This window comes from Pezoporus flaviventris, unplaced genomic scaffold (genome assembly GCF_033815535.1).
Source record: "Pezoporus flaviventris isolate CSIRO_AGI_PZ_B2104156 unplaced genomic scaffold, CSIRO_AGI_Pfla_v1 ptg000002l, whole genome shotgun sequence".
In the NCBI taxonomy this organism is placed as follows: domain Eukaryota; kingdom Metazoa; phylum Chordata; class Aves; order Psittaciformes; family Psittacidae; genus Pezoporus; species Pezoporus flaviventris.
The window spans coordinates 70,754,088-70,898,266 of NW_026892550.1; the positions used below are offsets into that span (position 1 = coordinate 70,754,088).

The 144,179-nt window shown below is 40.6% G+C and overlaps 1 long non-coding RNA gene across 1 annotated transcript; it reads right to left on the reverse strand.

The window, feature by feature from the left end:
* Positions 1-125,730: 125,730 nt before the first annotated feature.
* On the reverse strand, positions 125,731-126,165 carry LOC133275771 (uncharacterized). The gene is made up of 2 exons (XR_009745679.1): positions 126,035-126,165; positions 125,731-125,889 (listed from the first exon to the last, which is right to left on the reverse strand). It is a non-coding gene; the product is annotated as an uncharacterized LOC133275771 (long non-coding RNA).
* Positions 126,166-144,179: the final 18,014 nt, after the last annotated feature.

A 144,179-nucleotide genomic window follows, 5' to 3' on the forward strand; every position in this document is an offset into this window, starting at 1 on the left:
CATGACGTGAATCGTATGGAATAAGAGGTGGATAATATCGTGGGTTCAGCAGTAGCAGTCATTTTTCCCCTTCTTGGTAGCTGGTGCAGTGCAGTGTTTTGACTTTCGGCCTGGGAGCAGAACTGATAGCGATGTTTTGGTTTGGCCAAGGACTTTGTGAGCCTCATGCTCTGCCAGGGAGGAGGGGAAGCCGGGAGGCAGCAGAGACAGGACACCTGACCCAAACTGACCAAAGAGGTATTCCATACCGCAGCGCGTCATGCCCAGGATGTAACTGGGAGTGAGCCGGAAGGGCTGGGAGACTGCAGGGTTGGAGGAGGTATCGGTCGGTGCTTGGTCAGGGCTGGGGGGGCAAGTTATCGGTCAGCTGGTGCTGAGGTGTTGTATTCTCTTCCCTTGTTATTTCCTTTATCATTATTATCATTGGTGGTAGCAGTAGTGATCTGTGTTATACCTTAGTTACTAAACTGTTCTTATCTCAACCCGTGGGAGTTGCATTCTTTTCCATTCTCCTCTCCATCCCTCCGGGAGTAGGGGGGAGGGAAAGAAGGGGGGGGGGGGTAATTTAACGAGTTACCTGACTGGGTTTAAACCACGACATTTATTTTCTCCCTTGTCTCCCTGAGGGGGGGGGGTGGGAGCTTGGCTGCTAGCAAGGGCCAAGCCACCACAATAACCACGTGTACTCGACTTTAGAGATCTTGTAAAGAATATACTGTTTGTTACTAGGCATTATTTGTCATGAAATGTGGCATGATAAGTGGTAGATGATAAATCCATGCTCACCCCCAACTGCTACTTCTTTTGGCTCATTTGTTCTCGATACTTGTGTGGCCTCAGGACTTGTCTGATATACTGTTGAGATAAGTGATCATCATCAGATAAACAATTTCTTTATTGCCAGTCCTCATGTTTCATTTGGCTTTCCCCTCCTTAAGAAAGTACCAGATCAATTACAGACCAGCCAGGGTAACACCTCGGTTACTCTTTCCAGACAAGCAATGTGAGAAGCTAAGCTGTAGTTACAACTCTATATTAACAGTTACTGATGTGTGCTCTGTGTCATAAGGGGTGCCTTGATAACACTGAATGATGCTATGAAGAAAAAAGTTGAGAGAATTTGAATGTCTGTCTGCTCCTCATCTCAGGGGAATTTGGGGCTAATAAAATGCTGTTGTGGAAGATATTATGCATTAAAGGTCTCTGAATACTTTATCCACTGATTTATTGCACCAAGGGGGAAAACTTTTATCCTCATTTACTCATCCTAGACATCCAGATATAAAATTAAAATGCACCATCTGCTCCATATTTGAAAGAAAGCATGTACACACTTACCATTCTGGAGTAGGTTTGCCTGGATTTGACTCTCTGTAATTGATTCAGGGATCAGAACATACACTGGCTGCCATGCAAGGCAAAGATGGACTTGGCTGTAGTCTGGGGTTACTCTTTCCACTCACCCTCACTTCAGCTGTTTGGATATAAGAGGTCACTGATTTGTGAAATTATCCTTAAGATGATTGCGACTTAGAATTATTAAAGAATAGTTCTTAAAATAGATTCAATGCAAAGAGTGAAAGTGCTGCCATCACTGTGTTTTTATAGATAAGTTATTGTTTATTAAATCGTAATAATAAGCTGGTGATACCTACCTCCACAGTGGAAAATATTTATTGACTTTATTGACAATTTAATATATTTTATCAAGTTTTGATTATGAGTTTCTTTTGATCCTGAGACACATGCGATTATTTTTGTTTCCTAAGTGAATGAATGTGCAAACACATTCTGGTTTTGGGGAAATTGGTGCATACAGTTTTGCAATTTACTCCTCAACAGCATCATAATAAGGAATATTTAAAATAGGAATTATAACATTTAATATAAGAACACAAGAAGGGTCTCTATTTGACTTTGTTTTTTAAATTCTGGATAGATCAAATGAAACTCTAGGGGAAAACATGAGATGGATTTTATACTGGGAACCTCCAAGTCTTCTCTTTTCTCTTTCTGCTGGAATTATAATGCAAGTATAATGTATGATTTTGTAATTATTTTCTTTCAAGTGAAAACATTCTTTCTTGGTCTTGATATATTTAGGGGAAGGTGGGAATGGAGAAAAAAATACCCTTTTTTGTGATTACATTTTAAATTTCATGTTGCTGATGTGACTGAGTACTGGATCAAGTTAAAACCAAGTGGATAACTCACATCACTCAAGTAAAAACTACATTTCATTTCCTGTGTTGCAAGTTTTCAGTGGTCCACAAGAAAGTAAAAAAAACAATTCCACAAAAAATCCAGAAAAAGTATTTGTAAAATTTCCTAAGCGATTTTTAGTGTATTCCTCTTTCTGGAGATGTCTTAACCAACTGCAGAACACCTGAAAAACTTTGAACTGCATTTTCCTTATGGGCTGTAATGAACAGCAGCTGGTTTTGCCAATGCTGTAATTTTATTTTTTTTTTTGTCTGTATACTGAATTTATCCAAGTACTCCTGGTATCAGGAGTGACAGTAGTAACATCATTGTGAGAAGAGAGTAAGACAAAAGTAGTTATTTGCAACATTAAACAAATGTCTGCCTTGTTTCTCTGGCAAAGCTATGCCTTCCTGATTAATAATGCATTTTTCATGAAACAAAGTATCTATTTCCCCAGGTGTTTAATCATCTAATGAATGTAGAACTGTTTTAAATGAAGCAAATATCAAGCAGGTTTAAAGCAAAACAGTGCTGGTAAATGTGTTTTGATTATATGCTATGTACAAGAAAATATAAGTTTATTTTACAATTTCAGGTACCTTTACCTCATACCCTATTCATATTGAAATTCAGATTGATGAATGTGGAATCAAAAGCAGACATAAAATAGATACTTTAAATTCTCCCAGTTCAGAGGCAAGCTATTTTTATAGCACTTCTATTTTTATTTTTTTTCCCTGCTCAGGACATGGTAAATATTTATTTATCCAGCTACCTCCACATTTTCTACCATCATTATTCACAATGATCCCCACAGTGATAAGTGGTCAATGACCCTGGTGCAGGGTGAACTACAGCAGTCCTACAGAGTTGCCTGTTATTCATCACAGTAGTGGAACATCTGTGACAGCACAGTGACATTTTGCTAAAAGCTCTCATTTTTCTGATAGCTTATTATGCTGGCAGAATAAAATTCTTTCTTAAAGACCAACCACATCTTTTCTCTGCCTGAAAGGTCACTTTTGTTTATTCTTTCTTATTTTGGTGAATTACAAAATAGAGAGGAAACTCAGACAGTAGAGGAAACATCAGAACTACCAAATCATAATAATTCCGTGGAAATGTCTCCATTTACACACTGGAACTAGATTTAACACTGTTTGCTAGGTATCAGCTGCTGATTATCTAAGTGAAATGTACGCTAGTTCTTCCAGATGTTTTCTGTGCTGGTTTGGTATCACTTCTGAATGTTGCCGTTAGGGAAACTGTTGTGTGGCAGTTGAGGGAGGAGTAGCTTTTACAACTTTGTTATTGTTTGAAGTTTCTTTGTATATTTTTCCTATTGGATTTACATGAGTGGGTAACTTTGGACATAGTGCTGAGAAGTTGGTTATAAGTCTTTTCAGGGAAATTCCTTTCCCACATACACACCATTAAGTGGGGCTGAGTTAATAATATATTTTAATAGGATACAACATAGTTCCTGTGCTGCAATTTGAGTTCACTGTGTCCTCTCCTCTTGCTATGCACATTCGACAAGAAGCTGGCTCTCCTCCTATTCTCTCCTGTGCTGAGGAAGGAATGTTACTTCAAGGTCAGGTTGGATGGGGTTCTGAGCAACCTGATCTAGTAGAAGATGTCCATGCTCTCTGTGCAGAGAGAAGGGTGGACTAGATGACCTTTAAAGGTCTCTTCCAACTCAAACCTATTCTATGATTTCTCTCAACATGCTGGGTGCACTCTTGTTAATTAAACCAAAGATTGCCACTAGGGTACACTGCTTATTCATGTGCTAGTCTCTGCTGACTGGCACTCCCAACCAATTTTCTTCAAAACTGCTTTGTAGCCTCCTGGCCATGTAGTGGCATGGGGTTATTCTGTCCTAGCTGCAGCACTATACATCTGCTTTTGTTGAACTTTGAGGGTTTTGTGAATTCATTTCTCCAGCCTGTTACAATCATTCTCAATTGACTTATCCTCTGGAGCGCTGGTGACTGCCCCCTGCCCTTCTGGTATCATCTGCCAAGTTGATGAGAGTGTGCTCTGCCTCATTGTACAGGCCATTAATAGCAATTTTACATGGTATTTGTGCCAGTACTGAACTCTGAGGGATGCCATTACTAGCTGGTTGCCACCTGGCAGTCATATTGGTGATCGCAGTCCTTGGAGTCCAGCTGTCCGGACATTTTTCTACACAACTTGTAGTCTTTTTATCCATGTGGTGTCTCACTGATTTGGTTAAAAGATGTTTTGGAAGACCATGTCTAATGCCAGTGCTGGTGACTGTGCAGTGTAGGTATGGGGAAGCAAGTTATCAGAGTTAACATTCTTCTGTAAACAGCAGGATTCTCTTGCTGGCAATGAGGGATCTGTGTTTTAACAGAGGTGATTAACTGGTGGTGGTGTAAAGGAACAATATGCAGAATGTGTCATGAAGAAGTCATTTAAGCAGGGAGTACACATGATTAGTTCTTAAAACTGAAATAAATTATTTGTTTTGAAGGATAAAGATTCCTAATCCTATTATAAATATCACAACAGAATAGATAAAAAGGAATCAGTGTACTGCTTGTGACCACTTGTCAAGGTCTGACTGGATAAAACCCAGTGTCAGAAATATTTTTTTCATGATCCCCAGAGTGATGTTAAAATGCAAATGAGGTCAGGTATTGCAATTGGTTAATTTATTTATTATTATTATTTGAAAGAGATAGTGCAGAGTGATAGTCACCACCATGGGTCCAGCAATGTCCCGAGGGTCAGTATTCTACATCTTCAGTGGTGGGTGATTACCTTTGTCCCCTTTTGTTATGTCTTAGGGGGAAGTACCTCTGTTCTTAATGTAACGTACTGCTCCTTCTTGGTTGATCACTGGCATCCAGCTGGTCTTGCAGCCAGCTCTTCAGCTGCACATCTGTCACCAATCCTTGAGACAGTGGACAGTGGAGTCTAATCTCAGGTCCTTATACATATCTTCCACACCTATCTTCCACACCCATCTCTTCCACATCCATTTTTGAGACAATGATGGAATGTGATCATTTCAGTCTCTCACATCACTATGGAAAGGAACGCTTGTGCATTTTGTCATTTCTTATAGTGTACTCCCGCCACCATTTTTCATTAGTTTGGCAGCAAGTCTGTTTCAGTAAGTAAGTATTTGAAAGGCAATCAAGCACAGAACTGTCTCAGGAAAACTCTGTTCGTTTGGTTTTACTAAGGTCTGTGAATGACTTGCTAAACCTGTCTCATTGGGGAGCTGGTAGTTTGAAAACTTAGATTCTAGTGAGATTCAGCACTGTCTGTGGAGGGCCTAATGCAGCTTTCAGGACCAGAAATTCTAAACATATAGTTGGTTGTCCTTGAAATAAAAATGTTTTTGATTTCTTCTGTGGACAGGAGTTGTTTTTGTGTTATTTCACATAACCCATAAAAATTTTCATGCCTGGAGAAAACTTACAGTGCTGTGTTATTTCCTTGATACAGCTCTGTGGAATAGCTTTTCCACCATTTTATGAAGTTGCCCAGAGAAATGTAATAGATATGTGAAAAGTTCTCAAAGGCAAACCAGTGCAGATTTCTGACTCCTGTGTAGTGGTCTGCAGTGAGCCATTAGTCAAGTAGCTGATTATACATAATGTTGAAACCAGAAAATTAACTGTTCTGCATCTGGATGTATTTATAGAATCAAAGCATATCATACCTTAAACTAGTAAATGAATTAACATTCTGGTCTAGAAAGCGTTTGTTAAACTGTTATGCTAATACTCTGGTTATAATTATTATGACCAAAATAGCTGACTGCTGAACAGACTAACCCCTGAATTTTATTTGATTTTTTTATCTTTAATGTAATAAACAGATTTTTGAAAACTATGCTTTCACTCACAGCTGAAGAATATGTGGTTCATACTGACAGGATGATTTTTTTTCACCGCTTTGGTTTTCCAGAAGAATACTTTCACCTCAAGACAATTTTTCTTACCCATATTTTCATTCATATTTTATATATTACTGCCTGACAGGTTGACCTTTTCACATTGCATGCTGTGAAATGTTGCTAAGGACAGTTGATAGCAAAACTGGTTCTTTCTTAGTTCTTATTAAAAATACTGAAAGTTTAATGACTTCTAATTAAGCTACAGAACTGTGTATTATTAGACACTTAAAGAAAGGATACTTCTTCCCTTCCTGTACCTAGAAAGACAGTTAGTGCCCACTGAACTTCTGAGATATGTAAAGCACATAAGCAGTCACCACAAATGGTATTCAATTTTGAAAAACATAATTTTTCTTAGCTATCATTTTGCTTTAATAATAATAATTTGCTTTAATAATTATAGCCCAAACTGGGAAAATTAAGTATGCCCTTGCACATCTGCATTTGATTGTATTTACCATGGGATTGAGTCTCCCATCTTTTCAGCCCAGCTGCTTCAAATATCAAAGTTTTAGGTACTTGATGGCTTATTATTTATCTTTTCAAATGGTATAGCCATGTAACTTGGTGTAATTGTGAACTGTGAAAACAATGCGGGGTTTTTTTTTAGTGTCTTCATTTGATTAACAGATTCTGTGAAAGGACAGGTAGGTTTTTGTGTTTTAAGGTATGGAATAAAGTGAAAGGAAACTTGTAGAGACCAATTTTTTAATGTTTTCCAACAGCATAGCTGTTATTCTCAATAATCAATGTTGTCCTGAGGTGAGGAGACCCACCTCTTAATTTGCAGTCAAAAAAAAGCAGGACTGATCAAGTTTTCTTTTCCTGTAAGGTTGTATAGAATGCTTGCAATTAAGCTTGAAGGACCTAAACCCAAGACACAGACAACAACCCAATAACCTTTCTTCTATGATATCCTTCTAGACAAGAGGTAAACACACCTATTCATTCCTTTTAATGGTTAAAAACTGACTATACATGCAAGGAAGTTCTAGAAGGAAGCTATCCTTACCAAAGGAACAAAAAAAGAATAATCATCTTTATAGGTAATTTTTAGTACATTTAAAAATTAGGTGTTAGCTTGTGTAGAAGTTCCACTGATCCTCTAAAGGAAATGACTATTAGTGATTTAAGGTTTCTCATCATTTTTAGTATATATATGCCAGGTATTACTATATTCTTGTTTTATTTCTGTCCATCTGAAATACATAAGATATTAGAAGCAATTTTATTTTGTATGAATGGGAGTCTAACTCTACTCAGTTAATAGACAATAGCTAGCATAAATTAGGAAATTCTTCTTATGGGAGAAAACCAGCCTTTATATTTCTTGTTCTGTTTTCATCTTGTTAATGATAAATGATAAATTCTCTCCTAGTAATCTGCTAAGCAGACAATTCTACATCAAAGGCAATTTCTGATTTGTTTTAATGTTGACTCTGTAAGACATGAAACACTGCAGAACCTTTTGTTGTTGGAACAGGGACATGGATGTGAAGAGTTTGATGGAATGTCTTGTATGAGTCTCTCTGATTATGTTAATTCGATGCACGCACAGCTGAGAACCCTGGCTCAACTTACCCAGCAATAGTAAATGAGCAATATCCTAAGAATAACTAGATGGTTGTCTTCACGGGGCATTACAGGTTGAGTCAAACACTGCTGTTTAAAGTATTGCACTTATGTATCATTGTTATGTTAATCATTGTAGCTATTAGACTTGCTTATAGTTGTGTGATACAACAGGTGAACGGAATAACCCACAATGCCTTGCTCGCACAAAGAAAAAGGGGGGAATTGTTGCAGAATGACTCTAAGAGCAGGGCCATGGAGCCCTGGAGGCCTGTGCGAGCAAGGCAGGGGGTGGCCCCCACAGGTAACTGGAAACTGGACATGGGAGGAGAATGTGGAGGAAGCTGTGTGGGGCTAACCAATACTGTTGTGCCTAGGAGGAGTGGCTGGATACCACTCCTATATATGTGTGAACTGCGTCACAAATAAAGTAGAAGTTTGCTTATCACCCATATTGGGTTGGCCTGTCTGCTTCTCCTCGCCACTTACAAAAAGGTACCTGAATGTGTGAAGGGCAACAAATGAAAAAGTAGACAGCATCTGAAAGAGAGCAGCATTTTTGTGTATACAAATAGACCTCAGTGGCAACTTAAGCATCCTCTAAAGAGCAGTGCTCACTTTTGCAGTGAAGTATGAGACAGCGACAGCATGTGTGTGCAAATTGAATCACTTTTACTGAGTCCCTTGCCATATTTATGCAAAATCACAAGCTATTAGATCTTAACTATTCAACTGTTATCATTGGTTTTGTACTAGCTAAGCTTTGGTCAGTTCCAACACTACAATTCACACCATCCCTGCTTATGAGCTCGTGTCCGCACACCACTGTTTGTTGTTCACATCAGTGATATTTTATGGCTGTTCTTGTTACATCCCCCACTCCTCCGACTGCCTGAGGTTTTTGGCAGGCCACCTGTATTCACACACACTTTGCTTAGCCAATAAGTAGGATTTGACGCCATGAAAATAATTCCCAGCACTGGGACAAACAGTTGATACAAAACTGACTGCTGTATGAGCATCACAGGGATTCTGTTTTGCTTTTCTCTGAAGCACTAACAGAAGTAAGGTAGCAAGCTGTTTGCACAAGTGATCTGATAGGGTATAGCACATCTCATCTTCCTTTGAAAGTTTTCTGCATGCATAGCTATCATTTTAAAGTTATTTGTGCTAGGGGGTTTATCTCTTATCTTTACTTCAGCTCTCTAATGTTGCGGTAAATTACTTTCCTCCAAGAAAACAGATTCCATATGTAAAGCTGAGCATGTGTTTAACATGTTCTCTTAGATCTAAACCACTGTTAGAAGGCAGGAAGATAGGGTGAGTCAGAAAGTTAGTTTTGTGTGGAGTTTAAAGCCAGCATGAACATGTCTCTATGCTTGATACTAAGCAAGCTATTGCCATCTGATCAGAATAACTGGCTTCCACAGACAGCTAGAGGAGAAAGAAATTGAAGTGAAAACTGGAACAGCTACAGAAAAAATGTGTGAAGTCTTAGACATTACTGGGTAGAAAAGCATGCCCAAATGCTTCCTGTGTGGAGAAGTAGGGCTTGTTATGGCATAGTCTGTAATAACAGGAAGAGAAAGTGGAAAGCAGATTGGTGTTTTCTGCTGTTGCCACTGTGTTCCTGGAAGAATGGATTATGGTTTGCACAGATGCTTACTAGAAGCAGCCTAGAAAGAATAACTCAGTCATAAAAACTATATGTTTCCCTGCTCTGCCTTGATTTATAAATCTGTATTATGGAGATAATAGCACATAAATGTTTTGAGCAAGTTATTACAAATAAGTCCAATGATATAAATTATCACAAAAGTATTAACCCAACATTTCACTCCAAGGCCCTAGTTTAGTAGTCTTGGCAGGTTAAGTGTGCCAGTTTAAAAGATTAATACCAAAACATCTGTGCTTCAGCAAGAATATACATTTTTCTAGTTAACAAGTCTAGAGTGTTCTGTTTTGCCAGCCTGTGAACTCATATTCTATATAGTATCATTTGTCAGAAGTCCATTTCACTTTTACAGTCCCTCTGTTTTCCCACTTCTGAATTATGTTTTTCTGCATGCTTTGGTAATAAAAATAATACATAGTACATAAAGTCTTATGTTTCTGATTGCATTTTTTTTCCTATTTTTAAATAATTACGTTTTTGTTTCCATTCTATGGAGAAATGCTTTTACAGCTTCAGCACTTTTTTTCCCTGTTGCTAATCCTACTCAGACACTAAATTAGGAAAAAAGCTGCAACAAAATAGGGAAAGCAGTCTGTTCTTACTTACCCTTAAACCAATTAAAATATGCTTATATTGCTCCCTGTTTAGTTTCTTAATCTAATTTTGTAGAGTATGGAAGTCACTCAACATGAAATAGTCAGTTAAGACTGCCTGCTTTTCTGTGTTTTAAGTGCTGCGTAAGGACGCAGCTTAGTTTAGAGATTTGCTTTTAAACAATTCTTGTTTAAAAAATCTCTCATTTGTGCTTTTGTTAGAACATAAATAGGAAGGGGAACATTCTGGAAAATTTCTCATTTAAACTGTATTTATAATCTAGAGTTCAACAGTCCTTTAGTTTTCTGAAGGCATGAAGGACATTGAGAACTCCTCAGACACTAATATTTTGAGGCAGAAGTAATGTGTTTGGCTTTGTGAAATGCTTAGCACAGTAGACCTGGAGGTCTGAAGTGCAGGGACATTCCAGGATGGTGAATAATAAATAATTGTTATAACTTGAACTGCTTCAAACTCAACATAGCATGGAGCTTAACATTAGAAACAAGTTTATCTCTAATTCTAATGGCACTCTTAGAAAGTTTTGCTGTTCAAGAGCTCCAGTCTAAGATGTGTAAGGATTTAGGTGGAAGGTAAGCAGTTTGTGACCCTTGTCCTTGTCCTGGGACAGGGGTTTTATGAGGTACCCCAGCATCTACAGAAAGAGCACTCCACTACTTTTTTTGGAAAAAACCTCCCTTCCTTCTGAGAAAGTACCATCTGAGCCTGCACAAAGCTTGTCCATCTTGCTTGACAGTTTCCAGCACTCTCTGTGGGTAACACAAATGTGGTGAGTATACAAAGGTATCCCATGTTCTCAGGCAAAAAGACGCTGTCAAAGATTAAATTTGCAAAAGAAAAATTGTTAAAACTTGTTGATAAGTAAAATAGCAACAGTCACAACAACCAGATGGTACTCACAGAAAACTTGAAGAAATTAATCATTTTGTTCTCAAGGCTAGTAGCAAAAATATGTTTGTTATATTTAAATGATGATAGTTCACTGAAGAGTTTCAGAGTAACTGGAATGTCTTAAAACTCTTTGTCAAAATGGCAATGAAAGAATTGTAGGACAGATGATTCAGAACCAGGTAGCTTAGTTCAAGTACTAGGTAATGCTAGTTTGAGAGCCAACTTGAACAGGGTTATAGGAGAACCCCAGCTTATTTGGGAAAACAGTCACTGGCAGCCCCATGTTTTTTTTAGACAGGTGCTTGTTTAGTCCAGACCTTCCTCCCTTACTTGTCTTTCCTGTTGAATCTTTTAGCCCTTGTGGCATTAGCTAATGAAATGTGAAAGTAATTCATTTTGTGAATATTATAAGAAGAAATATTTTAAAAGAGATTATTAAGAAAGAAAAGTGTTAACAAAAGGTTTTGGGACTGCTACCCTCTAGCCCAGGTAACATTTTTGAAGATGTTTTGGGTAATGAAACCCCTCATGCTTGGCAATACTAACAGGGCTTTTAATGAGTATGCAGACCCTAAAGGTAATTCGGTCTGTCCATTTTTCAATTATTGGAACAAAATTATTTCAGCTCTTACTTGTTGTGTATTTAGGAGCAAGGTGTGCCTTATGTTCACTGCTCTTCAATGTCAGCAATGTAGTATTAAGGGCAGTAGAGAGTAAACCCCAATTGAGAGAAAAGAAAATGCAAACATAAATAAGAGTGATAGTGTCATTTGTCTGATTGCATTTACATTGGAGTATATATTTACATTACCAGTAAGATACCAGAATAAACTAGGCCAAAACAATCAGCTTAAGGAGAAAGAGGACATTTTTTCCCTTATACTTAGCCTTTGTTGCACTTCCAGTTTCTCTTTCTGTGCCTCTTATGCTATTGCCACATTTCTTTATTTATTTTTCCTTCATTCTTCCATTGTCACATTTTCCATGGTAATAAGTGAACGCCGCAATGTAATTGAAGATCCTATTACATCTCCATTAGAGAAAAAAACCAAAACAACCAACTTCATGTCACACTTATCTTCCTTTTAGTAATGAACATGTGTTTCTCTAGTTCACTCTTGCTCAACATGTGGGAAAAAAAGAGGGAAAAAAAAGGTATTGGTTGATCTTCCTTCTTTCTTTCTCTCTCAAAGGAGAGGACAAGAGTGGTTTTGATAGATTTACCCTTGCAAGACAAATAAGAGCATCCAAAGCTTTATGGATTGAAAATCAATGTGCATAAAGGATGAAAAATGGGCAATGTTATCAAGTGAATAATTTGCACAATTAGTGAACTCCAGAAAAAATAGGCCATTTTGCTATCTCTGGTTAAGCTGGCAATCTCCAGCATAACCAATTCCAGCTGTGTTTCTCAACCTCCCTTGTAAAGCATTCCCTTCTGCCGCAGCACACAGTGTTTGTGCTTGCCTTAAAATGGTCCCTGTACTGATAGAAATTTAGTCCATTTTTGGAACTATTTAGTTATATTTTTTTAAAGGGTGGTCAGCAGTAATATTTTTCCCCTGTATTTGAAATAGTTGCCCACAATTTGTGAGCAAAATTATTAATCTTTTTTTTTTTAAATTTACCCTGATATTCCCTCATTTTGCTACACTGATGTTACATATTGGAAACTGTATTAGGGAAAATATTTGTAGCTAAGTGCAGGCAGCTAAATCTGTTAATCTGGTAGAGCTCTTTGCTGAGGAATAAGACCTACAGCCAATTTTAGAACAAAGTATTAACTGTTCTTTTGCATCAGGGAACATGAGTTTTTCATTAGTAAGGCTTTGTACCAATTGATTGTGCTTTTTAAGTATGAATGTGGCTGTTCTACTTCTTGACTCTTCTTTCCTGGAATTTTCCATGGGTAGAATAGAATTAGGTTTATTTGGAGGACTCTGCAGAATGTCTGTTAATTTAAAACTTGTAAGCGGAATCTTTGCCCTGTTAAAATAGATGAAACATTTCCATTGCCTGGAATGAAGCTGAAGTTTCTAACTGTGGTTTTGTACAAAATAAGCTAAGAAGAAGCAGGCAAAGTTCCTCAGTTGTGGATATTCCTTATCTCAGATGCAAGCTGTCACAAGAAACCTAAGCCTACACTGCTCAGTTTCTATGGCTTAACATCTTCTGACCCTTACATCATCACCTGTTCTCTAAGTAACAAGAGATGCCATTTGAGTCAATGAAAAATATGGGTAGTTGTAGAATGAATCAAGTTTACATCTTTAGAAAATATTCAAACAGCTAGATTTCTTGTCACTAAAACTCTCATTCTGTATTGAAAAATGTATTTATTTATGAGAGCTAAGAATTTAATGAAAATAACTGCTATGGATCAGAGTGTTCAGCATTCCCTGTGCCAAGTCTAGGAACTGGGAGGTACTGGTATGCCATTAAGCAAGGTTATTCACATGTCTCCCGAGATGGTTAAACCAAAAGTGACCTAACTTTTGTAGCTTTCTATGACCTGATGAGAACAGGATTGCATCAAAACACACACATTCCTTAATGAGCCTAAAGGTCTAACATGTCGCTTGTTTCTTAATACTTGCTTCTTTGGTCGGTTTGTGTCTTTAGTTGCAGTAGTATCTCAAGATAGAAATAATCAATGGAAGATGAATAATGCAAAGGTGGCTATTATACCAGACACATTGTAACAGAGCTTGTAGACAACACACAGAAATGAATAAGAAGCTAAGTAATGATGACGATAGAAGTAAATAATGGAGAAAAACTTTTTCCCAAATTAATACAGACAGCATGAGCACAGGTAGGCATCCAGGAGGAAACCAAATCTCTGGACATTTTCCAGCTGTTGCTGTTCTAATTTCAGACATGCGTTTGATTTCTTCACCCACTGTCTATATGAAAATATTCTATCTAGCACTAGTAGCCATTTTCCTTGCTTACGTTAAACACTTGTTATAATAGCCTGTATTTTATCTAAATTGTCTTGTGGCAATTTTTTAGTTATATTCCTGTTTTCATTAAAGGGCAAGAGTAAAGTGTTAATGAGTAATCAGACCAGACTATTACCAACATCAGTAAGGAAGAAATCAGTGTAAGTTCAATTCAGTGGTAAAGGAACCTAACAATATTATTTTCTCTGATAATGGAATAATTATATAGAGAGATAAATGTATTCACAGGAATACTGTGAATACTGTTGGAATCATCTTATTGTACTAGTATTTTGTTTTGTTGCTGAAGACTTTTTCCCTGCTTTTCTCACTGGCTTTCCAAATTCTAGTGAAAATGAAATATTTTTTTTCATGGATAAAATTACTTTTATACTATTAATTAAACCAAGAGAAATGCAATTATTTTTATGTCTTGCATTATTTTTATCTCTATTTTCTCTTCATAGTGCATGTGTTATTGCAGGAGGTAAGTGGAATTAGCTTTTTAAAATGAGCAATATTATTGATTCTTTTTTGTTTTGTAATTTCAATAGGAAACATCTAGTGCTTGTGCAAATGCATAAGAAAGCTTAATTTAAAATCATTATTTAAATATTCTGTTGAAGAACCAATATCTAGCCTAAATCCTGTTGTCAGTACTGGAAGGCTAAGGCTACATATTATCTTGTGGGTATTTCAGGTATTTATGTTGCAGTTAATGGTAGCTGAAACTATATCTATCATTTATTCCTAAGTAAAATGGTTTGAAAACACAAATAATTTAGGATTGTCTAGATAAAATAGCCTGGAGTTTGTTGGTTTATTTGCAAATGTCACTTTGAACTATGACTTTTGCTTAATCAACATATTCATGAGCCTCAGACCTGTGTGTTCTTGTGTGTGACCTCACATCATTGGTCTCTGTGACTGGATATTGGCTTTCAGAAATTATCTGTCCTTGCAGATGGAATGAGGTGTATGTGGCATGTTCGGGATGACTTCCATCAAATTCCCTCTACTCTATGGATTGTCTTAAACTAACGTATATTAGAAAGTGGAAAAATAACAGTAAAACTTTTAAGGGCTTGCAGTAACTTAGCTTAGTTGTAAACAAAACAAAACAGATCTTGCAGCTTCAGGAAACTGTTCTCTTCTGATAGCTTATTATCAGGATACTAATTCTCTTATCTATAAAACAATTCTCTTACATCATCTATTTTCTGCTTGTAGGTATAACTTTAACTGTCAAAAGAAGATTGCAAACAGCTGTTGCAATAACCAAGGATTCATGATACTCAGCCACAGAGATGTAGTCATGGAAAGAGACTTTCTACTTGGAGAATTTTCTCTCTGGAGACAGACTTGCCAAAGGTACCCTCTAGAAACCGCAGGGGCATGTCAGTGGTGGGGGAATTTTTAGGATATAATGGCTGGTGACTGGGAAAGGCTTTTATTGATTTTTGTACCTGTTTGTAAATGAAAAAAATTACACGCGAGTTTATGACAATCAATAATGAAATACTACTAGATAGGAGAAAGAGTAACATGGAAAAAACACCTCCTCCTAATGATGAGAATGGTAGCCAGGTAAGTAACAACGGGAGTGGAAAACAGGTAGAGCTAGTCCCAACAGTGTCAGAAGGAACAAAAGACTGCTTTTTAATTCCGGGAACCTATGGGACAAAATGGAGGTTTTTAGTGAATTCAGTAATAATATATAGTATCATACTACTGAAAAAAAACAGCTTAGTAGAATAACATCTGTAACAGATGTGTTGAAGGTTTTGCTTAGTTCAGGGAAGGAAAACGGGAGAGAGAAAAGTATGCAAAATCCAGAATAGGTATGAGTTGATTGATTCTAAGTGAGAAGAATTCTAGGAAAAAGCACAGCTGTGATTGAAGTTGTCAGTTTTAACAGGACGTATTTAGATACATAGGAGGATATGAATGAGGAGAGACTGGGATTTCTTTGAGTCAGAAGAGGAAAATCTATTAAATTGTTTATATAAAGTGTGGAAAAGGGGAGGGAAATTTTTCAAAGACGTCCAAAAATAATGAGAAAAAGATCATTTCCAGAAGAATGAAGGATTTAAGAAAGAAAGCCTCCAAAGAGTAGAACAAATTAATTGATGAAAAAATTATCATATTTTGGAGATTAAGAAATACAGGAGTAAAATAGGATTTGACAAAAGTTAAACACAGATTTTAAAAATATTATAAATAAAGTTCAAGTATATTTTAATCTATATGAATAAAAAAAAAGATAAAATTGGGGACATTGTCAATCAGATTAAAAATTGGAATATCATACAAAGAGAACTGGATTATCTTCAAAACTCAAATTTATAAAACTATATAATATTTTCTTCGTGACAGGTAACAAGAACTTACATTAAAAACTGGATGGGTGATCTGGAAGAAATGATAGAAGAGGAACTGCTATACATCAGAGAACGGCTGTGAGAGGCCAACCAGACACAAGAGTGAAGAAAAGGCAGATGTGATTGTAGAACAGAAGAATATTCATACTATTGCATAACATTGAGATCTCACTTGGGAAGCCATGTACAGTGTGAGTCACCCATTCAAGAATGATGGGGGATGGAGAGATGCAGGAGGCCGAGAATGGAATGGAAAATATGTACTAGAAGAAGAAAAGTTCTTGTCAGGCTTAGCCAAAAGAGAGACTGATGATAATATATATACATATTAAAAATGTGCCATAAGTGAGAATACTAGAGAGGTAGAAGACATATTACATATACAACATGGTAAAGTTTGCAACAGTTTTCAATAAAAGAGCTGTAAAATAATTGCCAAAATTGTTCAAGTGTGATACTACACAGCACCTGAAAGATTTTATATTTTGCTAAATAATTGTCAGTTTCTTGGTTTAGGTTTTCTTACTATATATATTTAACCTTTGATGAGCAATGACTTAAAAATTAAGCTTTTCGTGTTTTGAGATTCATTTTTGGGCCCTGCAGACAGGCAGATTCATTAAAATTTGAGATGCACTAAAGCTATGTTTCTGCTCTTGGATAGCACAAATACAAACATTCAGGATCCAGTTGTTTAGTATGTCAGCACTGAATAGGCATACATGAATTACCAGACGGTTACTTTGTTTTAGGTATGACAGATCTATGGCATGGTAGTCCTGGTTTATTATCTGTTTATTTTAAAACAATTATTGCTGGGAGAATAGAGTCTTCAGAAGAAATAAACATCTGTTACTATTGTTAGTCTACGAATTTTCACTCCATGATGTTCTTATCATGTCTGGTAATAGAAGGAAAAACAAGGGAGCATTGCGTAAATGTCAGTGTATGGGGAGAAGGCAACGTGCATAAGGTGTTATGTAAGAGTTTCTTTTTGTCAGATCTGAAAACATGTTTTCGGTGGTAGTTCACATTTAAATAATATAAAAATCCCAATTTAAATGATAGTCTAGTATCAAAAAATGGATTTCAAAATGGATTTATATTCAGTTTTGCCTCCATCTATTTCTAAAAAAAACCAAACAAAAAACCCAAAAAAAAAAAAAAAGCAGGAAAAAAAAAAACCACAAAAAGCTCCCCCAAACCCACTAGTTGAATATTGCCATCTTTGGGCCAATGTTTTAAACCTGAAGTAAGATTAACACTTGGTTGAGACAACTTTCTTTCAGTATTTCAGTTTGAAAAGATTGTGAATGGTTATATTTCCCTCAGGTAACTGGTATCCCATAGATATAAAAGGTGGATGGTGAACTTGATTGTGCTTCTTATTGTCACAGTCCTAAATCACTTTTTACCGTAAGTCTGTACTTTTGGATACTTTTATAGCCTTAAAGTGCATGTGACCTTCCATCCTTCCCACACACATTAGGAGTTCTCTTTTTAGATATCTTTTTCCTGCTATTTCATCTGAAATAGCCATTTTCTGAAACTAAATTAAGGAAAAAATTCTTATTACCCGTGCTTTTAAAATCATCTCACCATTTAATCTAAATGAACTCATATCCACTATATGATGGTGCAAAGGCTTGAGATCACACCTATCTTTTGCCTGAAATTATTTTTTTCCATCTTTATAAAATTTGCCTATCAAGTCATTAGTTTCTGAAAAATCTTATTTTACAGGTGCTTACTAGAAACATTTGGTAAAAAAAAAAGTTTTGTCATGGAAGTCTCTTAAAATGCTCTTGGCTGTTATCACTCCTCCGTGCTGCCATTAATTTACCTGCGGGGATTCAGCCCATGGAGACCTCACAGCTTGAATTCCTTACTAGCTCTCTAAATAGCATCTGCAAATGGTACCTGTGCTACCAGCAGAGGAAAGTCCATTCCATCTTGTGAAATACAAACTCACTCCTCTAAACAAGATAGCAAGGTTTTATTGAGGGACAAAGTTAATAAAGCAAAAGCAACAGCGCTGGGCGCATGACCGTAACCAGAGGCGCAAGTGATTAGTATTTGTTACAGGTTTATAGACTTTCACTATTGCTTTATTCACATACATATTCATAATTCCCATATATAAGGGGGGAATATTATAACTAGCTCCAGGAACTTATTAGCATAAGTCCCCTCCTCTTGGCCTCTGCGCACTGCTCTCTGGTGATTATGGGCAAAGGATCTTGAGGATGAAGTAAGCAGTCTTCCTCTTGTGAGTAGGGGTCTCCAACATGAAGTAAGCAGTCTTCCTCACAGTGTACTTTTCACCTTTGGCACAGTTGGACACCCCAGTAATCACACAACTAGCTGAAACCAGCTATATCTGTAATTATTCCGATAACTAGCAAAGATTTAAAACAGTGTGACCTTCCTGCAAAATTTATTGCAGGATGGGCAGACAAGGAGTATCCCACGCTAGCAGATGTCTGGGAGGCTCTGCCTCTAAACTAACTGATAAGTAGAAGGATGGTGTGAAATAACCCATTCATGTTTAGTGGGGCCACTAAATCCTGTTATGTCACCACAGACTTTTACAACACAAACATTGTTCTTTAAAACTAAAGGTACTTTAGAAGACTAGTGTGAAACAATTAACTCATGTTTAGTGGGGCCACTACATTGCAAGACTTAGAACATAAACATTGTTCTCTTTCTACAACCTAAGTTAAGCTAAAAAGTGCTTTAACTCTATGTTTTTCAGGCACTAGCTTTTCTTATATCACCCCACCCCCACCCCCCCACCCCCCCCCCATCTTTTACCTTTACAAATTCTTTTGCTATATGATTCCATTTTGCTCAAGAGTTCTGGCCCTTTTTAACTTGTCTAATCTTGTGTCTTTAGTGAGCTTTGTTTCTGTTATTGTAAACTGGTGCAGTTAGATCCACATAACCACACCTATGATTTGCAAAAGCCAGTACATTTATGTGTTTACCACAATCTTGACCAGAATGATTGACCTTGCTTGTTCATGCTGCTGTCCATTGTTGACTATAAGACATGCTGAGACAGTAAAAAGTGGAGTGCTTAGGACACTACCTTAATAGAGAAAACTGAAGGGTCCTCTTGAACATTGAAGACACAGAACACAACAGAGGCGCACTGAACTAATTTGCTATATAATGCTTAACTAAATTCAAGATTTGAAGTCCATACACTCAGAAGTACTTTTTTGACTTCAGGAAAACTGAATCTGAGGAGGCTTTCCAGATGAGTGGCTGGCATAAATAAACCAGGGTCTAAATTGATTAGTATTGGGTTGTTGTTAATTTGTTCATTTATTTATATGTTTTTCTTTTTCCCTAGAATGTTTCTAGGGAGCAGAGGGAGGAAAAGAAAAGAAAAGAAAAGGAAAAAAAAAGAAAAGAAAAGAAAGTGCTCTGGCCTTTCTATTATTTGAAGGAAATTAATTTTCTGTGAAATTTTAATCATAGTTTTAAACATTATACAAGAACTTGGAAGTACTAGAAGAGATATGTTACCCCTTCAGGAAATGAAAGGCCTTTTATGCAGCCCTGTGTTTAAATATATAGTGAGGATAGGTAATTAAATAGTGAATAGGTGCTCACCAGCCGTACAGCATGCAGAATTAACCCGAGCATACACATGAAAATATTCATTCATTCAGATTGCCTTTAGTACATACCTTTTCGCATTCTACAGTTATGACATCTTTATCTGATCCTGTGTCATAATGAATGGGAAGATAACCTCTGCTCTTCCCCTTTCTTTTTTTTTTTTCACTCAAAGTATTAAACAGAAAGTGATGAACACAGCGATTTTAATGTTGGAGGAAACTGCCTTTTTACTCCATCTTTATTTTAGGGGTATTTCTCAAGCTGCATTTTCTTTACATGTATCATAAGAATGCAAAGCATAAACCCTTCTGAATCATATTTTCTAAGCTTTTTGTTATCTTCATTGTTCTTATTTGCTTGCTTTTCAATTTGTCTTTTTAAAATGTCATGTCCCAGATTGAATGCAATTGGTCTTGTTGCTGAAGCTTGAACGTTGCTGAGCAGAACAGGATTATTGTACTGGTTTGACACATGCTGTTACTATTCCTGTAATGAAGTGTACCATTGGTCCTTTTTCAGTATAAACACCTTATATTTGATTCTCAAGCAGTTTATGATTTAACATATAATGACCATATCTGTCTTTGTAGGAATGTTCCATGGCCCACATTTTGCATAAATATTTTCTTTTGGTTCTGTGTTCAGTACCATTGCAATTTTTTTGAACTAAAAAATTATTTGTTATAAAATAGATACAGAATCATTAGACAATGGAAAATTGAGGGAAAATGAGTCTCTGCGGCAGAAAATATGCAGAGAATATGTTACAGATTAAAACAAAGTTTTAAAAAATGGTAAATAGAATACATTCAGAATGGCTTACTCTAGGTGTGATTTAAAGGTACCCACCAGAGAGGCTTGTTTATCCAAAATACCAGAAGCAGTTTAGAATTACAAGGTGGTTATAAGTAGATGCAGAAAACTGAAGAGCAGAGGATTGGATGAGAGACTCTAGAAAGAAAGGTGCAACCGGATTATGTCATGTAGTAGGCAAGTTGCAAGATGGTTAAATTCAGATGAAAAGACACTCCACAGAACTAAGCTTAGCAAGTGCTCTTGATTGAAAAGAGCGCTCTGCCCAAGAAAGCTATGGCCTGCCATTAGGGAACTTGCTGGGCAAACTCAGGAATGCAAGTAACTGAATGGTTTCTTGATTTCGGTTGTTTTTAGCTACCTAAACTGCTTCTACCATCTCTGCAATATCTACTTGTAAATGCTGAAATTAATTATTGTCATTCCTTAAAAAAAAAAAAAAGAAAGAATCAGCCCTACTGTTAGGCAACTGAGATTTGAGCCAGATTCTCTTTACTTGTTTGAATACCCCCCCTGGCATCTTTTTACCACTTCTGGGGGTAAAGTGGATGGTGTTTGAGTTTGGCCGTAAAAGGCACTGAACAGCCCCAGTTCCCATTGTATGCAAAATTTTCACGCTTGTTTTTCAGACTAATCCAGAATAGCAATTCCGCAGTAGCTCTCCTGTGGGAACACTAATTCCACTGTAGGAATATTTTTGTATAGACTAAATGTGGCCATGTTGTCAGCTGTTGGAGAGCAAGTATTAGATTTGAAATTAACTCCCTAGTTTATCTCATAGTGGCTTCCATCTGCAAACAAGCCCAGATCATTCCTTATTCCTCATTTATGCAAACTCCTGGAAGAGAAGTGCAGAGAAGTTGGCTTGAATAAGAGCAGATTAAAATCTCAGACTGTAGATGATTTGTCTGAGAGCTGTGGGCACTTACAACCTTGCAGTTTTGAACCTATAGGCACTTACCTTCTTCTTTACATTCAGATAAGTTCCTGAATGAGACTGAATATCATATGAAAATGGATGCTCAGTGCTTCTGTTGTGGTAATTTTATCAGAGAAATTGGCTGGCTTATGAGGAAAGCCAAATGTTATATTAACACATTAACTAGTCCTAGCACTATCAAGCTTCCCTTACTTTTCATTATAAAAGTAATGAAGTCAGCTTTTTATGGCAGCTATCAGTATTATGAAATGCAGGATAAGACATTTACTAAATTTTCTATTGGATCACTTCCTCTATGTGAGATTTAGTTTATGTATTTCAGCAGAAATCTCCTTATAGCAGTGTATTCAGTTTGATTTTAGTGGGAAAGAAAGTGTACGTAGACTAGGAAAATGGGCAAGTAGAGGGTATTTGAGAGCTGTCTTTTGTTCTGTTGTACACTGACACGTAGCACAGTGGAGTTTTGATACCTGAGGTGGTTTTCACTGCAACGCTATTGACTAAGTAATGACACTGAAAGTACTGGATTGTAAAAATCCTTATTTCATGACAAGGTGACATTTTCACAGTGAAAAAACCTCCCCATGCTGCTTTGATGGCTTTGTTTCTCTCCAGGATCTTTATTTGAATCCTTTACCCTGAAGAAGACTAAAGGAGAGCAAAGGTACTCCCACTCTTTGTCCTTCACTAAGCTTCTTATCTTACCACCAAGCATTTTGAGGTGCTGTTCTTTAGATTGACACTGTATGTTGCGGTATTCTATTTATTTCATGGCATTTACCAAGGTGTGCTGTCTGAGTCTGTGCGTTTCTCCGAGTCACTGTTTCCATGTGCTAAGAACCATGCAAGTGAAGTGTAGTTCGCTTCTTACTGAATTATTCACAGATCTAGAGAAAAGCAAGTTCGTCCCATAATCCTAATCAAAATGCATATTTCTGTCTCATCTTACCCTGTGGAAAGTCTTTTGGAGGAAAGGCTTAACAGTGAGACAAGTCTCTTCACCTCCTATTCTGCAAGCTGGGGATTCATATATGAAGAGATCCATATTGTAAAAAGATCCTAGGGTAGCAGTCAAGCACTTTGTTACAGCAAGACAAACCTAGAGAAATCATGTAAAGTCATATGAATTATTCTGATGTGTATGCAAAAAAATTTTATTGGCAGAACTTAACAAAAAATCCAGGCAAATCTGTGCTGCGTGCCCAGCCACTGGATTACACATGGCAATGTCTATGGTCACTATGAGGGGGCATGAAGGAGTAATAAATTTCCAACTGAATTGATTACAGTGTTATAGTATACGAAAGACCAAATCATTTTTTTATAATTTTAGGTTATGTATGCCCAATCAAAATTCTGCTTTGTGATTACCGTGAAGGATATAATTTTGTGATAAAGACCAAAAGTGAGAAATCTATGTAAATCTATTTTGGTAAGAATGCAGATATGTTGATTTTGGTTATTTAAACCTCCAGATTTTAATGGAAGTGTATGTAAAGTTAAAAAAACTCCAAAGTTTAAACACCTCAGGGGTGGTTGGTTGGGAGATTAAAAATCATGCTTAACCTGGACATACAATCCAGTTGCTCTGTACTATTGATTTGTATAATTCAAAACAAAGAATAAAGAAACTAGGTGCATTCTGGCACTGTGAGTTTCTGCTTTAGTCAGATACAGGCTAAATGTACTCCAACTCCCCAGTGCAAGCTGGAAACTGAAGCTAACCTGCATTTTGCTGTCATAAGGAGAAGCTGATAAATTCATATGTACTCTTAGAAATATATATGTCGTTATGTGATCTATTTTAAGTTCCACTTATATTGGACATTATTGTATGTCTTTACTTGCAGGATACTCCCTGCACACATTTTAAATGAGGATATAATGAAATACACTGTAAAATATATATATTATTTCTGCCAGTAAAGCTGAAGTTGCATATAGTGTCCATTTGGTTTACAACCTAGGGGCTGAAATGTTTTTTTAGATTGTGATCTAAATAAATCTTTCACCATTAAACTCAGTGTACTTTGAGGAGGGGTTATAAAGAAATGGGAGAAAGTTATAGAAGATGATAAAAGACTTATCTGGTGCTTGGGAGTTCTGTATGAGCAGCTAACCTGAGAACCAATCTTTCTGTGAAAGCTTTATTGATTATAGAGGGAAAAATCCATTTTAAACACTTCCACAGCACTGTGTTGCCTGAAGAAGCAAAATCTATTACACTTTGATTATGAACTTTTTGTTTATGGACTCAGCTGTCTTAGTGGACAACTGGAAGAAACTATCATTATTATTTCTTCTCTCTATAAAGCAGAGTTATTAAAAACCTCATCTTTTTCCCATGTGTGTACTGCTGCTGTTTTCAATACAACCGGTAGAATGAAGTGCTTTGCCATGTGCTCCAGCTGGACCCAGTTCATGCTGCTGGCTCCTGGAATGCGATTTCAGGCCAAACAGCTTCCCAGAACCAGACTCTTGAGGCAAGGTGTGTACCATACACTTGTAGTGAATCAGATCTGGGCTGCTGTCTCTGATTAGTATTTTTGTAATTACTCAAATTGCTTCAGACATTTATCTAGCTGTAGGTGATTTAGTTGTGTTAAAAGAATTACTCAAATATATCTGTGGTTAAATAGGCTGTGAAATAAGATACTGAAACAACTATCACTCATCAGTGTGATACTGCAGTGAATACTGCTTTATACAAATTTCCACTTCTTTTTGACCGAAGGAAAGAAAGAAAGATGGGGGACAAGACAGTGAGTCTTTTTCTGTTACTGAAGATGGTTGAATGTTAAGATACAGTTGAGGATAGTCTGAATTTGGAAGGTGCTTTCCCGTGTAAGGGAAGGCTGCAATAAATCTCCACCTCGTGGCAAGAATAATAGATAATGGTGCTGAGGAGGGTTAGGAAAGAGTGGGGAAGAGCACTGTGAGGCTCAGAAAGAGAGCAGTATCTCATCATAAATCAGCAGTGGCTGTGAAACCAGTGGGCAATGAAGGTCAACTCTGTATGTGGTGTTTGAGATTCGAGCCATCAGGACTGAACGAGGTCTTCGAGACCAGAAAAGGTGAATTGTGTGTATACTACGTGTTCACATATTTCTTCTTGTCTCCTGTGATGGGCCTAACATCTGACATCTCATTGAGGGTGAAATGATGTGAATGCTTGTTCTAGCACTGGGTCTTTTTTCAATTTGTGCTCATGATCAATCCAGCTGAAGTTGGTATCTCTATGTTCTTTAACTCCCAGAAACTGTGCAGTTTATTAAGTTGACGCAGAAATTGCATTTTCAAGAAACTCCCCAGAAGCTCAAAGCATGTAGAAAAAAGGGTAAAAATGATAAAAAAGCCTTACTTTCATCTACATCTTTCCTTGGAGCTTACAGTTCTTTTCACTACAACTGACCCTTATTTTTGACTGCAAGAAACAGACTCTGCTGTGCACAGCATGTTTTCTCGTTCTTCTTGTAATACCTTGCTAGCCTGCCAAGTTTTAACAACTCCTTGAAAATGTTTTTAGCAAGAAAATATAAAAGGATGTGAAGAAGATTTCTTGTCTGTAGTATTAAAAGTTACAGTATATTTATATGTATGACAGCACTTGATAGTTACTGTTTCACCGGAGACTCTTAACAAGTTGTGGACAAATACATAGAAAGATCCTCAGAGCACTTGTAGTTCTAGTCTAGTCTCTTACTCAGCCCTTACTACACTGAATGATGGCTTTAGCAGTAGAATTCTGGTAGATTATCAGGCATTTAAACAGATTAAAGGTCCTTCTTAGGAAGCTTGCAGGTTTTCTTTGGTTTTTGGGTTTGTTTTTTTTTTTTTGTTTGTTTTCTAAAGCAGAACAAGACTGTAGGAAAGATTTACTGGGGTCTTAATAGTAGTGCAATGAAACAATACAAGAGTTATAAAATTAACAAACTCCCTACCTTTAAGATGTATGCATATCAGCTTTCATGAGATTCTTGTTAGCTGTGAAATTGCATTTTCTATTATAGTCTTAGAGAAGTATGTGTAAAATAGAAAGCATTTAAAACATTCCAAAAATAGTGTGTTAGGATTACCTAATGCTTTTCTCTGTACAGGTATTAGTCTAATACAAATGTTTTGCTCAATATGAATAAGATTTGTAAAGATTGCTGCAAGTGTAGAAAACTGTATGATTGGATGAGTGATCAGTGATGAAAATGTTCAGGAGAATTTCCACAACCTCTATAATGGACAATATGGGAATCATTGATTTTAGGGAAAGCTTACTCCTGATTTCAATTAACGAGCATTTTGAATTATTAGAAAAGTAGAATTCTGTCTCACCAAATAGTCTGTGATTGCTTTCTGGTGTAAGTCTAGTTGGTGAAACTGTTAATTTTATGAAGTGCCATGGTACAGAACCTGCAGCTCACAGGAGTGGGCTGACTTGGATAGTTTGGAGCTATCTTTGCACCCTTCTGATATTGGTTTGCTGCTAGTTGTGAAGTTCCCCTCACTGTAATTACCTTGACATGGGTGCTACTGGATCAGTGTGATACGAGAAATAGAAGGAAGCACTTCAGATAGATTCTTAGAAAATATTTCCATAGGAGAGAGCTCTTCCAGACTGACTATATTCTTTCCCCAGGAGAGTAATTCTCAAGTATGTTTTAATACTTCGAAAGAAGTAACTAAAACATAATAGATAATATTATTCTTGAGTCCCTTTTGGAATCTAGCACAACTGCTAGACAGCGAGATAATGATCACAATGGGCTTTGCAGCTTGGAAAAAGAAATTAGACTAACCCCCTCTCTTTCTGTTGATACCTCGTTGCTTTTATAGCATGATAGAAACCAAATAAAAGCCCCAGATTTACTTTTTAATAGAGCTTTTAAAAATACTTTTAAGTTCTTTTCTCTTATGTGGTTTTTTTTCATTTTTCTAAAAGACCACTGAAGTGATATTCTACTTTTGATCTAAAGGCCACTGAAGTTAGTGGAAAAGTACTCTCTGACTAGGGTTTTGATTTGCACCCGTTATATTAAGCCATGTCTGAAAACATTCTCAGCAGTGCTAGCTGGTAATCTATGAGCAGTACTATATAGGAATAGTCAGTTCTGTTTGGAAATATCTGAGGACTCATGCATTCTGAGCATTGCCATTTGTGCAACTTCAATTCTGAAGAGAAAACACTGCAATATCACATATCTGAGACCCTACTATAAACTCTACTTTTACTGCTTTTTTGCCGTTAACTACATCAGCTTCCACTACCTCATGTCATTTTACAGAGCAGTCCAAGCTGCAGTAACAAGTGGCATCCCTCAGGGATCGGTGTTGGGACCGGTCTTGTTTAACATCTTTGTCGCTGACATGGACACTGGGATTGAGTGCGCTCTCAGCAAGTTTGTTGATGACACCAAGCTGTGTGGTTCGGTTGATACGCTGGAGGGAAGGAATGCCATCCAGAGGACCTTAACATGCTTGTGAGGTGGGCTGATGCCAACCTCATGAAGTTTAACCATGCCAAGTGCAAGGTCCTACACCTGGGTCGGAGCAATCTGCAGAGAAGAGATTCAAAGCAGCCCTGCGGAGAAGGACTTGGGGGTGCTGGTTGACGAGAAAATGAACATGAGCCAGCAGTGTGTGCTTGCAGCCGGAAAGCCAACCGTATCCTGGGCTGCATCAAAAGGAGCGTGACCAGCAGGTCAAAGGAGGTGATCCTGCCCCTCTACTCTGCTCTTGTGAGACCTCACCTGGAGTATCGTGTGCAGTTCTGGTGTCCTCAACATAAAAAGGACATGGAACTGTTGGAACAAGTCCAGAGAAGGGCCACGAGGATGATCAGGGGACTGGAGCACCTCCCATATGAAGACAGGCTGAGGAAGTTGGGGCTGTTCAGCCTGGAGAAGAGAAGGCTGCGTGGAGACCTCATAGCAGCCTTCCAGTATCTGAAGGTGGCCTATAGGGATGCTGGAGAGGGACTCTTCATTAGAGACTGTAGTGACAGGACAAGGGGTAACGGGTTAAAACTTACTTAAACAGGGGAAGTTTAGGTTGGATATATGGAGGAAATTCTTTCCTGTTAGGGTGGTGAGGCACTGGAATCGGTTGCCCAGGGAGGTTGTGAATGCTCCATCCCTGGCAGTGTTCAAGGCCAGGTTGGACGAGGCCTTGGGTGATATGATTTAGCGTAAGTTGTCCCTGCCCACAGCAGGGGGGTTGGAACTAGATGATCTTAAGGTCCTTTCTGACCCTAATGATTCTGTGATTCTATTCTATGATTCTATGAAATGCATGTTTTTTTTTAAGGCATTTTACCTCAATTTAGAACTTTATATCTACTAAAAAAGAGCTCTGTGAGTAAATATGGGCACCTAAAAAATGCTTGTGCTTTTGAAGAAATTTACCTTAATTCAAGGCTTCTGCCTGACAACATCAACTGATCTATCTGTGTTGTCTAAAACTGCACTACATGCAAGGATGAATGGTATTGACAAGCTTTGAATTGGGATGTTTGGTTTTACTGATTTTAACTAAAACAGAATTGGAGTTTGTTCCCTACAGTAATCGCTAAAAAGGAAAATTATATTAATGAAAAAACATGTAGGTAACTTACAAATACACCTACAAATACCAGCCGGATGTTTTCAGTGCAAACCGGACTTTTCAGGCTGCATTACTCAAATTTAACTTCATTTATCTTCACCCTCATTTTGGCATAATGTTAATCCTCTTTTTAGGCTTTAACGGACTTCAACTGCCAGACTAGAAAATATGTGTTTCTGCACACAGCTATATGAACAGTTGCTATAGGATAGCTACAGCTTTGAAAATGAGACATGTGCTGATAGGAAATAATGGCTCAAATTCCTCTTCTGAGCCTTTCAATACTTTGTGCTTATGGAGATAAAGCACGTAGTTTTTTAAAGGAAGCATCCCACTTCCTCCCCAGTGCTTGGGATGTAGGAAATGAGCAAAAGGAGTTTCACTCATTGTCACCTAGATTCTACACCTTGTAACTCAGTTGGCTCATTCACAGAACTGCATGCACTAATTACATGGTTTTGTTCCCAAAATATGGGAAGATAATGTGGCATCCTGTGGGGATAGAGGTGGCCTGCCAAAAACCTCAGGCAGTCGAAGATATGAGGGACATAACCAGAATAGCCATAAAACATCACAGATGTGAATAACAAACGTTGGTATGCAGCATATCCTGTACGGGAGGACATGAGCTGATAAGCGGGTATGGTGTGAATTGTAGTGTTGGAACTGGTCAAAGCTTAGCTAGTACAAAACCAAGGATAACAGTTGAATAGTTAAGATCTAAAAGTAGCTTGTCTAAAAATAACTTGCGTGATTTTGTATAAATATGTAAAGAAACTCAGTAAAAGCAATTCAGTTTGTACACGCACGCTGTCTCTGTCCCTTACTTCGCTGCAAATGGCGCCCTGAACAGGGATTCTTCACTCACCAAGTGAAGTACCCTCAGTGAACTGAATGGGAGAGAGAACAATGATGCATACATCCTTCCCTGAAGGTATTTCACACAGGTATGAGGAAGTGACTGGGGCAGAATAATGGGGCAGACTGCAACTAAATTGCAGCAATTACATCACCCTACGTTGATGCGGGTTACAAAGAAGCAAGGGTATAGTGTGGCCCCCAAGAAAGTGACTCTTTTGCTGCTATGGATAGGACACACTTGTCCTTGGTACCCTTCTACAGATTCTTATGAAATACAGGATTGGAAACATGTGGGACAGCAGTTACAAACTGTACAATCTGATGACCACGATATTAATCCTGATTATTTAATTACCTGGTGCATCATTTTTGCTGCGTTGCACTCTCTTCAGCCGTGGGTAGTGAAACCTTTCACAAATTGACTCAATTACAGTACTCTCAGATCACCCAAAACCTGCGGGAGGAAATGTTTTAATTGCACTTGATAACACTGACATGGCTGATACAAATGAAACTCCAGAACACATGAGGAACCTGTGCACGTTCATCAGACTGCTGTTGCTGCTCCTGCGGTTCTGCCGCCTGATAATTCTGATGCTGACCTGGATCGTCCTTTTGACCCAGGCCTATTGATCCGGAAAAGGAGCCTGATTTATATCCCCCAGATCCTCATGATAAATGGGCAGCTGGAAAGGGAAAAGCGAGATGGGGTGGGGGATGCAGATGTATTGTGTGCTTTCCCAGTGGTGTATGTGCCGGATCAAGACCCACGATGGGATGGTCTCTCATATGCTCTTTTCAAAGATATCAGGTGAACGGTGACAGACCATGGACTTGGGGCCCCATATACAACTCATTTGATACAGTCTCTCTGTGATACTCATGCACCAGAAGTTGGCAAATACAAATATGTCCATGTTTCTATCGACCCTTGGAGACCTTTACAGATATTGCTGGCGCTGCATCCTGTGTCAGTCTCAGGGTACATTCTGTACCTCTTTTTTTTTTTTTTTTGTGATCAGCCATACAAAGACCCATGCTGTGAATATTTACATGGAAGAAACTGGAATTTATCTAATCATGGCTTCATTTTTGCTGTTTAGACAACCTGCATCGGAATGAGTGTGCATTTTGGTCAGTATAAAAGCCCGAGCCTCATGTGATGTGGGGGAGGCAGAACCTCATACCACCCAGGTCAACATTACATCCACGGAGATACCTGCTAAGGTTTAGCCTGCCACCTCACACTGCGATGATGCTTCTTGGAGCTGGTTTCCTGATAGTCTTCACAAGGTCCTTGCACCACGTTCTGTACGTGGGACCATGTAGTAGGGGTAATGATTGTCTGTCTGGATTTTGTGTTCCAAATATTGTAGTTGTGTGGAGTGTGCTTGTGGGATCCCTTGTGTGTGTGTGTATGTGTTGAGGGCAGATGGCGTTCTGTGTATTTTTTGCTGTCGGGTTCTCTTAAAAGCTTTTAACGGGTAGCAGATTAACATTCCAAGCAAGAAAGGATTAATGCAAAAGTGTGGTTGCTGGCAGGAATTTATGGCTGCTGCTGAGCAGGCGGCATTCGTAGCCGTGCAAAGCTGGGTGAGCAACTTGGAAAAAAAAAACAAAAAAACAAAAACACCCCTTTAGTTATTTGATAGAGTTCGGTACCCATGTTCGAAAGAAGCTGCCCTCCGATTCGTGACAGAACAAGAGGTAACGGGTTAAAACTCACTTAAACAGGGGAAATTTAGGTTGGATATAAGGGGGAAATTCTTTCCTGTTAGGGTAGTGAGGCACTGGAATAGGTGCCCCAGGGAGGTTGTGAATGCTCCATCCCTGGCAGCGTTCAAGAGCAGGTTGGACGAGGCCTTGGGTGATATGATTTAGCATAAGGTGTCCCTGCCCACGGCAGGGGGGTTGGAACTAGATGATCTTAAGGTCCTTTCCAACCCTAACAATTCTATGATTCTGATTCTATGATTCAGCTCTCAGTGCTCCACCAGTGGAAAGGCCAGGATGGACATCAGAGCTGTAGAGCAAAAAACAGGTAATGACACAGTGAACTCTGTGACTGTTAACACTGTGCAGTTCACTTCTGCAGCTGCTTCGCATTCCTTTTTCATCAGAATGCCTCTGCTTTAAGGAAACACTAACCTATCTTCTTCTCAAGAACTGATAGCCTGGGGGAGGGGGTATATTTGTGTCCTCCTACCTACATGTCCATGGTGGCTGCCTGCAAAGTTTGTCAAGCCTTACCATGAGCTGGACAGACGAGTGGAAGACCCAGATGCCTCAGCTACAGGAGCTGACTGTGAATACACCAAGCAGAATGATATAGAGGAACAGAAAAATGAATGACTGCAAAACTTCACTTGTGGGCAACTGAAAAGTAACAAGTTGAATATGTATGCTTGTAATGTACCTATTATTAGAGGCTGTGATTTTGTGTATAAAACCACCTGTATTTACTAGCCAGTTGCTGATAAACTATACCTTGTATTGTATGGATTTGTCACTTGTAAAAGAGATGTCAGAGCATGCAAATTTGCAGCAGCTGCTAGAAAATGCTAAGGCAAAAGCTGGAAAGATTCTAATAGGATGCTAGTGTTATAAAGCAGGTAATGGAACAAGTTAAGAGGATGGGAGAACATAACCGGTAGAAAATTTCTTGGCTGGTCCCCAGCTGCCATCAGTATCTTCAATGTGCTGCTTCACCCTGTAGTACTTACACTGCTAATGTAAATCTGCATGTGCTTTGCCATAGTAGTGACTTGTTACTGGATGAAACAGGTGAAACTCTGCATTGACAACGAGGTGCAAGGACTGAGGCTGGTGAAATGCCTCCTACGACAGTCAAGGGCAAGACTGGGTTGTCCTCTGTGTTTGCCACCAAGCCTCTGTTGGCTGCAACCTAGCAAGTGTAAGGAATGGCCTCCCCTGTTATCAGAGAGCCATCCAGGAGAGATTGATTCTCTTTCAGCAGTACAGTACTTGCGATGTCTGATGGATGATTCCTTGCTCAAACCACCGGTTCTATATAAAGACCTACGTGATAACAAGTGGAAAGGACCAGTGCCATTGTTGACATGGGGTTGAGGATACAGCTGTGTACAGCTATCGACAGGACCATATTGGCTGTCAGTGAAATGTATAAAGCCCCAGAACTCAACAACATAAAGACAGAAATCTTTGTAATATCTATTCTATTGTGTGTGACCATGGGTAATGGATAAGTACACTGGGCACATTTATTAAATCCCCCATTTTTCCTACCTGTTACATGGTGGGACAGGGCAACACTAATTTTAAATGAAGAAAGAAGAAGGCTTGGTGGAAAAAGGATTCCACACAATCCTAGTGATCTAAGTGACAATGTAATGTTGAAAAATGCTACATTTTATATAAATACTCCTCCGATTTAACAAATATAGAACAAATCGGACTCTCGAATGGTTTGTAGGATTCACTGGTATGCCACGACTTCAGATCGGAATAATTTTACTGAAATAATACTGCATGGAGCAGTGGGTGGTTCTGTTAATTATATAGGACAGTCCTCCTTGATTGTTTGCTCCCTGAAAGTTTATAAGTCATTTCACCAAATTCAATGGAAATCTTGCCTAGGAGAGAAACCTCGAATGATAAATTGGACAGCAGGAGAGGTCATTGATTGGGGTCTTAATGGCACTCTTCATATTTAATCTGGCATAATGGGGGTCTATCTGGCCGTGTGTTACAATTATTTGTTACTCACAATTGTTCAAACACTAAAACTAATACGTGGCGATTGGCTCTATCTTTTATTAATTTTATAAGAGCTGATTCAGTCACCTGATCGGAGCTAGCCTAGCTAGAGCCACAGCCGGCACTCTTCAGCGACCGCGAGGGTCAACGGAGATTAGGAAAATCAGAGGGGATAGCGCAGAGACATCGCGATTCCCGACGTCTCCCGATCCCCGAAGCCCCAGCAGCCCTTGCGAGAGAGCGGCTGACGTGGCGGGGAGCGTTCCCACGGTGATGGTGACCACCCCCCTGCCCCTTGCCTTGAAAGAGCCTCTGAGAGGGCAGCGATATGTCGCTGCCCACCAGGCGCAGGGAGGAATAAGCAGGTCGTGTTGCTGACCCTGTTGCTGGTGTCCCAGACTGCAGACCAATATGGTCACCTCCAGAAAGAGAGCTTGCAGTAAGGCGACTGCAGCAACTCAGACAGAGACCCCGTCCCAAACCGTGGCTGTTCAGGTCTCTGGATGCAGGGAGTGCCAGAGCCTGCTGCTGCCGGGGGAGGGAGGACAGCATTCCACCTGCGTGAGGTGTGAGCAGGTAGAAGATCTGCTTAGTCTGGTGGCAAGACTTAAGGAGGAGGTTGAGAGGCTGAGGACCATCAGGGAGTGTGAAAGGGAGATCGACTGGTGGAGTAACTCCCTGGCGTGCCAGTCAGAACGGTTCCAGGGAGATACCCCCCAAAAGGGGAAGGACCCCCTGCCTTCTCACACAGAGGGGGATGGCCCGAGACAGCCCCTGCCCTGTAGCTGTTGCGCAGAGGTAGGGGACCAAAAAGATGACGAGGGTTGGAAGCGAGTTCCAGTTTGGCGTCGTGGGAAACCCTCCCCCCTGCCCTGCTTCCCCAGGTGTCCCTCCATAATAGGTTCGAGGCCCTGGATCTTGAAGGAGAGGTAGGTGAGGATGTGGTGCAAGGCCAGCCTACAAGGCCACATAGGAAAAGGCGGTCAACTTTGCACCTCAAGACTGCCTCTGATAAGAAAGAAAGAAGGGTCATTGTAGTAGGGGATTCCCTTCTGAGAGGAACAGAGGGCCCGATACGCAGAGTGTGTAGTCTGCCTGGAGCCCGGATCAGGGATATCACTAGGGCGCTCCTCAACCTGGTGCACCTGACAGACTACTACCTGCTGCTGGTCTTCCAGACAGGTGGGGAGGAAGCTGCTTCCCGCAGTCTGAGGGGGATGAAGAAAGACTATAGGGCCTTGGGGCGGATGGTGAAAGAGTGTGGGGCTCAAGTGATCTTCTCCTCACTCCTTCCATCTTCCACTGATGATGTGGGAAGGAATGGGAAGATTCAGTTCATAAACGATTGGCTTCGATACTGGTGTTACAGGCAGGGCTTTGGATTCTTTGATAACAGCTGGTTTTATAGGGCACCAGTCTGGACAATGACAAGTGGGAAAGATTTATCTCACAGAGGCAAAGGATGCTGGGGCATGAATTAGCAGGGCTCACTTGGAGAGCTTTAAACTAGATTTGAAGGGGATGGGGTTGTAGCTGGGCTTGCCCCAGTGGGGCAGCACTCCAGAGCTGATGAAGACTGGGAGGCCTCCTGTAATCCTGGGGTGAAATCGGTGTGCTCAGCTCGCTTCCTGGAATGCCTGTACACCAATGTGGGCAGCATGGGAAATAAGCAGGAGGAGTTGGAAACCTGTGTTAAGTCAGGAGACTATGATCTGGTGGGACAGCTCACATGACTGGAATATAGTCATGGAGGGCTATGTCCTTTTCAGGAAAGACAGGCCAGCCAGGCGGGGTGGTGGGGTTGCTCTTTATGTGCGGGAGCAACTACAATGCACCGAGTTCTGTCCAGGGGCAGATGACGAGCGAGTTGAGAGTCTGTGGGTGAGAATTAAGGGGCAGGCTGGCAGGGGGGATACTGTTGTGAGTGTCTGTTACAGACCACCAGATCAGGGTGAGGAAGTTGACGAGGCCTTCTACAGGCAGCTGAGAGCGGCCTCACAGTCACAGGCCGTGGTCGTCGTGGGGGATTTTAACTTCCCTGATGTTTGCTGGAAGGACCACTCGGCAACCCAGCCACAGTCCAGGAGGTTCCTCCAGTGTATGGATGATAACTTCCTCCTGCAAATGGTGGATGAGCCAACCAGGAGAGGAGCGCTGCTGGATCTCATCCTCACTAACAAGGAGGATCTGGTCGAAGCAGTAAGGGTTGAGGGTTGCCTTGGTTGCAGTGACCACGAGATGGTGGAGTTCAGGATCTTGTGTGGTAGGACTAGTAGAATACCAAGTAGAATTGCAACCCTGGACTTTAGCAGGGCAAACTTTGGCCTTTTCAAGCAATTGCTAGGGGAAATCCCATGGGCAAGGCTGTTTGAAGGTAAAGGGGCCAAAGATAGTTGGTTGACATTCAAGGATTGCTTTTTCTGAGCTCAAGATCGAAGCATCCCGACACGTAGGAAGTCAAGGAAGAGGGCCAGGAGACGTGCGTGGCTAAATAGGGAATTGCTGGGTATGCTCAAGTGGAAGAGGAGAGTTTACAGCTCCTCATGGAAGGAGGGGCTGGCCACTTGGGAGGAATATAAGGCTGCTGCTAGAGGATGTAGGAAGGCAGCTAGGATGACTAAGGCCTCCTTAGAATTAAACCTGGCGAGAAGGGTCAAGGACAGCAAAAAAGAGCTTTTTCAAATACATGGCAGACAAAACTAACACCAGAGGCAATGTAGGCCCACTGATGAATGGGATGGGTGCCCTGGTGACAGAAGATACAGAGATGGCAGAGTTACTGAATGCCTTCTTTGTCTCTGTCTACTCTGCTGCAGGCAGTCCTGAAGAGCCCTGTACCCCTGAGACCTCAGATGAAGTCAGGTCAACGGAGCGGTTTGCCTTAGTCGATGAGGAATGGGTTAGAGACCAGTTGAGCAATCTGGACATCCATAAATCCATGGGTCCAGATGGGATGCACCCGCGGGTGCTGAGGGAACTGGCGGAAGTCATTGCTAGACCACTCTCCATCATCTTTACCAAGTCTTCGGAAACGGGAGAGGTGCCTGAGGACTGGAGGAAGGCAAATGTCACTCCAGTCTTCAAAAAGGGCAAGAAGGAGGACGCGGGTAACTATAGACCGGTCAGCCTCACCTCCATCCCTGGGAAAGTGATGGAACACCTTATCCTTGGTGCCATCTTAAGGCATATCAAGGATAAGAGGGTTATGAGGGGCAATCAACATGGCTTCACCAAGGGGAAATCATGCTTGACCAATCTCTTAGCCTTTTATGAGGAAATAACACCGATGATGGCCGAGCGGTGGATGTGGTCTACCCTGACTTCAGCAAAGCATTTGACACAGTCTCCCACAGCATCCTCACAGCTAAATTGAGGAAGTGTGGACTGGATGATCAGGTAGTGAGGTGGACTGCGAACTGGCTGAAGGAGAGAAGCCAGAGAGTTGTAGTCTATGGGGCGGAGTCTAGTTGGAGGCCTGTAACTAGTGGAGTGCCTCAAGGGTCAGTACTGGGACCGGTATTATTTAATATATTCATCAATGATTTAGATGAGGGAATTGAGTGTACTATCAGCAAGTTTGCTGATGACACTAAGCTGGGAGAAGTGGCTGACACGCCAGAAGGCTGTGCTGCCATCCAGCGAGACCTGGACAGGCTGGAGAGTTGGGCAGGGAATAACTTGATGAAATATAACAAGGGAAAGTGTAGAGTCCTGCATCTGGGCAGGAATAACCCCAGGTTCTTGTATAGGTTGGGAAACGACCTGTTAGAGAGCAGTGTCGGGGAGAGGGACCTGGGGGTCCTAGTGGACGACAGGATGACCATGAGCCAACACTGTGCCCTTGTGGCCAAGAAGGCCAATGGCATCCTGAGGTGTATTAGAAGGGGGGTAGTTAGTAGGTCGAGAGAGGTCCTCCTTCCCTTCTACTCTGCCCTGGTGAGACCGCATCTGGAATATTGTGTCCAGTTCTGGGACCCTCAGTTCAAGAAGGACAGGGACCTGCTGGAGAGAGTCCAGCGCAGGGCAATGAAGATGATTAAGGGAGTGGAGCATCTCCCTTATGAGGAAAGACTGAGGGAGCTGGGTCTCTATAGTTTGGAGAAGAGGAGACTGAGGGGTGACCTTATTAGTGTATATAAATATATAAAGGGGGAGTGTCACGAGGATGGAGCCAGGCTCTACTCAGTGGCAAACAATGATAGGACAAGGGGCAATGGGTACAAACTGGAATGCAAGAGGTTCCACTTAAACTTGAGAAGAAACTTCTTCTCAGTGAGGGTGACGGAAGCCTGGAACAGGCTGCCCAGGGAGGTTGTGGAGTCTCCTTCCCTGGAGACATTCAAAACCCACCTGGACACATTCCTGTGTAACATTATCTAGGTGTTACTGCTCCGGCAGGGGGATTGGACTAGATGATCTTTCGAGGTCCCTTCCAATCTCTAGCATACTGTGATACTGTGTGTTGTTTAGAATACATGATAGTACTAAAATAACAGACTGTATTCATTCCTGGAATCAACTGCGCATTTGTGCGACGCATCCATATGTGCTGGGAATTGCAATGGGCTTAACTATTAATTCAGGGAACTTAACTTATGAAATAAAAGCAGAAAAAATGATTTTTAAGACATGTATTTCTCCTATTGATGTAACAGAAAATGCTATTATCATACCTTTTAAGCAAAGAGCTTCTTCATGGCTACCAGTGAATCTCACCCAATAATGGGAAAATGAAGGATATTTAGGTCACTTTGTTCAGTTGCTACAAACAGATATTCGAGACAGAAAGCGTAGAATTAAGGGGTTTATAGGTTGGCTTTTATTTGTTATAATATCAGCTATTGTAATGTTAGCTGCTGCGTACTGCTATTGCATCACTAGCAAAATTAGTATAAACGGTTCACATTGTTAGCCAGGCTTTGCAAAATATCAGTAATGAGCTTAGTATTCAAACCACAATTGATGAACACATAATGATTCATTTAGATGCCTTAGAATCTGCAATATCATGGTAAGGAGATAAACAAGAAGCTTTGTGTATACATGTATCTCTACAATGTGATTGGGAATTCCACAAGCAGGATGTGTGTTTCCTCGTTACCTTGAAATCAGTCAATACATGGATGGGATATAGTTAAAAAACATATTCAAGGGGCATTTGATACTAATCTGCATAACAGAATCAATGCTCTCAAACATCAGTTTCAAAAACAATTAAAAAACCTACAAAGAATGCAAGCGACATCAGTTCTAGAAAACTTAAGAAATGATCTTTCATGGATAAACCTGAAAAATTGGCTTTCTGCGTTAAATTTATGAACTTAGGTATTTCTAGATATTGGATTATTGTTTACAATAAGTTTCGTAGTACTCTTGGGAATAGCTATTAAAGTAATACAAGCCATCAAAATGAAACACAAGCAAATTATGTTTATGATGTTAAAAGCAGAAAAGGAGAATTGTGGGAATAGAGGTGGCCTGCCAAAAACCTCAGGCAGTCAAAGATGTGAGGGACATAACCAGAATAGCCATAAAACATCACAGATGTGAATAACAAATGTCGGTGTGCAGCATATCCTGTATGGGAGGACACAAGCTGATAAGCGGGGATGGTGTGAATTGTAGTGTTGGAACTGATCAAAGCTTAGCTAGTACAAAACCAAGGATAACATTTGAATAGTTAAGATCTAAAAGTAGCTTGTCTAAAAATAACTTGCGTGATTTTGTATAAATATGTAAAGAAACTCAGTAAAAGCGATTCAGTTTGAACATGCGCGCTGTCTCCGTCACATACTACCTGCAGCATCCCCTACAGCCACTCAGTGCAGCAGAACTCATTCAGCTTTATATTCTGTGCAGATGTGAGCCTCAAACTTTGATGATCTAGGAGCGAGTGTCTTGAAGATTTTCCATGTCTTCCCTACATTAATTTTTGTCAAGAAATGGTAAAAGGTTAGATGTTGGTTTAGCACTTTTAAGTAAGCAATGGCATGTATGATGTGGTTAAAAAATCCCAACAGATTCAAGAGATAAAGAGATGTGGTGTAAATAGTAAGAAAAAAATGGGTTTTAGCTTCACTCTGAAAAAAACCCCAACTTTTTGTCTGAGCACACTTTTTGTAGATTGTAACCATGCAATTGCAGAAAAAAACCCTACTTTTATTTGCAATTATTATTATCAATGTGGTGTTAAAAGCTTGCTTGTCTGTCCCACCTACTGTATCATCACGTTAAATTATTTTCAACAGATAGCAGTCTGGGTCTTCCAACTGAGTATAAATTTTATGTAGACATGCCAATATATGCAAACTTTTAAAAAATAATTTCATGCTTTGTTAGTCTAATTTGCAGGAAATGGAGGATTAACAATTATAAATAGAATGCTTTAAATGCAGCTTAATTAATTCCATGTGTGAATGCACTAGCTAAATGCAGATATGTTATTATAAAAATAATAATGTAGATGTGCTAAGTGTTTCAGCTTCCCTTTTAAATCAGCATCTCTTGATCTCTGATATCTTTGAGGCTGGCCTTCTTTTGGAGTATGTAGGGTGTAAAATAAGAATACTCTCAAGGCTTAAGTTATCTTTGTGCCTGAAGGAAAGATCAGCTGTACTTTTCATTTCTGTCAGATATTTCTCTAACCTGTTCTTAATGACCTCTAGCATTGGATGCTCCATGACTGCCCCAGAACTGTGCTACTGTAGTATTCCTTGCGGTTATTGGTAGCCATTTCATCTTGTTTATGGACACGAAAACAGACTTTTCTTTCCCTTTACAGCAGACTTTTATGCATCGTAAAACTGTTACTAAGTCTTCCTCAGGCTTCTCTAGACTGAGGAATCTCATTAGGTTCATTTTCAAAGCAGATCATACTCTCTAGACTTATTTTTCCCGATGATCCTCTTTGGTCTCTTTGCAGCTGGTCTGTATCTTTCTTGAAGAATGCCCCAGACTTGACAGAACTGCATAGAGCAGTAGTACTTGTAGCAGATCACACATTTAGGAAGAAATTCTTCATAGGCTGAAAAATAGTTCCTTTATTTTTCTGCTCATTTAATTTAATTAGAATGATTCGGCCCTATATACATTCTTTTCTGTTATTAATTCAAGGATTAAATTAAACCCAAACCAAACCAACAAACAAAAAACTCAACTCCAAAACACAAATCAAAATACAAAATCCTGTAGTTCATTAATATGACTGTTTTATAAAACAGACTGCTTTTTAAACAACTGGCTATGAGTACCAAAATTTGCATGTCGCAAAGTAGGGTAAAAAATATTTTGTGCATTTGAAGGACTTACTTTTTTGGAGTTGTGACATGGACATTTTAATGACAAATCAGTCTGTAGTTTGATCAGGAAGTAGCAGTTTGAGGTGCATCTTGGATTTGGGTGAAAACACAAGCTGCCTCTGTTGCCAGATTTCTCACACGTTGATTATTGAACGAACATTTTCTTCTCCCCTTTTTCTTCCAATAATCATCCAGCCTTGCCAGGCTAAAAGTTAGGTTGAGATTTTTGACATGTACCCAAAAGGATACATCCTGTCCTTATTGGGGAAGTTTCTGTAAGTAAAACAGAAATGAGGTCTTAAAAGGTGCTCACAGTTTTGTAGGCACACAAAAACCAATCAACTAAACTGTGACTTTATTTCTTATACAGGTTGCTACTAATAAAATACACAGCACAGGATTTGGTCAGCAAAATTCCCCCACTGATCTCCATAACTACATCAAGTTTAGCACCTGCGAATTCTTACAGTTGCTCTGCTTTCAATGTCTGACCTAGCTGCTGTGTAGCCATAGCATTTACATAGTACTGATGCAGATATTAATTTTCAAAATCTCATCCATGTAAATATTCAGATGGATTTCTTTTTTTTTGTCTGGTTGGTTTTTGGAGTTTTTGTTTTGTTTTTTTGGGTTTCTTTAATCAATTTTATAAGAGTGCAGTACAAAAAACTTTTCCTGGTTTTAGCTTGTGTTATCAAAGACTGAGCCTAATGAGGTGCCTTACTCTAGGCTGAAGGGCAATGAGACAGGTTCTGAAAATGATGAGTTAAAAGAACAGTCAGGGGCATAGAGAGAAAACAAGTAAAAGGTGGGGTGAGAGAAGTCAGGATGGTAAAAGAAAGAGTGGAAAGAAGTATAAATAGGGTAGAAAGATTTTAATGGTGACTGAAAGTTGTAGAAGTCTAGTAATGGATCAGATACTGGAAAGGAGAAGATCATTGCAAACTGTCAGGTGGAGTTTCTATTAAGAGCTGTATTTTAGTTGCTGTTGAGGGAAAAGGACCTCAGGCAGTTGCTATAAACAATGAGCTTAGAAGTGAGAAGGAGAAGAGTGATATTTAGTCCATGAGGTGGGGTTGAGGTTGAAACATTACTATTTCCATCCAGAAAAAACAGCTAAATCATAGAGTGTCATCGAGGAGGCTGAGATTTTAGGAGAAAAGCTAATTCTCTAATGTACTGGCTCATCTTCAAATTGCATTTTGACAGAAACAGAATATGGAGGTCATAGCAAGGTTACAAAATACAGCTGGAGGAATATAGCAGGGGGGCCTGCACCAATTTGCTTTCATGTTGATGAGACTTTGACACATTATCAACTTAAGTACAATATGTAAAGGAACCTGCTTATTTCAAAGGAAGAGTTTGAGGCTAAAATTGTTCAGTCCTGTAATCCATGGCCATACATTTTATATGTTATGAATATATAAAATACATTTAAATGTACAATTAAAATTATTTCAGTCTCAAGGAATAGCTAGGATAACATGTCTGTATGAAACATGTCTATATGTGGGGAGTGAAGTTGAACAGTTTGGGAATGAGCTCTGAGGCCTTGGTGTGGGATAAGCCCTGGGGTGATGAGTTGGGGTGTTGAGGGACAGGGAAGGTCAAAGAGCAAGCTTTGGGGGGATGGGCCAGGGAAATCTCAGTTGGAGGCCAGAGGATGTGGGGGTTGTGAGAGGATCTGCAACATTGTGATTGGACTATTTATCTAGAGAGTTTCACAGGGGCCAATGAGATTGAATGTTGTATGTATATGCAGGTTGGGAATGTACCAAACAAGGGGATAAAAAGGGCTTGGTGATAATAAATGAGGATTTGAGTCTCTGCATCAACTTGAGTTCGTGTTGTGAAATGCCACACCTATATCTCTCAAATCAATGTCTGATCTACCATGAAAACATTTTGTTTAAAAAACTGTGTAACCAGTCTGTTGTTTCTATTTAGTTATATAACCTGGCTATTAAAATGATACTAAAGTTAAAGTCTGTTAATGATTCATTTTGATTATTTCATATTTTACTATTGAAAGTTTCAATTTCCATTGGGGTCTGATAGTAAAAAAAGAAAAATTGACACTGAGGTACTACTGAGTGACATGGAGCTAAGAATGTGAATGCTTTGTTGCTACATTTATCCATCCATGCATATGAATTGAGCAGTATTCAGTGTCAGTAGTTAAGAAGCTGGTATAGCAGTAACTTCAAAAATGATCATGATGCAACTGTTGTCAAAACTCTGAAATTAATTTGTTCTTCGTCCTTTCTTAGTGATAGATTTTTTTTTTTTTTCCCTTGGAGAGTTCTTAGCTATCCAACTAGATTTGTGGAGAGCTGTCATTATTCTCCATCATTATCTTGACTTTTCAATTAAGGTAGTAGGTGGTAAGGACACTATTATATCTGTGCAATCATTTTCTTTTAGTCAGATGACATTAATCTCTCCTGTCTTTCAAGTTTCATTATATAATTTAGTAACATGATTAGGGAAGTAAAATGCCAAAGCTATATTTGTCCTTTCAGAAGATACTAGTTATTAAAGAAAGCCCTGCTGTTAAATGAATTTTTATAATGTAAGCTGGGCATGAATTCAAAAGCACTATTACACTTGGAACATAAATGTGTTAGACTGAAATAACAAAATTAGAGTGGACAAGAAATAAAACTCTGGGGATGCACTTTTACGGTCTTAGCAAAACTAATTCCTTGCAATCATGGAAATAACCACAGTATCACTAATGGAAAACAGACCAGACTATCTGTCTCATTCTAGCAGATTCAGGCATTATCCATTGGAGTTCAGTCAGTGCCATTTTTAATCTTCTGCAAATTGCCATTACAGTTGTTGTGGTGAAAGCATTAGACAACAATAGGAGCCCCCAAAAAACATCTCCAGGGCAAATACTTCTCAGTTTATTCATGCCACTGAATGGCACTACTGTTCTGAACAGACAGGTAGGATTTAATGTTAAAGTACAATTTAAAAAAAAACTTACATCAAAGAAGAGTGTATTAAAAGAATTAAAATAGGGTTAATATTGTTTGCTTAATGCATAGTACCAGGTTTTTTATTGAATGACATTGAAATTAATTTGGCCTTTCTGCACACTTCAGCATGCTATTTAGCAGAAACCAATTATGGAGTGGTTAAGGTTGGAAAGGACCTTAAGATCAACTAGTTCTAACTCCCTGCCATGGGCAGGGACACCTCACATTAGGCCATGTTGCCCAAGGCTCTGTCCAGCCTGACCTTGAACAATGAAAGGGATGGAGCATTTAACTCTCCTTTGGGCAACCTGTCCCAGTGTCTTGCCACCCTCATAGTAAAGAACTTCCTTGTATCTAACCTGATCTTCCCCATTACCCATTTTCCTATCACTAGTATAGGAACCCATTACCCCTCGTCCTATAGCTACAGTCCCAGATGAATAGTCCATTTGGCATCCTTGTAGGCCCAAATTGTACTTGAGTACAGAACAAGAGAAAAAGAGACTGAAATTAGAGAGAGAACTGATTTTAATAGAGATCCAAGCATAGCATCAGTCACTAAAATTAATTTATTATTATTTTTTATTTTGCTCATGACTTTTATACTGCATTATGGAGAGAGGAGGAGGGGGAGGGAGTCCTCTTCCATTGTATTTCAAAATTATTAAATTAAATTAACTTTAACTTAGTGTGTGCAGTGAAAGGCTAGATATCTGAATTTGTCTATGGGGTATATGAAGGTTGCATTTCTTGTTTCTAAAGCTTTTCAAATGTATAGAGTATGCTTAACGTCTGATTAATCTACATCTATATTAGAATTTTCATTAAAGCTATGTTATAGTTCAACACGTTATTTCACTGATATTGATGATTGTGATGACTGTAGTTCAAAGGACTCTGGAAAAAAAGTAACATGACAAGTTTTGTTAGATACTGTCTCCACTCAGAATTGATTCTTGATAGTTGAAAGCTGTACATATACTCTTGAATCGTCCCATTTTCGACATCTGGAGGAGTCACGGTCTTTGTGAGTCGAGACGTTATTAAGTTCACAGAACTATACAGCTTCCTTTTAGAACTTAGTCTTTTTAATTACTGACCACCATGTTTAGACAATAGGAGCTTAAATCCAGGAGTTTGGGTTGGGCAATCTGGGGTTTGGTTTGTAATGTGAGAGGGAGAGAAGGGCATTTTAAGCTTTTCCTTAACTGGGCTTATCTGAGTTAACTGTGAGCAGACATCTTCTTGAAATCTCCCTGGGGAGCTCACATACAAAGCTTCTTGTAAAATTTAATTCAGTAGCTATATAATCCTAATAATATTGGTAAGCAGAAATGTTGTATGATGTCCCACAGATAGCATTGTTTAAGAGTGATTGTAGGCATACACACAACACATTAACTGTGCATATTTGAACTGCAGGAAACAGATCAGGATGCATGTATCTGATTGCTTCCCATCCCTTTCCCCTGTTTTCAGAAATAACAGGCAAAATACTATTGGTGATGCCCACTGATATTAAATTGCTGCATTTTGCAGCTAAAAATGGAAATTCAGGGAACTAATTTCAACTGCTATGTTTCCTGTATTATTCACTTCAGGGCTCTTTGCTTCTGTATCCGATTCTGAGGACTCCATTTATACCAAGTCTCGTTGACAATGACTGTGCTAGGAGGGTTTCCATAGCACTCACTTTCATTTCCACCTATGCTGACATCCCTGAGCTCTCAAACACACAGAACCACACTTCTCCCCCCACCTCCAACAAAACAAAACAAAGAACCCCACCCAAAAGTCAAACAGCAAACTCCCCAACAACCACAAACAAAATAAAGCTCCAAATCTGTAAATATATTAATTCCTCTCTGATGATCATTAGTTTAATGATCTGGTCTACGTAAAATCTTTTAGACTGGAATCAACTACTGAAGACTGGTCTAAGTGATAGCAACAAACTCTTCCTACTTTGCAGAACTGGACTTTTGGCTCAGTCCTCTTTGGCGAGAAGAAATATGTACTAGTTCCTTGCGTTGCCAGTGAGATTTTTTCAGTCACCAGCTTTATCCAGGATTGGGATGGTCAGGAATTGATTAATAATATACATAGTATGTCATCTCAGAGTCTGTGTGAAGTAATCCCCACCAGCTACATTTTAGAGTATGAGCAGGTATTGTGAGATTCTTTTTGAAATTTAGACAGTCCAACTAATCTACAAGCCTACCTTAAATAGATGCCAGCTCAGCTGAAATAAACTGCATAACTGTCCAGGGGGAACTGATACACATGTGTGTTGTGGTTTAAAGCCCAGCTGGTAACTCAGGACCACACAGCTGCTCGCTCACTTGCCCCCTTCTTTCTCCCCTCTCTCCCAGAGGGACTGGGAGGAGAATCGAAAGAATGTAACTCCCATGGGTTGTGATAACAACAGTCCAGTAACTAAGGCATAATACAAAACTACTATTGCTACCACTAATAATAATAATGATAAGGGAAAAAACAAGGGAAGAGAATACAGTTGCTTACCACCCGCCAGCCGATACCCAGACTCCCCAAGCAGTGATCTGGGCCTTCTGGGCATGACGTGCTGTGGTACAGAATATCCCTTTGGTTAGCTTGGGTCAGGTGTCATGTCTCTGCTTCCTTCCATTTTCTTGTGCCCCTCCCCACTGGCAGAGCATGAGACTGAAAAATCCTTGATAGTAGCAACCATCACTTAGCAAGAACTAAAAACATCAGTGTGTTACCAGCACTGTCCCTAGACTAAAGCTGAAAACACAGCACTGCACCAGCTACTAAGAAAAGAAAAATGACTCCTACTGCTGAACCCAGGACTTCCAAAATTACAGATCTTACATGCAGCTATTAAAAGCCATGAAATGTGCCAATTCTGACATGATAAATACAAAGAACCTTGAGGAAGGGAAACTACCGCTTGACATTTTGGCTGAAAATTTCAGATGCTATGTAAGATTCATGTTTCAAATAAGTACAAGTTTCAAACCAATTAGTTTCGTTACATATGCCTTATTGACACAGGTTGTTGTTCTGTTGTTTTTTTTCTCTGTATCAGAGAAGAGCTTGAAATCTCCGAAGTGCATCTGTTTAAAATAGCCTTCTGAAAACAAAGCCAGTAAACAACAAATTGCTTTATTTGACCTGTAGTAGAAGAGGCATTTCTAACCATGTATTAATTACAGCACCTTTGCAGCCTTAGGAGCTGAACGTGCAATCTGTAGCTGTACTTCTAAAAAAAGAAATACTTTAGGCTATTTTGCACCTAGATGGCAAAAAGAGGCATACCACACAAGTTTATGGAGCTGAACCCTGTAACCTCTAAAACAGGATGGCTGCATGGAGGCTGCCTTGGGGAAACAGGCTCTGAACAGTGCTAATGCCTCACCTGTGCTCAGGAACTGTTTGGGAAAGCTCTAATTGGTAGCAGCAAAATCAGGACATGGACATTGCCCACTAACCAAAGAGGTGAGGGTGTCTGCCCTGGCAGTGTTTAGATTACAGCACAGACACAGTTGTAGTTTATAGAAGAAAGGAAAATGTGCTTCCTTGGATTGTAACTCAAAAGATTTATTTTTCCTTGATCATAGTGATGTCTCTCACCATCACATGAACTTCTCACTCTGGGGAAAAAGAAAGGTGCTTGTGATGTTTATCATTTCTTTTGTGAAACAGATAGTAACACTACCCAGCTACCTTCTAGCAGTCCTTTCAGCTGTACAACTAGGCAAAAGGGAAGGACAAATTTGGTTATTTATGTTTTTACACACTTTTTAGCATGGTTTCCTAGGGAAACTAGACCTATGCAATGCCATGGGAAATGGCAGAGCAGATGGAGGAAAGGAAGGGTGAACAGAGGATGTGGAGGAAAGGAAGGGATCTGTCTGTTTATGTGTGACCTCTTGTTGTGCCACCAGCTGTTCTTTTCCCCTCTGTCAGCTGATGGCTTTGGAAGATGCTTTCAGGCAGATTTGGTAAAGAATACAATGACTGATGAATAGAGGAGTCATCGTTCCCACTCAGAAATGCTGTAGATTTTTAAAAGAGAAGTTGCAGCTCATGCCTTTTTATGGATTAAACAAACATCACCACAGCTTCTGAGATATCTTTTTATTTTTGAACAGTTGGAAAGACGTCATCCAGACGTGCTTCAACTGACATAAGCAACCAGCAGACTAAACACAAGAAAGTAGATTTCATTAATTTCTGTGTTACCAGAACTGCTTCTTTTGCTACTTTATATTTTTTTCATTAGAAATTCAACAAAATCTATCTGAATATGAAACCAATTTTGCTGATATAGCTTTCTCAAATGAAAAACATTCAACAGCTCTACTATACAAAGAAATGTACACATGGGCACACAGATGTGCAATTTTTTTTTCGATGAAACACATACACATACATACACACAACCGATTTTGTTTTTTTCTTTTATGTGAAAAAGCCATATTTTAAAGTTACATAATCATCCCATTATTTTCTTGCTAGGGTTTTCTTTCTTCATCTTTCTTCATCATTTTCCAAAGTGGTTAAACTAGCTTAGCCTTTAAAAACATTTCAGATTGTCTGGTCTTGATAGACTTCAGGTGAAGGTAGAATTACGTTTGTGGTAATCAATTGTTGGCTGAGACACAGCTGAAAATAAATTCAAATGTCTGAACACCATCTTTTTGATTATAAACACATCACATTCTGAACAGCTTTATCTTATTAATCTACATGCTTTTATAAAAAAAAAAAAAGTTGGGAAAAATAATGAAGTTTAAAACCAGCAGTGTCGGAAATACCCTGTAGTCTTCTCAAACTAGAGAAGAAACTTCTCAGATTCAGTCATGGAGATGGCCCTTCTGGAAAGTGGATGGCATTCAGATGCAATACTACATACCACAGCTACCCTGATGTAATTTTAAAACACTACACTGTTGTTTAGACTACAAATATAATATGTCGAAATCAAAAGAAAGGTAAACAGGTAAACATCCCAGACTATGATTCTCTGTTCCATTCTTGCTAAGAAGAAAAATAAGACTAACATATGAATCTCATGTATTGGCAATTTTATTTTTTTCTAAGTAGTAGTCAAACAATGTATGCTATTTCTGTTAGAAAAAAAAATATTGTCTTTGCCTTCTGTGGTTATCAGTCTAGTAGGAGCAAAAGTAGAAAATACTTCTGTAAAACAGTTTTGAAGAAGTCACGAACCTCTCATAGAATGAGAAATGGCAAACATTAGTTACATTAGTTGTGTAGATGACTGGATGGATGGACCTGCATATATATAAAATAAAAGTTCACAATGCAGCAGAGATACTGCAAATGCTTCTCAACTCATTGATAGCGCTGAAGCTGTGTCTCCAATCGAGCATAAAACCAAGAGAATTTAAGTAAAAATATAAAAATATTGAAGTCATTCACAAACTTCAATCAAAACAGTCACAAAATTCAATCCAGTTTGTGACACAAATTATGCCTTTTTGTTGGATTGAATACCTATAAGCTCTGTGTCATTTAATTTTGCACTACTCTAAAGAGGAATGGTGGGAAAACACTAAAATGAGTATGCAATTTTGGGAGAGCAGAACAGTGTCTGGTTTAGGAACCACATACATGCTGTCAAGTATTATGCAGTTGCATAGATTCTTTATACCAGAGTTACCAATGAAGGAAAAAATAATCAAGGTTAAAAAGGTCCTTCCAGTCTACTAAAATTGGAGAAAATTTCTTGAAGCAACTCAGTTCTCAGTGAAGAATCCTTTTTAAAAAATCATGAACTAAAAATACAAGGGACACTTGTATGGTTTTTTTTCCCAGCTGTCAATACGAAACTCCTTGATTGTTCAAATGCATAAATGGACAAGAATCACTGTGACATTTAGAATCTGTATTCAGAGCAGAATAGTGCTTAGTAAAGGAAGCCTGAGACCACACGTTAAACAAAGGGAAGAAAACTAAATGCTGACTAGCTGCCCATTTTTCTGAGCATTCACTTCTCTGTGTGGAAAGTTAAGCCAAAGTCCTCTTCAGAGAGTTTGTTCTCAGGCAGTTAAATTTGGAGATGCATGCACATTTGTAGCATAGTCTGCCAGCGTTTTGCATTTCCCAGTGCTCTTGTGTTGGTGTTTGCTTTGTGTTTCATACCTAATTAATGTGTGTTGGAGGGAAAAGGGATGGGAACTTGGTTGTGATACTCCATTGCAGTCTATTCTGTACTTGAAGAGAATTAGACTTGACACATCACAAGTCTTTCTGCTCTGTATGGTACCAGTTGGGTATATACTACAGTGGAAACACAGTGTCTAGGATCTCTGCAGTGTATAGTGTGGACAACTTAACTTGTCAATATTGATTTTCCTCAAGGATCTATTTCTCACATACATTGTCAAACATAACAAGAAACTTTGATGCTGATATCTTGTCACTTTCAGATGCAAGGCTTCCCAAAAGTTGCAAGACTACAAGACCTGGCTCTGTAATAACTGCCTGGCACCATGGCTGAGATGTTGGCAGATCACCCATAAGTCACTGAGAAATGTTCTTCAGGGTTTTCTTAGTGCTATGGGGTAACTGATCATTGTGAGGCTCAAACTTAAAACCTGGGGTATAAATAGCAATATGCAGAGATCACCATTATCTCTAGAATTCATGGATTTCAGAGCCTGTAGATGAATGTGGAGGTGGAATTATCAAAGAATGTCAATCATGGAATGTTAAAAATTATCCCTAAAAGGTTTCAAATTTGTCATTTTTGTGACAAGAATTATAACTACAAGAGACAAGAATTATAACTAGACAGGAAAATTATACCAGGTGAATTAATTGTAATGACACTGACCGAAACAATGGAGAAGAAAGAAATCCTAGTCATTATTTTGACAACTTCAAGGTCATCATCTTTAAGTTGCTCTCAGATGTTGCTGTGTGGAGAATTAAATAAATGTACCAGAACTACATACACTTTAGTTAATTTTATATGATTTTTTCCATTAAGGTTCCAATTCTCACTATTAGAATTGCACTTTTAGAATCTTTTTTTTGCTGTTAATTTCCTTTATAACACAATCATGCAAATAGTTTACATTGAACATTCTTTCTTGCTCTGTCTACATTTTTTTCTCTGTCATATTCTCTTTGACTCTCAAAGTGGTTTGAAAGTAATACATGTGTAAAACAGTGCAGCAGGCATACAAGATGGTATCTAATGATTCCATTCAGGGGAACTTTAAAACTTTGAATTTCAGGTCTTCAAATATGCCACATGTTACGGTCTGGCTGCAGAGTACATCAAAAATTTTGAAGGTACGGATTTTATAAGTCCAGGTTTTCCAACACTGTTAGACTGTTTTCTCTGCTTTTGCAGTGCAGCATGCTAATAGGGCTGGTCTTGCTGCTGCTTTTGTTCAACTGGTGATTCTTAGCAGCACTGAATTGCTTCAGGTGTGTTGCACATGAACAATGATGCCAATAGGCTTTTCCTTAAAGGTTATACCAGTTTCCTAACAGCTGATGCTGTTGCAGTTGATTTAATGTGTAATATACACCATTTAATGTCAACTTCCTCAGAGTTCATCAGCTTGTAACCAACTTGAAAATCTCTCATTTTCTTCCAGGCTGAATATATCTGCTTAATCTGTTGCATAAATCCAGTGCAATAGGTATTAGGTGAAAATATCTGCTTAATCTGTTGCATAAATCCAGTTCAATAGGTATTAGCATTAGCAGGTAACACAACTAAGATATATTAACAAGTAAAAGAGTGTTGTTACATTTCATTCAGCCGATCCTCAAGCTCTGAGAGCTCATCTGGTTATTGTTAGACTTGAGATGAAACCCCCAAATTCATGAGAGCAGATGGCAGCACAGTCATTTTTTACATATGGCTTATATAGTATTACAATCATAGAATCATGGAATGGTTAGGGTTACAAAGGACCTTAAGATCACCTAGTTCCAGCCCTCCTGCCATGGGCAGGGACGCCTCACATCTTACCCTAGGCCATGTTACCCAAGGCTCTGTCCAACTTGGCTTTGAACACTGCCAGAGATGGAGCCTTTACCACTTCTTTGGGAAACGCGTTCCAGTGCCTCACCACCTTCACAGTAAAAAACTTCTTCCTTGTATATAACCTGAACTTCCCTGTTTAATTCTAAAACCATTATCCCTTGTCCTGTTGTCCTATGCTACAGTACCTGATGAAGAGCTCCTCTCTGGCATCCTTGTAGGCCCCCTTCAGATACTGGAAGGCTGCTATGAAGTATCCATGCAGCTTCTCTTCTCCAGACTGAGTAGCCCTAATTTTCTCATCCTGTCTTTGTACGGGAGGTCTCAAGCACTAGTTATCATCTTTGTGGCCCTCCTCTGCACTTGCTCCAACAGCTCCATGTCCTTCTTATGCTGAGGACACCAGAACTGTATACAGTGCTCCAAGTGGGGTCTCACGGCAGCAGAGTAGAGGGCAGGATCACCTCCTTCGACCTGCTGGTCACTCTCCTTTTGATGCTGCCCAGGGTTCAGTTTCTCACTGACAAACACCCCAAAGTCCTTCTCCTCAGGGCTGCTCTGAATCTATTCTCTGTCCAACCTGTAGCTGTGCCTGGCCCTGACCTGGGTGTAGGACCAAGCACTTCACTTTGTGGAACTTCATGAGGCTGGCACTGTCCAACCTCTCAAGTGTGTCATGGTCCTTCTGGATACCATCCCTTCCCTCCAGCGTATTGACCACATCACACAGTTTGGTGTAGTATTAACTCACTGAGAGTATTAACTCGCTTGGTGAGCTTGAGAGGAAGTAATCTGGCTCAGCTGTGGTTCTTTCTTTCATGTTTCCTAGGGAAAAGCAACAGACACTATAAGTATGTACACCAAACCCTGTTACCTCTGAGAGGTGGCAAGGAGGTTTTTGTGAGCTGAAACATGTTGGTGATGTGAGTCAACAAATATTCACAGAAAACGTTCAAAAACCCATGGCGTGATAAGTCAGTCCTGCTTAGTTGTACTCTGCTGTCAAAACAATCTCTGTGCTGGTTTGTGAGGCTAATCAAGTAGAGAGTAAAAAGCAATATGAGACTGAAGTCAGCTTCAGTTTGGTGTGTGCTTTCCTATGTGTTGCTCATACTGAGTAACTTTGTATTAAATATCTTTAATTGTCAGAAACAGAAGAAAAAGGAAGATGTTAGCAGATTTTCAGAAGCTTTGTCTTGTAGTCCAGACAGCCAAAGCTCTGCCTTTTCTGGTTTCTGCCTCATCAGTGATGAAGACTTTGCAGTGAGAGCTTAGTTTATGCCAATGCAGGTAAGACAAAATTGAAACCAGTCCACTTTTCTAGGATTCTATTGGCTTTGCAGTGCTGGCAGGACTTAAAAAAAATAATCATCTATTTTTGTTACTAAGGAGATGAACTACAAGTATGAATTTACACAAGTTGTAGCTCAGTTAAATAAAAAGGCATTCCATTTAGAGGAGAATTACGATTGTATGAATGTGTCCTGGGTTCAGCAGTAGCAGTCATTTTTCTCCTTCTTGGTAGCTGGTGAAGTGCTGTGTTTTGACTTTTGGCCTGGGAACAGAGCTGATAACGATGTTTTGGTTTGGCCAAGGACTTTGTGAGCGTCATGCTCTGCCAGGGAGGAGGGGAAGCCGGGAGGAAGCAGAGACTGGACACCTGACCCAAACTGACCGAAGAGGTATTCCATACTACAGCACGTCATGCCCAGGATGTAACTGAGGGTTAGCTGGAAGGGCTGGTGGACTGCAGGGTTGGAGGAGGTATCAGTCAGTGCTTGGTCAGCCTGGGGGGGCGAGTTATCAGTTGGCTGGTGGTGAGGTGTTGTATTCTCTTCCCTTGTTATTTCCTTTATTATTATTATTATTGGTGATAGCAGTAGCGATTTGTGTTATACCTTAGTTACTGGACTGTTCTTATCTCAGCCCATGGGAGTTGCATTGTTTTCAATTCTCCTCTCCATCCCTCTGGGAGTAGGGGGAGGGCAATAAGGGGAGGAATGAGTGAACAAGTTGCCTGACTGGGTTTAAACCACGACAGAATGCCACCCAGGTCTCTTTGGTCTTAGCTTCTCTGTCTTTGAATGTATTTATGTACATACATACGTTCATCATAGAGACAAGATGGACCATGGGGCTCCTTTGTTTCGTACGATACAGTGTCTGGCAATGCATTGGCTGTTGATTAACTTGGAAATGTATGCTTCATGGTACATACCAGGAGTATTGACAAAGTTCCCATTGACAAAGTGTTTCTTCTCATACTTAAATTACCTTATTTAAAACATCTGCTTTACAGACATGGGAAACTCTAGATTAACAACTGTGCTTTTAATAAGAAATCTCTTGAACTAGTTCAGTTTCTCCAATGTTTTGACGATGTCTAGATTAGTCTGTAATATTTAGTCAAGGATATTAAGATAGTAATATCAAATTAGAAATGTGCTGCTCCAATGTTAAACTGTTCTTATTTCAGTGAGGTTTCCCAATGATTACTGTAGGTCTCATCTATTATCTCCTTGTCCTATATGTGTATTACCAATATAATACAACAGGCCAATGAATTTCATTCTGAAAGAAATCCATGATTCATTCTTTTTCCTCTACATGCTTGAACTCTGATATCTTCTCACAGGTTCGTCTTGTGATCATAATATTCCTAGTCATAAAGGCCTAATTTCAGCAGATCAGGTCAGGATCTCTGAAGAGGTCCTAATTTCTGACAGCTTTTCTTCCCCCCACATTTACATGATAAATAGGGACCCTCCCTTCCCCCAGTCTTAAAGATCAGTCAAAGAAGTATGAACTGTATCAATTTATAAGGTTCTGTTTATTTACTGAAAGAATGAAAACATAAATTTAAATTTATTGTCCATACCTGTATTTTAATTGTAGTACGAGGTGCTGATTGTTGTAGTAATAAATATAAATACTGAAATACTGTTCAAAGTTAAAGCTAGTTAATAGCTAAGTTAATTATTTTTCCAGTTTGAAAACCATATAATTTAAATCTTTATTACTCGTCTTCTGTACTAAAAGCTAAATCACCTAAACTACAGCAAGTGTGAATATGTCAAAGACACATCTTGAGCTAGTGAAGATTTCACTAATTAATAGAGATACAATTTTTACCAGATGTGTATCTGTTAACTATTCAGATATCAGATATCATATAATCAGATATCAGGATATTCTGCAATTCTGTTGCTGAAATTCAAACACTACTACAGTCATACTCCATCAATATTGTCATTTACTAACTCTGTAGCTGCAGACTAATTTATTCAATGTCAGATCCTTACTTTTATAGCAAATATGGGTATGCTTTTAGAACTAACAAAGAGGCAGTGTTTTAAAAAACAAGCAGAAGAGGCAGTGTGAGGGAAGGCAGATTGCTTGGTGGCAAACAGGTTCAAAGACAGGCAGCCAGTCCCCCTGGCTGCCAGAGGGACATCCTGTATCCTGTGCCAGCTAACTTCTCCCAGGTGTGGAAGTTGGAAGCAGGAGGACAGAAACATCTGACTTCTGCTTATATGAAGAGAATAACATTCCTCTGAGCTTGTCCCCAGAGAGGATGGAAAAGGAGCAAGAGTGCCTATGATTGTTAGTGCTGTTGGCCACTCCCTGGCTAAGGCCGGAAAGGAAAAGCAAACCAGGGGGTTTTGTGTGACCATGGCAGAAGGGGCAGATTTTCCCTGGGATGGACCAATGTGTCAGCCTCCTCTGAGAAATTACTGGGTTGGCAACAAGTGAAGTGTTAAGAACTCTAGACAATATTGAGCACCTGCACTTAACCTCACAAATGCATTTGGGATGACTTTCCAGACCCAAATCTTCTAGACTTCACTCAAAAATTTGCTAAATATTCCTTTAGGTTGAAGTCCATCTGAAATTTCTATCCTGAGTGGTTTCTGATTTTCTCTCTTCAGGAGAGCGGTATTTTGCTTACTAACACATTCTTACTTGGCATGCACATAGAGCTAATGTACAGCCCTTTTTAAGGCAGCAACAGCTCCATCAACTGACAATGCCTTTTGTTTTACACCTGGGGAAGATGCAAGAATTCAGGCAAGATCTATGAGTGAAAGGTAACTGAAAAAGATTGCAGTGAGATCTGTCAAAATATGTGGCAGTATTTAATTCCAGACCTCTCAAAATCGTTTTGCTACTACCAAAGCCGTGGAATAAAAGTTTCACAAGCTCTGAAAGCCTGTTTTGGGGCTTGCCCAAGTAGATTTTGGTGCTCAGCACACTAGGTTAGTCAGTATCAGTCTTGTGTTCAAGCACAGTCAAGGTTCACAAGGTGCAGTCAAGGTTCAGCTTGGTCTTATTTGCTGCAGGGCCTGATGACATAGACTTTCTGAGACTGCTGGTAACTTTTCTGTTGAAGTGCACAGGGAACTACTGTGGCAGTTCAATTGCTCAAGTTCTGTTTAGTGGAATGCTGTTTAAAAGCTAGCTGTGATACTGACATCCATCAATGGAGTGAATGCCCTTGCTGTGTTTTGGCCTTTTCCTTGAAAAAGGAATGGCATTTCCTCTGGCCATTTGGTTTAGGAAGGAGAATATGTCCTCAAGAACCCGTGTCAGTATACGTGAACAAGTGTAACCCATTTAGATCTACTGTGTCAGCAGCCTGCCTGGGTAAAATTGCTGTCCATTTTCATGCAAGTGAATGTTCCTTATTACCTGTATTGCAATTGTTTTTGCATAAGTAACAAGAACAAACTCCCTATGGCGTTACAGTAACGTAAGAGGAGGTTCCAACATTATTGTAAAATGGCAGTCACATTGCAGTTACCTTAAATTGGTACCTCCATCCAGGTACATTAAGATCCCATTTAGAGCTGTACTGCTGCTGTACATAGTGTTGTTACACTTGCTGAATCTGTCCGTATCTACCTAAATTAATAAAGAAAAGCCAGTGTGTTCTTACATGTGCTGTTGCACAGAGAAAGTGTCAGTAGTTTAAATATTCAGGTATTGCAGTTATTCGTAACTGTATGAAAATCCAACTCAATACCACAGTGCCAAAATAGATATTAATTCAGTTACATCTGAAAAGGAGATGTTTCTCACAATAAAATACGTATTTTTGTGTTTTGTGGCATCACATTTACAGCCTGAATTTGGATTATCTATTATACCATTAAACATATAGCAGGAGGGCTTAAAATATATTTATATCTGAATAAGTTACATTTTTCCATAATAAGCATAAAGATAAGCTGCTGAATTTAATGTGGGGGAAAAATGGAAGACAAGGAAGTAGCAAAGTGGTTTCAACTGATCGTTTAAAACTGTTCCTGCTATGCAGAATTGGACATTATGCAATGAAGCTTTATGGAAAATTAGTTAATATTCAGTGATTCAAACTCTGACTTTGCAAAGGACACATGAGCCAGACACATTAGCTGCAAAATGTTGTTTGCTCAAATATATTCTATGATATTTTTAATTGTTGCATGAAAAACAAATAATGGCAACTTGTAAACTACACATACACAAAACATGCAAGCTTGCCATTCGGACCTATCAAATGGAATCCTCCAGTGACAACAACTGAACATCACACTGCAATGAATATGCAGAACATCACCCCAAATGTAGACTCTGGTTTCAAATGAACTCTGTAGTCTTGTTTAGAAATTTACAGTCTTCGGAAAGCTGGAAGTGCAACACTAACCTGAAGGAGGTAGAGGGGAAGGGGACTCAGGAGGGTTCCTTGTTGGATGCACCTCACTGATTTCCAATTCAAACTTACTTAGCTTAAAAGTGCAAATATGGTTTTCTTTTTTCTTTTTTTTTTTTTTGGCTCAGCACATTCACTCCAGGCTCTTGACAGTCAACCTGGGTTCTCTCTGTTTCATGTTTCATTGCTGGTCATAGAGCATCTGCAGGTTTTATTATGCCTCCATCATATCTCTATGTGGTTGTCTTCACGTTATGCCATTAGTGACACCAGTGCAACCCTATTAATCTTCAGTGGTGCGGTTAAAGTATTGTGAAAGGCATAATGAAAAGTAGTTCCTCTGTATACAGGAGAGCAAAACTGAGTTCTCAGAGCATTTCCTACTGACAGTGTGGCCTGCCTAGCTTGTGAGAAACAAGTGAGTCAGTTTCAGCGCGTGAAATCAGATCTCAGGAGAAAACAATGCAAATATTTACTTTTAAACTAACAGATGTTAAAGAGAAATCTATAATGCAGTACTGTCACTACATAGAAACCAATGTCAGAATTAATTACCTGTTGAGTCCTGAGACCAATAGTTAATTTCTATGTGTAAAGCATTTTGTGTTTTATTTATTTATTCATGAAAATCCCAGTGTGTGGGGATATTCTGCAGCTGCCTAAGGTTAAGATCAACTCTGAGGCTGCTGTTAAGTTACACTTGGGTCATTCCACCCTGCCCAGCCCCAAGTTCAGTACAATGTGGAGAGGTTCAGAGGCTCTTTCCTGTCTAATCCAACAAGATCCTCTTCCCAGGAGGCAGCCTGACCAGGTAGGCTAGGTATCAGACAACAGAAGGCAGGTTTTGAGATTGGCTGCCACTCTCAGTGGCTGAGAACTAAATTCTCGGGAGTAGGGGAGAAGGGGGAGAGTGGAGGGAGAGTGGATGGAAAACCCAACGCATTTGTTTCAAACTGAAAATAAAGAGAATTTAATCAAAGGGCAATAAATGCTGAAGAGACTTCTCTGAAAATCACGGTACTCTGCCAGTTCTTGAATGCTTGTGTACAGTCAAATAAAGCAACAGAGTTGCTCCAGAGTGTCTTCTGCCTTGTCCTGCATGCCCTGAGTCTGTTTCCAAATTAATTCTTCACTGACCCACTGAGGCTGTGATAGCTCAAATGAGGTGACTCTGTGTCACCTGGCGGAAAGCTGACATTTTGGTGTCTCTGGGGCTGTGTTCAACTCCAGTGTCATGAGCTCTAGCAACAGCACAGGTGCCTTGGTGAGAAAGCTACTAGAGTCCAAGCTCCTTACCTAACCTGAGAAGTGTCTGCAGATGCAGATGAAAAAAGGATACGAAGCTTGCATAGTCTGCTGCTGATTTTTCTCCATTCAGAAATGCGAAGATTATTGAATAGTACATGGGAAAAACTAAAAAATTGCCAGGGGACATATTACCCTCTTTTTTATTTATTTTTTCCCCATATTGCATTAGATGGCTGAAAAAGTAGACGATCTGGAGGAAGACATGGAGAAATGAGAGAAGATAAGAGTCCCCATGCAGGCTTTTGTAACCCAAAATTGTCTTCGCTTCTGGAAGGGGGAAATGGGTTATAAACACTGGAGGCTGAGTGCTCACAGAGATGCAGGAGCTGCTTTATACTCAGACCTTCTGCTTTCCTGAGTATACCTCCAAGGGAAACTCTTCAATCTATTCTTAAGTGAACTATATTCTCTAATTTTCCCACAAGAAAATCTAGCCACAGCGAACGGTAATTGTTCCAACCACTCGTGCCCCAAACACTCCCAAAACTCTTAAGTATCTCTTTGCATGGAGCTGCTGCAGAGCAGCATCTGCTCCTCAGAAGGTGTCATGACAGCTCCATTAGTCCTTCCTGTTGTGGAGGCAGCAGCAAAATATCTGCTTCCTTGGGATACATACATCTGATTGAGATCTAAAAAGACCTTTGAAATAGGTATAGTAAACTACAGGTATGTCTTCAGTATGTTGCAGATTGCTTTCTGCAAGGTGCTAGCCCTCCTGGCCTGAGCGATTTTTCTAGGATAGGAAAAACTCCTTCTTTATGCCTCTTTTGTTTCTGTGTCTTTTTTTGCATCTAAGTAGACTTGGCCATGACAGCCTGTCTCTGTTTTGGGTCAGGGTAGATTTGATATCATTGATTTGCTGAAAGATAATCAGTTTATGACTTCTTGGATGATTTCACAATGTGTCATGCAAGAGGTAAAATCAGCTCCCATATCGGCTGTGTTTCAGATTTGCATGTTTTCCAGTTTTGGAATACTTTTTTTTTTTCTTTTTTCCCCCATTGCTGTATTTTCAGTTAATAACTCCACACGTACTTGCACTGAATCACACCTGATGTATCTATTCTTTTCAATATTTGGCAGTGTAACATTTCATAAACCCATTATCCAGGTAATTCAGAAATTTCCAAAGAAGGAGTAATTCTTCAACCTTGAGATACTTGAAAAAATACACTTGGGATTTTCAGCATTATTCAGAATTTATTGTTGCCCTGGGTTCAGCTGTAACAATTGTATTTCTTCTTAGTAGCTGGTGCAGTGCTGTGTTTTTGACTTTCAGCCTGGGAACAGTGCTGACAACACGCAAATGTTCTAGTTGTTGCTAAGTAATGTTTACCCCGATCAAGGACATTTCAGGCTAATGCTCTGCCAATGAAGAGGGGCACAAGAAGCTGGGAGGAAGCAGAGTCAGGACACCTGACCCAAACTAGCCAAAGGGGTATTCCATACCATAGCACGTCATGCCCAGTATATAAACTGAGGGGAAGTCACCCCAAAGGCCCTGATCGCTGCTCAGGTTGAGCTAGTTATTGGTCGGCAGGTGGTGAGCAATTGTATTGTGCATCAGTTGTGTTTATTGGTTCTTTTTCTCCTTTTCCCCTTATTTTTATAATCTCTCCCCTTGTTATTTCCCTCTCATTATTATTATTGCTGGTAGTGGTACTAGTTTTGCATGGTACCTTTGTTACTGGACTGTTCTTATATCAACCCAAGGGATTTACATTCTTTTGATTCTCCTTCTCATCCCCCTGGGAGCAGGGGGTGGAGAAAGAGGGGAGAGTGAATGAGCAACTGCATGGTTCTGAGTTACCAGCTGGCCTTAAGCCATGACAGTCCTTTGTGGTGTCCAGTGTAGGGCACGAAGGGTTGAGATAACGACAGATCTGGCCAGAGTGTGTCTAATCGTATTTGTGATAAGTGTTCATTGTTTCAGATTAATAGTCACTCGGTGCAATGTTGATTTGTTTGCTCTCAGAGTTGTTCTGCTTGCTCCCAGAGTTTCAGCATGTTGTACCTTACCTGCAGCCAGCAATTGCTGTTTTAGTGTTTACTGGCTTTGGGGTCTGGGCTAAGGTTCTTGTTTCACTGCACTTTATGGTAATGACTTGTAATACAATAGAATCATTGATCATGAAACTGCTCTGGCATGCATTCTCAGAGTGGTCATCACCTCTATACTTTGGGAGGCATATAATGGGAATTTTTTAGCAATTACAAGTCTTTTTTTTCCCCTCAGAGGGTCAACCTATGAAGGAGACATTCACTCACACCCTCCCTCCCCCAGCAGGCTATTTACAGCAGCATTTGAGAATTTTAAAGGTTTTGAATGTCCTTTGAATACCCTTGAAACCAGCCTTCTCCTTTTGCTGGGAATCAGCATGTTGCCACATATACTGCACTTGCTTTACCCACGGCCATACCACCCAGAGAATGCCCGATCTTATCTGATCTCAGAAGCTAAGCAGGGTCAGGCTGGGGTCTTTTCAAAGGTTAAATGACAATCTAAGAATGTCACCATGAGATTTTCCCTGATGCTGGACAATTGTGAGTGGCAGGGTATATGGAATCATATGGCAAGCTCCTAGGCCACTTGGCCCTTCCAGTGCTTTGGAACTTCACTCCTAGTGTTTTTAATATATTCATCCAGAATAGAGGAAGGCAAATAAAACTTAGGCAGTTTTGCCTTTTAGTATGTGTATTGTGTATTTTATATCTACCTTCCCCTCTCTAGCTTTCTCCACCTCTTTGCCTGTGGATATTGGTATCCTTTCTTTTTTCAGGTTATTTAAAAATGTAAAAGGAATGGAATTATTCTGTATGTTCTTTCAAAATAAGTTACCATATATTTTGCCTGGGTCTAGCGTAATACTTCTGATCCATTGAAAACAATTATTATATATTTATAACATTCATTTTTAAAGCAAAGAATATTCTTTTTTTTTTCCAATAGTATTTGCTAGTGTTTCCATTTTTACTTTGATTTTAAAGCATAATTTCATCAACTGTCCATAATATTGCTAGGCTGGTCCTGACAAAATGCCTGTGCTATGAAACAATTCAGTAGGACCTGAGAGGTAAAAGTAAATTTTCTGTATTGAGTATTTCCCCCTCCTTTTCAACAGCCAACCCAGGTAATCTCCTCATCACTTTCTAATATTTTTCTTGATGGGATCCAGCTGAGTATTGTTGAGAGGACTGAATATAGAAGCAGAAGCCAGTAGGAACCCATTACTGCACTAAACACAATCCACAAGATTCGGGGTGCTTATGTCTATTTAAGACATGCATAGATATTAAATGTCATGTCTATATTCTACTGGTGTTTCTTCTATAAATGGGATATGTTTATTATCAGTCCTAAATATGTCACCTATTCTGTATTTCTCATGTTTCTTCAAAGATGTCTTTTAGATACCTAGTATCTGTAATAATTTATAATATATAAGAATTAAGGAATATAGAAATACTATTTTAAAGCATGGAAAAGCATTTTAAAGTGTTTAAAACTCCCCCCCCCCCGGAACATACTACTCCATGACAAAAATAATCACTTTTTTAATGATTTAAAAGCAAAGTGGGAGCTTGCTAAAATTAGTTGCAGTGGTCTGAACTTGAGTAGTCTTGAATGATAAACTAAAATAAAGGGTCAGTGCTTTGGAATTTAGAGGCATTCATTAGTTGGAAGAATAATAGAATCACAGAATCAAAGAATAGTTAGGGTTGGAAAGAACCTTAAAATCATCTAGTTCCAAACACCCTGCCGTGGGCAGGGACACCTCACACTAAACCATCTCATCCAACGCTCTTCTAACCTGGCCTTGAACACCGCCAGGGATGGAGCATTCAGAACTTCCCTGGGCAACCTATTCCAGTGCCTCACCACCCTCACAGAAAAGAACTTCTTCCTTATATCCAATGTAAACTTCCCCTGTTTAAGTTTCAACCCGTTAACCCTTGTCCTATCTCTACAGTTCAGGATGAAGAGCCCCTTCTCAGCATCCTTACAGGACCCCTTCAGAGAGTGGAAGGCTGCTATGAGGTTTCCATGCAGCCTTCTCTTCTCCAGGCAGAACAGCCCCAACTTTCTCAGCCTATCTTCATACAGGAGGTGCTCCAGTCCCCGGATCATTCTTGTAGCCCTCCTCTGGACTTGTTCCAACAGCTCCATGTCCTTTTTATGTTGAGGACACCAGAACTGTACACAAAATATTCCAAGTGAGGTCTCATGAGAGCAGAGTAGAGAGGCAGGATCACCTTCCTCAACCTGCTTGGTCAAGCTCCTTTTGATGCAGCCCAGGATACAGTTGGCTTTCTGGGCTGCGAGCACACACTAAGCCAGATTATGTTAGGTTTCTCATTGATCAACACCCCCAGGTCCTTCTCTGCAGGGCTGCTCTGAATCTCTTCTCTGCCCTACCTGTAGCTATGCCTGGAATTGCTCTGACCCAGGTGTAGAAGATGGAAGATGGAAGCATATCATAAGTATCAGGAGCAACTGAGGGGAAGACAGTATTTTAAGCATGTTCAGATGTATTTCAGAACAAGTGTTAAAGGCTTAATTCATAGAATATAAGATCTACAAATTGGGTAAAGCTTGAATGTCACAAAGCATCTATTATAAAAATATTTTCATGAAAACCTACCTTCACCAATATTGTAACATTTTCTTCTTTCTTTTGAGGATCAGGATATCATTAGCTGATTTAACATGGATTCAGTTCAGAACACAACTTGCCTTTCTATTCAGAAAAGGCAGCCTTCCTCTCAGGACTTAACTCTTTCAATGAAACCACAAATACGGATGAGTACAAAGTCCAATTTAGTTAATAATGTCTATTAGAACCGTTGAACAAAGGTTAAGAAAAATGTCTGGCATTGTGGAAAATAGGCAGTGTCTGCCTGAATAAATGTTTCTCTCTTTACACTTTATTTAATCATTTGCTGTGTATTTTCTGGTTTTGCTTTTCAGATGACAAAGAGGTATCTCTGAGTGAGACTCTATCATTGTGATTCTGATTGGAAAATCAGCACTTTCTTCTTTTTTTTCTTTTTCTTTTATGCCCCTGCACATTATGTTGTGCAGCAAAGCATCTGTTCTGTCAGTTATCTTACTGTGGACTGCTTTCTCTGGTAATGGAAGCTGGTTGGAGTCTTTCCAAAGGCACTGATGAGTTAGAAGGTGAGGGCTGACCACAATTCAGTAGGAGACCAACCATTATATATGTAATTAGGTTGATCAGTATTTCCAAGTCCTATCACAGGTTAACTCACTTGTTAAAGTGAACATTTCTATAGTACTCTATCCAACAATGTCTAAATGTATGTATGACCCCACAAAACACAGAACAATAGTTTTAAAACTAGTTTAATGCCCCTGAGTAAATGGATATTAACTTTAGAAATTAATATTTTTCTCTCAATTGTAAAAAAAAGTTCTATTATTTTATTTTATATTTTTTAACAAGATTCTGGCATGCATGGTATTTACTGCCAAAAACATCATTATAATATATGACCATTCATGCATGTATAAAAAATTTGAATTAATACAAGCTGTAGAGATGAGTCAGAATTGCAGATTTGTGTCTATTTTAATGCAGGGAGAAGGATCCTCTGAGAAGACAGAAAAAAAATATTTATATTCCCATCATTTAAGAAGTAAAGCCCTTCTCAGCAGCACCTTTAAGGATAGACAGGAGAGTTTTTCATAAATTACCTGCTGCATTTAGAATAGAGTTTATTTGGAGTAATTATGTAGGACAGTCCAATACAGCAGGGTGAGAAATTACTTAAGTACATTAATTTCATTTGTGTCCTGTGAGAGAAAAATCAGAGGTATACATGAGGGGATTACACTTTCTCCAGAGGAGGGAGAACATGTATAAGATCCCCTCATATGTGCGTAAGTTCGCCCAGAACACTGTTTGGTTAGGGGGCTCACGTGAAATGAGCTAACCCCAGCAGCTGTTACAGGAGCAGCCCCACAATAACCAGTAGGGCTGACAGGACTCCATTGAGATATGATACAAGTTCTTTAGAGACCTTTAACATGCCAAATGAATTGGAAACACAGAAATGGTAAGAACAGCCTTATAAAGAGACCAGATTTGTAACTGAGTATAATCTGCTCATTGAGGGGTTGGACTAGATGACTTTTGAAGGCATTTATATAATAACTGATTTATATTATGTACAGTGTGACTTGGATGGACTTTTAGGCTAGAATACATATGGTTTTCTGCCATCTAAACTGGTACATTCCATACAAATCATTGTTTTATTTTACTCAGTAACTAACTAAGGGGGATAGAAAGGTCCTTCCCTTTATTCTTCTGTAGCTTCATCATATAACACTTGCATGCTCTGGGGAGTGCAAGGCTACAGTCCTTTACCAATGCAAGTTTCCAAAACTTCCATTTAATTCACTGCTAAAATCATGCGAGAAAAGTGCCCTAGCTGTATTGCTGCAGGTTATCTTGGACTATAAAAAAACCCTGTTTCACCCTTTGAATCTGTGTCATTCAAATACATCATTCAAAGATCATTAGAGATTGCCTGAGCCAAGAATAAGAAGAATAAGAGTATAACTTTGTGAATCTTCTGTCATAAAACAGTTGGGAAATTTTTCCTGAATGACCCCAGAAAGTTGACAGATTTTGTTTTATAGTTACTTGGAGTGGCCCAAGAAACACCTGTTCTCTTTGCATTTTTCATCACTTATTACAGGAAAAAGTCACGCAACATTTTAGAAGTGGGAATTGAGTTTACTATGAGACTGCATATGAGGATAAGGGGATAATAATTTTAAAACTTATTTAATTTATCTGTAGTTATATTCTCATCCCCACACATTCTCAGGCACCAAAATATGTATGCCCAGTGGTCTCTCCTGAATTCAGGCACCAAGATCCACATATCCAAGCAGCCTGGTGAAGATTCTTTGCAGTGCTGTAGAGGATGGGAACACTGCCCTGTACTCAAGTCCTCACCCCATCTCATGGCCTGCTTCTCAGATTGCAAATTGGCTCCTTTTAAACCATAGAAGAGCTGACAGCAATCACTGTCTTCACTCTGTAGCATTTCTGTGAATCTTTAGGATTTACTCATTGTTCTTTTTCTCTGAATGTCTGTGTTGGGAGAAGCTGCACAGAGATATGCTGGAATTTTGATAACCTGCTACTGTAGAAGTCATTTGCATATGCATTAACTCAAGCCCTTCTTTTGCCCTGCCTGTTGATGCTTCCACACTCAGACATTTGTATTCATTCTCCACTTCTATAAGCTCCAACATTTCTATTACAACTGAATATTTTTAGACAGTTGAGGGAGTCTAGTATTTCTGTTCGCCTCACTGCCCATGTTTATGTATCACACTGTATGGATCCAGAGTGGTTTGGGTTTTTCTTTTTTTTAAAAAAAAACCCAAACTTTTCATGGCTCAAGTTGGGTTGAAATGACAAAATCTTGGAAGTGTTTGTAAGCTAATAATTGAGAAAGATTTTGGTGTTACAGCAACTGTGAAATTTCATTTTGATGCTGACCTTTCTGAAAATACTATTCTAAAAATGGTATTATTGATTTACATCTCTTAGCAAAAAGTAGTCTCAAGACAAAATTTGGAACCTGCCATTTAGAAAATGTCATGGTATATGTGACAACTGCAAAACTTCTTTTCTGTCTAAATGAGAAAAAAAAAACATTAATATGAGCCCTTTCCTTCTGAACAGGTTTTTGGATTCAGGAAATCAGCAACAGTATAATTTCAAGCAAAAGATGCCCAGGAGGTTGTGGAAGTGATGCCCACTTCCTTTCACAGAACCTAGTCCAGACTTCTGTTGCATCCTAAAGCAAAGCTTCTGTCTTTGCAGAAGGGAAGAGCACTGGCATGCTTCCAGGTTCTTCACCTCTGAGAAGTGCAGTGGAAAATGTTAAGGTAGCTACATGAGGTGGATATCTTCATATACTATATGTTTAAACAATGAGTACTTATTAATCTTTTCCTATAGTTCAGATATACGGAAATTTTGAATGTTATGGTTTTAATCTTAATGAGGCTAGGTAGGTTCTTGCTACAAATGTGTGGGGTTTCCTTTCTGTTACACTACATCTGCACAGTCTGCATGTGTGTTGAAAGATATGTTGTTTTCTATTTTTTCCATGCAGGATTATGTGGTCATACCTGCTGCACTGTGTCAGCAGGAATCTCTTTCTCTCTGATATGTGAACTTCTTACCATGGATAAACAGGTAAACCAGGAACCCTGCAATCCTAGGCAGACAAAAAAAGCCCATAATTTTTACAAGTTTAATAGAATAGCCTACTTGTGTCACTGAAGCAGCTTTTGACAGCCAGCTCTAAACAAAAAATCAGTTTTGGTTAAATTTGGGTCGGTCTACCTAGAAGATTGAGAGCAAGATAGGATTTATTTTTTCCAATGAGATTGACTTAGCTTCCCGGATTATTTTATTAAGCATCTTCTTCCCAGTTGCCAAATAAATTGTGGTGGTGGGGTGCCTACTATTCCTTGCCTTTGAAATTAGAAAAAGATAAAGCATCTAACATATCACCATCTACAGAATAAGCATTTTGTATGTCCAACAAGAGATTGAAATGTATTACTAACTCAAAATGTCAGTGATTTCCTCACAAAAAAAAAAAGTAATTTCATTTATGATAGCATTATCTGTAGGAAGCCAAACAAGATAGCACATACATCTATCTGCACATAACAGACCCATGTCTCCAGTTCAGAACTGAACAGGGCTGGTGAGAATCAGTTCTATAGTTCCTACATACAACCAAAACCTCCATAATTGAATTTTTTTACTGAAAGGCCTTAAGATTGATGTCTGGAATCTGTAGCTGACCCTTATACGTATCACATGGTTAAACTGATTTTTGCTTTTCAGAATTGTCACTATCAAAATTGACCATGTCATTGCCCCATTCCCTTTTAAAATAGATGGTAAATTCTGTACAGAATGATCTTAAAATGAAGAAAAACAGAAATTCAAACAGGCCTTCTTGGCAATGGCTTTAAGTGAATTCAAACTGTCCTAAAGGGAAAAGCCATTTGTGTTTTCTTTTGTTCAGAACATACAGCATGGCATCTTCAGAGAACTGCAAATCAGAGATTTGAAGCCATGTGAGGTCGTGGTGTCTTTGCCCATCCAGATGCCCATCCACTAGGTTGCCACTTAGTGTTTCACATTGCATATGCTATCAATAACAAGTATCTCTGAAATGCTGCAGCACCACATTAATTATAGCTATACGTTCAGTGGAGTACAGTGGAATGCCTTTCTCCTAAGCAGTTTTTCCTTAGAAAGACTGAAGATATCCTGATTATAGATGGCTGTATAAAACTCCTGCCACAAGTAATGTCAAGACCTGACAGAGCTTCAGCTCATAGAATTGTTGTAGTTCCATTTCCTTTATTAAAGCCATATCAGTTTACATCAAATGTAGAACTTAAGTCATTATATTTTATTGTATTTCTTTTATTTCTTGCAGTGTATTTTATGTTTTCACATAAGTTAGTAGAAACATAAGCTAAGAAAATAATGTGATTCTCTAGCCTGCCATTGAAAAATCCCATTAAGACTATAATTGATTTCATAATACATACTTTTTCATCATAATTCCATTTTCCAAGAGTCTGTAGTGGAAAACTAACTTTCCTGAATGAGGAAATAGGCTTGAGATAATGATATAAGAAAAAAGAGCTTCCACATACCCAAATGGAATATTCCTTCTGTTCTACTTCAGAAGCCACAGAGATGAAGTCAGTAAAAAGTAATTGTCTTTCTCACTTTAAAGAGTACTTACATCTGCAGAAATCAGGTTGTCTGTTTTTTTTTTTTCCCCTAACCCATAAAGCTCTTCTTTTTTATCTACAGAAATGTTTACATTTTATATGTCTCACCAAGAGAATAAAAATATTTCACACCACACAGAGCAGTAGGGATTTTTTTTGGAGGGAGTATTCAGACACCCCATCCCTGACAGATAGGAATAGTTTGTCCCATGTTCTTGGAAGATAATTGGGAAACACACTTCTTATCCTAGATCTTCAAACAAGAAATTGCTCAATGGGGAGTAGACATTTAATCAGCTTTTTAAGGATTTAGAGAAGGGACTTCCACTTTATGAAAGCTGGTTAGTGTCCAGTCTGGGTAGTTAAATTAAAACGTGTGCTCACCAAGTGATACGCTGCAAGTGCACAGGAGGCGTCTAAAATATTGGTAGCACAAATGGCTGCTCCTTATTCCTGAGAGGGCACTTCCTCAAAGTTGTTTATCATACTTGTCCTCAACCGAACTTGACCTAGGGTTATTAGCGGTCGGTACTTTTCCACTGCCACGTCAGTCTCGTAGCAGTAGAGATGTCAAGGCCGCTGAACCAGACTAGGCCGCAATCATCAAAACTGACTTTCTCGATACAGAGGGTCACTAGACCCACTGTGCCCTTTCTTTCTAAGCCATTCTCCAACAATTCCCCCTTTTTCTTTTTGGGCTATCAAAATCTGATCAGATGCCTTCATGAGCCCCCTTTTGATACACTTAAAAGCTATACAAATACAAATTCCTATTAAGCTAATTATGATTAAAAAGCGTATGCCTTCGATTAATAATCCTTTCAGCCACCCCGTTATACCCCAATTGCCAAGGTTGATTCCAAAAAATCCATTATCTTCCTGTAGCAATTGTACTCGTTGTTGCAAGGTTCGGATCCTCGCGTGGATAGACTCCGAATGGTCAGATAGATTAAAACAACACATTCCATCAAAATCCTCACACCCATGTCCATGTGCTAACAATAAAAAATCTATAGCGGCGCGATTCTGTAATATAGCCTTGCGATTGCTACTAACATCCTTCATCAAATCGGTTAAAATTTCAGAAGTGAGGTTAGCTTGCTTGGCAGCCCAGCATGCCAATTTTTGTAGGTTAGCATTAGCAATTGCTGCCGAGCAGCCAGGACAAAATATACTGGCAAACAAATTTTCTGTCTTCCCTATCAAGGTTACTGAATCCTGACAGGTGTCTGACAGAGCGTTCACACTGCGCTTGCTTCGAGTGCTATTTTTTGCCTTGATTTGTTCCATTGAAGGCGCTAAGAGGCCAAGCCTTCCCAAATAACATGGCCCTCCAAGTGGGAATCGCGGGATGCCTTGCCAAGCGCGATCACCACAGATCAAAAAGATTCCTTTAGGCAGGGCTAATGACCTGTCTGGGAAAAGTTCATATCGGTAACTTTCTTCTAATCCCACAGCCCCTCCACACCATGCTTGGGCGTCAGAGGCATTTTGTATCCCATAGACACCTGATCCAGACACATCTGTCCATGCCTTAAGTGGCTCACATATTGTGCCCGTCGTGGTAGAGTTACATCTAATTTTACCTATTGGGGTGTCGGTTATCTTAGCACTAAAGCCAAAGCACAAGCCATCTCTGGTTTTGTTTACAGATCCTGCTAAATGCAATTCTTGTGGGTCCCATGGTAAGGGCTTATTTAGATGTTCGATTAGCCGGACAGACATCCAAGCCAAGGTTCGATTTGCAATATTACCAAGGGTGCAGCCTCCACACCAGACCTGTCGATTAGCCCCGGGCTGTCGGCAGGCTGTCTGATTTCCGTGACACCAGTCATCAGCGTCATTAGCCCTTTTTCCTTCCTGTCTTAATATAGTTAGATTGGTTAAGGAGACGTTGCTTACATACCCCACAAATTTTTCAGGCTCTAAAAAGGGTATACCAATTAGACAAGTGCGAAATGGGTCGGACACAGCTGTTAAGGACATACAAAAACTAGAAGTGTTGGTTTCTTTTGCCCAAGTTACCCACATGTTAGGCCTGTGGAGATGCTCCGGGCCAGCTTCCGTCCCCCGGGCTTCCACAACCGGGACGGAAGCGGCGACAAGTGCGATCCCAATCACTAGGCCTAATTTGCCACATGGTGGGGATGCCCACATTTTGAACACACTTTGAATCTAAGATTGTGGTGGCGGCTGCGGCCTGAAGACAATTAAGCTGTTGTTGTACCCGCCACTTCAGGTATCGTAAATTTAGATCCTCTCTGTTCTCAATTATTGGGTAGGCCGATAAAAAGAGAGCTCCAGTTTCCACAAAAAATGCTCTAAGGGGAGTGTTATTGTTACTGTGCTGCAATTCCCAACTACAATCTATGCAACAATTAAGTAGCCTCAACTGATGTTGAGAGACCCACCACCCTTTATGACACTTCCCACAGTTGATTTTTACCCAGGCAAGATGCGTTTCTTTCAAGCAAGCAAAACAATATCGCGGCAGAGCAAACTTATCACAAAGGGAGTTGAGTTCCCAGCTTAGGCATGTTTCTGCTTCTTCTTCCGTTCTATATGATAACCGGACCCCAAAGTGTCTCTCAATCGGTTCCAACAGCGGTCGTAGTACACTCTGCAGACGACGACGTCGCCTCGCTTCCGGGCTGTTCATTCAGGTGAACCGCGCGGGTCCACTTGGCCGGAATCCACTTGGGTCCTGTTGGTGTAAGCACGCACATATAACCCCTGCCTACATATTGTACCTCAACAGGCCCCTGCCATTGTCCAGTTTCTGGATCCTTGTATAACACTTTCATCTGAACCTGTCGTCGTTCCTGCACCCCGGCATGTATTCTGACTGGTGGCTCTTCCTCAGGGCCAAAGATACATAAATAATTCAATACAAACAATGTTTTTGAGACCCGTTCATGGACATCCTTTACATCTACAAACTTATCAAAATAACGCTTCAGCGTTTGGTTCATCCTTTCTACTATGGCCTGCCCTGTGGGAGAATGTGGGATTCCTGTCACATGTCGGACTCCCCACTGTTGACAGAATTTTCTCATTTTCTCAGAGGTATAGGCTGGACCATTATCTGTTTTAATTTCTTTTGGCACCCCCATGACTGCAAAACAGCTCGTTAGGTGCTGTATCACATGAATAGCCTTTTCTCCCGCCTGTGCGGTGGCCCATACAAAATGACTGTAAGTATCAATGGTAACGTGCACATATTTTAGCCTTCCAAATTCAGATACATGCGTAACATCCATCTGCCATATCTCACAGGACCTCAACCCCCGAGGATTGACTCCAACCCCCAGGCCAGGCCCATGATGACTACATTGCGGACAAGTTTTCACAATTCCCTTTGCCTCTTCTATGGTGATATTGAACTTAGACCTTAACCCTCGTGCATTCTGATGGAATATGTTATGCGCTTCCCTGGCCCTTACAAAGTCATTTAAAGGTACTGCATGCATGACTAATTGATCCGCCTTGTCATTTCCTTCCCCTAGCCCCACTGTCCACATATGGCTCCTTATATGGATGACCGAATAAGGGACCGACCGAAGGCTCAGTGCAGTCTGCAATTGTCTAAAAAGTTCATTAAGTCTGGGATTGGCAACTTCTTTTACTCGAGCATCCTCTATCCTTTCCATCACCCCAGCTACATAAAGTGAATCTGTCACGACGTTGAGTGGTACGGTAATCCAGTACTCTACGGCCCACGTTACTGCGGCAAGTTCCAGCGTCTGCAGCGAGTCCCCAGGGACAGCATTCAGCAAATGGTGGTGCCATTCACCGTCAGCCATCCAGGTAATTGCTGCTCGCATAGACCTCTTGCCTGCATCTGTAAAGACCGTGAGTGCATCCTTTACTGGAGTCTCACTCCTTAGTGGCCGCCGTATCCACTCATTGCGACTGATCCACTGCACTATGGGTGATTTTACCGGCTCTATGATAATTGGAGAATATTCTGACAGCAGGCTGTCTCGTAGCCCTGGGCTGTGTTGCAGGTACCAGTCAATGTCCTCCTTGGATATCGGCAACTGTATAGAATGTGGTTCTTTTCCTGTTATTTGTAAAATTCTGGTTCGGCCCTTTTTAATTAACTCTGCTAAGTTTTCTACTTTGGGCTGAATCGACTTTTTTGGCTGCAAACTTGTAAATACCCACTCCAAGATCTTAAGCTCGCTTTTCTCCCCCTTTTTCTTTTTAAATTGCGTCAAGGCGCCTAATAACTGATGGTGAGTATGCCAAATAGTAAGATCGATGGGGAGAGCAAGACTGCGTCTTGAAACAAAATGTTCTGTGATCTGTTCAGCAAGTGTCTGAATTACAGTAGCTTGTTCCATTGTAACGTCCACCTTGGCAGCAGGATCCGTGCCTTTGAGTAGCGGACGAAGAACCTCAAGCTGATGGGTGGGAATGCCAACTACCGGGCGAATCCACTGGATATCTCCTAACAATTTCTGCGCATCGTTGAGGGTTTTTATTTCCGTCCTAAGTTGTATCTTTTGAGGACGTATTTGAGAGTCCGTAATCTTCCAGCCAAGATAAAGCCACGGCGCTTTCTGTTGGATTTTTTCTTCTGCTACGACCAGGCCTTTGGAGTTTAACTGTTGTCGCAAGGTCTGTAATTGGTGTTGGTCAAATGGCTGCTGTTGTGCAAACAAAATATCATCCATATAATGATATATAAAGACGCCCTTCCATAGTTGCCTGATGGGTTGTAAAGCGTTGTCGACAAACAACTGACATAAGGTGGGACTGTTCTTCATCCCTTGAGGCAGCACCGTCCATTCGAAGCGCTGAGCAGGCGCTTCCCTATTAATTGCTGGCAAGGTAAAAGCAAAACGCTGGGTATCTTGTGGATGTAAACTGATGGTAAAGAAGCAGTCCTTGAGATCAATCACCAAAAGGTGCCAAGATTCCGGCAGCATTGCAGGATCAGGTAGACCAGGCTGTAGCGCCCCCATGGCTTGCATCTGGTCGTTAACAGCTCGGAGGTCGTGTAACAGACGGTACTTCCCAGATTTTTTCCCGATCACAAAAATTGGAGTATTCCAAGGGCTCGTAGACAGTTTTAGGTGTCCCTGACTGAACTGTTCTTGCACTAAGTGATGTGCAGCTTGCAGGCTTTCCAATTTTAACGGCCACTGTTCGATCCATACTGGGTTATCGGTAGTCCATTTTAGCGGGATCGGGAAAGCCCATTGTGCAGTGGCCGTCAGCCAAAATTTGGACCTTGGTCGGTAGTTAAAATTGCTCCCATCTGATCGAGCACATCTCTACCAACGAGTCCTTGCACTCCCTCAGGTAATTTCATTACAGTAACAAAGGTGTTAGCTTGACATCCACCTATGTATATCTGGACTCTATCGACACTTTGTTGAACTGATGAATGGCCTCCAACCCCTTCCACTCCTCTGGTGGAAGATCGGAGGGGCCAGCGCTGGGGCCAATAGTTGCTGTCTATGATAGTCAAGTCCGCACCCGTATCGAGAAGTAATGCAAGGGTCACAGTCTCATTCCGAGCACATAGTTGCGCAGTCACAATTGGCCTCTTTTTCATAGAGAGGGTGAGCATAGCCGCTACCCCTGTAGATCCAAACCCCTGATCATTTCTTTCTTGGTTACAAAGAGACGTCATGCCCTTTGTGACTTGTGCTATTGGGACTAGCTGTGCAACGCGGCTCCCCGCCGGGATATGGAGCGGCGGAAATAAGGTGTACATCACAATGTCAATTCGTCCCTGGTAATCGGCATCGATGACTCCAGGCAAAATCATTAGTCCTTTGAGTCCGGTAGATGATCGCCCTAACAATAGTGCTCCAACAGCTTGCCCGTTGATGATGAGCGGACCATAAACTGGCGATGCGACGCGTTGTGGTTTGCTGTCAATCAAGGTAATATCTACTGCTGTTGCCAGGTCCAGCCCGAGGCTCCCTCTGGTAGCTGGTTGTAGCTGGCAGGAGGGCCTTGCGGGTCCGGTGGCCCTTGTTGCTGCACCACGGGAGTTTGAAGCGCTGGAGCAGCTACTGTTGTCTGGGCGCGGCGGCTCGACGCGCTCTGCTGGCCGTTTCCCGAGCGATAACAGGCTGCGGTATTACGGTTGCTCGACTTGCAGTTTTCACACCACACTTGACCTGCGCGACAGTCTCGCCGAATATGCCCGTCACGGCCACAGCGAAAACATTTATTGTGTCGTCTGCCAGAAGAGCCCTTTCGTTGCTCGCCTTTATCTGGAGGCCTCAGCGGAGCTAACGCAGCAAAAACTTGTTGTGTCGCTTGCTGCTGTGCTACGAGGGCTTGCTGTTGGGCTTGCAGGAAATCTTTCCCTAGATTTTTCACCGCCTCTACTAACATTGCTTGCGCACCTACCGGCACCCTGCTCATTCTTTCTAACATCATCTCGATAGTCGCATCAACCGGCAACGTCACTAGCACACTCCTTGTTGATGAATTTGCATTCTGTAAAACACACTGCCTGAGTAGTGCCCCATGCATCCAGTCGGGAACATCTGATTGTTCTATGGCACTGGTCAATCTGTCTACGAATGCAGAGAAAGGCTCCTCTCTTCCCTGTTTAATATTCATATATGATGGGGACGGGGGTGTCGTTTTAACTAACTCTATGGCTGCCTTAGCCGTTCTCATTGCTTCTAGGCACCTCTCCGGTCCCATCTCCAGCTGTGCTCTAACCGTAATAAAGGGTCCTGACCCCATCAGCTGTTCAACAGTGACCCCCCTCAGTGGATCATTATCTCCTCTGGGCTGCTGCACTGAGGCTTCACAGAGTCGCTGCCAATGTGCTTGCCACAATAAAACCTGCGACTGCGTCATTATCATTCTCATTATTACCTTAATGTCTTCGGGACACAATAGCGTGCTTCCCCATATATAATTCATGAACTGCTTCGTTGGCTCCCCATGCAGCCCAGCGTCATTTACTGTCTGCCTTAATTGTGATAACATTTTCCAACTAATTGGATTATGCTCCCCGTGCACATCCCCATGTTCGTTAATATTGAACATTACTGGGAAGGCTAAACTTGACAGTATCCCTGTTCCTTCCTCAGTTATCGCATCTTCCATAACCTTCTGCCAATTCGTCCCTGTCACTCGCCTCCTAATAGAATCTGATTCCGTGACCGGTTCCGTTTTATCCTCCGTATCACTATCTGTCTCTTGTCTTGGCTCCTTTGAGTGTTTACTCACAGGCACCTTTTGCCAGCATGGCTCTGGAGGTATCCGTGTACCACTAAACATCACCCCTCCTCCTGTCGGAGCCTGCGTGGCGCTACTAGAGAATGTAGAGAGGCCACAGTCGGCTGTGGAGGATGGGGAAGGCCCCCCCTGCTCCAGTTTTGCCGAGGCGACTGCCGCAAGACCTTTTTCAATCTTATAACGTTTTATATTGTTAATGATTTCACGCCAAGGTTTCATCAGTTTCCTTGCTGTTTTGTCATCATCTATCACCCTGTCCCACAAATAATCTCCTAGCTTACGCCACTCCTCCTCTTCAAATATATCCTCTGAGCTCCTAAAACACCCCTGTGTATGCCCTGTTGCCACTAGTCCCGCTAGTGCTTTAACGCAACTTTTATCAACCCCCCGCTTTTCTAAAAAGCCTTCTAACATTTCTAGGGCTACTTCTAGATCCATAACCTCTTATCTTTTATAAAGCGCGCTGTCTTACCCTAATGTCCCGTTCCTGCAGCCCCTCAGCCTGTAGCCCTAGCAGCGGCGGTCTTCAGTCGGACCGGACCTCGGAGTCGACACACCGCAACAGTGTTGAGTCGCTCTTGCCCACCGGTGGCTGCTCCCGGTGCCGTGCTCCTGTCCGCCGATCCGTCGTGGTGACACCGACTTCGGGTCCCTGTTCGGGCGCCAAATGTCGGGTGGTTATTGAGTCAGAGTCCCAGACCCGCAAGCAGTGTCATCTTTCATCGGCGGAGGAAGAATGCAATCAGACTCAATATGAGTGATAAGCAGACTTCGTTTATTGATTCAACTTGCCATCTTTTATACTCTTACAATGATTTACGCCTACTAGTCAGTTGCTGATAGGCTGCAAGCCTAAAGGTTACATTAATATACTTCTCCTACTTGCGGTTTACTTGCGGTTTAACGGCAGGCTAACATCCTTATTCCTGAGAGGGCACTTCCTCAAAGTTGTTTATCATACTTGTCCTCAACCAAACTTGACCTAGGGTTATTAGCGGTCGGTACTTTTCCACTGCCACATCAGTCTTGTAGCAGTAGAGATGTCAAGGCCGCTGAACCAGACTAGGCCGCAATCATCAAAACTGACTTTCTCGATACAGAGGGTCACTAGACCCACTGTGCCCTTTCTTTCTAAGCCATTCTCCAACAGTTTTTAGGTACTATGGCAGGTCAAATTGAAATTCTCAAAGGCAAGTAAGCCACTGGCAGATGTCAGTTTCTGATTTTTGTCTCGGGGATTTTCTCAGTTCTGTTGCTTTGCAATGTTAGTGCGATAAACAACACCATTTTTACTGACATCCATGTGAATGTTTGACTTCCACATGAGAATTTTGCAAGGTAATATTTTCAGCTAAGTTTTTCTATCATCTGGTAGACAATTTTCAATTCTTAAGCCTCTTCTTTTGAAATAATATGTTGTGTTTGAAGCAGGCCAGCTTCTAGCTTGTTTCAGCTTGCTCAATCCTTCTTCTATCAGTTTTCTTACCTAGCAGCATTCCCATGAGATTCTACATAGTCCTACTATAGGCACAGCTACTGGAAAAGATTTAGATGAGTTCCTATCAAAATATTAAATGAGTGATGAAATCAACACATGCTTTTTACTCTGATTTCTTCAGTTTAATCAGCGGCAGCTACTGTGCTACTAAATACATGGTGACATAGCAGACAGCTAATATCACCACACTTTAAAGCTGCTTTTTAATTTTCCTTAAAAGTCTGTCTCCCACTTTAGCAGCAGAATTCTTATCTTCATTACAAAGAAAAAAAATAGGTGTCTTTTCAAGTTTCATTTGCATATTGTTGAGAAAAGAACAAAAAAGTGTGCAGGAATTACTGAAACATCTGATTAATTGCAGGCCTTTTACTGCACATAAATTTTGAATTGCTGCTTCCCTCTTTCTGGTGACTGTCCTGATTTAAACCCAGTCAGGAAACTCATTCACTCACTCCCCCCCCCTTCTTTCCCTCCCCCTACTCCCAAAGGGACGGAGAGGAGAATCAAAAAGAATGCAACTCCCATGGGTTGAGATAAGAACAGTCCAGTAACTAAGGTGTAACACAAATCACTACTGCTACCACCAATGATAATAATGATAAAGGAAATAACAAGGGAAGAGAATACAACACCTCACCACCAGCCCCACCCCACCAGACCGAGCACCGACCCATACCTCCTCCAACCCTGACGTCCTAGCCCTTCCGGCTAACTCTCAGTTACCTCCTGGCCATGACGTGCTGTGGTATGGAATAGCTCTTTGGTCAGTTTGGGTCAGGTGTCCTGTCTCTGATTCCTCCCGGCTTCTGCTCCTCCCTGGCAGAGCATGAGGCTCACAAAGTTCTTGGCCAAACCAAAACATCACTGTTATCAGCTCTGTTCCCAGGCTGAAAGTCAAAACACAGTACTGCACCAGCTACCAAGAAGGAGAAAAATGACTGCTACTGCTGAACCCAGGACATTATCCACCCCTTTTTCCATACCATTCACGTCACACTCAGATCCCACATTTTCAATATACCATCACTCTTATCTAGAGTGCATGGACCAGTAGCTATAAAGCTGCTGAGTCCATCTGGTCCATGATGTCAGGCTCCATCTCTTGTAACAATCTTTCAGAGCAGGAGAGACTGTGTGCAGTGCTCACACTCGTGAATCACCTGGGCAATAGCGTTCATTGCAAAGTCCACCCCTCGCTCAAGATAATTCACCATCCCTTTCAGCAGTTACTGCAACTTGTCGCTGGGGACTCCATAGAGCCCCCTTCCATCTCCGACGCTTCCAAAGCACTGGAGGGGCCCAGTGGACTAGATAGTCGCTCATACACATGCCCTGCCACTCATGACTGTCCAGCCTTGGGGAAAACCTCTTGGTTCTCCTATATTGTCGTCAAACCCCAGAGAAGACCCAAACCCTACTCTGCTTAAATTTCGGGATCAGACAAAATGGTCGTGGGTAGAACAGAGTCTGTGTGTGTGCCAACATGCTGATCCCCATCACAATCAGCAGGCAGGTCCCAAGGGTACCCAAAGGCCATTCAAAACCTTCAGAACTCTCAAACGATGCTGCTGTACTTGTCACTGAGGCGGGTGTAGCTGCTGTGCTTGCCGGCTCTCCCACCATCAGCTTCTCTTTTCCTGAGTCCAGCTCTTCCTCCTCTGCCTTGCTGGGAAATGCTGCGTGGTCTCCCGCATCCTCCTGGGGCTCGGCGGGCGGCTTCCGGGGAATGCTCTCGGCCGTCGCGGGGCTGGGCTCTGCCGCGGGGCTGGGCTCCTCCGCGGGGCTCGGCTCCTCCGCCGCCTTCTCCCGCTGCTCGGCAGCCGTCTCCTTCCTCTCCTCGACCGCCCCGACCTCCTCCACCGGCAGCCGTCCCCTCGCGGCCTCCGGCCCCGCACCCGCTGGTCCCCGGGGCAGCTCCCCCCGCCGCTTCGGCTGCCGCCTGCTCCCGGGGCCGCTCCCCCTCGGTTCCCCCCGGCCTCAAGAAGACGGAGGCGGGGACGAGGGCCAGGTACAAGTCCACGGCCACGTCCGTCCCACCCTGCTGCTGGAGCCCGCCCGTATTATAAGTCATTGCTATAAAGCACAGTGAGACAAGAACCTTAGCGCAGGCCCCACACTTGATGAACACTAACACAGCAAATACCGGCTCTAAGTAAATTACAACATTCTGAAGCTGTGAGATCAACAAGAACAACTCTGAGAGCCAATAAATCAGCATTGTGACGAGTGACTATTAATCCGGTCAGATCTGTCATTATCTCAATCCCTCATGCCCCACGTTGGGTGCCAAAAAGGAACTGTCGTGGTTTAAACCCAGCCAAACGGCTCGTTTACTCACTTACCCCCCCCCCCCCCCCCCCTTCTTTCCCTCCCCCTACTCCCGGAGGGACAGAGAGGAGAATCAAAAAGAATGCAGCTCCCACAGGTTGAGATAAGAACAGTTTAGTAACTAAGGTATGACACAATTCACTAGTGCTATCACCAATAATAATAATGATAAAGGAAATAACAAGGGAAGAGAATACAACACCTCACCACCAGCCCCACCCCACCAGACTGAGCACCAACCCATACCTCTTCCAAGCCCACTGTCCTAGCCCTTCTGGGTAACTCTCAGTTACCTCCTGGGCATGACATGCTGTGGTATGGAATACCCCTTTGGTCAGTTTGGGTCAGGTGTCCTGTCTCTGCTTCCTCCCAGCTTCTGCTCCTCCCTGGCAGAGCATGAGGCTCACAAAGTCCTTGGCCAAACCAAAACATCACTGTTATCAGCTCTGTTCCCAGGCTGAAAGTCAAAACACAGCACTTCACCAGATACCAAGAAGGAGAAAAATGACTGCTACTGCTGAACCCAGGACAGTGACTGTAAGCTCTCCATTATTCAGGGGACATTTCCAGATGTCTGTGATGGTACCAGCAAATTATACTCATAGGTCTCTGCTAAGAAGCTGCCTAAATCTGAAATCAAACAGTGCAGCAGCACCATGACAGAACCAGAATATCCTTTGGGGCTGTCTAATCCATCACTTGACTGTGAGAGGAATACAGTATTTTCCCAAACTTGTTTCCAGCAAAATGAATTTGTGTGTAAAATCCTAGTGGGAAAAATATAGTTGTAACTCACAATACTGTTAGAACTCAACTTTACAGTTACTGTTGATTTACCCTTTTGTAAATAGGATGGGAATATAACTTAGTGTGTCTTGATATAGCAGAGCCTTCCCTTATCTCTGTTAGCTTTAACCACAGATTAAATGGTGATCATGTAAAACAAACGCTCTCCCTCTTCCTCTTTCCCCACTTTATTTTTAAACATATATATATTTATATTAAACTGTGGGTTTTTTTCCTATGTAGCTACCCTACAACAAGCATGGAATTATAACAGTATGGTACATGTTCAAGTCTTTATAAGCTCTGATTCGTAGAAAGGCAGGCTAGGTTTGTCTCACTTTCTTTTTGATTACTGCTTTTCTGTACTCTCAAGACTTAGATTGGTATAATTTGAATAAGCCAACTGTCTTTGCCTGAGACACATACATATACAAAAAAGAGAGCAAGAAGTCTGAAGGTACAAAAAAGGAAGGGGGTGGAGATAACCTGACATGCCCGCCAGTATGGGTCAACTGCTATATGACAGAGTTGGTGTTTCCCCACCAGTATGTGCGTTATTGTAATTGCTGGAGCAGGGTGAGAAGCTTTGTTGCAAACTATGCTGATAGCTATGAATCATTCCTGTTGCTTGAATTTTTTCAACAGGCTCCAGGCAGAAATGGATTAATAAGCCAAGCAGTTACTATAGCTGCCACATGCTAAGGGCTCTCCTCTTTCTTCCTGGCATTTGTAGTATTTGTCCTGCACAAAGTCAGAAACAAAATGCTACCTTTCAGTTCAGCCTGGAGGAGAAAACGGCATTGCCCTGAATAGGAGCTGGTGGGGAAGGGCCAGAATACTGTAGTGTATCTGAGGGCTTCCATTTTGGAAAGTGTTGCAAGGTGGCCTTGCAGCTTCTTGGGCATCTGCTGATTACAAGGACAACAGCTCAAACCATGGGACCATGCGTCTAGGTGGAGATGCTCTTAGGAAGCTGTAAATGTCCTGTTTAAACACTGACACATCCTCTGCAGCATGCCTGGTGTGGGTGAAGCTCTGCACCTCCTGTGGCACAGAGAAGGGGACATAGAGTCACAGTTTCTTGGGCAATTGCCTTCTTTCTTTCTGGGCTGCCCCATGCTGTGCTTGTCACCAGTATGGAGGGATGAAGGCAGCGGGGAGTCATCCTGACAGACGAGGAACAATAGGTCCTGCCACTGCTAGGAGTACTGTGAAGGGCTGGTACTGCTAGGAGTACTGGGAAGGGAACCTGGTGAGTAATCAGACTTCAGTCCTAAGGATTTGCTTGAGGCAGTAAGCCTCTGTGGCTGTTGAGCTGCCTGAACATGCTCTAGAGTGAGAAGGTCTAAACACAGACCTTGGGAAGGCTGTGGCAGAGACATACCTTAAGGTAATGAGTAACTGCTGACAAAACTTCCCAAGGTTAGACATGGGTTTTGGTATTGATTGCTGGCAGTACCAAGTTTTTTGGTCCTTTCTTTGTGATTTTGTTCCATACAAAGTCGTAAATTATTGAAAAAATAGTGTTAAACATAATTCTTTATACTTACTATCAGGAGCATGAATTCATTATTTTGACCTTGTTTCAGTGAAATCAACTGAAACTTTGTTTCTGATTTTGTTGAGACCAGGACTAAAACAATCCATATTGATGTGGGAAATGAAAGTAGCCAAATTTTTTGAATGTGACTGAATATGTGTAATAAAACATAATACCATCATTCATCTTAATAGGCATAATAAAAAATAGATTTAATGCAGCCTACAAGGAATACAAATGAATGAAAGTAACTTATTTGCAAAATATTTCAAAAGTCAGAATGATAACGTAAAAATAACTGTTATGACAAAATTTAATAATGTCAGCTTCATTAGCTTTAAAAATTTAATAATTTACAGGAATGTTTTATTAGCATTGAGGTGACATTTTCTATTTTATTCAGATTAAAATTGTGTAAATAGGCCATTTGAAATGCTCACATTGTGTTTTAAATTTACTATTCAGGAATTAATTCTTCAACTTCTCCTGAGCATAATCCTTATTCACATAAGAAGTCCTACTGACTAATGGCATTTCTCAGGCATAATCAGTTGACAATGGGACAAGCATAAGAATTATTCATGTGAAAAATACCAACCCCAACACTTTTAAAATATTGCTGATAAAGGTCCTTTTAAGGCAACTAGCTATTTCACTTGCTGTGCAGCAGAGGGAAATTCTTTCGCGATCCCAGTGGATGATCGGTTTCTTTCCTGACACATTGGAGGAATTAAAATGCTGTAGAGAGACAGCATGAAAGAGTGGTGATGGTAGGACAAGAGCACAGTTATTTTTTACCTAGAAAAATCAACATAGTCCTTTTAAGAGCATGCATCAGGTATATTTCTGAGTCCAGAAATATACCTGCCTTCTCCTCCTCCCTTATAGATACTTGTTTTTTAAGGTATTTGAACTTGGTAAAGTGGTTAGTTTTGAGGAAATTATCAGCAAAACTATTGAGACTTACTCTGTTTTTGCAGTGCTGCACAACACCAGAGATAGGTTCATCCTCTCACACACAGCCTTGGCCATTAAGGTAGAGATTCATTTGGGGGATTATTTGGAGACATCCCTTAATATTTTTCTTGGGACTATAGGAATATTTTATAATATTTTTTAAGATCTCCATAGGCACTGAGAGTGAGGATCACTTCCCCTGAGCTCCTCCAGGCAGTGGAAAGATTGTAATGTACTTAAGTAGATTAGCTCTGCACTTTATTGAAATGTTATTCTTAGGAAATGGTCTTCAACAGTTTTTTGTTTTGGTTTGGATTTTTTTGTCTTAGGAGAGGAAAATGTAACAAACATGCCCATGCTGAAGTGAAGAAAATTAATTCAGTGATCAGAACAAAACATGATCAAGAATATGAAATTTTTATATTATTATTTTCTGCTTGCTTTCTGGTAATATTATCCTTTCTGAATGGTATGTGTTTGTATGTGCTTTTTACGGCCGCAGCTCAGGACAACTGTGGAAGCTCAGAGAGTACATGTCTGTCTAAATGGTTGGCCTGAAGTTCAACTTTGTGATCTAAGTGCTGTTGTGATGTTCTGGAGAAATGCAGACAATCAATATCTGAGAGAACTCTAAGCAGTTGTCTGATTTAGTAACTTGTAAACAACTTTCATTGAAAATCTCTAAACACACCTGTTTTGCTTACAGAGTTCTGTACAGCAAGTTTTAGCCTCTTGAGAAATATGTTTGCTTTCTATAAGCAGTCTTTCATGGGACTCCAAAACCAGCCCATGGACATTGAAGGATCTGTGGACCACAGACAAAAATACTGGTTCAATTGATGCACCACACCAGTTATTTTCAGTACAACTTGTATTCCTGAATCATATGGCAACATTTTGATGATGTAAGTGTGGATACAGATCCCTGGATTTCTTACATACCTCTAATGTTTTCCACTTTTTTCAGCCATGCTTTCTTGCAACTGCGGTTCTTCGAACCTGTCTTCATCACACATAGTATCCTACTTCTGTCATTGTTTTCTGTGACTTATTAAAAGATACATATAATTGAAATGAAAATTCTCTTGAGCATTTGCAAATCATCATCCACTATTATTATATAAAAGGATTCCTTGGGGTTTACAAGAAGCACTCTTTAAAATATGTCAGCTACTCATTCAGTAATTTATAAACAAATAATATTCATCAACAAGAGTGATGGAAACATTTCCTAAAGCAATTTTGTTGCCTTTGAAATAGGTCAGATTTGAGCAATATAGTACGTAATCCAAAAGAATATTTGGAAACTAAAGTCATGGATCCTCTTAAAGGACTGTTTCTTCTTTATAAATCTGGATTGAAGACTATTGTTCTATACCAATATCTGGAATACATTTAAATATGTTTCTTTTTTTTTTTTTTTAAATTGCTGACTGATCCTATTTGCCTAGTCTTTGCAGCTGATCATTAAAAACAATTGTTTTGTTTTTATTATTTGCTTTTTGTCAAAAAGACTCACTTCTTAGTGCTCCCTAGCATTTTCCTTTATTCCTAGCAAGCTTTAAAACTGTTTTAATCAGCAGCTGTTACAACCACTGACTCTCTCTTTAAAGAGATTTAAAAGTAGCAATCAGAAATTAAACTGTTTTAGCATAATTGTGTGGCCTTCTTTGTGTATTGATCTGCTTAAATAGTACAATCTTTCATTCATTGTAAAAAAAAAAAATAAAAATATTTGGATTGAGTTATTTCATTGAAAGGCAGTTAATTAATTGGAAGTTTATTTATATTCACAGTCTTGAAGTGAATTGTTTGAAAGAAGCCATCACTTTATCAGCAGCTAAAGTCTCAAGACTCAGAGAATCCCTAAGGAGTTAATGTATAATTTTAAAGCACAGCTTTGAAAATTATTCCTTCAAGCAGGAAAAGAAGGGTGGTTATAATAGAATGAAAATGGCATTGTGGGTCTGTGTGAGGAAACATGAAAGTCATAACATAGATCTTTGTAAGCAGGCCAAAACATTTTATTAATACATGAGGTTTTTTAAACCGGGATGGAATATATCTGACAAGAAATGGATTCAATTGTGTCACCTAAATTAATTTGCCCCTGTGTCTTGTAAATTATTTCATGCCACAAATAATTGATGAGAGACTGAAGCAGAAATGAACAATTCAGGCTCTGATTTAAAGGGAATTAATTCTTAATTAAGTTGGTTTAATTTGTGTTGCAGAATGACTCTAAGAGCAGGACCATAGAGCCCTGGAGGGCTGTGCGAGCAAGGCAGGGGGTGGCCCCCACAGGTAACAGGAGACCAGACATGGGAGGAGAACGTGGAGGAAGCTGTGTGGGGCTAACCAATACTGTTGTGCCAAGGAGGAGTGGCTGAATACCACTCCTATATATGTGTGAGCTGCATCACAAATAAAGTAGAAGTTTGCTTATCACCCATATTGGGTTGGCCTGTCTGCTTCTCCTCGACGCTTACAAATGGCGCACGAACAGGGACGTGGACTACAGGGCCCTGGTCACTGGGGACCCGGAATACAGGGCCCCGACTAGCGGGGACCCGGATTACAGGGCCCTGGTCACTGGGGACCCGGATACAGGGCCCCGACTAGCGGGGACCCGGATGCAGGGCCCCGGTTAGCGGGGACCCGGATGCAGGGCCCCGACTAGCGGGGACCCGGATGCAGGGCCCTGGTTAACGGGGACCCGGGTACAGGGCCCCAGTTAACGGGGACCCGGATACAGGGCCCTGGCTAACGGGGACCCAGATACAGGGCCCTGGCTAACGGGGACCCGGAACGGTGAGTGACGGCGCCAGCGGCAGCGGCTGGGGAGCGCGGGCAATGCTGCTGTGGTGGCGTGATGGACCCGGGTGCTTGGACTAACTGAAAGGAGTCCGCCGCTGGGGCGAACCAGACACTGCTGCGTCGGGAGGCCGATCCGGAGACCAAGGTTACGGGACGGCCCAGAAGAAGACGATCCGGAAAAGGCTGGCCATGAAAATGGACCAAGAGGTAGCCCTGGACTTATTACAGTGCTTTTTATAAAATTTTTATAAAATTGAGCCTGAGACTCTAAAGCAGCTAGCAGGTCTAGTGGCTGTAGGGAAGGCTAAGGGATTTTTTTCAGGTCCTAATACAAATTGAGGAGAGTGAGTGGCGAAAGTTTGGTGATGAACTATTTGACTCAATGCTTAATGATGACAAAACGTCAAAGAAACTCGGTAAACCACGGAGAGAAGGAATAAACTGTATAAAAAGTTACAAGGTGGAAAAGAAAACTGCCGCGGTAGCAACGGAGAAATTAGGAACAGACGTCCCCGGTCGGTTGAAACTGGGGGAAGATTACAACTCTCTTCCCCCAACTCGCGGAAGCACAGGGTTTCCCCCCTTCCTGTTCCTTTTCTCCCCCTCCATCAGAAGGTGCCGCGGAGGAGGTGCAACCCCCTGCTCCCCCACCACCCCAGTTCCGAAAGTAGGGACTTCAAAAAGGACAGAGAAAGTATATTAGAAGGTATACGCATGATAAATGTCGAGGAATCCGAAAGAAAGAGGGCGGTGCCTCAGTGCCAGATCGATTGCAGCACCATTTTGAAGCACGCAGTAGAAAATAGAGATCATGCGCGAGCGGGAGATTTAAAGGAACTGTGAGCCTTTCCAGCCCACTATGCCCTAGAGTGAAAAAAATTTTAACTCAGTCACGGAGGAGCCAGGTCTGCAGATGGCTACATACCGAACGAGATACATCTGATAAGAAAGACACAGCTGCGAGCAACGGCGACCCCAAGTTCGGCGCAGGATCAGCCCCCGAATCCCCTGAATCTGATCCAGATTTATATCCTCTGCTTCCAGACCTTGACTCTTTTGTCTCCCAGGTCGGTCTGCTCAGACTTACTGGCCCTGGAGAGCTCAGTTGTAACAATGGGTAACCAAGGATGCGAACATTACTGGGGAATTTTCTGCAATGGGCATCTTTGCATATCCTGTCTTTACTACACAGCAGGGGGCTAACGAGTGGGAAGCTCTTGATCTCAAAATAGTTAAGGAGGCCTGACAAACAGTGACCACGTATGCGTTAAAATCCTCTTACACTCAAGCTGTATATGTTATGATTTTTTCTTGCAATTGACAAGGGGAGCCCATACAGTTTTTCTGTGATACTGATGTACTAGAAGTTGGTAAATATAAGTATGTCCAGGTTTCTATCAACCCTTGAAGACCTTTGTAGATACTGCTGGCCACTTCTTCCAGCACAGGCTGGCCACCTGTGTCGGAATGAGTGTGCATTTTGGTCAGTATAAAAGCCCAAGCCTCATACGATGTGGGGGAGGCAGAGCCTCTGCGGGGACGCCCGCTAAGGTTGAGCCTGCCACCTCGCACTGCAATGATGCTTCTCGGAGCCGTTTTTCTGTTAGTCTCCACAGGGTCCTTGTGCCACGTTCTGTACGTGGGACTGTAGTGGGAGTAATGATTGTCTGGATTTTGCGCTTAAAATATTGTAGTTGTGGCGTGTGCTTGTGGGTTCCCATACACGTGTGTTTGTATGTGTGTGCTGAGGGCAGACGGTGTTCTGTGTATTTTTCTTGTTGTTGGGTTCATGTAAAAGCTTTCAATGGGTAGCTGTTTAACATTTCGGGCATGAAAGGGTTAACGTATAGCTGCTGCCCAGCAGGATGGCTTTTGCAGGGACTAAAAAAAAAAAAAAAGGGGAGAGAGAGAGTAATGATGCTGCACTTAACCTGTTTAACCTGTCTACTTCTCAAGAATTTGAAGAACTGATAACCTGGGGGAGGGGGTATATTTGTGCCCTCCTGCCTACAGGTCCATGGCGACTGCCTGCAAAGTCTGTGAAGCCCTACCATGAGCTGGGCAGACGAATGGAAAAACCTGATGCCTCAGCTACAGGAGCTGACCGTGAATACCCCAAGCAGAATGAGATAGAGGAAGAGAAAGAACGATTAACTGCAAAACATCACTTGGGGGCAACTGAAAAGTAACATCCTGAATATGTGTGCTTGTAAAATAGCTATTGTTAGAGGTTGTGATTTTGTGTATAAAACCACCTGTATTTACTAGCTAGTTGCTAATAAGAAACTGCACCTTGTATTGTATAGATTTGTCACTTGTAAAAGAGATGTTGGAGTATGGAAATTTGCAGTAGCTGCTAGAAAAATGCTAAGGCAAAAGCTAGAAAAATTTTAATACAATGGTAGTGTTATAAAGCAGGTGATGGAACAAATTTAAGAGGGGGGGAGAATTCCACTGGTAAGAAATTTCTTTGGCTAGTCCCTCACTGCCATCAGCATCTTCAACATGCTGCTGCACCCTGTAATAGTTACTCTGCTAATGTAAATTTGTGTGTGCCTTGCTGTAGTATTGACTTGTTACTGGATGAAGCAGGTGAAACTGTGCATTGACAACAAAGTGCAAGGACTGAGGCTGATCAAATGCCTGCTACCACAATCAAGGGCAAGACTGGGTTGGCTTCTGTGTTTGCCACCAAGAAGAACCTTTAGCTCCGCTGTTGGCTGCAACCCAGCAGGCGTGGAGCGGTGGGGACACATGCCATGCCAGACCTTGATGTGAAGGATCAGAGAGCTATACAGCCTGTTATCAGAGAGCCATACAGCAGAAAAAAGGGGCAGGCCCAGCAGCCTCTAGTTGGCATATGTTGGGGATATAATCTAGCCCAGATCCCCTGCTCAAGTAGGGTCACCCAAACCATATATAAAACATAAAGGGGGAAGATGTGGAGACAGTGTTCTCACGGGAGAACGCATAATTGGTACATAAACTTTGAATAGTCCTGAAAGATACAGCAAGGCCATGAGAGGCCTGAAGAAGCTTAAGCAAGCAAGATAAGAGGCTGGAATTCACCAGGTTAATGAGAACTGTGGACTGTTGGCAAGCTTTCAAGGTTGAGTTCTCACACCTGTGTTTAACCAATTATATGTTAGTCACTAAGGGTCTTCAAAACATGTATCCAATCATAATATGCCAAATCACTGTAAGTGCTTCAGCTCAACTAAGCAGACTGGGTTGCTGAGTTGCTAAGCAGACAATTCTACATCAAAGACAATTTCTGATTTGTTTTAATGTTGACTCTGTAAGACATGCAACACTGCAGAACCTTTTGTTGTTGGAACAGGGACATGGATGTGAAGAGTTTGATGGAATGTGTTGTATGAGTCTCTCTGATTATGCTAATTCGATGCATGCACAGCTGAGAACCCTGGCTCAACTTACCCAGCAATAGTAAATGAGCAATATCCTAAGAATAACTAGATGGTTGTCTTCACGGGGCATTACAGGTGGAGTCAAACACTGCTGTTTAAAGTATTGCACTTATGTATCATTGTTAGGTTAATCATCGTAGCTATTAGACTTGCTTATAGTTGTGTGATACAACAGGTGAACGGAATAACCCACAATGCCTTGCTCGCACAAAGAAAAAGGGGGGAATTGTTGCAGAATGACTCTAAGAGCAGGACCATAGAGCCCTGGAGGACTGTGCGAGCAAGGCAGGGGGTGGCCCCCACAGGTGGTCGGAGACCGGACCTGGGAGTAGAACATGGAGGAAGCTGTGTGGGGCTAACCAATACTGTTGTGCCTAGGAGGAGTGGCTGAATACCACTCCTATATATATGTGAACTGCGTCACAAATAAAGTAGAAGTTTGCTTATCACCCATATTGGGTTGGCCTGTCTGCTTCTCCTCGCCGCTTACAAATTTGGATTTTCATCTTTAGTGAGAATAGCCTGCTGAGCATTCACCTTACCATCATCTAGTTTAATGTTAGGAAAAACCTCCAGAAGAGATCAAGGAACTCTTCACAGAAGTAGTACCTGAGTTTAAGACTAAGACCCAGAACTAGTATCAGCATATAGGGGTCTGGTGTCATCTACTAAACGAGCTTCAGATTATTCCAGGAAGTGAGGCAAAATGGCAAGTTCAGAATCCTGTGTTTGCAAGGGAAACAGGCAGTTAATCCAGAAGTCATTGCATGATGATCTTCCCTCCACAGTATTTCTCTGATGAAGCTTCTATTAAGAAATTCCAGTAAGAATTATACAGTCCTTTCTTTGTCATCTAATTGTAGTACTTTATGGGTGCTTAGGTCTAAGAATACTGAACCTTATTCCTGAATATTTCTAGAACTATAGGTATTGTTTCAAAAGACCTGCTTCCTTGCACCTTGTGGTCCTTCTCTTGTATGTTAATTATTATTTATACTGTCCTGTCTTACTTGATGTCAAATGGATATGTGTTTTCACATTGCTTAACATAGTTTGGAAACTACATTAGTCTAGCCAGTTAGTATGAGAGGAAGAAGCATTACTTATTTGTTGAGACTGAATAGTTAGTAGCAATCATTCTGTATAAATAAAACAGGTGCTGAAAAAATATATTTACATAATAAACATACAGTCAGAAAAACCTATTTGACTCATAAAAGTAAAAATATTTTGAGTTACTTAGATTGTGACAGTACCTTGTGAAGAAGCTATTCTAAGGTTTTTCAGAGACCTAAATATTGATATGGCTTCCCCATAGGTTCTTCAAGAATGTTGAATATTAGGTGTGAAAATTTACCTGTTTGGAAGTCTGTCTCTTAAATCCTCATTAGCACAAAAATAGAGTTTTGATTACATTTTATTAATAGCCAATAAACTTATAAGTGGAAATAATTGTAAGGTAAAAGCAGTGCTTCAAATTTTTAAAATGGAGGGGTGAGGGAGAAGATGGAGGGGTATTCCTGAAAAGCGATTTAAAAATGCTCACCACTGCTTCTTCATAAATCAACAGTATATAAGAGTAAATTCTCTGTATTTTAGAAAGCTGAACTTTAGGCTGCTCTCTTGTGATTCTGAAGAGATGGGACAAATTTGTCAGTGATTTTTCGAAGTGCCCCAGAAACTGATTAGAAACAACTTAAAATGGGGTAAAAAGGTAAAGGGAGATGTTGTATGTTATGGCAAAAATCACTTACTGGATCCCCATTTAGATTCTGATAATGCATTTGAAGTCTGTTGCAGGATTTTTTTAAAGGATTTGGGATAGAAATACGAGGTGTAAGATCATAAAATGGAATTGAACAAGTAGATGGGAAACACAGATTTGGAAATGTCAATGCAAGACTAGATAGGAATACCTCACAACACTGATCTTGGTGACAACTCACTTGTACTCTGTCATGAGTCATGTTGGGAAATAACAGTAAGGACGACAAAACTGATTGCATGGCTAAGGATGTATAAGGTGTCTTTAGTAATAGTAATGTTCAAAGTAGGTAATATAAGAAGGTAAATTGGATAGCAACAGCTCAGTTTCAGTGGAAAAAAATGTGTGATGCAATTAATTTCAAACGATAATAAATCTGACAATAAGTAGTTTGGCAGGTAAGTGCACAGGTAGCAAACAATGTTTATTTGGGATAAGCTGATGTTCCACATTTGGGACATTTCACGTTGAGCCACTGTGATTTTTCTGTCATTTTAACATTTTAATTAAGTTTAAGCAGAAGTGTGCCAGCACATCTTTAAGTGGTGTGAGGCATCACCGATCCTGAAGACTTACTGCTCTGATGCATGGTAACTCATATTAAGAAATAGTGATGGGTTGAAGTTAAAAGAGTGGGTAATGATCTTGCTAGTTCCCTCGTTACTGGCAGATCCTTCTGTGATTGCTGAGCCTAATGAGGCTGTGTAATTGAAGTACAATACCAAGTCTAAAATAAACAGAAAATTCAGGCTCTTAAGGAGTTGTAATAACTCCCTATTCCTATCAAGAACTAGAAAATGGTGTGGTGAATCTGCAAGACACCTTGGTTCATCCATCTGAATGGCATTGCCAGCTGATTTATGTTTCAAATTTCCTTATCTTACCAAAGGTGACAAGAAGCAGTAAGGCATGCAGCATCTGCTGAGAACAAGTGGATTTGGAACATTTTGGATCAGACTGTGCCTGAATATCCAACCACAGAATAATTCTGAGCTTTTTTCCTTTTACGTTTATTTTAGATTTTGAGATAATAATAATAATTTACTTGTATATTCTCTATGAAGTCTCTTTCAAACCCTGAAACTGTTTCTAGAACCACTAGAACACTGTAAAATCAACTCCCCTTGTATGTGTGCTGATTATTAGGACGCTGTTCCTTCTCCAGTATATTTCAAAGTTACTCCCTGTTTCTGCCTGACAACTTAAAGTATTTTAAAATGTTACTTGATGAACTGCTTAAAGTGTTGGCAGAAGTCAGGGAATGAAGCATCATGGTCAGCACTCATGATTTTATAACAATGGTAGAGAAGTCATGTCATTAGATGAAATTCTGCCATTAGGTTTTTAGCTTGCAACTACGAAAGAAGGCAGAAAATGTGTTTCAGAGGACTGACAGGAATAGAAGGCATCAGGAAGACTCAAAATAAACATACCTATCTTATGATATTAGGATGGTCTTATTATTTCTTAGGTTCTAGACTGTAATTTTTCAGTCTGAGGGTAGACAGCGTTGCCGAGGATACAATGCCAAGTCTGACACAGGAGGTGGTTTGATTCTTCACATGTGTTAATGTTACCCTAACAGAGTGCTAGTGTATTAAATCATAAAATCATAGAATAATTAGGGTTGGAAAGGACCTTAAGATCATCTAGTTCCAACCCCCCTGCCATGGGCAGGGACACCTCACACTAAACCATCTCACCCAAAACGCTGTCCATCCTGGCCTTGAACATCACCAGGGATGGAGCATTCAGAACTTCCCTGGGCAACCTATTCCAGTGCCTCACCACCCTCACAGTAGAGAACTTCTTCCTTATATCCAATCTAAACTTCCCCTGTTTTAAGTTTTAACGCATTACCCCTTGTCCTATCACTACAGTCCCAAGTGAAGAGTCCCTCTCCAGCACCCTTGTAGTCCCCCTTCAGATACTGGAAGGCTGCTATGAGGTCTCCACGCAGACTTCTCTTCTCCAGGCTGAACAGCCCCAACTTTCTCAGCCTATCTTCATACAGGAGGTGCTCCAGTCCCCGGATCATCCTTGTAGCCCTCCTCTGGACTTGTTCCAACAGTTCCATGTCATTTTTATGTTGAAGTCACCGGAACTGCACACAATACACCAGGTGAGATCTTACAAGAGCAGAGCAGAGGGGCAGGATCACCTCCTTCGACCTGCTGGTCATGCTTCTTTTGATGCAGCCCAGGATATGGTTGGCTTTCTGGGCTGCGAGCGCACACTGAAGGCAGCTCATGTTCATTTTCTCATCAACCAACACCCCCAAGTCCTTCTCCACAGGGCTGCTCTGAATCTCTTCTCTGCCGAACCTGTAGCTGTGCCTGGAATTGGTCCAATCCAGGTGTAGGACCTTGCACTTGGTTAAACTTCATAAGGCTGGCATCAGCCCACCTCACAAGAGTGTTGAGGTCCCTCTGGATGGCATTTCTTCCCTCCAGCGTATCAAGCAAACCACACAGCTTGGTATCATTGGCAAACTTGCTGAGGGCACACTGAATCGCACTGTCCATGTCACTGACAAAGATGTTGGACAAGACTGGTCCCAACACCAATCCCTGAGGGACACCACTCGTTACTGGTCTCCAGCCAGACATTGAGCCATTGACTACAACTCTTTGCATGTGACCATCCAGCCAGTTCTTTATCCACCAAATGGTCCACCTATCAATTTGATGTCTCTCCAATTTAGAGACAAGGATGTTGTGTGGGACAGTGTCGAACACTTTGCACAAGTCCAGGTAGATGACATCAACTGCTCTACCCCTGTCCAGCAGTACTGTAGCCCCATCACAGAAGGCCACCAAATTGGTCAGGCAGGATTTCCCCTTAGTGAAGCCATGCTGGCTGCCACCAAGCACCTTGTTGTTTTCCATGTGCCTTAGCATTCCTTCCAGGAGAATCTGCTCCAAGATTTTGCCAGACACGGAGGTGAGACTGACTGGTCTGTAATTCCCTGGGTCATCCCTTTTCCCCTGACTGCCATGATTTTTCAAATATGATGGACAGTGTCTTAGGAACTTCATTCGCCGGCTCCTTCAGGACCCGCGGATGGTTTTCATCAGGTCCCATGGACTTGTGCACGTTCAGGTTCTTAAGATGGTTTTGAACCAGATCCTCTCTTACAGTGGGCCTAGGGTCTTCATTCTCACAGTCTCTGCATCTGCCTTCCAAGACTTGGGTGGTGTGGTCAGAGCCTTTGCCAGTGAAGACCGAGGCAAAGAAGTCATTGAGAACTTTAGCCTTTACCAAATCCAGGGTAGACAGTTTCCTGGTAGCTTCCAGAGGGGGCCTACATTGTCCCTAGTCTTTCTTTTATTCACTACGTACCTATAGAATCCCATCCTGTTATCCTTAACATCCCTAGCCAAGTTTAATTCCAACTGGGCCTTAGTTTTCCTAACCTGTTCCCTGACTTCCCAAACATCCCTGTATTCTTCCCAAGCCACCTGTCCTTGCTTCCACCTCTTTTTTCCTTCGAATTTTCCTCAGCAGCTCTTTATCCATCCAAGGAGGTCTCCTGGCCCTCCTCCTGCACTTCCTTCTAATTGGAATTCAACACTCCTGAGCTTGCAGTAGGTGATATCAACCAACATTCTTGGGCACCCCTGCCCTCTAGAGCTATATCCCATGGAACTTTACTAAGCAGGTTCCTGAAGAGGCCAGAGTCTGCTCTCTTGCAGTCCAGGGCAGTGAACTTGTTGCACGCTCTTCTCACTGTCCTGAGGATCTCAAATTCGAGCATCTCATGATCGCTGCAACCAAGGCTGCCCTGGAGCGTCACATTTCCAACCAGCCCTTCCCTGTTGGTGAGCATGATGTCAAGCATGGCACCTCTCCTTGTCAGCTCCTCTATGACTTGCAGAAGTAAGTTGTCTTCCACACAATCAAGGAACCTCCTGGATTGCTTGTCCCGGGCTGTACCAACTCTCCAACAGATATCAGGGTGGTTGAAGTCCCCCATGATAACAAGGGCCTGTGAGTGTGAGGCTTTTCCTATCTGTAGAGTGCTTCATCCACAGATTCCTCTTGATCAGGCGGTCTGTAACAGATCCCCACAATAATGTCCCCCATCTCTGTTCTCCCTTTAACCCTGACCCACAAACTCTCTGTGGACTGCTCACCTGTCCCCAGACAGAGTTCCATACTCTCCAGCCTATCCCTAACATAAATAGCAGCTCCCCCTTCCTGCCTGCCGGGCCTGTCTTTTGTAAAGAGCCTGAAACCTTCCATTCCAACACTCCAGTAATAGGAGTGTTTCTGTGATGCCTATTATATCATACCCCTGTAGACGTGCACACATCTCTAATTCCTCTTGTTTGTTCCCCATACTATGGGCATTTGTATAGAGGCATCTAAGCCAAGCTCCAAATGAAGTTGGCTCATTGGCTGGAGCAGCTGGAATATCTCTACACTGCTCTGAGCATTTATTATAGGTGTTGGCAACTGACTGGGTGTGTTGGGATGGAATGATGCCCCCACCCCCAACACATCTAATTTAAAGCATCCTTGACCAGCCTGGCAAGCCTCCTACCAAAACCGCTCTTATCCATCAGGTCAGCTCTGCCAGCCCCCAGTAGACCTGGCCTACTAACTTGGGTTCTGTGTTCACGTCACCCAACCCCCTGACTATGGCACCACCCTTCCAACCATTTATTAACCTGGTCAATCCTCCTAGCCTTTTTAAGGTCCTATGAATCAATAAAAGTAACAGTTTTAAAATTTTGGAAAACAAACTCCTCTCATGGTTATGTTTTAAAGATGAGTTGGTCACGAGGCAGAAAAAAAGAAAAGGAGGAAGTAATGAGAGGAAAAAGTATAGAAGACCTTGCCCTTCAAAATAAGAGTGAGCTTTGCTTTTTGTTTTACTCTTTCTGCTCTACATCTATGTTGTACTCTTGACAAAGTTCTTGTGTTTCCCTTGGTGTGTATCTTTTCATTAGTGTCTCTAGACAGAGGTAGTTTAGCTTTTAATTAAAATACAATTTTCAGGTTTTTTAGTGTGTTAATGAGACAGCAAAAAATTAATACATAGAAAGAGGAACAGATATTTAGGCCTTAGAGCAGTAAAAGTTAGAGCCTCATTAGTAGCTAATTATGCAGAACATATTATAAATAGAGTTATGTTACCATATGAGAAAAAGGCTCAGTGCATAATCTAATGACATAAAATGTTTACAGTCTGTTCTGAGTATGGTATAATGGGTTGCTAGAGTAATTAATGGCATATTTAGCAGTGACACAACTGTAATCACAGCTGCTTTGCAGGTACAAATGAAGGAAAAAAGAATGTATAAAAGTCCTTGAGGAACAGTTTATTTGGCCACTAATAAGTATGAGGACACCAGAAGATACAGGAAAAACACATGATTTATGCATTGGGTGGGCTAATGTCTCTTTCTGACAAGAACAGAGTACACTGGACTTTATTTTCACGTTTTCTGAAAGTGAGCAGGGAGAGGCCAGAAATCCAAAGTGGTGAAGGGCTGGCTCCTGAGAGAACCAATACGCATCTTCTGCTAAGCTGGTGCAAAGTATTTTAGATATATTGCTTTTCCATATAAAAATGGCAATTTTTATATAAAATATATAAATAAATATAAATAAAATATATAAAATAAACCACACAAGGTGAAGGGTTTTTTGACTGAGGGCCCATGTAATCAGACAGACATATTCAAAATAATATTTTAATAGCAAGTTAGAATAGCATAAACATAATTTTTTCCTCTAAGAAAAATTGTGTGTTTATCTGAACAACCAATTATTATAATTAATAATAATAAGCAGCATTATGCTTCCATAAAGTGATGCTTCATTCTAATAGTAAAGCTGGAAAGGGCAATAGCTAACCGTAGCTGCTTAGATGCATTGTGGTGAAAAACTGTCAGTACAGTCATAGTAGTGGCAGAGGAATGACTGAAGAAGAATACGGCATTTGTGGAAACACACTGGCTGTGGAGCCTGTCCAGCACATCTGGGGTAATTTGGGTAAAACCAGAAAAAATGTTGTAAAAAGCTGGAGCAAGTGAAAAGGCAGATGAGATTTTTATGCAAATAGGAAAGGCATGTGAAATGATCTCCACATTGGTCATGATTATTCTAAATACTATTGTATTGCTTATGAACCACAGAGCCACAGAATCAATTAGATGTTTAAAAATACCAAAAGTTATTTCCTTGATCAATTTCTTCATCAGTCAAGAAGCTTAGAGTTTGTGCTGGGAAATTATTTTGTTATGATAACCAAGTTAGAGACTGATTAATGTGTAGCTGCAGGTAGGTGAAATGAAATTATTTTGCTGTGAATTCAATGCTTTATTTTTTATCTGTGATGCTTAGTGAAATAACATAGAATGATGGCATTCTTGTGTGCTTCTGCGTTAGCACCCTTGTGTGTCTCAATGGCATTATAAACTGTAGTGGGAGGCAGGGTTATTGACCTGCAAATTTGTGTTATGGCACGTAGGAAAGGAACCCACTCATTATTTGTCCTGGCTTGGGTTTGGTTTTTTTTAGTTCACTAGTGAAAATAATTTGTTATTCTGGAAGAGTTCTAGGTAGGCCAGAGTTGAAGGTCTGACATATGTTAGACATATAATGGGTACAATTAAATAAATGTCAATGCCACATTGCCAAGAACCCACCAGTTTGCCTGATTCCTAACAAAGACGTGTATGTGCGTGTACTCATGTGAATTGATTGGTTTTGCTGATGAGTCTGAATGTTTTTATTACTGTGGTCAGCAGGAATGCCAAGATCCAACTGTGATCATGCTCTCTCTAATGAATAGTTAGTACAAATTTGCCAAAGCATCTCAACTTTATGATCAATCATACTTGCTGCACAAAGATGGTCAGTTACGTATGGCATTATATGCCCATAAAAATCTTTAGTATGCATCCATAACAGGTTTTCTGTATTGGGAATGCTAAAAGATGTACTTTGTGAAATAATTTGATACTTTGCCAAAGGACTTTGTTCTTGTTATATGGCTGTGCAGAGAAGTTATTTTGGCTGGCTATGAATATAGAGCAGACTAGTTAGCCTTTTTGCGGCTGCCTGTGGTCACACTGTTGCCTCTAGTAAGACAGCACGATCTGTAGATCAAGAAACTGTTTTTCACATTCTGTGGAGAAAGGGAATGGCTGTATCATGGTGAACAGCTTCTGCACTAAAAGTCTGTCATTTTAGTCCAATTTGAAGTAACTTGTTTGTGTAGCCACAATCATGCTGTGTTTCAGATATGCTAAGAGTGTGGCAGTAAAAATGTATTTGATAGACAAAAATGATCTGATTGCCTTTAGGTTAATTTCTGGATGCATCATCTTTGATTGAGCAAAACAATAAAAATAACAGTTGATTCAGATTCCTTGTAAAATCCTCAGATTTGTTGTGCTGTGTATCACAGTATACAGGAAAGAATTAAAATGCCCTGTCTGTGTTGTTGAGAAAGCAGATGAAGGATGGAACATTTAATGTTCTGAAAAGAGAATATAAAGGAAAACTGTGGAGAGTTATTCAACAAAGAACAGACAACACAGTATGGCTAAATACAAGTCAAGTGGAAAGAAAGAAGGTAAGAATAGTGGATACAAGGGGCCCAAGGGACCCTCTATCACTAGGATATCTACTATCACTATCAAAATCTGTATACAGGTCTTAGCTACTGAAATACAACTTCAAAGCTAACTGATATAAGACTTCATATTATATCTCATCAGAGGGACATTAAGCCTTAGACTGTTAATTAGATAATTCTGGTTTTACTTTTTTAAAAATCTTGTGCTTTGTTTTCTTTATATTTTCCTTACACTGAAGCCATTAGATTTGTATTAACAAATACATACAATTAAATAGCTGTGTTACAGCTATTTAAATTTGATTCTTTAGAAACACTTTTATATCCACTTCTATCAAGGTTTTTCTATTTCTCTGCTTTCATTCTAAAATAAATATTCTATATAATATTATGGTTATTAATGTAAATTACTTCATATATTGGATCACTAATGGAGTAAGCTAGGGGAAAAAAGCTCTGGTAGATGTATCTTGATTATAAAATTTATGGATTAGCATGGTTTGAGGGATTGTAATGTAGCAGGGCAAATCTTGTCTTTTTACAGGCTATCTAAGTTGCAACTCAAAGACTTATCTTTTTCTAATTTATATTAATTCATGTATTTACCTAAAAAAGGGCTTCTTTTATATGATATGGAAAGTATTGAATTATTTCTAGATGAATGTTTAGTAAAGATGAAAAAATGAGGCTTCTGGAAAACTTGTAGGCAGTTTAGCTTGGGGTGTTGTTTTCAAATGGTTCCTGATGAAGGAACCACAGTGGATACTCTTACAAAACCAGATTCAGGCCATGATCTTGCTTCAGCGGCATGCATGGAATATCTGCTATTTATTTATTTTTTGGTATCACAAGTAAATGATTCAAAAAAGAGTCTTTTAAATGAGATTTACAAGAAGTGTGAACTTGTATAAAGTATCTCAGCACTCTTAGGATTATACCTGTGTTTCTGTTTACTCTTCATCTAGGAAACCTTTATTTTGGTAAATAAACCAACATTTCTGAAGGAACAACACAGGCTGTTATGAAGCCTCCATATATGTGAAAAGACGCCTACAAATGATGATATAAACCAATGTTTTCAGTTTTCTCTGCTGCCTCCGAGACTTTGTGGTTTTCTGTTGGCCCACTGAATTTTAATTTCAGTGGTGAGCTATCTAAATCTGTTCCAACTGAGAGTCATATAGAACAATAAGCCATAATATTAAGACGTTCCAAAGACATTCTCCTGAATTGGAGGGAATATTTCAGAAGGTGAAACTATGAAATAGAAGTTAACTTGCTGGGTGGTGCTTGCAAAAAAGGGCGATGTCTTAATTGTGTTAGAACAGAGGGGGTTACTGTGCAAAGCCCTGCTTAAAGAGCTGTATGCCTAACAGCCACGACTTTCTGCTGAATGCCGTTGCACTGCTGTTTTTCTAGGTGAGCATTATATTCTGAGTGTAGAGGTGAACTACAGTCATTTGCTTTCAATGAGGCTGCAGCTGCCATCCGCATTGAGGATTTAAGGTGAATGACAATGTGGTGGTTTGGCTGGGAAAGCCAAGTGTTTTTCTGGTCCTACCTAGGTAGAAGGCGGTAGGGGTTTGTAACTGAAACATGACAATGTTCCACACTGGTGGAGCAGATGATCCTCAGCACAGAATTAGATACAGTGAGTCAGTTTTAATATAGTTCATATGGCAGTGTGGTTACAATGTTATTTATTTCAGAGCATTACTGCAGTTTTCACATAAAATTCATGTATGTGATAAGATGCTCCAAAATCTGTGTGATGGATAAAAGGAGTATTTTTTTTCCTTCACATTTGCAGTTTTCATGGAATTGCAGTAATATATGCTCTGAAGTTAATGCTTTTTTTATTAAGGCAATAAATAGGATGTGAGCATTAGTAAGGAGAGATTACAGAACATGAGTAGAATAATCTCAGAGTGATTGATGATTTAAAACAGTTTATAAAATCCCATGCCTTTCCCTTCAGTGAAATAAGATCACATCCAGTGACTGCAGTGCAGATTTATGCCTGGCTCCTGTTTATATGTGATTTTTCTTTTTCCTACAGTTGATAAAAAAAGTTAATTTGGGGACAGGGCACATCATTACAGGTGGGCCTTACATGTCCCTGTGGTGTAAAAAGCCATCAGTGAAATTGTCTAGTAAAGAATCTAGCATTTGTTTGAATTTAATTGAGGCAGGAAGTGGAAAAGTATTTTTACCTGTAGCTGCAGAGAATCCTGAAGCCTGGTTGCTCTTTTTATCATGCACCTTGGTGCTGATCCTGATAAAACAGAATAGTATATATGAGGGAGTTTTCTTACCCTATTTACTCCATCAATAGAGCATAATTTATACAGAAGAGATAAAAAGACTGGTCAGAGTGAAAGACTGAACCTGTTCTCTTTACATAGGTACAACAGTATGAAGACAGTCCTTGTATTTTGATTGCAAATGCTAAGATTTTTATGCAATTGCTAAAGATATCAAAGGAATAATAAAGAATTCATGCTCAGGGATGCTATTTTAGTTATTGAGAACTACTTTCTAGAACACAAGTGAAAGTTGTTCACCTTTTTACTACTTAAAAGAAAAGTCCCTTGACTTTAATGAATAGGTAACAATAAAAATACTATGTGAATGAAAGTGGGCTCAGCTTCCAGATGCTGGTAAGAAAGTTAAAGCAGCTATATTGTGACTGCAAGAATGTTTTGCACGTCTTAGTAACAGGAATTGTTTACCTGGAAAAACTGGGATTGTAGTGAATGATTAATATTCCTGTTTGGTAGAAATCCTTCCAATTCACACTTGTGTTACTGGCCACATTACCCAACTTAAATATTTCAACAATCTGTGCAAAAGCACTTCATACTGTGAAAGTGCTCTCACTTCTTTTTTTTTTCTTTTTTTATTTCTTTGCAAGTTGTTTATTAGGTGGCTATCAGAAGCTAAGCTTTTGGGGATATAATTTTGTAGTTCACAGATCTGTATGGATTTGGTCAAAATGAAAGTTTGATTTTAAAAGCATCTTGAAAACTTAATGTGACTTGTGTCATCTTGCTTAATGCTAAAATGCTAGACAGATAGCATTTGTATGGAATAATTTCTGTGTTAGTATGTAGAAGAACCATTTGAAAACAATAAATTCTGTGGAAATTACTACAAAATTCAGATTTCATTTCCTTTCCCTTCATTGACACCATTGTCAATAATCTTTTCTCAAAATGTTTTTTGTGCTTATTTATTTTTAAATGCTCAGCTGATGTAATAGGCTTGTTATAAACATTTCATCCTGATTTACATTATCAGAAGGATATGACCTGTCCGGAGCATGCAGTTCATACTTATTTCCTTCCTGAACACCAAACCAGTCAGTGTGTGACTAGCTCTTTTTCTTCTTTGCAAGGAAACCTCTTGTGCTTCTGTACTGTGAATCAGTTGAGCTGGACCTTCAGTGACTAATATTGGACTTCCAGTCCAGATGTATGATCTGAAAGTTCTGTCACATTTGGCATCTGGCAAGACTGCAGGAAAAGGTACTTGAGACTATGAACTCCTCTGATTTCAGCTTGTGAGCTCAAGAATTATTTATATAAATAAATTACATTGTTATTGCTGTTGTTGCTAAGTATACAGAGCTGTAAGAAAACGAGTCACCACAGTCACCAACATGAGATAGTCAGCACAATAAACTTCTAATAAAAATGTCTGCTTTGGTTCTCAGAAAGGGTATACATTTTTATTTTCAGAGCTCCATATATGTTTCCTGTTATAAAAATTTAGCCTTGGCCATGATCTGATTTAATTATTTTATTGCAATTGATTAATATCAAGAGGCAATAAGCAAGCAGCGCTGGGTGCGTGGGGAGTCTCTGCTCCGCCAACAACGCACACTGGGGTTTTTGGGGTACAGTCTCTTATACTTCTCGGTTCAGGATTTCAGTTCCTGGTTTTGAGTTTCAGCCAATCCTGTTGTCTTCTTTGCCTGAAACTCAATGTGGCTCCTTTTCATTTGTTTCTGTCCCATTGCTGGGGTCTTCTCTCCAGGTAAAGAAACATACTGAAACTTCTCGGTAATACATTAACAGAAAGATGTCTATCACAAGCTTAACCGCAATCTTAGACCCATATATTTAACAGGATGTGTCTCCTTGGTTACCTAACCCCCTTAAAGCATTCAAGCAGCTAAACAAAGCTAAAAGCGTTCCTTATTGTTTTAACAGTCTAAATGATTAAAGAGGGGACAAGCTTATTCCCTTGTTTCTTCTTCTTTCCCATCATTACATTGACAGCAACATTTATTATAATTAAGGTCATTTTTATACATTCCACACATGGTACACTGGTCACAGGTGCATTGGTAACAACGATTCCTAAGTTCTTGACACGAATCATTCTCGTATTCTTTACAATTCCCCCATTTGTTTTTATGTAACTTATTGATTTGTGTCTTGGATTCTAATCTAATAACTGCCTTTTGAGCTGTGAATAATATTGGAGTCACTTTAGTCTTTAATATCATCAATGAGTGGGTTTCCCCACAAACATAGCACTAGGTTACATTCAATGCTTTAGCTATATTTTTAGCAAGATTTACAAAGAGATTTTTAGCAACTGTGGGAATTTCATATTGGACTCCTGTTTTCATTTCATGATAAAAGGAATTGAATACTTCCCCCATAATTTCTTCTCCAATTCAAGTTTCCACAGTTGGAATAAAAATCATCATTAATAGCGTTATAGGCATCAAAAGTTAACCATACAGGGTGACTTAAATTAGCTGTTATTTGGCTTTCTGCTATTAGTCTTCCTTTTGCTGAGTTTGTTCTTATTTCTACCCAATATTGATAGGGGAGTTCTTTTGGATTAAAACATATCGTTTCAGTTGTTCTTTCTTTACAAAGTCCATATTGGGTTTCATTATGTATACAGTAGTTGACTATTGTTCCTTTACATTTATACACGGTGTGATAGACCAGAGTCTGAGAGGTTACTCTCCTTCATCTAGTTGTGGTAATGCATTCACTACAGTTGTTGGGAATGCTTTTAGAAGCCACGGCATTCTCCCATATGGTTCCTATCAGAACCAACACCAAAAGAGGTCCGGTCAGGATCATAATGCTCAGCAGTCACAGCCCCAGGGGTTGCAGCCCTCGGCAGACCTTTCCAGCTGCAGCATCGATTCCCTCCGGTCTTGCCCTCTCTAGTAGGTCAGAGGTATATTTCCCGTCAGCTATTACGGTAGTAGTATTCGACCCACAACAACTGTTCCAACGAGGTGGTAGTTTCACACCGAATGCAAAGGAACTGTAATCGAGTCCTCAGAAATTGTTCTTGGTCTTCTCTACGAGTAATAATGTAATTTGAGTATTTGGGATACCTTGTCCTAATATATAGGTTGCAACGTTTACAGATAGGACATGGGTTGATATTGGTCCTTATCCTATTATTTATCAAAATTACTTCAATTGTATCTGTTTTTCCCATAAAATATTTACAAGAGTCCATATGAATTCCCTCAGTTACTTCAATTGTATCTGTTTTTCCCATAAAATATTTACAAGAGTCCATATGAATTCCCTCAGTTATTTATTTAAGTCCTCTTGAGGGTTAGCTTGGTGTCTCCAGGTTCAGCCACAACTTTCCATTCTTTTATGGGTCCTTTTACTCATGACACGTGTGTCCACCCTTTTTCAGCAGTTTTTATTGCTGTTCCTGGTATTTCAGATGCCCATTGTCCTGGGTTCAGCAGTAGCAGTCATGTTTTTTCCTTTGTGGTAGCTGGTGCAGTGCTGTGTTTTGACTTCCAGCCTGAGAACAGTGTTGGTGAAACCGATGTTTTCAGTTGTTGCTAAGTGATGTTTACCCTGACCAAGGACTTTGTGAGGCTCATGCTCTGCCAGGGAGGAGGGGAAGCTGTGAGGAAGCAGAGATGGGGCGCCTGACTCGGGCTAGCCAGGGAGGTATTCCATACCACAGCACGTCATGCCCGGGGTGGGGGGTAAGTGGGAGTTACCCGGAAGGACACGGGCTTCCGGGTGGAACTCGTTTTCTTGGCCGGTGGTATCGTATTCTCTTCCCTTGTTATTTTCCCTTATCATTGTTGTAGTTGATAGTAGCGGTGGTGATTTGTGTTGTACATTGGTTGCTGGACTGTTCTTGTCTCAACCCGTAGGAGTTGCACTCTTTCGATCCTCCTCCCCATTCCTCTGGGAGCGGGGAAGGGGAGAGCCCCGGTGGGGGGGGGGACATGGACCTCAATTGTTGTCAGCTCGGCACCACTCACTGGGAGTGAGTGAACAAATTACCTGACTGGGTTTAAACCACGACACCCATACTCTCAGATATACCTGGATTAAAGATTTCTTCTATTTTAGGGAGGTCCTCCTGTTCGCTTTTTTTGTTAAATCAAAGATAAACTCAAAACTGCAATTAATTGATTTTTAACTCTTAATTCCATTTTGCCTTCTTTAAACGTTGCTTCTTGCCCTAATAAAGATTTTGGAGAATTTAGCATGCATAAGAATTTTAAGCATTCCTATTTGTTTTCTCAATTTGTACTTTAAGAGTTTCAGAAAGATCTTTTCCCTTTGAGTTAACGCCAAATAAGTTACTCCTGTATCCACTAAAATTCCACTTTATTTCCTCTAGTCCCTAGTTTTAATTTAACCAGTGGATCTGCTAGGGTAAATTCCCCAGGTTCCTTGTCAGTCATTCCCACTTGTTTGCCTGCCCCAGCACTTATCCCGTGCTTAAACACAGGAGCTGCTCGAGCTCCCCCCCTTTCCTCCTTGGTTTTCCCATTTTTAATTTTTTTTTTTCACAGCTGCTCACCCTGCTCCACAGGGGCTGCAGATGCCTGCCTCTGCAACAGCACTTCTGGTTTAACCCCTTTGTAACTCAGAATGTGAATGTGCCGCTTGTCACAGTAGTGTTAAAAGTGTTAGCCGCAGGACGACATAGCCTAGACTAAGGGAAGGAAAGGTGAAATTTTTAGTAGCTTCATAGATCCCTGACAAAAGAGAAAATAGGAGGAAATGTTGAAGGAATGGGCAGGGAGGGATATCCACATTCTGACATGGGGAGGAACGGAAGAAGGGCATGTCCATAGGGATCCCGAGTTAAGCAAAAACAAAAGCACAAACAGAGCTTTAAACATAAGAGAGAAGATGACTCTGCAAGAAAAAGAGCAGCTCAGCCAGAGCCCGAAGCAGCCATGGCTTCAGGAACATGAGGGTGTGCATTTGGGGAACAGGCAACATGTAACAGTCCTGTCTCACAGTCTTAGTCTTGCTAACACTGTGAACACCATCATTTCCAACACACAAAGTGAAGAAAGGCACATTTGCAGAGCTGTTCTTTGGGCACCTCATATCAAAGTTCTCTCACAGGTGAATATTAAAATTTTACCCACCACCAACAGTTTGTCTCATGAGGCTACTATCTCATGAGGCTAGCAAGTCTAAGCTCCCTCTCCAAATTCAGTTTTCAGAAAGTTGAACATACTGTTACAAGTCAATGGAACCCAGTGAAAAAAATAGAATAAAAATTATGACTAGCTAGCATGCCCCAGCTTGCTCCCCAGCCTTGGAGGTACTCTTGAAGTATTCCTGCCCTGCTTACCACTGGCCACAGTGCTGAATTTAGTTGCAATTGATATTTATTATTTCTTTATTTAGCCTGCCAAATAATTAGGTATCATATGTCCTTCTACGGACATATCCAGAATGGAGTCATAGTGTAATGCATAAATAAAACTGATAGTAGTTCAGTAGTGTGGTAGTTTGACATTCCACATATGAAGAAAAAAGAATAAACAACTGAAAATGCTGGTTGAATTTCTTTCTTTATTTTTTTTTAAGTATAATTAATTATATGTGTAAATACATTAGCTACAACTCTGGACAAGCAAGTAGACAGCTAATCATAGAGAAAATGCGATTGAAGGCTCAGACAGATGACCACCCGTCTGCTAGACATCCCAGGTGTTTATGTGCTCTCCAGGCTGTTTATCTAGGTGTCCTGGGTTTAGCAGTAGCAGTCAATTTTTCTCCTTCTTGGTAGCTGGTGCAGCATTGTGTTTTGACTTCCAGCCTGGGAACAGTGCTGATAACACTGATGTTTTCAGTTGTTGCTAAGTCCTGACCAAGGACTTTGTGAGGCTCATGCTCTGCCAGGGAGGATGGGAAGCCATGAGGAAGCAGAGAGAGGACACCTGAGCCAAGCTAGCCAAAGAGGTATTCCATACCACAGCACGTCATGCCCAGGGGGGTAACTGGGAGTTACCCCAAAGGACACGGGGTCTTCTGGGTTGGACTTGTTTCTCGGCGGGTGGTATTGTATTCTCTTCCCTTGTTATTTTCTCTTATCATTGTTGTCATTGGTGGTAGCAGTGGTGATTTGTGTCGTACATTGGTTGCTGGAATGTTCTTGTCTCAACCCATAGGAGTTGCACTCTTTCGATCCTCCTCCCCATCCCTCCAGGAGCGGGGAAGGGGAGAGCCCTGGGGGGGAGGCCTCGATTGCTTCCAGCCCAGCACCACTCACTGGGAGTGAGTGAACAAGCTGTCTGGCTAGGGTTTAAACCACGACAGTTCATTTTGGTGCAGTCTCCCCTGATTATAAAAACACATCTGTTCACAGAACTGGGACATAACTACAAAATGAAATGCACAGAAATACAAAGAAACTCAGTCCTCCCACAAGGTTTTTTTCCCCTTTCTCCTATCACTGCAGTCAGCCTAAGAAACAGTTCTTGTACCCACCAAAGCACACATGCTTCAACACGCACGCTGAAATGCTGCTCTTGTCAACAGGTCTTAAATACGCGATCAGTTGTTCCATTCACTAAGTCCTAGACTAGGTTTGTGCTTAATTGTTTTTCCTAACGGGGGGGGTGGGGGGTGGGGTATAACTTTTAGAACTTGGGAATTTTTTCATTCTTCAAGGCAGAATTATCAGCCAGAAACATGTTTTTTTAAAAAAAGTTCCTAAAACTGGATCTTTCACTATTCTTACCCTTCTGGAACGTACCATGTTTAATGCCCAGAATTACATTTTAATCAATCTGTATGTATGCAAGACAGTGCTTATTGTCAGTAGGACATACCTGGGATTACATTGCTTAGAAAAAGCTGTAATGCAAAATTAGTATCTTTGCCTGGTTTTTACATGTCCTTTAGCCACCTTCAGAGGCAAGTCGATGTTTAATCACCTCCATGCTTAAACACTGATAATAAATGTCAGAAGCAGCCTCTTAAGAGTTCTACTCCTTTTCTGCCTGTAATGGAACCACTTTCCTGCAGGAAAAAATAGGATAATCCTTCACATGAGAATGTGCTATTTCTCCTGGACTGCGGCAGTTCTTTTAAGATCTGCTGTTTTACCTCCTAAATACAATATTTGAAAAGGGATTTTTTTTCAATACTTTATTCCCTTGAGATAAGTTTACAACAACTAAACTAATCAGGCACGAGTCTAAGTAAACCTGAAAATGCTAATATGCTTCCAAGCACCTGCGCCTAATGAATTTGGTTTTGGTTTCTGTTTTTCTTCTAGGCTGTATGAAAGTCACCCATGTGACAGAGGGACTGAATTTCCTTTCCATGTTCAATGCCACCTCACCTCCTATAGGTCCTGTCTCAGGCAGGATGGGGAGGTTGCCCCAAGCTGTGCAGCAACACAGGTTGGACAGCCCAGGGATAAGCCTAACAAAACGGAGCTAGGCTGAGAAAATTAAAACAATGTAATTCAGAAAACCTGTTTATCATCAATTTAAAAGTGCAAATACAATTTTGCATTGAAAATGAGGTTTATTTTTAAAATTAATTTAGACTTTTCCTAAACCTTGCTGTACTATACTAGATGGTATTTACATCTGCAATACTATCCTCTGGCTGCATTAACATTGCAGTGCCTAACTTCTGAAGTGTAAAACTTCTGTAGCTTTTTAAAGGTTACCTCCTTGTTCATAGACACATATTTTTGGTTTCCAAATTTCTGTGCACTTAGTTCTTTCTTATTCTAGCACCTGACACCAGAATGGCTTCTTATAGTCAAATTTGAAAACAATGTCCTACATTAAAGAATGTGCAATTTTCAGTTCACTTACTAATAGGTTATTAGGAATAGGTTATTAGGAAAACTGCTCAGCTTACAACATCTCTTCCAATCTCTTCTCTCTCACATACTCGGTGAAAGTTTCACACAAGTAAGATGCTGTAGCCTGCTGTAACTCACCTCATCTTAGTTCTTTTGTCTCCCTCACTCTTAATGTTTAGTAAAACATAACAACTGCTTTCACTACCTAATAAACAAGAAGGTAACCACCCTGAGCTTTTAGCCATTGACTGCTCTAGTTACACAATATCCCTTGCTGACAGAAGACTACTTTCCTAATGTAACAAAAAACTAGGAGCATAACTGCAAGTCTGATTCTGCCACTTTTTTAAGATGTAGCATATAGAACAGCAACACATTCAGTGTTAGCTCAGTATTAACAAATGCAACTTGCCCCATGTAGAGCCCTTGATGCTAAGTAAGGCTATTTGGCCAGCAATTGTGTCAGATTAAAAGGTTATCACTCCACTTTCTGCTGATCCCATTGCCCATTTCATCACTACTGGAGGTTACAGACTTACCTAAACTGTCAACTAATGGCATGCATAATTGCTTCTAACCCAGTTCTGTCTAAATGAATCCAACAGCTGAAACACTTCTAATAATAGCAGTTATCTAACACAGCTCAGCTCGGCAAAACTGAGACTACACAAACAGTTGTACTGATGGATTGGAGAGCCATTTCAGGGATGAGTTGATGAACAGCTGAAGAAGAGATGTGCAACAGCACACATTTTGTACACGTTAACTCAATTCAAAATGGCAATCTGATAATAGTGTTACTGTACCCTCCCATCTTTACCTTTCAGATAGACACACAATAAATACTGATTGGAATTAGATGATCTTTAAAGTTCCTTTCAACCCAAACTGAAATATTAACACTAAAGCTGTTAACAGCACTCTCTAGAAGCAAGAGATATGCTTCCATTGTGCTGAATTACAGACTGTATGAAGCACTCTGAGTGCCAGGATGTTACTAATGGAAGAGCTGTTTCACCCCTAAACATGACAAACTCACTTGGGAGTGACTGTATGAAAGGCTAGGGAGCCATATCCTCTTGCTGCCTTCATGTACACACTGGCTCAGTATGAAGGTGTCAAAACTCTTGAACGGAATTTGTAATCAGCTTTGTTCCAGAGAATAACTCAAGGGAAATTTTTAAGACACTCTTAACTGGCTTAAGGCCTAAAATTAGTCAGAATGGAAAAGTGTAGCTGAGATGGCTGGACAAAGTAGACCTTAGACATGTATAGCAGGGGAGAACTTATAAATATATTCCCATAATAAAACTCTCTACCAGGAGAATCCTTCTCTTCCTCAGCTGAGTCAGCTCAGTGCATCCACCCAGGGCTCTCTGTCCCCCTCACGCTTTTAGAAACCACCTTCCAACCTCCTGTAGGTAGCTGTCAACCTCCTTACAAGCAACTTAGTAACTCCTCCTTCCACCATTCTTTAATATCCTGCCCACCCCGACTTTTTTTTTCCTCTTTTCTGGAAGTTAATTCATCCACAGCATCAAAATGTCAAGCACAAGTTTTGAGGAACGCCAGAGCTTGGGGGAACTGCTTATACCAGAGGGCTACAGAAGTCCTGTATCTACACACAGGTGTAAATCTGGTTATATCTGGTGGCTTTGTTAACAAAACCTGGAACTACTTCCCAAAATTCTCATTCTCCTTCATGTTCAGGAAATGCAACAAAGTTCTGTGTATCCAGAAGTGAAACTGAAATTCTGTAACTCAGAGAATCTCAGCTTGGCTACTTGAGATTTTTTTCAAGAGTTTGACAAACAGAAAAGCATCACTGATCAGACTATATGTTTCAGCTAAAAGTCTATTTTATAAAGATATCTAATGCAAACTCATGAAATGCAAGAGCAAAAGGAAGTAATCATGAAATCAGTAAGTTTATAACCTGAAAGATGTAAGTCACAAAAATAGGCATTTTACTACTTCTGAAAGTGCTCCTTGATACTTGAATTCTCTGATATATTTCTAGTTAATTTTAAAATAAGACTACTTACCTATGTTAATCCATTTTTGCCAACTATTTGGTTGGCCTCACCTTACCTAGCATTAATTTTAGTATCTGTTCTGAAAGGGTAAGATTTCACCCTGTGAGTCTAATTTTTTTGAGTGAAAATGATGTCTCATTTTTTCTACTTTTGTATAATGGTCTCAGAACTATACCCATTTACTTTCATACCCACATGTTGATAAGTGACATTCCCATATTCTTCTAGTCTCTGCTTCTCAGTTTTGCCGCAAAAGATGGTGGCTCATACAGACTGGCTCTCAGCAGGTAACCTTTAAACTTGTGAGCTAATAAAAGCTGAGCAAAAATTTTCAAAATAAAGTTTAATTTAATATCCTCCTTTCCTTAAATGTAAATATTAACTGGAAATAGTTGGTTTAAAGAATAGCATGGATTTGTGGCAGGAGGGGTGGGAAGGGGGAGGGAAGAAGAGGAGGTGGGGTTTTTTCAAAGTATTTTTCAAAATATATTTTCAAAAGGAGAATGTTGTACTGGGGAGACAATCTGGCAATTAACAGTCTCAGACATTTTAGAGTTACCCAGAAAGGACCTGAAGTTCAGGGTTTATGAATTGGAAAAATCTCTGCACTTAGAGGAATGTTTGTTGAGAATTTCTGAACAGCCATCATAAGGATTTCATAGCTGCAAGTTACCATCAGTTTCACCCCCCCTCAATTTCTACCTGTCTGAAAACATTTTCATATAAATATTTTTTTCTGCAAAATAATAATCATATTAATCACATAAAGACAGGGGAATGATTAGAACACACAGATATTTCCCAGATTTTGAACTTCATCTACCTGTAGCTGCATCATTTCTTAGTGGCTGCCCAATTACAATTAACAGCTGTAAAAAGAAATGAATATCTTAAACAAATTCAGTACATACTTGGTTAAGCTTCCATAATTACAGCTTCAATGGAAGAGAGAAGCAGTGGATGAGGAACCCTGGTGTGGTACTTATCCACATGTGTATGGTGTTATCTAGCCTCCTTTGTACATTCACCCCTTGTGCTTATCCTAAACGTCTTTATCAGTTTTCCAGTCATATGTTTCAGTCATAAATATAAAATCAACATGATTTCAGAAATTAGCCCTTTATCCAGCCAGACACAGGGGCTCCTGCATGCCTGTTCACACCTACTAACCATGTTGTTTAAGCTTGATGAAGATTCAGGCAGGAATAATTGAATCCATTTATGTTTAATGACTGCTTCAAGGTCAGTTTTACCACTTTTCAAGCTACAAATGTAATTATAATTTTTCTCTCCACACTTCACAAGAAAAAAATTAATTCTGGAGCCCAAAAGATAACATTTACCACAACTGATAGAGGCCGTGGTGGCAATCCTGATGCAGGGTCAGATGTGATCACTTGTGACTTTAAGTCACAGCCAGGGTTTTCCTCAGTGGCAACCATGGGAGGAGAGCTGACAGAGAACTGCAGCTACAGCAAGCTGATCAAATTATCCTATCACCACTACTTAGCAGCTTACACTTGAGGCACAGAAAGGTCCACCCTGCCTGAGGTTACCTTTTTCCAGCTATATGGCTCCCACCACTTCATAATCCAAGCTTCCAGTAACCAGCATTGAAATTGGAGAGTTTTTTTTGAAACTTCCTCCATCAAGAGCACAAAGTTTTGAGTGAAAAGATGGAATTATTTGAATAGCACCACAAATCCACTCCACTATCTTCTGCTCTCAGCTTGGCAGGAAAGCCCACCAGGCCTCAGGTGCAGCTGGTGCTCAACTCACACATTTACATCCCCTCAGACAGCAAAAGCAGGTGTTTCTATGTCACAGTAATGAGGTATTTAAAGTGCTTTTAATCCAACACTTGGCACTGAAAGTTTGTGATCATTATGGAGCCTAAAAAAAAAGCAGTATATGTAAGTCTCCCACAAAACAGCATTTCCTCCTCACATTTAGACTGACACTTTCATTCTTTCTATTTTTTTAATTAAAAAAAATATATATCCCAATTGAAAGCCTTGCAGAAAAGTTGTCAAGTTAAATTTACAACAAAGGTAGATGCTTCTGCAGGTTGGTTTTCAAGTTCCTAGCTAGAAATATGACTAACAGGTGTGTCACATGTGTGACAGGAGCTCTTAAAATAGGTATTTTTATAACTGATTTGGGGTTAGTGAAATAGGAAGAAAAAGACACTTTGATGGTTTTTGGAGGCTTTATAGGCCATGATTCCAAAAATTATTTCTTCTGGAAAATTTCTCTTAAAGACACCATTTTAGTGTAAGTGTAAGTCCCACTGAGAGTTCAGCAATATTGAAGGTTGAATATAGATTTAAACGCTGTGTTAAAAGGGTTGATTTTATGACAGACTTTCAAAATCCACTACTGAGTGATTATGCATTTCAATAGAGGTTCATACCTCAAAGCTGTGCAAACATTGCCAGCAATAATGAAGTGCTGGTATGCGTACATTTCTGAACCACAAAGTTCCAACATTTTCTCTTAGCTGAAATTTGTTCATACCCTTCTGTCTGAAATCCTCTTCCCAATACTCATTTTAACAGGAATTAGTAGATTAATATATTTTATCAGCTACTGGAGATCCACCTTTGATTGTAACTGGGCCTGGATTGTAACTGGTCCTGAAAAAAAAAAAAAAGGCTATTTCAACAAATGAATTGAGAAAATCTTAGTGTCTTAATAGTGACATACAGTGATCCGTATGTATATTCTTGTGCTCTCTTATATAATTATTTTGAACAGAAAAATCTGGTTTTGCTTGTTTTCAGGAGGAATCTCCAAGTCTGAAGAATTTTTTTGAAGAACTAAAACCTGCTCTTATTACAACATCTTTGTATTTTCAGATTATTTTCTTTTTTTCTCTTTTTTTCCCTGCATTTCTTTAAACATTGACTAAAAGCCACTTCTACTTTAAAAACCTTTATTTTTAGAAGTTTCCTCATTTCATCAACACGCATGTTTTCTCCAAAGCCTTTCGGAAAACTGCACTGTAATCAGAACTTGAATTTAAAATGAAAAAAAGAAAGTACATAGCAAAAGGGAAAAACAGATGGAGGAATAAAATAAACACCAACAAAATTCAAGTTCTTTCACCTGTTGCCTCTAAAATCACAAACAAGGCTTTGCTGTTCCCAATGCTCTCCATCCTGCCTTTGAATTTTTGTGTTAATTCCTAATATTGCTGCCACTTGGATATGAAAAATATTGGGAGCTCTAGCACAGGTGGTGAAGGATACCAATTGTGTTGTACATTGATCAGATTTGCTAAGAGCAGGTTTTACCAACAGACTACTTCTGATGTCAATTTCTTTAGTCATTGTTATTTTTACCATATATTCAAACTCCATTATTAGGATATGCCTACAATAGCTGTCTGAATTAGATGTAATAGATGGCAGGACTATTTAATAATGTAGGGTATGTATGAAGGCTCTTCTGAAGCAAATACAAGCTTCACTAAGCTTGTTCAGTCACTAAGGTTTTGGGGAAAAAAATCTCTTTCAGTATCTTAAACCATTAACTACGATCGTCCTGGACTTTTTGGGCGACATCCTCTCAAATAAGGCAAAGAAGATAATTGTAGCTATTGCTGCACTGAAATATGTACCTCTAGAGTCAGACTCACTACAGCATTTGCTATTCCTGAAACTCCTTAAAGGCATAGGAGAAATTCAATAGTAATAAAGGAAAAATTGTGCTATTCGCAAAACAGACAAGAGTTAATATGAAACCAAAGGGATTTGAACAGTATTCCTGACAGAGACTGCTATCAGCTCATAATCTCCCAGACCAAAAATACAAATGCTGGTGCTGGTAGAGAAACATGTGGCCACAAACATCTTTAATTGCATGTTGTGCCTATTTATACTAGAGACCAATCCTCATTTTCATGCTGACTGACAGCACTATTAGTGCTGTCCACTATATATCACTTTGATACATTTAACTAATTTTCTTACCAGCCAATGCCCTTGCATTATTTATCCTCATCAAAAAGCCTGCAGTTTTCCAGAGGGTCTTGATCCATGGATAGTACCAGGAGCTGAAGAATGGATCATTAAGAACCAGCCCAGAGTAATAGCACCTTTAGAAAATGAAAAACAAAACAAGTCAATCTCAAGAAAAAAGAACACCACATCTATTCTCTTTTTCCTTAAGTGTAATTATTCTGACAGTCATGATGAAAAACCTATGGTCTGAACATATAACCTATCTATGCAAAAATTTTACTCCAAATAGGTTAAGCTGTTAACCTGAACAAGATGTTAAACCTCTGATTTTTACTGCTAACCTTACTCGTTTTCCTTCTCCTTTGTTTTGACACTCAAGATAATGAGCAAAATCAACTTCATTTTTGATATGAGAGGTAATGCTCTTTTTTCTTATCATGTTAACATCATAAACAACAGAGTCTACCAATACAATGCTTGGATACATTCAAAATAGATATCAGTTAAGAGAGTGGCGTATTGTAATCTGGAAATACTGAATTGGTGTTGAATATCATATGTTATCATAAAATCATAGAATCAAACAGGTTGGAAAAGACCTTTAAGATCATCAAGTCCAACCACTAATTGTATGACAGGCTTAACCAGAACATAGGTTTTAGGATAAATTTAGCTTATTATTATCAAAACATGCACACTACTAAATCTTCCTCTGGTAATCCAACAATTGTACCTCATAGCTCTGCAGCAGGAAAACACAATGGAATTTTCTATGTATCAGTGAAACTATACTAACTCCTTTGCCTAAATCAATGCTTAAAAATATTAAAACAATATTTGCATTCTACACAGTTATATTCCCTTCCCTCATGTTTCTTATCAGTTTTCTGAGGTCTTAATATAAGAATTTTGAGTAATTGGTCACAGCTCTTTTATGTGTTTCATCACTGCATGCATCCAAACAGAAAAATACTATATTGCAGATGAACAGTTTTCCAACCTCAAGAATGCCGAATTTCTTTCTTTTCTTTCTTTCTTTCTTTGCTTACACCTGCTCAGTTCTGTAATACTGCTCAGCCTCAGGCAACCTTCTGGTAGGTCCCTTGTGTCTGAGTCATAATGAAAAAGATGATGAATGAATTTTGCCTTTTACTCCCCAGGATTTCAGGTGTTAAATTACAACTATTAAAATTATTTCAAACAGGACTTGCCCATATGTATTTTGTTTCTCTAACAAGAAAGAGAAACCATTCCTTTCATAAGTGCATAAATGAAACCTGATATAATATGTCACAAATTGAAAAATACATTCAGTATGATTTCCACCAAACAGAAATATCTTCAAAAACACTCTCACAACAAATTTAATATTGCTATCAGCTCTAGTTAGAGATTTAAGTAAGTCACTCTAAAATCTGTTAATGGGCATAGAGTCCAGGAAACAGCATGTACACTTTTCCAGACAAAGCTGCCTGGTATTTTCATCTCTAGCTGAGAGACTTAGAGTAGCTGAAGAACTAGGACTTTGAGACACCAGTTACTCTTAAAACAATATTTGCAGTTTCAGGTTGGTCCACTTCTGAAAGAAGTTGGAGTAGAAAACCCAGCTGATCATTGCCACAGCTGGAAAAATGGGTCACTGATCTCCAATACAATGACAGGTTGGAGCTCTCTGTAATGTTTTCAGATCCTGGTAACATGTGGAAGGAAATAAAGAATTAGCTCAGAGAACTCTCTGAGTACTCTGTGAGGTCAAGAACTAGTAAGTTTGTAGTGTAAATGAAGTTCAGCTGACCTGTCACTCAAAGTCACGAGACTAAAATTCCTTAACACCAATGTAGCATTAAGAAGCAGACATCTATTACGGTGCCAGATGCATGGAGGGTACCTTCACATAATGCACATGCCTATTCTGATAGGTTTCTTGCTTATAAGCATTCATCTCATACATATACATTATAATTCCCAGAAATCTCATACATATTATAATTTATTCCTAGAACTAATTAACATAGGTTACCCACTGGAGCATGCTACAGTTTGAGTGAGGGTCCCAAGGGTCTTTGGGACCCCTGGTGGTTGTATCTTTGTTGATCTTCCGTTGAACTTGTTATCTTCCGTTTATGGTCTTAGGTTGCCCTCTCTTCTGACTTGGTGAGGAATGGTTCCCAGTTCACTGAGCTGGAAAGGCATTTTGTAAAGAGTGCTTCCTAGTTCAGTGAGCTGTCTTGTTCCTTCTTGACACATATATGTTTTTCTTTAGCTAAAGTTTAACTTGGTTTGTCTAAGCTGGTAAAATGAGTCCTCTGCTATCATAACCAGAACTATTCCTTATGCTAGACTTGAACTTACCTATCTTTAGAGCCAACATAACCCTACTAGATGTTATTACTCCAACATTACACTCACTGAAATCTTAGCATACTGCATAACTCCAGATGTAATTTGAAGACCACCATCTTTCCTCAAGATTTTCCAAATTATGGCACAGTACACTGAAAACTGGAGACATGATAAACACTTTTACAGCCAAGGAGGTCTTTACATTCCACTCAGATTTATACTAGAAGTCCCCCTCTGCAGTTCTGTGATCCAGATGCTAACCTGGAACACAGAAATTTTGATTAGTATCTCTGCTCCAGTAGGAATTTAGGCTAATAATTTTGTATCTCCTTGTCTTAACTACCCCTTCTGTAGGTACCTTAAAGAAAGGGGGCAAAAATGCTTCCTGGGAACTGTTATATTGTCAGCTGGTTGGATACTTTCAGGCGCATTTACAGAAATCATGTGATCTTAAATAATACAGGAAATCATGGATTATAAAACATTTCACTTCACTATCCTTAACAGTATTTAGTCCAGTTTAACAGATTCCTCTTCACGCTGTTATCTTAGCATTTCATAATACAGTACAAAGTGTGAATTTAATTAATAATTTGATTAATATTTCATCAAAGGCTTATTAGGAAAAATATAAAGGAAAGACTAAATCTAGCGGCTGATCTTAAGATACAAGAACAAGTCCACTTTGTAAAGCATTCACCATTGTCTTTTGTTTTTATTCTTCTGCTCATTTAATTAGTTTCATTCCCCTTTGTATATTTCAACTTATTCTAAAATCACTGTTATGCTTATGATATTTTCTACAGGAAAAATCCAGGGCCATGCAATTAATGTTACCAAAACACAAGTGAGGATAAATTCAGTATGCCCTCAAACTCCTAATACCAGCTATTTCCTAATTTTTGAGACATTGACTGTTGATATGGGTTTAGTTGAATCCATTTGGATAACACGTATTCTCTGGTACATAGAGATGCTCTATGTGTTATGCCAACTCTATGTCTCCAGTGAAAATATATTACTAAAGTCATTATTTAATAATCAATCAGATTCTAATCACAATTTTTGTATTTCCAGCCTCTTAAGAATTTATGCTTTTCAATATTTACCAAGTAGTTACATAATTTTTACATAGAAAGTCCCAGTGGAAAAAAAAAAAATGTATACAGAACCAAGACCTTAATTTCTCACCATTCTAGTTAATAATTCTGTCTTCCTGCTTTATTTTTACATTGCACAGAATCTGTCAGTTTGGGTGAAGGCTTTCAAGAGTATATATATATGGTTTACAGTATACAACTCATTTTCAAAATCTGCCTAGATGTCTTTTAAATTCAGAGTACAATTTGCATTTGCGATTTAAACTGACAGCTCCTATTTTCAGATCTTCAGTGTGCTTTAAATCACTTTAACCTCACTATCTCAGAGTATTATTTTTCCCTTGTTCTTTCTCTCTTCACCCTAAATCATAGAAGGCTGCTATTTCTTTGAATTCATTAGTCTAGCCTTTCCACATAGCCATGTGCACTCTTAAAATTAAATGCATACTTGATTATCCTGGTGCTATGCCTCACTGAAAATAGGCATAGATGGTGAAGTGGAACAGAAGATCAATAGAACATCTACCTGTGTTGTTAGTAAAGTACCTCATGTACTATGCATATCTGCTGTACATCAAGCAGCACTGTAAAAGACAAAAAATAATTCTCCAATTGTCTCAAATAGACATTAATCACTTTGCTTTAAATAATCATTTTCACTTGTCACAAAACCACCCAATACTGATGCTAGGCATGCAGCTTAGAAACAGAGAAAGATGGATACACATAAACACTAACACCTTTTCACACTATGAACTCACTTTGTATCCTTTTCTTACTGAAAGATTCATTCTCCAACTTAATAGCTGTACACATCCTATCCCATAATGGATAAAAGAACTCCAGAAGATCCTGAAAAAGTGACTCCTAAAGTCTCTTACTCTAAATGACAAAAGGCTCTTCATGATTTCTGTTTCCAAGCCATATCACCATGTGAGCGTGATTTCGATCCCAAACTATAGAACCCTTTCTTCCCAAAGATTTGAGATCATGGTAAGAATCAGCCTAAATTATACATTATGTCTGCTTCTTTAGAATCATGCTGGTTCTACCTTTACCTTCATTGCTTTAAAGGACCTTGGGAAAATACAAAAAAAATTTCTAAATCTTGCAATTTGAGCATTTAATATATCTGCATACATAAAGAAGTATGACACCTTGCATGTTTCGTATGATTTTTTTCTCTCCCATGAGCCTCTGATACACAGGTGTGAACTCCAGAAACTCGTAATGAGGAGAAAAGCAGGCTGGCTTTGCCACAAGAAAATACCACAGGCAGACTTAACATTTGACTCAGCGAAATAGGCCTGGATGTGCTCTGTATTCTCCTCCAGAATTGTTCTCCCAGTTTCGCACCTTCCATAGTTCACTTCCTAGGTTTGCTATCTGTAGCCTTGTTGGTAAGTGTGCACAGCATTTGACACTTCAGCTGATGTTACAAAATGCTGCAAGGAGTTGATGCCATCTACATTCACAAACATTGTAAAAATGTAAAAAGATAACACTTCTCAAAATAAATCTTTTTGTACCTCGTTACGTACACCTGAAATCTCACAGGGCTTTACCTAACACATTAGATAGCATTTGCTAAGTTTAGAGGGCCAGATTCTCAGTAAGAAATTTGATTTGGAGATTTTCAGCAAGATCAAATACATGGCTCTTTCATGTCCAGACTTCAAGCAGTCAGATTTTCAGAAGCTCATTACAGATGGAATCATTTATTCTGCTGAAAACAAATGAGGTTTAAGATCCAAAATCAGTTTGAAGGTCACTGCCCACATTTATCATCTCTTAAAGGTCTTCCTGGAATCCATTAAAAGGCAGCTTTTCTAGATGTTTTCTGAGATGAATACAATAAATGAACACTCAGTACAAGTCAGCACTTCCAGATGACTTATCATAATATTTAAATCATTTCAGCAAGTTTCCCTTTCCCTACCCAAGGCAAAACAGTAGAATGGAATTGGGATGAACAATATAAGTATACATGGAAAAGATAGAAATGTGGGTTTTTTTGTGAGATTTTACTAAGAAGCAAACATTTAACTTTACTTATAAGTGAGGAAATCACTGAAGAGTGCTATTAATCATCTCCTCCTAGTAAATTTGCTTTCCTGAAGTACCGCCTCAGGAGCACAAAGCCCACAGACAAAACACTAGAAGTATGAAAGAACTGCTGTAAATAGAGTGTTCAAATAAATACCCAAACTGCACTTGATAACTCAATTTGAAAGATCACTTATACCCTGTAAATATATACATTTTCAAGTGTAATGGAGATGTCTTCTCAAATAAGGTCTGTGCACATAAAACAATAATTGCAAAGCATAACACTCTAATATCCCATGCCAAGTCAAAGCTAACAAGTTATGAAGAGACTGAAACTTCCCACTCTTCATCCCACAAGCCCACAGGAATAAGATGCATTCAGTTTACTTTTTCAAGAAATGTTATTAACCTGATCAATCTTACTACTGCCTGTTCTTTCCTTGGCTTTACCCATTTTTGTAAATGAATTATTATCTTCGGAGACAGCATATTATAAAGGTATGTGAAAGTAGTACTGCTACAATAAATCTCTAAGAGACATTTTGCTGTGAAAAAGCCCTAAGTAGTAGGACATGAAAGACAGGCAGCTTCTCAGATGCTGCACCAAGCTTGAATTATTTAAACCAGATGAAATAGTCTAAAAAATGAATTAGATGAGATGTAGCAAGGTCAGAGATAATGCAGATGCAGGAAGATGGTTATTAAGTCTCCTTTAATCATTTGCAAAGAATAACTTGATTCTGTTATTCTGTTATTGACTTTTGAGGTACTTCACATTCATTAACTTAGCAATCTTACAACTGTTACCGAAAGCAACAAATATGCCTCTATACCTCATATAGCATCAGCCAGACAAGTTGCACTGAAGGTCTCACTAAGCTAGTTTGCCCTCAGTGGAAAGCTGGTTCTCTCCATAAGGGAACACACTTAGCTGTGTTTCTGTGAATATCCTTTTACAGTAATATCATCTCATGGGCTACAATTTAAGACATTAACAAGAAAAAGAAGACCCTTGAGCCAGATCCTGCTGTCACTTGTGCTACTGCCTCTCATATTTTGTACTTGGGTAGCTCAAAAGCTGCAGCAGCTTTCACATCTCATCCCTTCTCACCACAGAGTAAACAGCTTCAAGTCTCTTGCAAAAAATCTGCAAAGGCAGTACTTCCCTCTTGAACAGGAGGGCTGAGAGAATCAGTCTTCACTGGGTGACATATGATTGGGATATAACACTACTGACACTCCAGGCATTTTTGTAAGGTGGTGCAATTACCTACTGTCCCAGTCTGTAAGCCTTATGTAACTGCAATAGAGCAGGCTTGAGCCTATTGATTAGATAATTATTTATATTTTAAAGGTACTTTACTATAGAAAGTCATTTAAAAAAATCCTATTTCTGTGTGGGGGAAAAAAATCTATTTAATATATTTTAACTTAAGTAAAACAACCAGTTTGAGCAAAATTAAGTAATATGTCTAATAAAATAATAAAATGCAATTTAAAGCTACTGTGAGCTGCATAAAATATGGAATAGGAGCTTGCATTTTTTATTGGAGATCATTAATCTTGTTAATGATGTATTGAATATCACTGCGCATTATTAAAATTGATCCTAGCGGTTTCATATGCTTTAGCAACCTCTTTCAACAGCTATGTTCAACTGACAGTATTTCTCCAGTCCATTCTCTGCAACATTGATGGGAATACTGCAGCAGATGTGATTTGTGGCTGGAAATTATTTAAAAGTTTTAACATTGTTCTGAACATGAATATTTATCTCTCGCCCTGTATGGGTAAGGGAATGTATGAATACTCCCCTTATCCATATAGGGACAGAATAAGTTACCTATGTATATTAACTGTCAGCTCTGCTTTTTGTATCTTGCTGTCCTGAGTTTGGCTGCAATTTCAGTTTAGATGTAAAGCATTACAGTGATTCATACATACATATACAAGAGAATTTCTGTCCCAAGTAAAGTTTAAACACACACCATATTTCCCTAAGGGTTTCCAGCAATGCAGAAGAACTCTTTGATTAGCTCCTTTCAAAAGAGGTTTGATTTCATGTGCTGCCTTGGCCTGACTGTGGCTTTATGCCTTCCCTACTGAAACTACCTTACAGCCTTCAAAATAGATCTGCATGTGTACCTTCAGCACAAAGCTAAAGGATGCCACCTGGGATAAACTAAAACCCCTTCTGTGATAAAGCTTTCTGACATTCTAACCCACACCAGCTTACACTATTCCAAAGACAGTATCCCCATTTTCTACAAAACCACATTGGAATAAATGCCTATCTACTGTGTTTGTCCATTTTTTGCAGACAGCGCTAAAGTATGTGATGTGCTGCAATATAAAAAGGAGAAGGAGCACATTATAGTCCACATTCTCCTGTATTATCAACATATCAAATATAATCCAACACAATAAATACAAGCTTGAAAGAAACAATGTTTACAATACAAACACAAATACTAGATGGAGGGCTGTATAATGTAACCAGCATTCCATATTAATGTAAACCGCTCCAAAAACAAGACAGGCAAAATAAATTTGATTTTAAATGAAAGAGAAAAAGCTGACTGGTGTTTAACGTTTTTGTTATCCAACCTGTCATACATATATTTGTTTCTTTTGAATAGTGACTGAATAGTAGAAGTGAACGTACCTGTACATTTATAATTCCTTGTTTAAATGAAAAAATGGATATATTTAGTGACAACCTGAACACACTTATACACAAATTAGGGTTCATTAGTACACATTAAAATTAATTATTTCAAGCCTTATTTCTAAGTGAGACAGAAGTAGTTGGGAGTATCATTAAATACTATTACCAACTCACAATTTTAGGAGAAGCAAAAAGGAGAACTGGGAAAACAGCTTTCCCCTAAAAAAGGACAGAATTTGTAATAAAGACAACCACAAACTTCTTCAGATAAAATTTCACTACAGGAAATACACTATTAACTGTATCATAATGTATTTAACTCCAGCAGTAGTTGGATAAATAGCTCTACCAGTTTACATTAAAAAAAAACAACCCCAAAAAAACTCAAAAAAACCCCCTCACAAAACAAAAAAAAAACCAACCAAAAAAAAAAACCCAGTAACACCCCCCCCAAAAAAAAACCAAAACCCCAAGAAACAGTGTATTTATTACAACTGTAAGCTATATACCATAAAATGTGATTACTTTATTAAGCAAAGCATTGGTCTTTATAGCTTTGTCATACTGACTATGAAATACCATTTTATGTAAAGTCCTTTGATTTCTCTAATTTCTCCAAGCTGTTCCTGTTCCCTTAATTGGGCAAAGTCTTCACATGCCCCAGGTGTTTCTAACCAAAAATGAAACAAGAAAACAGCTCAATCTAGTTTATCTCACAAACCATTTATCATTCATACTCTCATTTATCATGTTCCTAGGGCACCCAAGAATTAAATAACTAAAGATGGAAATTAATAATTAAAACATCAAGGTAGATTTCATAGCAAATCAACTTCTATCTTACCTCAGAGCTTTCTAACTCACTACTGCATTTTAAGTGGGGCTTTTTCTCATTGTTTTTGCTTATAAAAGTTAAGAATCCTGACAAAAGTTGGAGTCAGTGATGTTCAGTGGAAGGTATGCCATGACCATTTATTTGTAGATGACTCAACCAGTGGAAATAAACAATACTCATTTATTTTAGAAATACAGGAATAAATCAAATGTTTGCAAGAGCAGCCTAAATATGATGGAAATAAGCAAAAGCTGCACACTTGTTGCAATTGTTTGCAAGGAAGGATTCACATTTCACTAAAATACTACATTATATATGCTTGAGATTAATCCTATTACTCTTTGGCTGGAATCTTGATGCTGCTCCCATTTAGCAGATAACATATTAAATAATATTTTTATATGGTTCATAAAACAAATGAAATATCTTCTATATATGTTGCATAGTCTCTTGTATGTTTGTCACAGTATAGGACAGGGAAGCTGCTGGCTTTGAAGTAAAAGCATTTTCCAGCTGGTAAGTAGCTGCACGCTGCAGTGTGCGCAAGCCTTCCCCTTCACATGGGATCACTAGTAGGAATAATCACAGTGCTCTAATAGATTAACTCATTTGGTTTACATTATTACACTTAATGAGCACTGTATTAAAAAAAAAAAAAAGCTATAAAGTGTGGCATAAGCTTATCTTCTTTCTGAAAGATTTCTTCTGGATGTAACTGCACCTTTATGCCATTCAGCACTGAGCCAGAGGTATAATTTTTTCTCAGTCTCTCTTCTTTTCTAGTTTAATTAATATGATCACATGGCCTATCAGAAATTACCTGTGCAATATACATGAATTGCCTTTTTCAGTCCGTAGTCTTATTTTGTGTAGGAGTTGAAGGCATTATGCAACAACACACAGTGTTAAAATAGGGTAGAATTTTTCAGGGTATTAATCTGCTGGAATAATTTATCAAATCTTTTCTGATTTTTATAACTTTGTTCTTTTGTTCCATTTCCAGCTGTAGGATTCCAAAATGCTTTTGGCTATGGCTGCTTTCAGTACTGGTTCTCCAGGCAGTCTTATTCCAGCCTTTCAGCTGGGGAAGCCAAAAAAGTGGAGAAGGAAGAGAAGTCTGAAGCTGTTGAAAAAAAGTCTGTGAAAGCGCAGCACAAAATTCTGTGATCTTAAACAGTGAAAGGTCTCACCTCATTTGAAGGCAGCTGTCTGGAGATGTGAAGGATGGCAGAGAGACTAAGCAAGTGAGTAGATGTAGGTTGTAGGTGAGTGTTTCATTGGTGAAAACCCTGCTTCTGTAGGCAGAGTCCTTGGGAGACACATTTTGTGTATGTAAAGCTTGCAATGGTTCCAAAAAAAATTTAATTTAAAAGAAACTACAGCTTTAGAGTTTTGTAGTTTTTTGTTTTGTTTTGTTTTTTGTTTTGTTTTTTAAATATTGTTGCAGCTTCCAGAGGTTTAAGTGGAAAATGTAGGGAGGGTCTGGAGGGAAACTAGAGAAGCCAGTCATGACCTTAAGTACTTGTTATTTTGAAGATGTAATCCCCACTTTGTATCTCCCAGACAGACATTTTGCCATAACAGCTTCTGCAAAGGCAGATACCTTGGGCAGTCTTGCATTATTTTTATTTTATAATTAATCATTAGCTAATGCCCTTTCTAAAATAAAAATCAGGAACAACAGCTGGGTTATTTACCTTTGACAAGCTGTTATACTAGGCACACAGAATACCTTACTTCTTGTCACTAATAATATCAAAAAGATGTAAGGAGAGAAAACAATACACATTTAGCTACATGCTAAATGTCATGTCCAGTACAAATGAAAGTGCCATAAACATTTGGAAAAAGATATAAATAAGAACAGCTTCACTGACAAATGCTTTCAGTGGGTCATCATGAAGAATGAAATTTAAAGCGCGGTTAGTATTCATGGATAGAGGCTCAGGAAATATTTCTATAGAACTGTCAAGATATTTTATGAATTTTTCTTTGCAAGTCACCTATTTACCTCCATGTTTTTTATATTTTAGTTCCTCAAAAAGCAATTGAAAAAGAGGTAGAATGCATTATATACATATACATCTGCAGGAAGACCTGAGCCCCTAAAAGCATCGGTCCCAATTATGTCACTGACCACTTTAGCCCAGTAAATGTATTTCAACCATAAAGCACATGGAAGTTGAAGTAAGTTATGTCTCGATTTAATATGTTGATCCCATGAGAAATATTAGACTATAAAATATGTAAGAGAGGCACTGATTTGAAAACCACACCAAATAATCACATACGAGTGTCCAACTATAAAGATGGTGAGGCACTGCCACAGGCTGCCCAGAGAAACTGTGGCTCCCGCATCCCTTGCAGAGTTCAAAGCCACATTTCACGATGATTGGAAAAAGGTGATTAGTGCACGTGGCACAGGATACTCCCTGGAAGAGCTTTAAAGTCCCTTCCATAAAAAAACATTTTCTGATTCTATGACTATAATTTTGCAGACAGCTGTGGTCCAGCCAACCCCAGGGACTGGCACGTCACTGTCTGTGGCAGTTTCTATGCTGCCAAAAGCACATCTTTTCCTTGGCTTCGAAGTGCGGAGTGTCTGTCAGGACAGAAGGGCTTTTGGAGTAGCCACCAGTCTAGGTGGCACTTTGGGGATGCTTTTCCCAAAACATATGGGCCGGGGGGCTGAGGAGTCTCTGCAGCACAGAGCAGCCTAGGCTCCTGGTCCCAAGCTCTGGCTCAGTCCTTTACAACCTCTGCAACACCAGGCAAGACAGCATCCATGTTTCAGCAGTTTATTGTGAGTTGGCCTGCCCAGTGGTGGTAGACCTGTGATGACTTCTCAGATCATGGGGCAGGCGGCAGCCGATGGCCAGGACACCCCCGCATGGGAGCAAGCTGGCAGAAAGATCAGTATCTCCTCCGTGATCGAGATTGGCGACCTGGTGGGGAACAGAGCTGGCCGTGAGCATGAGCTATGCACCCCGTTCCCTCCTCCTTGCCACCCCTCCATGGCCCAGAGCTGCGGTGCCCAGGACATCCTTGTGGTGCTTGGAGACACAGGCTGACCCCTGCAGTTACTCCCACCTCTGCGTCGTTTACTCTGGCTGTTGCGGCTCTGCCGGCGCCTGGAGACTCGTTGCCTCCGGCGGCTAGAGCGGCTTCTCCTCTGGCGCCTGGAACGGTATCCCCTCCGGCGGCTGCTCTGCCGGCGGCTGCTCTGCCGGCGGCTGCTCTGCCGGCGTCTGGATCGGAGGCGGCTGCCGCTCTGCTGGTACCTGGCCATGCTGCTTGCTGCTGTGCTTGACTATGCAGGGCTTTGCCACAGCCTGCACGAGATATAGCTGGGGGTGACTGTGACATGCAGTGACATCATATAGTTGGGTGGCGATGCAAAGGGAATCAGTGCACCCACCATCCACCCACCTATCCAAACCATTCCTAAGGTGGAGGAAGAGGGGCTTTGCCCCAGAAACCCTGCCCAGCGACATTCTCCAACGAGCAGTGAGTTGGAGAAAAAGCTCTCCCTGTTCCACCCCATGTTCAGAAACCAGATCTTGTGCAGGAGCTTGGCACCCCAAAGGCCCCTGCTCAGTCTCACATCCCAGGCACAGCCATGCTACTGAGCACAGCTGGCTCCCAGCGCTGCTGGATGATGCTGCTTCTTTCTTCAGTCTTTCAGGGAAAGAAAATCAAATTGAGTTGCCTTGCTCAGTGTCTTTCCAGCATCAGGAATATTCCCAGAGCAGGTTAAGTGCTTTGAAGTGCTTTAATAAAACTAAATGATCCTTGAGAATTTACAAACATTATAAATATTTTTGTGGAAATTAAGGTGAGGGAACATGCACATGAGATTGTGTTTCATGTAGAATGTGCCAAGGGGATCTCTTCCAGTAGGTTCCACAGTTACAAGTACCTTCTGATGGTCTGTTTCTTCTCACCCGCCTGTGCAGTGACATCTGCAAAAAAGGAGACCCCTGCGTCATGATGCAGGATGTGTTTACACAGACATTATCTCTGCTTCCAAGGTACTATGAGATGAAGAGGTCTTGGAACTTATAGATGTGAAACACACTGTGAGACGGACGAGCTTATGCCCCTTGGTGCCATATCTCATCGCTGTTCAGCACGTCCTGCTGACCTCGAGAAAGGAATGACTTGATTGGGAAGAGTGAAACATATTGTGCAGAAATCCCCTCTAAAGGGCAATTCTCGGTCCCGCCATGTGCTCCTGTTCCCAGGAACGGTCAGAGCTTTGAGTGACTTGGTCTAGTAAAAGGTGTCCCTTGCTTGTTGCGTAGGCTTGTTACTGGATGAACTATAAGGTCCCTTCCGACCCAAATCGTTCTCTCATTCTATGACAGCTGTTGTGCTGCCAACCCCAGCCACAAGTACACCCTTGTCCATGGCAGGTTTTATGCTGGCAAAAGCACAAAACTTCTCCATGTCTTCAAAGTGTGGAGTGTCTGTTGGGACAGAAGGGCTTTTGGGGTTGCCACCAGTCTAGGTGGCACTTTGGGGGTGCTTTTCCCAAAACATATGGGCCGGGGGGCTGAGGAGTCTCTGCAGCACAGAGCAGCCTAGGCTCCTGGTCCCAAGCTCTGGCTCAGTCCTTTACAACCTCTGCAACACCAGGCAAGACAGCATCCATGTTTCAGCAGTTTATTGTGAGTTGGCCTGCCCAGTGGTGGTAGACCTGTGATGACTTCTCAGATCATGGGGCAGGCGGCAGCCGATGGCCAGGACACCCCCGCATGGGAGCAAGCTGGCAGAAAGATCGGTATCTCCTCCGTGATCGAGATTGGCGACCTGGTGGGGAATAGAGCTGGCTGTGAGCATGAGCTATGCATCCTGTTCCCTCCTCCTTGCCACCCCTCCATGGCTCAGAGCTGTGGTGCCCAGGACATCCTTGCGGTGCCCGTGGACACACATTGACCCCTGCAGTTACTCCCACCTCTGTGTTGCCTTCTCTGGCTGTAGCAGCTCTGCCGGCGCTTGGAGCAATTCTGCCTGCTGCAGCTAGATCAGAGTTTCTTCCGGCGCCTTGAGTGGTAGCCGCTCTGGCGTCTTTTCCTTTGGTATCTGCATTGCAGGCGGCTGCTCTGGTGGGTGGTGCTGCTCCGCTGGTACCTGGCCATGTTTTTTCCTGCTGTGCTTGGATTTGTGGGTTTCTGCAAAAGCCTTCAGAAGATAAAGGTTTGGGATGATAGTGATGTGCAATGATGTCATGGAGCTGGGTGGTGATGCAAAGGCGATCAGTCCATCAGTCATCCATCCTTCCATCCATCCATTCATCAGTGCATCCTTTCACTGTTCAATCAACCCATCCTGAAGATGAATTACAAGTGGGTTTGCCCCACTCACCTTGCTCTGTGACATTATCTCACCACTGGTAATATGCGGACAAACTTCCCCCTATTCCTCCTCCATCTACCCAAACCAGACCTAACCGCAGGGTTCCGCTTCTTGAAAGGCTCTTGCTCAGTCCTGCATCCAAAGCACAACCTTGGTAGTCCAAAGCACTACCGCTGCCCACTCCAGTTTAACTAAATGATGCTCTTTCTTCCTTCATCATTTTAGCAAAAGACAGCCAAACTGAGATGATTGCTCAGTGTCATCCCAGCATCAGGAATATTTCCAGAGCAGGTTCTTTTAAGTGTTTGAAGTGTTTTATAACAATAAATATTACTGGAGGCTTACAAACACTATTAATAGTTTTGTGGAAACTGTGTTTGTGGCTTCTTCCAGACACTGTCTTCTCTTTTTAAACGTGCCTCAAATTATTCAAGAGTAGCTAGCATCCCTAGCCCCAAAGCATCTTTAGTTTATTTGTCCGAATGGGCACATAATAAATATATTTAGACTTTGAGTCTTCATGTCATTGAAGGACACAAAAGGAGAAAAAAAGGAAGCACAAAAAGGCAGGATCAATATAAATATGGGTTCATTCAAGGTAAATTTGTTGGAGGATTCCCCTTGTAATTAAATACCACGCTTGCATTACGAGAATGCATGCGTGGGAAGATGCAGTGTGGGTGAGAATAGTTAGGCTGAGCAGATATGTCCTGATACAGGCATAACTGAGGCCAGATGGTGGTTAAGCATTCTTGTGTATCTTTTTATGCTTAGCTAGGTCACAAAGTAAACCTAGTATTGTTTAAATTTTCTTCAGCTTTTCATGGTTGAATTGTATTTGATTTTGTTAGAAAAAGAGTGAAATTTTACATTAAAATAATTATATAGAGCAACAGAAATGACTATATTTGAAAAGTTTTCGAATCCATAGTAGACTTCTGTATATTAAAAGAATGTTGTAACTTTGCTGTGGTAGCCTCAGCAGTAGAAACTAGCATAACAATGAGAAGGACACAGGATGTCTGGCCTAAGACCTTGTGGTTTAGAACAAGGAAGCTTTGTCTAACTGTGCATCTTGATAATACAGACGTTCATAATTTTTGTATTGCTTACAAGGAAGCTTTGTCTAGAAATAGAAACCATGTATCTTAAGCAGCAGAAAATTTCATCTCTGCAATATTGGTAGCTTTGTGAAATCATTGCAACATAAAAGGACAAGCCAAGTGAAGAAGTGAGAATGTTGACATCCACATAATGGTTGGGGCCTATCCAAAGAACAGAAAGGTGAAAAGGAGAGGAAGACTCCTTACTTCATCGGGACGACCACCAGAGGGGGCTGCGCAAGCGCAGAACAGGCTGATGACGTAATGGACTCATAAAGTAATCCTTGATGCATATGTATTAGTCAATGATGTAATCTGTGTTGAATATGTATTAGTTGCGAAATTTTTAGCGTATGAATTGCGAACGCGATGTGACGGGGTCGAAGCCAGATTTGGGCGCATGCCCCTGGTTTCCCAGCGCTGCAATAAAGCACCTCATATAACCATTCCGGTGGTTATGTGTCAGTTCTTATGCTAACAATTTCATGTAGCTTTGGTCAAGGCAATGGAATTGTTTGGGTTATGCATATTTTTCAGCTGCTGTTGGGCGTTGAGCTGGTGTATTGCCGTTGCTACTAGATGTTTTTTGCCGATGGGCAGCTCCAGAGAGGAGCCTTCAACCCCGCTGCGAGGGGAAACCCCACGTCCAGGAGCCCCCGTTCTGATCGGAGCGAGCCGCCGACGGCGCCCCGAGCCCTCGCCAGGCCTTGCCCAGGAGCCGGCAGCGCCGCTGAGGCGCGCAGGGACTCACAGGGGGCGGTGCCAGGAGGGATGGCCCCGGCCTGAGCGGGTAAAACCCGCCTCAGGGAGCGCGGGAATTGCGCCGGGCGCGGCAGTTGGAGGGAGTGGGCGCGCTCGCCTCAGGGCCAGGGCCCGGTCCGGGAGCTCCGCTCTGGCTGCCCCGGCGGTGGCAGCGCAGGCACCCAGACAGAGCCGGTGAGAGGGGAGGCTGCGGAGCAGAGCTCGGAGTGTCGAGAGAGCCTGCACCGGTCTGGTGAGGGAACGGTGCACAATGGGCAGGGCTGCACTCGGTGGAGATGCGCCTGCAGCAGGGACTGAGCTGCGGGACGGTGTCGGTAGCTAAAAGATGCCGGGGGAGCAGAGAGGAAGCTGGTCTGCTTCACCTGGGCCCAAACTGTGAAGGGGCCACAAGCATCCATAGCAGCACATCCAGAAAAGGAGGGCATTAATCCTGGACGTTGGGAGCTAGTAACAAAACAAGCAAACTGTCATAGTTTAAGCCCAGCTGGCAACCCAGAACCACACAGCTGCTCACTCACTCCCCTTTTTCCCCCCACTCCCAGAGGGATGGGGAGCAGAATTGAAAGAATAACTCGCACGGGTTGAGGTAAGAACAGTCCAGTAACTAAGGTATAACAAATCACTACCGCTACCACCAATAATAATAATGATAAAGGAAATAACAAGGGAAGAGAATACAACTGCTCACTACCTGTCAACCGATACCCAGCCCCATCCAAGCAGTGATCTAGGCCTTCTGGGTAACTGCCTCCAGTTTTACATCCTGGGCATGACATGCTGTGGTACGGCATACCTCTTTGGCTAGTTTGGGTCAGGTATCCTGTCTCTGCTTCCTCCTGGTTTCCCCTCCTCCTTGGCAGAGCATGAGACTCAGAAAGTCCTTGGTCAGAGTAAACATTACTTAGCACCAGCTAAAAATACCGGTGTTATCAGTGCTGTTCCCAGGCTGAAAGTCAAAACACAGCACTGCACCAGCTACTAAGAAGGAGAAAAATGACTGCTACTGCTGAACCCTGGACATTAACTAATCCAATTAAGGGCTTCTGTGGTTTTTATTTTGCTGGTTTATTTATGTGGGTGGTAGGATTTCAGGCACTATACAGCATCAAAGTGAGGTGAGTTTGATTTGTTCCATCTTTTCTGTCCCCTCCTACCATGTTAGGACCCAGCTGATCTTCACAGAGCAGTGTTGTCTTAGAAATACACCAGCAAGCTAGAAGCTAATCACTAACTTCAGATTCTTGATGGCTGATTTAATTATAAACCTGGTTAAATCTGTGACTATATTGAGTATTCACAAAACTCAAAATGCTACCCAGCTTTTTTCTTCAAGTGCTTGGGTTTTTCCTTTCAAAAGATCAAGGAAACCTTTGCCAAGCTAACTACAGGTAATAATAGCTTTTTTTGAACCCAGCATTCTGTGGTTAGAGCACTCTGTCAGCAGATTTTGTGTGTAGAGCTGGTTTTCTTTCTAAAATATTTAATTTGTAAAGCCTGTTATGGCTTTCATGTACCTGTCTTGCTTGATTTGCTTAGGGGTCAAATATAGAAGACAGTCTTTCTGAAACATGAAATCCAAGCTTTCCTGACAGTCTGGACAGGGATGAATGCTCCTTCCAAGCGAGCAGTCATATTCAAATTTAACCTCACGCATTTTCTTGCTGGTGGAGTTGCTGGGTGACATCCTTCACTCACTGGCTGGGCTGGGGGCAGGTATTCACTCAGGGTTAATGGGAGGGATAAGCAAGTCTTCAACTTCACAAGTGTTTATGAGGTACCAAACAGCACAGCACAGTCTGCTGTCTGTCCGAATTAATTTTTACTAGATTAAAGATGCCTTTAGTTTATAACTGTCTCTTTTCTAGTAAGTGTGCAGAGTTGAGGTGACTGCAAGGAAAAGGACTTGCCAAGTATGGGTCTTAGTTCTGGGGGCTTTTTGCTTTCATCATAAAGTGAGGGTTTTTTTCTTATTTTTAATGTGATTCTATTTTGGTTTGATACAGACTAAAATGATGATGGTTTATGGATTTATTTTTCAGAACATAAGGGAAATGGATTGAATGACTTTAGATGGATTAGTGACTTCTAGCAGCAGAAATGGAAATGGCACCGTTATAAGCCAAGCAGCTGTGAAGCAAAGAGGGAAGAATGTATATTTTCCAAGCCACTTGATCAGTTTTAAGCTAATGTAAGTGTATCCCCATTTCTTTTGTGGGGAATAAAAGTTTTCCTCATGGTTTTAGGAGTTATTTGGGTTATGAGATGAGAACAGTGCAAATCTATGCAATATTATCTTGAAGAGGAGATCAACATGTGCTGGGAGATGAGCAGACTTCCCTGGTGCTCCATGACAAATGGTGCTCCATGACAAATATTATCTCCTTACCTTTCAGAGAGTGTCACTTACCTTTCATCAGCAATTTTAGGATGCAAGATAGATGTTGCAATTTCTGTAATTATATTAGCTTGGTTATTGTTGTGTACATTATTCAAATCCATTATTTAATTTACTTAGAAGAATAGGTTAGGGACTAGCTTTACAAGGTATACTCATAAACAAAAACAAGAGATGCTATGTTTTGTTTTGTGTATTGAATCTCTTTTCTGCCAAGTGAGAGCAAGGAATTAATTTCCAAATCCCAGGCCCTCTGAAGGGTTAAAGCAAATAGTTAAGGATATTAGATATTTTCAGGTTGACCACACAGTGTTTGTGCAACTTAGTTAAAAAATGCATCTATACTTTTCTGAAAATTCTACATTTTGCAGCCCATCCCATCCTTTCCACACTGGAGGTGGGTCCATCCCTCTCCTTTCCCATGAGTGGAATAGGTGTCTAGGCAAACAAATTGTTTCTGGAAAATTTCAAGGCAGCCTCTTGGAGGCCTTCTTCCAAAACACAGCCCTATCAGGTACATTGAGGCAGAGAATTAGCGTGAACTTGAACTGAAATGTGCACCTTAGGAAAGGCTGGTCTTAGGAGCCGTCAATGTGAGAAATGAGGGAGGTGCTTCAGGGCAGAGGTATGGATGACAAGGTCTTCTCAACTTTAAACTGTCTTTAGGATCCAGCCAGAGCCAAGTCTGAAACTGTTTTGACACACTGACCTCAAGTTTCGTGTTTGCCTCACTTTGAGTTTCTATATCTTTAAAATGGGGGATAATAACAACCCCTCACTTACCTGTCTCACAAAGGTTTGAGAAGAGGTGTTCAATGTTATACATATAGTAATTTGAACATGAAAAACAAAAGGAATGTTCATTGCTAATAATTTAAGTCCATACAGAAATGAAATTGTAGTAAATAAATGATAGATGTACCAGATACTTGACAGATACACTGCATGGAAAGTTAATACCCTTTGAATGTTTCAGAAATCAGATCTTGGTACTTAAGGAAGTTTCAGCTCTTTGTTTCATTTTCTGCCCAGCCTCTGTAGAAGGTGACAAGCTGAAGTATTATTCCAATAATCTTCTTGTTTATCATTGTTTATAAAAAGGGCTTCTGGCTAAATGTTCATTAGAATTTTTTTATGTCCCATCTACTATATATCATGACTTTATGGATTTCCTAAATAAAATGACCCATTTAAAATTTTTTAAGACTATGTGAAAAGCATCACATGCTGGAAAATTGTCTATGTGCTGGATGCAACAAAAGCAAATCTTCTTCTTTTCATTTGAAAGGGAATGGCAAAATAATAAATTGTGATTGGTGACATTTCCCTAGGCTACCACCTATTTGTAACAAGACTTATTTAAAAGCTGCATTGGCCGTATCCATTTATCTTTTCTCCTGGGTCAGTTATGCTGTTTGCATTCAAATCAATCCCTTAATCAAGCCCGTTGATAATTGCAGCAGTGCAAGGGATATATTTGTCATGGAAATGTAATGAAGGCACTTTGTTCCAGTGCAGCCAAGTCTAATATGGTTCTGCCACAGTGGACTGTTAATGTGTTTGTGTGTAGTTTATTTTCCTAATCAACACTCTCAGACACAGGCATGCTTGGATCTCACTGATGGCGTTGGATGGGCAACACACTAGCATTGAGACTACTGTCTTCAGGATTTACCACAGTGTCTCTTGACATTGCTAACTACATGAAATTTCAACAGACTTTGTGTAGATAGCTCTGTCATTCCAAAGAGAAGCAAGCAGAATTAGACCTTGCATGGGCTCATTAAATGTACATTACCACATAGAGTGGAAGTGAGAAGGGATGGGATCCCAAGTGCAGTACAGACCTGGGCAGAGAATTAATTATAGCACTGTGGAGGCTTTCTGGAATTTAAATTGCTGGTAAAATTTGATATGCTAGGACAGACAACATTTTCATCTGATCAGTCTCCATGAAATATGCTGGAAATGCATCTATCTATCATCTGTTATAATTGAAAAATCACCAGCTCTGTTTAGAAAGCAGTATTGCTGTTCAAAGTCTCTGTTGCCCCTGTCTTCAGAAACTGCGTGTCATGGTTTAAACCCTAGCCAGACAGCTTGTTCACTCACTCCCAGTGAGTGGTGCCGGGATGACAGCAATCGAGGCCCCCCCCCCCCCCCCCCTTTCCCGCTCCTGGAGGAACGGGGAGGAGGATCAAAAGCGTGCAACTCCCATGGGTTGACACAAGAACAGTCCAGCAACCAATGTACAACACAAATCACCACCGCTACCACCAACGACAACAATGATAAGAGAATATAACAAGGGAAGAGAATACAATACCACCAGCCAAGAAATGAGTCCGACCGAGAAGCCTGTGTCCTTCTGGGTAGCTCCCAGTTACCCCCCACCCCGGCCATGATGTGCTGTGGTATGGAATACCTCTTTGGCTACCCTGGGTCAGGTGCCCCGTCTCTGCTTCCTCATGGCTTCTCCTCCTCCCTGACAGATCACGAGCCTCACAAAGTCCTTGGTCAGGGTAAACATCACTTAGCAACAACCGAAAACATCGGTATCACCAGCACTGTTCCCAGGCTGGAAGTCAAAACACAACGCTGCACCAGCTCCCACGAAGGAGAAAAATGACTGCTACTGCTGAACCCAGGACAGTATCCACCCCTTATTCCATACCATTCACGTCATGCTCAGATCCCACATTTTCAATACACCATCGCTCTCCCACATATATACATCCATATAAACACAGACCAAGAGAAAAAAAATCATTTTCTTAGTGCATGGACCAATCCCTATAATGCTGCCGAGTCCATTCGGTCCATGATGTCAGGTTCCATCTCTTGTAACAATCTTTCGGGGCAGGAAAGGCTGTGTGCAGTATTGGATCATTGCCTACTGATGCTGGTCGTTCCTTTACTGTAGAACTCATCCGGTTCTATCAAAGTTCATTCTCTGTTGGGATGATGGTTGGAGGGAAGTCAGGACTAGTTGCTGATGACCTGGAGACATCTAGTTGATGGGCTATAAAAGTATTACACAGCAGGTAACAGCATGCAATTAAGTTCATTGGCTGTTTTCCCCTAAAATCAAATCCCCTTGAGGTATACATCGGACTTCCCCATCTTCCCGCATTACCCACCAAGTATATCCAGGTCCCTGAGCAAAAGCAATCCCACGAGTGGGTTTGCCTTTACCTGAAGCAGGAATAACCCAGACTGTCTTCCCCAGAAAATTCTTCATATGCACCCCTCTACAATACTCTACTTTGTCCCCCTCTACAATATGTAAAAGTTCTGACTGGGCTGGGCCAGCCCTGTTGGCAGATCCTCTGGTGTTGACCAACCAAGTGGCCTTAGGTAAGTGTGTATCCCAATGCTTGAAAGTTCCCCCACCCATTGCTCTCAGTGTAGTTTTTAACAGCCCATTGTACCGTTTGATTTTCCCAGAGGCTGGTGCGTGGTAGGGGATGTGATATACCCACTCAATGCCATGCTCTTTGGCCCAAATATCTATAAGGTATTCCAGAAATGAGTCTCATTGTCTGACTCAGTTCTCTCTGGGGTGCCATGTCGCCACAAAATCTGTTTCTCAAGGCGCAGGATAGTGTTCCGGGCAGTGGCATGGGGCACAGCGTATGTTTCCAGCCACCCGGTGGTTGCTTCCACCATGGTAAGCACATGGCGCTTGCCTTGGAGGGTTGCCGGCAGTGTGATATAGTCAATCTGCCAGGCCTCCCCATATTTATACTTGGTTCCATCATCCTCCATACCAAAGAAGCTTTAACCGTTTGTCTTGTTTAAGTGCAGCACATGTTTCACACTCATGAATAACCTGGGCAATAGTGTCCATTGTTAAGTCCACCCCTCGATCATGGGCCCATCTATATGTTGCATCTCTGCTCTGATCACCTGAAGTGTCATGGGCCCACCGGGCCAAACATAATTCACCTTTATGTTGCCAATCTAAGTCCATCTGAGCCACTTCAATCTTAGCCGCTTTATCCACTTGTTGGTTGTTCTGGTGTTCCTCAGTGGCCTGACTCTTGGGTACATGGGCATCTACATGACATACCTTCGCCACCAGGTACTGCACCCTGGCAGCAATATCTTTCCACAGTGCAGCAGCCCAGGTGGGTTTACCTCTGCATTGCCAGTTGCTCTGCTTCCATTGCTTCAACCACCCCCACAGGGCATTTGCCACAATCCATGAGTCAGTATAGAGATAAAGTACTGGCCACGTTTCTTGTTCAGCAACGTCCAGGGCCAGCTGGATGGCTTTCACCTCGGCAAACTGACTCGATTCACCCTCTCCTTCAGCAGTTTCTGCAGCTTGTCGTTGAGGACTCCATACAGCTGCCTTTCATCTCCGATGCTTTCCCACAATACGGCAGGACCCATCAGTAAACAAGGCATACTGCTTTTCACTTTCTGACATTTTATTATATGGTAGGGCCTCTTCATCACCTTCTCCTCTGGTGACATTCCGAAATCTTTGCCCTCTGGCCAGTCCATGATGACTTCTAGAATGCCTGGACGACTGAGATTTCCTATTCGAGTTTGCTGTGTAATTAGTGCAGCCCATTTACTCCATGTAGCATCAGTTGCATGATGTGTAGAGGGGACCCTGCCTTTGAACATCCAGCCCAGCACGGGCAACCGGGGTGCCAGGAGGAGCTGTGTTTCAGTGCCAATCACTTCCGAAGCAGCTCGAACCCCTTCATAGGCTGCCAGTATCTTTTACTCAGTTGGGGTATAGCTGGCCTCAGATCCTCTGTATCCCCAGCTCCAAAAGCCAACGGGTCAACCTCAAGTCTCCCCTGGAGCTTTCTGCCAGAGGCTCCAGGTAGGACCGTTCTCCCCAGCTGCAGTGTACAGTACATTTTTTATATCTGGCCCGGTCCGGGCATGTCCAAGGGCTACTGCATGGACTATCTCGCGTTTAATTTGCTCAAAGGCTTGTTGCTGCTCAGGGCCCCATTTAAAATCATTCTTCTTTCGGGTCACATGATAGAGAGGGCTTACAATCGAACTGTAATTTGGGATGTGCATTCTGCAGAACCCCACAGCACCCAAGAAAGCTTGCGTTTCTTTCTTATTAGTTGGTGGAGACATTGCTGTTATCTTATTGATCACATCTGTGGGGATCTGTCTACGTCTATCTTGCCATTTTATTCCCAAAACCTGAATCTCCTGTGCAGGTCCCTTGACCTTACTCCATTTTATGGCAAAACCGGTTTTCAGCAGGATTTGGATTATTTTCCTCCCTTTCTCAAAGACTTCTTCCCCTGTATCTCCCCACACAATAGTGTCATCAATGTATTGCAGGTGTTCTGGAGCTTGCCCCTGTTCCAGTGCAGTCTGGATCAGTCCATGGCAAATGGTAGGGCTGTGTTTCTACCCCTGGGGCAGTCGGTTCCAAGTGAACTGGACACCCCTCCAAGTAAAAGCAAACTGTGGCCTGCACTCTGCTGCCAAAGGAATTGAGAAAAATGCATTGGCAATATCAATTGTGGCATACCACTTAGCTGCCTTTGACTCCAGTTCATACTGAAGTACTGCTGCATGTCCAGCACTGCAGCACTCAATGGTGGTGTGACTTCATTCAGGCCACGATAGCCTACTGTTACTCTCCATTCTCCTTTAGACTTTCTCACTGGCCATATGGGGCTATTAAAGGGCGAGCGGGTCCTGCTGATCACTCCCTGACTCTCCAGTCTACGGATCAGCTGATGGATGGGAATCAGGGAGTCTCGGTTGGTGCGATATTGCCGCCGGTGCACTGTTGTGGTCTCAATTGGCACTTGTTGTTCTTCGACTTTCAGCAACCCCACAACATAAGGATCCTCTGAGAGACCAGGCAAGGTGGACAGCTGCTCAATTTCCTCAGTCTCCAAAGCAGCAATACGAAAAGCCCATCGGTACCCTTTCGGGTCTTTGAAATACCCTCTCATGTGGTAGTCTATACCGAGGATGCATGGAGCCTCTGGACCAGTCACAATAGGGTGCTTTTGCCATTCCCTCCCAGTCAGGCTGATTTCAGCCTCCAGCACAGTCAACTCTTGGGATCCTCCTGTCACTCCAGAAATATAGATGGGTTCCGCCCCTTGACAGCTTGACGGCATCAGGGTACACTGTGCACCGGTATCTACTAGAGCCTTATACTTCTGTGGGACTTGATGTGCCAGGCCATCTGATCCACACAGTCCAGTAAATCCGATTGTCCCCTACCTCCACCTGGCTGGAGGCAGGGCCCCTCTAATGGTCATCACAGCGTTGGACACTTAAGTCATGGTGAAAGGGATTATTCTTTGTTATCACAGGAGCTGGAGTAAAATCAGCTCTTCCACTCCATCTGGGAAACTGTTGACCAGAGACTGAAGCCGTAGCTCTCATGGGATGATCAGTCTTGGCCCTTACTCCCCTCTTCAGCTCACTCACCCGTTCCTCCAAAGCTGAAGTAGGTTTTCCATCCCACTTTGTCATGTCTTCTCCGTGATCCTGCAGGTAAAACTATAGGGTACCCCGTGGCGTATACCTCCTGTATCTCCTCTCTCGAACAATAGGACGCCTTTTGTTAATAGCTGAGACGTGTGTTGGTACACGTGAGGAGCTGGATAAATCAGATAGATCGTCCCTCAGTTGTTTGAGGTCCTGGGACAGTTTTTCCACAGCTGAGATGATGGAAGGGGTGAGATTGTGTTCGAATTCTCGGAGTTTATGAACCATTTCATCCACTGTTAGTGGTACTTTGTCATTCAAGGTTACTGTTGCCAATGAATGGGCATATGATGACGGTGCATTCCGTGTAAGTTTTCTCCACATGGGTCGTGTACATTCAACTTCATCTGGATCTATGGGTATATCCCCGTTATTCGGCTTGATGTGATAGATTATCTCTACGATGGCTGATTCCCTCAGAGACTGGATGCCTTTGTCTATAGTGGTCCACTTGGCCGAACGACTCATAACATCGTCCTTGCATGGAAACCTTTCTTTCACAGCTGCCAAGAGCCGCCTCCAAAGGCTGAGGGAGTTTTTCTCTCATGCAATTGCTTTGTCAATTCCCCCTTCTCTAGCAAGTGATCCCAGCTGCTTGGCTTCTGTATCTTCTAGTTCGTGACCATCGGCCCCATTGTCCCAGCATCGGAGCAACCAGGTGATGTTGTGCTCCCGTGGTTGATGGGTAAAATCTTTTCGCATATTCTGTAGCTCGGTTGAGGTCTGAGGTCGAGAAGTTACCTCTTCTTCTTCTTCTTCGTCATGTGATGATGACTCCTGATCAGATTCTGGACCGGGTGGTGAATACATTGTTTCTTCATCTTGCTTCACCCTTCCTGCCTCTTTTTTGCTTTTTCTCTTGCGTACAGGGGCAACCAATATTGGTACGAATTGGTCCTCTGGTTTGGCTGCAGTAATTATCACTGTGGTTTGAGTAGCGACTGTACTTGTTGCTGGGGGTGGTGTAGCTGCTGTGCTTGGAGCTGGGGTAACCGTGATGTCTGATGCAGTCGAAGTTTGAGCAGCTGCTGTACTTGCCACTGGGGTAGCTGCGCTGTTCATTGCAGCCAAAGTTTGAGTAGCGACTGTACTTGTCGCTGGGGGTGGTGAAGCTGCTGTGCCTGGAGCTGGAGTAGCTGCGCTGACTGTTGCTTTGCCCTCAGATCCACTGACATTCTTTTCCTTTTGAAGGTGCTGGATAGTGTTGAACAAGGTCCTGTAAGCATAGGCCAAGCCCCAGCACATTGCCATGATTTGTCTGTCTCTGGTATGGCCAGAATGACCACACACCTCATTTAAGTGTTTTACTAACTCTTCTGGATTTTGCAGTTGTTCAGTGGTGAAATTCCAAAGTGCTGGAGGAGCCCACTGACCTAGATACTTTCCCATACTATCCCACACACCCTGCCACTCATGACTGTCCAGCCTCAGGGAAAATCTCTTGGTCTTCCTACATCGTCATTTGACCCCAGACAAGACCCAAACCTGACTCAGCTTAACTCTTGAAATCAGTCGTGGGCAAAACACACTCTGTATGTGTGCCAGCATGGTGATCCCCATCACGATCAGCAAACAAGTCTCAACAGCATTAAAAGGCCATTCAAAAACTTCAAAACTCTCAAATGCAAATCGTCTGGGGGGAGGACTGGGAGGATAAAAGAATGTCTCTTGTTGACGCGGGAGTCACGGACAATGCAGAGACGATCAATGTGATCAAGTAATTGCCAAATTTATTACAAAGCCTTAACTCCTTATATACTATTTCTTACATGCAGTTACAGTGATTTGGCATATTATGATTTGATACATGTCTTGAAGACCCTTAGTGACTAACATATAATTGGTTAAGCACAGGTGTGAGAACTTGACCTCGAAAGCTTGCCAACAGTGCACAGTTCTCATTAACTCAGTGAATTCCAGCTTCTTCTTATCTTGCTTGCTTAAGCTTCTTTGGGCCTCTCATGGCCTTGCTGTATCTTTCAGGATTATTCAGAGTTTATGTACCAATTATGCATTCTCCCGTGAGAACACTGTCTCCACAGTCTCCTTCACAGGTTGAGCACCTGAGAAGGACAAAAAAGATGTGTAATTGCTAAGCACTTCTATTATATACCTCCCAAAGTATAAAGGTGGTGACCACACTGGGAACATAAGCCAGATCAGTTTCATGATCAATGATTCTATTGTATTACAAGTATTACTTGTATTGTATTACAAGTCATTACCATAAAGTACAATGAGACAAAAACCTTAGCCCAAGCCCCACACATCTAACAGAAAGATGCTTACAACTGTCTTTGAGCAACAAAAATGTATTGCTTTGATAAAGTTGGTGATCTGCAACTGTTAATTTGGGTTTAGTGAGCTGAAGCAGGTGGAGCCATAAAGCCAGCATGCCATTTCTGACTCCTTCATTTTTCTTTGAAAGGTGTGTTATGTGGGCCCAGCTGGCACAGAGGTCCAGGGGGATTCAAAATAGAGCCTGTACATCTTTTGTGACAGCTCTTGCCCAATCTGCTGACTGCACAGTGCAATGAAAGGAAGGATATGCCATCCTCCCGGTCTCATCTAATGAGAGCAGTATCTCTTGCCTCCAGACTGTACACATAGATGATGCTAAAATATCTTCCAGTTTGTGGTGTTCATCTGTTCCTCTCTTGTGCTGTAAGAGAGCTAGTTAAAACAGGTCTTGCCTTAGCTGCATCCTCTACCAGTCACCAAAGTGTAAGTACATTTTAGTTCCTTATAAGGGAGTTCAGCAGTGTACATCAGTATTCCAGCTAAAGGAACTAATGTGTATAGATTCCTCAATGTCCTTTTGAAATTTCCCACTGCAGCTTTAATACTGAACACTGTATGCTCTTTTGTACATAAAGTCTGGTTCCTAATTAAAACCCGTCATTGTAGATAATGACTGTTTTGGGGAAAAAACACATTTTCATTGCAGAAAAACAGCTAGCCCAATTCTACAAACAGCATACAGTTCCTCAAAATATGTTGTCATGTATAACATCAGAACACAAGCTTAAGTGAATGTGATGAAACTGAGCTTACAGATATTAATTCAAAAGAAATGGATATTGAAACCATTTATTTTTGATGATTCAGTTTATTAGCGCATACTTCTTGTGCAGCCAAGCCTAAAATAAAACTATATTGAAGTTCTGATACATCACTTAGTGAGCGAGTTCTTTGAACTGCAATTCAGCTCAGCAATGTTCCCTAACTGCCTCAATTCCAATTTCACTTTGTATTTCAATTCACCAGGCTTCACCCTCCTCCCCTCTGCCATGTATTCTCTGGGGATCCTAAACAATCTACAAAAATTCCATTTTATTGCCCGAGTAATAGTGTTATTCGAGGCTTCAGATGGTTTAGGAGCATCTGAAGCAAAACACTTATCAAGTGCTGAAACTTCAAAATAGTTTAATGAAAGCAGTGTCCTTGCTTTTCCTGTTTCAGACTAAAGCTGAAATTCTGCTGAATTTTTACTTTCCTGACAAGTGCCTGGGTTCAGGTTTATGCAAGAAGCCCAGATTGAAACACAGTTCCAGGTTAGATATATGTGCAAGATCTCTAATGGGCAGGGTCAAATATATCTCTATGGTAGACATGAGCAAAACACCAATTCCCTCAAGAGCCTTTTATGCCAATTATGGTATCAAATAGAAAACCTGGATATTGATGTAACAACTGGGCCTGACTTTTCCAATTGTCTGGGACAACTCAGCACTGTCCTAATGACGTTTTTTTTTTCCATTTTTTTTGTTTTATAAACCAAGTGCTGAGCAAAGTCTGTATAACTAACACAGAATGCAATTAAGAGCTGTTGGTAGGACTTCAGTGTCTCACTTGCAATGTGGTGACCTAATATCAGTGTGGGTTTTGAGGAAGCAGAATAAAAGCTAGTTCTAATACCAAGATGGGAATATAAGCTGCCTTAAATTGTAATCTAAACCTAAATTTTGCAAAACTTTCAGGAAAAGTAAGGGAAAAGGTAATTAGTTGTCTGCAATAACTGCCCCTGTAGTATCAAATGCACTGTGTATACAATGCCTTTTGGAGACTGCAGCCCTCTTGTCATTTGCTGCATTTGTTTTAGGGATAGTGATCCCTCAAAGAGCCTAAAATGGTCTTAGTCACAGATCAGTGGCTGAACTGTTGTACTTGGTCTCTCTGAATGGATGCACCAGAAAGAGGACTATTGGAGACGAACGATAGTAATTTTTCATAGTCAGAAACAGCCAGCTGATGTGACGTTGTTGGTTCACTCTTCAGTTACTTCATTTTGTTGCAAGTATTAGAGTAGAATATAAAGCTTTATTAATGGTGAAAAGACTTGTATACCAATTTTAGTTTGTACTTCTGTCGAAATAATGCTAGCAAGTCAACTAATAGTAGACTGTAAGAGCTTAATATTCTGCTATTATGTTAATCTCCAGACACGTTTTCATGAGCCATAAATAAAGTGTTTTCTCTGCACCTCTCAGACAGCAAGGGTCAAATCTGAACAAAACCTATAGGAAAAAACTATAGGAATTTCAGGACCGGTTGTATGATGCCACTAATGGGCTACTCATTTCACAGTAATTTATTGTTTATAAGCACCAGTCTATTGCTTTTGCTGCCCTGTATCATGAGAATTAACAATTTTGGCTTGTGCTTTTGCCAACAGAATGAACCCACTTTCACAGTCCATTGTGAAAGTAAGTTAGTTAAACATGTAAGTAGGTTAAAGTTACTTAGGTTTATATAGCTTGTTTTTCAGGTACTTAAATATTGGTCAGTATTGGCAAGATGACAATGTAGTGTGTTTTTCAACCCAGAAAAGTGCATTAAATTCTAAGAGATTTATATCCTTAAGACCCATCTCAGTCTACTGTTCCCAGTGAGCTCATGATGCTTAATCCATGATAAATGGTGACTTTATACTTTAGTGCTTGCTTACTCACCAATTATCTGTTTCATACCTGGAATTAAACGCTGCCTGTGCTATAAATAGTATGTGCACTCATGCAAAGACGTTGTAGGTCATTAGTAACAACTTAAAAATCACATTGCAATATACTTTAAAACGGGTATCAGCAAATCCTTTACTATCTCAGCTGAATGGATTTCC